This window comes from Lactuca sativa, chromosome 3 (assembly GCF_002870075.4).
Source record: "Lactuca sativa cultivar Salinas chromosome 3, Lsat_Salinas_v11, whole genome shotgun sequence".
Lineage (NCBI taxonomy): Eukaryota > Viridiplantae > Streptophyta > Magnoliopsida > Asterales > Asteraceae > Lactuca > Lactuca sativa.
Window position 1 is genome coordinate 204,128,773 of NC_056625.2, and position 144,179 is coordinate 204,272,951.

At 38.5% G+C, this 144,179-nt stretch overlaps 2 protein-coding genes across 2 annotated transcripts; both read right to left on the bottom strand.

Annotated features, from left to right (window-relative positions):
- Positions 1–3,595: 3,595 nt before the first annotated feature.
- On the bottom strand, positions 3,596–4,375 carry LOC111898146 (uncharacterized protein PB18E9.04c-like). Its single transcript, XM_023894064.1, has one exon. It carries the CDS (start codon positions 4,373–4,375, stop codon positions 3,596–3,598), a length of 780 nt encoding a protein of 259 aa, XP_023749832.1.
- Positions 4,376–22,040: 17,665 nt separating this feature from the next.
- LOC128132888 (uncharacterized) lies at positions 22,041–102,385 on the bottom strand. The gene is made up of 6 exons (XM_052769888.1): positions 102,200–102,385; positions 23,958–24,095; positions 23,548–23,721; positions 23,235–23,446; positions 22,389–22,593; positions 22,041–22,271 (listed from the first exon to the last, which is right to left on the bottom strand). Exons 1-6 carry the CDS (start codon positions 102,383–102,385, stop codon positions 22,041–22,043), a joined length of 1,146 nt encoding a protein of 381 aa, XP_052625848.1.
- Positions 102,386–144,179: the final 41,794 nt, after the last annotated feature.

Here is a 144,179-nt window from a genome sequence, read left to right on the forward strand (position 1 = left end):
TCTCTAGCTCAATCTCCCTCTTCCGGGCATTTGCCTGAAGCTCGGCAAATGTCCGGTACGAGGAGTTCGCCGCGAACTCCCGAATGTCTCGCCTCAAGATACTCAAATATCAGCTCATACGTGCCTGCTCCGTGGACACGTGCTCAGGGCAAAACATCGCCCTCTCATGGAACATCCTGGTAATCACCGTAACAGACTCAGTACCCTGCTTGAGGGTCAGAAACTCCTGGGCCAAACGCTCCCTCTCCACCTGGGGAACGTACTCATCTCGGAACATGGCAGTGAACCTCTCCCAGGTCACTGCCGTAAGCTCAACAGGCGTAAAGTGCGCCATCACAAACTTCCACCAGTCCTTGGCTCCCAAGCAAAGCTGGTTCAGCGTGAACCGAACATTCAAATGCTCAGGAGTTGAGAAAGTGAAGAAACACCCCTCTATGTCAGAAATCCATCTCATAGCCGCCACCGGGTCCTAGGTCCCATCAAACTCTGGTCGTTTTGTGTTGCTGAACTCTCGGAACAGCAACGCATCACCACCCTGCGGCCTCACGGCAGCAATAGCTGCGGTAGCCGCTGCAACAGCAGCCTCAGAAAGAGCGGCATAACGCTCGTCGAAGGTCTCAATCAACGTGGTCTTAATAGACCCGAACATCTCTGGTATCTCCGCCCTGATGGCCGCAACCACCTCCTAATGGATGATCCGACGGATCTCCTCATCACTGGGCTCACTGCTCTCAGGCATCAGACGTGTCCTCACCATGATCTACCTCTGAAACACAACATACGATAAATTAGAATCCATTCGAGCATACTCACACTCGACAAGTCATCCCTCCTTAATCCTTGGTATTCTAAAGATTCCTACATAGGCTGTACACCGCTCCGGTGCTTTCAGTAGTACGGGCCCAATACTACTGTCCGCACCGTATCAGAATACACCCCAAGTCCTCTTCTTCGGATCCCAAATTCCAAGTACTCTATCATGCACAATCCACTCTCTAACAAATCTCTCATAAGCCCCTCGCTGTTACCTACTCACTCTCAAGCATCTCATAGCAGCTCACCTCTCCCTAGGCTAAGGCATCACAAATCAGGCCACTTTATTCCTAATAGGAGTACCTAGCCTACTCTAGCATGAGAATACATCATATCAATATCAATATCACATAACATGAGGGTATTTTGGGAAATCACCGTTCGGGCGTGGACTGATCGTACACACAACTCTGCTCTGCGTTCTTCCAAAAATCTTTTATTCTTTTTGAAAATACTTCTGAAATCCTCAGTTTGAGTTCAAATACGCCCGAAGGTGTACTCGAATCCCTCAAACCAAGGCTCTGATACCAACTTGTAACACCGTGAATTTCAAAATAATTTTTCGCATAATATAAAAACATATTCATTTAATTTTCATAAAACATCAATGTTTGAAACTCCAATCCATGTCATACAAAGAATCCCAAGATCACATAACATAAATATCCCATGTGTGTGTACTGATCAAGTCGGCGCCTTCCCACGGTCATCACTAGTACCTGAAACAAATAACACCAACACTGTAAGCACAAATCTTACTGAGTTCCCCAAAATACCACACACAACACATATTAGCCACTCGAAGCTATAACTCTGTGGGCCCGTAGATCCTACTCTGTGAACCCTCTAGTTCTAACTCTGGGAACCTTCCGGTTACAACTCTATAAACATGCACAACATAAATCACATAGAAATAATGCAGTACAACACATAACATACATATAGCATACAAATACTTTATCACATAACTCTGATTACCTACTCAAGGTAAAGTATAGTGAGAAGACTAACCTCGCGTATCTCGATAACTCGCAAATCCCGGAAATCACTCGCGCTCGATCCTCCGAGCTATAATCCTCCTATAACACCATATATCTCTAACTAATACTTCCACAACTAAGGTTGACTACCCCTATCAAGTCAACACTAGTCAACTCTGGTCAACGGTCAACGTTCAACTGTCAACTTTGACCGGACTCGACGAGTGCACTAGAGCGACTCGGCGAGTCTATACGTGTTCACTGACTCCCTAGGATCCTCTCTTGACACGTCGAGTACTTCCCTGACTCGACGAGTTCCACCTGGCATGATTCGTGGGGCTACCACAACTCAACTCGCCGAGTCTCAAGAACAACTCGGCGAGTTCCAGCTTGACTCAGTCCACCTGTCAACCCTCTCTGACTCTCCCTAACTCACCGAGTCAACCCTTAACTCGGTAAGACCACTCGCTGAGTGGTTATGGACAATCTTCATGCTACTCGCCGAGTTTGTTCTTCGGACTCGGCGAGTCTAAGCCATGCATGAACTCAAACTCACTCCTCAGGTCAGATCCGTTCCAGTAACTCATAGATCCAGTCCTTCCAAGCACATTTATCACGTAAAGTTACAATCTTGGCTATCATGCTACGCCTACAAGGCTTCTTTTGGTGAAATGACATCTAAAATGGTAACCTAAGTCCATAACTCAAAAGGAAAGGCATAAAGCAGAGCATTTGGGACTCTCTGGACCTACTAAGGTCCAGATCTAGGTACCAATTCCCCATAGGACCTCTCACACTCCATTTACAAGGTAAACAATGTATGAAGAAACCCTAGATTTAACCATATCAATAAAAACACGAGAATAAGCTCTGAATATTACCTCAAATAGCTTCCTCTGCCGAAATGGAAGTAGATCCAAGCTCCCCAACTCTCCTAGCTTGGCCTTCCTCTTTCCTTCTTGCTAACACACACAAGGATGGTGAATAATGGTCTCTTTTCTCACTCACAAGGACTCTCAGATGCTCTGTTGCTCTCAAGGTCGAAGGTAGCCGCAATGAAGGGTTATAAGGTCCTTTAAATAGGGATCAGGGCCAGGAAATTAGGGTTTCATTAAACAGCATGGACTCGCCGAGTCCGGACGTGAACCTGCGTCTAAATCCACGATCATACTCGGCGAGTCTAGGCTCCAACTCGCCGAGTCTCCTCACAAATTACCAAAAATAAATAAATGAATAATACCTGGGAATCCAGGCTGTTACACCTTGACATCACTTGCACAGCTTCGGAAGACAGCTCTCTCGGTTTTTAACAAGGTAATCTCCTTCTCTGCTTGAGCAAGGTGAACTTTTTGAACTTCAATGGTAGAGGCTTGGCGAGCAATTTCTTCTCTCAAAGCACTCTCTTTGGCAATATCGGCATGAAGTGAGTCAGGCCAAGAGGAAACTGAACTTATAAGAGAAGTATTTTCGGCTTGGATGGAGGAACAAACATCAACAAACTTCTTTTGTTCTTCATGTAGAGACTGTGAAAGAGATTCGACTGATTCACGTACTTTGGCAGCATTCGTATCAGCATACCCTTTTAAAGAATCCAAAAAGATCTGCGTAGTTTGAATAACTGCAGCAACATCGGCAGAGGCTTTTCTACAAGTAGAAGCCGATTCTTTGATGGCATCAGTTGATTCATCCATAGCCTTTGTATATTGCTCTATGACAGTCTCCACAAAAGCTTTAAGAACCACCCCACCATAAGCTTTGTTATCTTCAAGTAACCGATCCAACTTTTCATGAATACTCTACAACTATTGGCGGTTGATAGGAGCATCATTGTCTTCATCAAATTGAAGTCGATATGGACTAAAGTATGTAGAGTCATACTCATCATTGTCTCCACCTAAAGTAGCACCGGAACCGGTTGATTTGGTTGGTGAAAGTGGTTTAGTGATGACAGGAGATTGGGTAACAGTAGTTGCCCCCGTATCAGATACGTTGACGTCTACTGTCTGTTCAGGAAGTGTAGTGGTGGTGGTTTGGGTAATGATAGGAAGTAAAGGTATTGTAGAAATAGGTGTAGAAGAAACTGGTGTAGAAGACACATGTGCTGTTTGTGATATAGTAGTGGTGAAAGTGGTTGTAGAAATGGAAACAAAAGTAACTGGTGGTGTTGAAATAGAGGTTGATGTAAGATCAACCGAAACTGTAACTTTCAGTTTCGGTGATGGAGGTGGGGTTGGAAGTTTATGAGAAGGAGATTCGGTTGGAGTGGGAGATTTGGGTAGAGTATTACCTCTTGGAGATTCCTGACGAGATTCCTCTACTTCATCATCGTTGTGACCTGAGTCTGCGGGAGTCGGACTCTTGGATTTTCTTGCCATTCTTTTAACCTTCTTCGGCTTAGAAGAGCTCTCTTTCTCCGACTTTCGCTTATTTGATTTGGAAGGCTTAGATTCATCCTTCTCAGTTGTTTCTTTCTTTACCCTTTTTCCTCGGTTGCTTGGCTTGTGAACTGCATCCAGAGCTGCCTGCTGTTCCGGAGTAAGGACTCGTGGTTCTTTTGGAGGAAGCTTTCTGTATTCTGCCATAACCCTACTTTCTGCTAAGACACAACGAAACATGGAGTCAGGAATGGATCCCTTGTGATGAAACTTTGTAGGATCATAGATGATGATCTTCTTTGTATGAAACGTAGCAATGGAAGCGATAAGTGATGGGTTTTATCCATATGAACATTCCTATGTGCACATACAAACCCTAATGCTCGGATCTAGGTTTCTCTAATTGAACATGCATTGAATCCAAGACTTCTAATGATAATTCTAGTATAATAACATAAGAAATCAGATTTAGATGATTACCTTGAATCACTTGCTTGAATCTTCTTGTCCTTGGAGCTTTAGAGTCACAAGTGTCACTCCTCTAATGGCTTACAAACACCACCTAGCAAGAGGATGATTATAGAGAGAGGAGAGAGGAGGAAGAAATCGGCCAGGGTTTCTTTAGAGACAAGAGTGCCAATTTTCCTTAGCCCTTAGGGTCTATTTATACTAGTGAGGCTCCTAAGGTTTCACCCTTAAACCCTAATTGGATAACTTAAGCCCTAAGCAATCCAATCCCTTTATGATAAGCCCTTGGACGAATTCTAGGCTCTTCTAAACCCTAAATTCGTCCAACCCTTATCCTTAAGAGATTATAGCCCAAAGTACAACTATCATACAATTGACACTTTATGCCCTTCTATTTAATTAATCTCTTTAAGTCACCAAATTAATTCCTAATTAATTTATGACTTATATTAATCAAATAATAATATTATTATTACTTACATTATTCTCATAATATATTAATAATATTTCTTCTCTCATTACAAATCATCCTGTCAAGTTGCTATGGTGAAGGCAACCCAAAAGGACCATGCTCAATCGGGTCAAATACTTTCCTAATAAAGTTGCAGCCTTAGACACTATTCCAACAGTCTCCACTTGGATAAGTCTAGTAACTATATACAAGTATAATCCGATTAGCAATCGTAGCTCTCAAAGACGCTGTCAAACTCTGATTTTATCAATCTTGTCCTTTAGATAAGGGATCGTATAGTCCTCTGTTGAGATATCATGCTCACAATTCTATGGAACCAATTTGTCCAGCAATTGGTTTCTCGATCTCAGATTTATTCGACATAGAACTTAATCGAACACATCAATTCAGTTCTGACCGGGCCCGGCACATAATTCAAATCAAATCATCGAGCGGCCAAGATATCGCTTTTACCCTCTTAGGATAAAAGTAACAGATAAACTTCGACTTATATGCATTTACTTATTCATTTATCAAGTATACACAACAATGCGTTTTATAACATCAAGTTACTGATGCGGTTTCGCATTATCAATGTACAACCAATTAAGAAATAACAAACCATATATCTAGGTTTTAAGACCATATGATATTATCGTCTTGCGATCACCCTTTTTATGACATTCCATAAGGTGATTCCAGCAAGCGCGGGTTTATTCCAATGCTCAAAACTAGTTCATAAGCACTCATAAACGTTGCAGCAAACTTTTGCTATGTCTAATACCATTTAGACAATCTACACACCAAGTCATGACAATCTTCATTCATACCTACTTCCAACATATGAACGATTGTGGACAATTTGAATAATTCGATTATTCTTAATAAACTCAATTATTCTGGAAGTCAAAACATGCAAAGTGAAACAATAGTTTAACAATTAACATAAGACAGTAACATTACTCATAAATAATACTCCTTTATTTAATCATCAAATGTTAATTCCATTTATCTATTACACGTTTCCAATACTATCTAATCTATGCTAATATCATCCTTCAGCCCAATACTCCTAGCATGTTGCAAGTTCTTAACCCTGCTCAGTCCCTTCGTAAGTGGATCTGCTGGGTTATCTTCTGATGATATCCTCTTAACCACGAGTTGTCCTTCTTCTACTCGATGTCTAAAAAGTGATATTTTCTGTCGATATGTCTAGATCTAACATGATCCCTCGGTTCCTTGGTCAAGGCAACCGCTCCTTCATAATCATAGAATATCTCCATGGGCTTCTTTATGGCAGGTACAACTCCAAGATCACCGATGAAGTTCTTCAACCATATTGCCTCCTTTGACGCTTTGCTTGCTACAATGGACTCTGATTTGCATGTTGAATCAGCTACGGTTTCTTGCTTGGAACTTTTCCAAGTCACTGCTTCTCCATTTAGGGTAAAGACCCAGCCCGACTGCGAATGTTACTATACCCTTGCACCTTCAAGTCATCACTCCCTCCGAGGACTAAGAACCATTCCTTTGTCCTCCGAAGGTACTTAAGGATATTCTTCAACGCAATCCAATGTGCTCTGCCAGGATTCCCTTGATATCTGCTAACCATGCTCAAAGCAAAGGCTACATTGGGGTGAGTACAAGTCATAGTGTACATGATTGAACCAACTACGGAAGCGTATGGAACTCGGCTCATTTCTGCTATTTCAGCTTTGGTACTCGGACTCTGAGTCTTACTCAAATTGGCATTACTTTGTATCGGTAATTCTCCCTTCTTCGAGTTTTCCATACTAAAACGTTTTAGTACTTTATCTAAGTAAGTGTTCCGACTAAGTCCTATTAGTCTTTTACTTCATTCTCTTACTATCCTTATTCCGAGAATATAGGAAGCCTCTCCGATGTCCTTCATAGCGAAGCACTTCCCGAGCCAGGACTTAACCTCCTGCAGAGTCGGGACGTCGTTTCCTATGAGTAGTATGTCGTCGACATACAAAACGAGGAAGCTTACTATACTCCCACTGGCTTTGACATATACACATGATTCACCTTCGCTTCGTACAAATCCAAACTCTTTGACTTTCTCATCGAAGCAAAGATTCCATCTGCGAGATGCTTGCTTAAGTCCATAAATGGACTTCTCAAGCTTACACACTCTATTCAAATGCTTCGGATCAACAAAACCCTCTGGCTGAGCCATGTAAACATCCTCAGCCAACTTCCCATTAAGGAAAGCGGTCTTGACATCCATTTGCCAAATATCATAATCATGAAATGCGGCAATCGCTAGCATCACTCTAATAGATTTTATCTTTGCAACTGGTGAGAAGGTCTCATCATAGTCAACTCCGGGAGTTTGAGTAAAGCCCTTTGCAACCAATCGCGCCTTAAATGTGTGTATGTTTTCATCCATGTCGGTCTTCTTCTTGAAGATCTATTTGCACCCAACGGTCTTACGTCCGGGCACATTATCAACCAAATTCCAAACTTGGTTGTCATACATGGATTGGATCTCGCTGTCCATTGCCTCTTTCCATTTTGCAGACTCCGGGCCTGCCATGGCTTCCTTATAGCTATTAGGTTCATCTATATTTATTAGTGTACCATCACTAATATACGTGACCCCTTCGGTAGTAATATGAAAACCATAAAACTAGGGTTGAACTCTAACTCTTTCGGAACGTCTAAGAGGTAATGACTCGTCAATCGGTTCAACCGGAGTTTCCTCCTCGGGTTGAGCGCCAGCGGTAGAGGTTCCTTCATCAATCGACTCTTGAATCTCTTCAAGCTTGATTTGCCTTCCACTGTCTCCTTGGCTTATGAGTTCTCGCTCTCGGAAAACTCCTCTCATCGCAACAAAGACTACATTGTCCTTCGATCTATAGAAGAGATATCCAAAGGATTTCTGTGGGTAGCCGATGAAAATACATCGCTCACTTCGAGGTTCGAGCTTGTCGTGAGTATCTCGTCTTACGAAAGCCTCGCAACCCCAAACCTTGATATGTGCCAACGAGGGAGCTTTCCCTGTCCACATCTCGTGACGTGTTTTGGAAACCTTTTTAGTAGGGACTCGGTTAAGGATATGGGCGGCAGTCTCTAAGGCATACCCCCAAAAAGAGATAGGTAGTGAAGCACGACTCATCATAGAGCGAATCATATCCAATAAGGTTCGATTACGCCTTTCTGCCACACCATTCAATTGTGGTGTCGTAGGTGGCGTCAATTGTGAAACTATTCGACACTCCTTGAGATAATCGTGGAATTCAAGACTTAGGTACTCTCCTCCTCGATCGGTCGAAGCATCTTGATTTTCCTGCCCAATTGATTCTCCATTTCATTCTTGAACTCTTTGAACTTTTCAAAAGTTTCTGACTTTTGCTTGATCAAATAGATATACCCATATCTACTATAGTCATCGGTAAAAGTCACATAGAAGCGGTTCCCATCCTTTGTGGTTGATCTAAACGGTCCACATAAATCGGTATGTATTAGGTCCAATAGACCCTCACCCGTTTCACATGTACTTGTGAAGGTTGACTTAGTCATCTTTCCAAGTAAACAAGACTCGCACGTGTCATCTTCCCTTAGGTCGAATGAATCCAACACTCCATCCTTTTGGAGTTGGGCTATGCGTTTCTTGTTGACATGTCCAAGATGACAATGCCACAAGGATGCTCTATCCATACTATTGGAAGAATCCATGCATAAAACATCATTTCCTAGGTTATCTACAATCATAACAGTTTCATAAATTCCATTACATGGTATTGCTTCAAAATATAAGACACCATTTAGAAAAGAATAAATAGAACCATTCTCATTATTAAAAGAAAATCTAAATCCTTGTCTAAACAAACCATGAAATGAAATGATGTTTCTTGCCATTTCTGGCGAATAGCAACAATTGTTCAAATCTAAACATAAACCATTCCTAAGCACTAGAGAATACACTCCAATCTTGGTCACAGGCGACGATCTTCTGTTCCCCATGATTAGATTTATTCTTCCATGCTCCACATCCCTATTTCTTCTTAGTCCCTTCAATTCAGAACAAATGTGGTAACCACACCCGGTATCTAGTACCCAAGAAATAGCATGAGATTAATCGTTAGATTTAATTGTGTATATACCTGCGAAAGACGGCTTGATCTTTCCTTCCCTGATGGCTTGCAGGTATTCTGGGTAGCTTCTCTTCCAATGCCCTATTTTGTGGCAATGGTGGCACTCTGCCTCCTTTGGGTTAGGGTTAGGCTTAGCAGGATCAACGTTGGTCCTACTAAAAGAGGAACCATCTCGGGACTTTCCCTTGCGGTAGCTCTTAGACGAAGCCTTCCTCTTCTTACCCCTACCTTGCCCAATTGCCAAAACAGGAGCAACTGGTGGATTGGGAGACCTTGGAGCTTACTTAGGGTGACCTCTTCTTTGTTCATGTGGTAGGTCATTCTATATTGATTGTAACACGGAGGCAAGGAGTGAAGCACCATGTCGATAGCCAAGTCTTCCCCAAAGTCAACATTCAACTTACGAAGACGATCGACATACCTTTGCATCTTTTGCAGGTGCACGGTTAGAGATTCTCCATGAACCATTTTAGCGGAGATCATGTTAGTGAAGATCTCGTAACGTTCCTGCCTCAAGTTTTGGTGGTATCTCTCCAAAAAGTCTTGGTGCATTTCGTACGGATACATGTCCTCGTAGGACTTTTGGAATTCGGCGTTCATTGTGGCTATCATGATGCAATGAACCTTTGTCGCATCACGTTCATGAGTCTCAAAAGCAGTCATTTCAGCCGGAGTAGCGATTTCTGGGTTGATCTTCTCGAGCTTCTCATCGAGGACATACTCCTTGTGCTCGTAGCGAGCGATCGTTCGAAGGTATCTTATCCATTCGCTACAGTTCGTCCCATCGAAAGTCACCTTTTGGCAAAGGCTCATCAATGTGAACGAGCTAGCAGCAGCGTTGTTCGCGTTCGACATCTACAAATAGAAAGGACAAAGATAGATTAGAATTTGAATCCCTAATTATCACCCAATAAGAAAAAATAGGGCTAGGATCCAACAACAATATTTACATATTAGAAAAGGGATGCCGTAATCTAACATGCAAACAATTTTGAAGGTAAGTGAATGACGATTCACTAATTCTCCACCATGAAAACATAACTTCAAGTTCTAAATGTATTGAGAATTCCTAGGTTTCGATGAGATTCATTGAGCTTTTCAATGGCATGTTTAAATCTCGATATGCCCCTCTCGTTTGTGACTGGGATACCGAGGATCACAAAGTGGGTCTGAATTACCATGCAAATTCACACGGTGCCTTCATTATAACAATCACCTATTCCATGTGCCGGTAAACCACACACGCTCCATCGAACTATGATAAACAATGAATCACCCTTTGCCACCTATGCTTAGAACCAATTAGTGTGCCGGTAAACCACACACGCTCCACTAACTTCTTAACAAGGTTTCAAAGTGTAATTTCATGGGATTGCATCAATTCACTTTTCCTAAAGTAACTAGGTTTGGGAATTTTTGAAAAACATGTAGTTACTTTGTATTTCATATTATACTTTTAATGAGGAGATGAAGTTGCCCTATTCTACCCGTTCGGCTAACGACCCTCCACCGATCAAGCAAGCGGTGGGTGTGAGTGTACACCTATTAAGCGCCATTTTATAGGCCGCAACCTTATACCCACCTTATAGACCGGCTTCGTGAATGAGGCCTACTAACGGTAAGACTAGCATTTTAATTATACATATATATATATATATATATATATATATATATATATATATACATACATATATATATATATATACATATATATATATATATTAATCTTGTAATATTATATTTGTATAGGGTTGAATTTTAAACTTGTAAAATTCTAGGGTTTGAAATTTAAATTGTCTAAATTAAACTTTTAATCACAAAACATAAATTTCAAAACTTGAGGAAAAGTTTTAAACTTTTCAAAACATGGGGAATCAAATAACAAATAATCTAACTTAACATTTAATCACATAATTATCCATATTTGATTTATTTAATTATTTCTTGCAAAACAATTTACCAATTTAATTAAATAATTAATCAATTATCACATAAGGAAATTAATATTCAATTAATTGATAAATATCTTCAAATAGATCAAGAATATACTCAAATATATATTAAAATCAGATTTATATTGACCTATTAAGATTAAGGTAAGTTCCCAAAAGATAAACAACAAGAAATCCCGAAATTAGCTCTTTCTGACGCTCGAACTCGCCGGGTACCACAATGGACTCGCCGAGCTGAGGCCTGCTCGCCGAGTCCACTATGGAACTCGTCGAGTTCATCAGGCAGAATGAGAAAATTCGAATTTTGCAAGCAACAAACAAGCAACCAATGCATCAATTCAATAGAAACCAATCATGGCTCTGATACCACTAATGGGTTTTAGCCATATGAACATTCCTATGTACACATACAAACCCTAATGCTCAGATCTAGTTTTCTCTAATTGAACATGCATTGAATCCAAGACTTCTAATGATAATTCTAGTATAATAACATAAGAAATCAGATTTAGATGATTACCTTGAATCACTTGCTTGAATCTTCTTGTCCTTGGAGCTTTAGCGTCACAAGTGTCACTCCTCTAATGGCTTACAAAAACCAACTAGCAAGAGGATGATTATAGAGAGAGGAGAGAGGAGGAAGAAATCGGCCAGAGTTTCTTTAGAGACAAGAGTGCCGATTTTCCTTAGCCCTTAGGGTCTATTTATACTAGTGAGGCTCCTAGGGTTTCACCCTTAAACCCTAATTGGATAACTTAAGCCCTAAGCAATCCAATCCCTTTATGATAAGCCCTTGGACGAATTCTAGGCTCTTCTAAACCCTAAATTCGTCCAACCCTTATGCTTAATTTATGACTTATATTAATGAAATAATAATATTATTATTCCTTACATTATTCTCATAATATATTAATAATATTTTTTCTCTCAATACAAATCATCCTGTCAAGTTGCTATGGTGAAGGCAACCCAAAAGGACCATGCTCAATCGGGTCAAATACTTTCCTAATATAGTTTCAGCCTTAGACACTATTCCAACAATAAGGACATCCTTCATCACCGGAATTTCCAAAGTATCAATTGCTCTCCTCGTGATAATGGTCAAGAACCATCCACATGAAATCTCGGAATGACGAGTGGAAGTATTGAGGCTCTGCACAACCTGAGACCAAATTATAGACCCATAATCAAGATTTAAACTGTTGTAAAGACCATAGAGTATTGTCAGAAATCGTTTACTGGTGCCATCAGATCCAGCACTACGTTCCGCCAAGCTTTTAATCAAAAGAGTAAGAAGCCCGTTCCATTGAGACAAAAGACACGACTTCATGACCTTTTTAATGGTGGTCAGTACATCTGTATAACCCATTTCATAAAGCATTGAGAATAGTCGTGCAGTTGTGATGAAATCAGGTGAGATAACAGAGGAATCCACCGCAAGATGTAGTAAAGAACAAAACGTCCCTTTGGAAATAGAGGCCTTTTTGGAGTGGATTTGAAAGAAGATGTGCTCTTTGTTCTTGTTGAAGGTTACAGTGGAGTAAACTTGGGACAAGAGAGACATGGGAACAACTTCATATTGAGTTAGTGTCGCACCCCCAAACGAAGGATGGCGGAAACGTCCAGGGGTGGAGGACTTCATGTATAGTATCATAACAACAATGGAAATAGTGATGAAAGTAAACACAACCAACATATATATAATTGAAAGAGTTACATCATTGTATGAATTACATGTTTCAAAATCAATTACAATATGTTGACAAAATATGAAATGTTTGACGCCTTAACGTCCCATCCTCAAAATGCACTTGATTTCCTGAGAATACAAGTTGTTTGAAAAAGTGTCAACACAAAGGTTGGTGAGTTCATAAGAGTTTTGTTTGAGAAATAAACCGTGTCCTTGTAAAAGCGATAGAGTAAGTCTCCAGAAAATGCAGTGTTTTCTTTAATATGTATATGTAGTCTTAAAACCCAAAGACCGAAGTGTACAAGTGATTCGTCATACTTATAGTGATTCATGCAAGTTTAAATCGACATAAACTCGTTAATTTAGAAGTAAAACCCCCTTTTTAAAGTAGAAATTTTCCATGTAAACTTGAGAGATTATTAACTATTTATGTGAGCCGCTATAACCATACTATGACTAGAGGTAACCTGCACAACGTCTTTCAGACGCCCTGATCGTATGACTCTTGTCACCCGTAGACCTGCCGGTCCGGCTGTAGCTAGCAGCGAGGTGTGGGATGTCAACCCCAATGTAGATCTATACACAATTATCATGCTCTCCCTACAAGAGATTCTGGTTATAACTTACAGGAATTTGAATCCCGTACTCGAACGTATGGGTAGAGATTGTCTCACAACCTAAGTTAACTAGTTTACAAATGATTTGTTATTAAACCCTTTTCTCGTAGAGGGAGTAAAATAACCTTTTATGAATGAATTAGTGATGTGAAATCCTTGAACTATTACTTTTATAGCTTATTAGGTTGTGTATGAAAACCCATTTGTTTCTAGAGTAAAGCATTTGTCATGCGGTAAAAATCCCATAAACTATGCTTATTGTAGTTTATTATATGTATTCGAAATAAATGATGAAATCTTATCATGAATGACAAATTTTCAGTTTACAATGATAAAGTAACAAGGAAATGCATTCAATATTTAGAACTTATCGTTATACACTTTGCTCCGCATAATACAAAGTGTTATAAAAGTTATAGGCTGTTATTTAGTTTTAGCCTTTCAGCACTGATTTAGAAAATTCATAAAAAAATCATATAAAGTCAAAAACTAAATCCGTAAATTTTATTATGATTTTTGGATGCCTCTAACTTGTGTAAAAATGCTCATATTCACAGACTGGTCCGGATTCGTAGCTACAATGATAGGCAGTTTTGTAAAAATCACCATAAATTGTAGACAAATCGTATGGAGATGTACAAGTAGTCATTTTAAAGCTAAGAACGCGTGCTATTCGCACCTAAAACAGTTTTGAAAAATAAAATGTTTAAGTTGTCCCAAAATGTCCGTGAATGGAGTTCGACTTTTCTGATGAAAGCTGTTGGAAGAGTTTATTTGTGTTCTTGTTGTTTTAACTTGTATTCCCCCCCCCCCCCTAAAATCTTAAGAAAACATGAAAATAAAGGGGGTATGAACTCACCTTGAGTGGTTTCAGTAGATGAGTGTTGGAGGTGAGAAGTGTTCAACTCAAGAACACTTGAAGATGCCTAGAGATTTTCGAGAATCTAACACCAAAGTGATGGAATTTGTGTAAGCAATCTATGATATGAGTAAAGGGAAGTGTGATTATCACAAGGAGGATGAATTATACTTACCAAGGGTGTAATAGAACTTGATGATCAGCCTTGAATCTCGAATTTGAGGAAGAAAGTTTGAGAGAAAAGGTGTTTGTTCTTTGTGTGGAAATGAGAGAAATGAGAGAAAGGTGAGGAGAGGTAAGAGTCTTCAGCCTTTGACCATGAGTGGGGCTGGTCAAATGGTGGGGAAAGTACTCTTGAATGACTAGGTATGGTGGGGAGTACAATGGCTGGTCATGGGAATGGGTATGGGGTGGTTGTTTGTGTCAAATATTATGGTAAGATTCACACTCCACCTCATGATCTCACTTAATAGATTTTATTCCTAAATAAATATTTCGTTAAAAATATATTGAATTTATGAATAATTGGGGCCTCATATGTCATAATATGAGTTTGGGTGAAAGTCCCCCGTTAAAATAATTAAAAACGGGCTTAAAACGGAGTAATGATTGAAAACTGGGTGAAAAATGAAGAAATTCGAAGTCAGGCGAGGGCTTGGTCATCAGCAGTCCAAAATCCGGAGTGACATCGGCTGCTGATGCGGATCCGAAGAGGAAGGGGCTACGGTTGGGTTCATCAGGAGGATCCGGAGCGAAGTCTGCTGCGGTCAGTGGCTGCGGCTCGCTGGCTGCGGTTCGCTGACCGCGACTCGCTTGCTGCGGTTCGCTGACTGCAGTTAGCCAAGTGGACTCCGGTTTGGCTTCTTAGGACCTCGATCCAAGGAGGACTTGGCCCCTATGGAAAGGCTTCGGTCCTAAAGGGTCATTTTCCAAGATTTTTCCCTTCTTTGAGTGGTTCCTCATCAAGCCAAGTATCAGGATGCCCCAATTGATTATAAAAATTTCAAGAGAGGTTTCGGAAGAGATTTTGGAGAGATTTCACAATCTTGGAGAGATTCCTCATATTAGAGAGATTTAGGAGAGATTTTACAATCTTGGAGAGATTCCTCATATGGAGAGAGATTTGGGAGAGATTTTACAATCTTGGAGAGATTCCTCATATGGAGAGAGATTTGGGAGAGATTTTACAATCTTGGAGAGATTCCTCATATGGAGAGAGATTTGGGAGAGACTACACAGTTTTGAAGAAATTCCTCATATGGAGAGAGATTTGGGAGAGATTTCTAATATGGAGAGAAAAAGTGAAAGAGATTTAAGAGTGGTTCCATTTATGACCTTTTTAAGTATCCGGCTTCACAACGCAAGGTCTGTAAACCCGTGAAGCCATGTTTTAGTGTACTACACACTCCCAATGAGTGTGAAATAGTGTTTTATCGCTTTGGTTCACAGTTTAGCAGTATCAACGCTAAGGAAAATTAAACACACGAGTTTCCAAATGATGTTTTCTCATTAAAATAGTGAGTTGAATAGTAATTACATAACATAAACCCTAATATACAAGGTTTAATTGAGTCGGACGGTTTTACTCGTTGACTTAGTTTGACTTTGACCTGACCCGAAATTGACTATTGTCACAGTTAGGGCATGAACCAACGGAGAATACTTCAAACACTCCACAACTTGTAGCATATAGGAATCATAGAGGAACAGATTGAGTTCAATGATCATGTTTTGATTTGGCTTAATGGAAAGAAATGCCGAAAAAGCAGTCTGATCTTGTACAGAGGAAGAAGTCGCCATTGTTGATCAAAGAAGGAAGATGAACAGTTCAAATCGCCGCTATAGTAGAGAAACTTTGTGACTGGTAAAAGACAAAGAATCGTCGAAACCCTTTATATACCGTTGCTAGGAGAGAGAAAAAAATTGTGATGATAATGATGTGATCACTAAAACGTCTCCTGAAAAAGTGCTATGTGACAGGTTGGGTACTCCTAGAAATACGTCAGCATGCATGCGGATAGGGACCGTTCAAATTCATGCGCCAAATTCTTATCCTTAATCGTCTTTTGAACTTCATTGTGACTTCAAGAAACATGAATTCCCCTGTTTAAACCCAAACTCGAACCAACAACAACTAGAGTTGTGGAAAATAAAATTTCCGTGCAATAGAGTGACAAACGATAAAGAAATAAAGCAATTGTGTATGAGATGTGCGTGATGTCTTAAGAAAAGACAGAAAGCAGGCGATTCCGGGCAAGAATCGCTTCCTTCAAGGGCAAAATAGACTTGAAGTGCTTGTGTGGATTCCCGAAAAATACGATCAAGTGTTTGTAGAGAAACATTGAAAGGCTTCTTTTAATTGTTAGGCTATGGGTAGCTTATCTTCAACCAGACATTGAGTCTTAACATAAGACGAAACGTTGGAGGAAGTACTTGTGAGGCCAATGTAGTCTATTGAACAAGTAGGTGGGATGTAAGTTGGAGTGACAAATGAAGTAGTAGAAATCCAAAAAAAATAAACAGGATCTTTTTGGGAAGAAATGCCTTGGTTTTAGACAATTTCATAATGACCACGCAAAAATAAAAAGGATTTCATTGGGTAACCAGTAAGTTCTTGAATTTAATAATTCACCATCAATTCATTATTGGAGTTGAATTTTGAGTTTCACTCAACATGTGGTATACATAAATAAGATCATAAACACAGATTTTTGGTAACCATAAACCTCAGTGATAAGAACTGAGAGTCTCAAGGGTTACATTCATGAGCCGAAAGTAGATGGAGAATATAAAGGAGGTGGTGAAAGAACCGAAAGTACCTTCTGCTAAAGAAAAACAGGACCAAGCAGAAAAACTCTTAACTCATATGAGAAGAGTAAGGTAGCTCTACACCGAGTTAATTTTAACAGCCTTATGGGAAAGAAACGATAGGTATAGATCGAATCAACAAGGCCTGCTCAAAGTTGTAGAGGCTTTGGTCAACATGCAACACCATGCTTCTAGGGACCCTTAACTAGTTCGTACAGAAATGATTGTACCTGTCATAACTCCAAATTCTGTGGTTCTTGTACCCTTGGGACCTAAATAGAAGTAAGAACAAACAAACACACCACACAAACAGAACAAGCAAAACGTAAAATATTTTAAAGGATTGAATTTTCTTAAAAAATAAAAAAAAATAAAAAAATAAAAATGGAAATAGAAAATATTTTTGGATTTTTAAAGTTTTCTGAAAAAAAAATAAAAACAAAAAGCAGATAAGCATTGACCATATTTAAGAGAAGAGAAGAAATTTACACAGCATACAACCGAAACCTTATCTCAATTGAATGAAGCGAAATAGACCGAGCCTTCGGTTCATTTCGGTTCTTAAAAATTTCAAAGCCGAAATAGACCGAGCATTCGGTTCATTTCGGTTCCCAAAAAATTTATAGCCGAAATAGACCGAGCGTTCGGTTCATATCGGTTCCCAAAAGTCAAGGAGTCGAAATAGACCGAACGATCGCTCCATTTCGCTTGTCTAATTTTACTGAGAGATTTGAGTGTCCGGTACCGAATCTGCTTCCATCATACCCAAGCCTTGTAAGATTTTGTTACATAGTGCTTCAGGTAATGCCTTAGTGAATATGTCGGCCAGTTGATCAGTAGATCGAACAAAATGTACTCCCACGTTCCCTTCTTCGACATGATCCTTGATAAAATGATATCTAAGTGCAATATGCTTAGTTTTGGAATGTTGCACTGGATTGTGACAAATTCTTATTGCACTTTCTGAATCACAATATATAGGAATCTTCTTCATGTTCAGTCCGTAATCTCTTAGTTGACTTTGAATCCATATAACTTGAGAAGTAGAAGAAGCTGCAACTATGTATTCGGCTTCTGCTGTAGAAAGTGACACATAGGTTTGCTTTCTAGACTGCCAGCTAACAAGTTTTTCGTCAAGAAATTGGCATCCACCTGTAGTGCTCTTTTGGTCTAGTCCACACCCTCCAAGATCAGCATCAGAAAAAGCTTGAATGAAGAATCCTGATTTGGCAGGATACCATAGATCGAGAGATGAAGTTCGCTTTAGATAACGGATGATGTTCTTTATAGCCACCATGTGAGGCTCTCTTGGATTAGCTTGAAACCTAGCACAATAGCAAACAGAAAACATAATGCCTGGTCTACTAGCTGTTAGATACACTAGGGACCCTATCATTTATCGATAAAGCGTAATGTCAACAGCAGGTTTCTCCAGAGACAGTGTTAACTTAGTACCAAATGCTATAGGAACCTTTACTTTAGAGTCACCTGTCATGCCAAATTTAGTTAACAGACTCTTTGTGTATGCCTCCTGGTTGATAAAGATGCCTTCTGGACCCTTTCTAATATTTAAACCAAGGAAAAAATTAACTGGACCCAGTGCGCTCATTTCAAATTTAGTCTCCATTAACTTTCTGAATTCAGCTATTAAGCTAGGATTCGTAGAGCCAAAGATGATATCATCAACATAAATTTGAACTATCATTAGATGTTCGCCTTCTTTCTTTCGAAAGAAGGTAGGGTAAACCGAACCTTGCTTAAATTTTGACATTTTAAGAAAACGAGTTAGGGTTTCATACCAAGTTCACGGTGCTTGCTTTAAACCATAAACTGCTTTATCCAACACATAGCAATGATCAGGATATTTCTCGTTCATGAATCTGGGAGGTTGTTCAACATACACTGTTTCTTCTAGTTCTCCATTTAAGAAAGCACATTTGACGTCCATTTGGAAGACTTGAAAGTTTTTATGGGCAGCGTATGCTAGGAAGATTCTAACTGATTTCAACCTTGCCACGGGAGTGAAAGTTTCCTCATAATCGATCCCTTCCTCTTGGCAATATCCTTTTACCACCAACCGAGCCTTGTTTCGAATAACGTTCCCTTCTTTGTCCAATTTGTTTCTAAAGATCCATTTCAAGCCAACTACAGAAGCATCCTTTGGTATGGGAATTAATCTCCAAACTCGGTTACGTTCGAACTCATGGAGTTCATCTTGCATTTCTTGAACCTAATCAGAATGATCAAGTGCAACATTTATTGTTTTCGGTTCGATTTTGGAGATGAACGAGTTAAACATACATAACTCAACTTTCGAGAATAATGCAGTGTGTTTCGCTTTTATCTGAGAACGAGTAAGAACGTTCTCAGAATATTCACCAATAATTTGCTCTTTAGGATGATCCTTGGTCCATTTCGCTAATGGAGGATAATTTGGGTCATATGTCGGATCCAATTCAACATTCACTTCTTCTTTAAATTCTGATTGATCACTCTCGCCTTCGTCGGTTGCCTGATCTTTCTCCCCCTCGACTGGCGAAGTGAAACTAGTGGTAGCATCGAAGTTTGCTTCCTCTGAGAGAGTTGGATTCTCCCCCTCAAATGTCCCTTTATTAGATGGGGACGGTATAGAATTCTCCCCCTCGGAAGATACCTTGTTTGCACTTGGTGCAGATGAATTCTCCCCCATGAATGTTGAGTCGTTGATTTGAGAGTCAGTAGAGGATTGATCACCTGTAGATTTGGGAATGTCACTTGTCATTTCCTTTACCGCATCATCAATAATCTTTTGGAGATTATCAATTTTGTTATCTGCTACTTTTGCCTTTGAGTGTGCCGCTTTCTCCGGTTCATTTTATAACCGAATGTATTCCTTGAACAAGTTGGATATAGGAACCGAGACTTGTCCTGATGTAGGAAAAATTTCCCCTAAGTGACTTTCGTTCCTTCGAACTTTCTTTATGTAATTGTCATCATAGGTGACATAATATGTTTCTTCAATCCTTTTAGATTGTTTATTCAAAACTCTGTAAGCTTTTGAGGAGAGTGAATAACCAAGAAATAAGCCCTCATCTGCTTTAACATCAAATTTGTTTCGGTTCTCCTTGGAGTTGAGGATGAAACACCTTGAACCGAACACATGGAAGAATTTGACATCGGGATTTTGATTATTTAAAATCACATAAGGAGTGATTGAGAATTGTTTATTAAGAAAGGATCGGTTTTGAGTATAACATGCAGTTGCAACAGCATCAGCCCAGAAGTATAAAGGAAGTGAAGCAAAACAAAGCATGGTTCTTGCGGCCTCACATAAGGAGCGGTTTCGCCTTTCAATGATACCATTCTGTTGTGGTGTATACGGGGATGAAAAGTTGTGAGTGATCCCCTTATCAGCTAGAAACTCCTCAAAGTCGTTATTCTTGAACTCCAACCCATTGTCACTCCGGACATTTCTCACAGTCTTTTTCAGTTGCACTTCCACCTGCTTAATAAATGTCTTCAACTTGGGAGTTGTTTCAGATTTTTGTTTAAGAAAGAAAACCCAGGTGAAATGAGAAAAATCATCTACTATGACAAGTATGTACTTACTACCACCGATGCTTTCTAAGGACGAAGGTCCACACAAGTCAATGTGCAATAGTTCAAGAGCTTCAACAATCTTTGTATTGATCCTTGTAGGATGGCTCTTTCTGCTTTGTTTACCCATCTCACAGGTTGCACACAGATGTTCCTTGTCGAACTTGAGAGGAGGGAGTCCTTGAACATGATCACTAAGCACCAATTTATTAATGTCTTTGAAATTAAGGTGTGATAATCTTCGATTCCATAACTAGCTTTCATCTGTATTTGCCTTTGATAGCAAACATATTGGTCGTTTACCCCGTATCGGTTTGAGATTTAATGGATACATCTCTCCCTTTCGCTCTGATTTCAAGAGAACCTTCTTGGATTGTTTTTCAATTATTTCAGATCCTTCATCATCAAATGACACTTTTAGACCTGTTCCTACGACTAGTTGAGATAAACTGATGAGGTTATGTTGTAATCCTTCTACAAAAGCCACTTTTCGAATCGAGAATTCTCCATTTCTTATCATGCCATATCCCTTGATTTTACCATAGGAATTATTTCCATACTTGACAGGCCCACCATCTTTCAGGGACCGAAACTCCCTCAGCTATTCCTTCCTCCCCGTCATGTGACGTGAGCAACCACTGTCGATATACCATTCATCATCGAACTGTTCGTCACTGATTACCTGCAAATTTAAGTAGATTTAGGAACCCAAAGTCTCTTGGGTCCTGGTGAGTTTTTCAGAGGAAAAGGAATTGTAGTAGAAATATCAACCAAATATGTTCTTTTTATCAAAGTGGTTTGATCTTTCCTTTTAATGGTATACACCTTGAATTTAGTATGATCTTGTTTAAATTTTAGTGTATTGCTTTACTTGTTAGATTGCATTTGTATCCTAGGGTTAGTTGATGATTTCTCATTTTGAAGTTTAGGAACTGATGTTATCTTTCCTTTTACTTTGATGTCTTCCCTAGAAAATGCTTTGCATTGGGACTTGGTGGAACCAAAACTTGACCGGGTACAGAAGTTGGGTTTAGAACTAGTTGGGGGACCAAAAGTGGACTTAGGACCGAAACTGGTCTGCGGGCCGAAAGTGGACTTTTGGTTCTGAGCGATGTTTGGACCAAAACCTGACTTTTGGTTCTTAAACTTGGAATAGTAAGAACTTGGGCTGAAAATTTCCTTTACTTTTTCCTTTCCTTTGTCCGTTGAGACCTTCTTAAGAGGAACATAGTTGCGATTTTGGGAATGCCAGTAACTCTTTCTCTTATTCAGATTCTTTGCATATCTTTGATTTCTTAAGCGTTTATGTTTAGCTAGTTCCTTCTATGATTTATGTATATTGAAGCTGGCCTTTCGCTTCTCTCTTTGAGTTTCGGTTGTTTTTGTTTATAGCTTTCGGTTCTTTCTTTGGTTCTTCAAGAATCTCTTTAGTTCCACTTGTGCTTGGTTTGTCGAAGCTTGAGGGTTTGTTGATGGGTTCAACGACGTATCTTCCTTTAACCCTCCATGAAGTTTGCTCAGACAAGCCTTCAGTTTCATCTGCGTTGTCAATAGGGGCAGACTAGAAGAAATCTTCGCACCCTTCTGCATTGTCTTTTTCCACCAAGACTCTTAGTTCTGCTGTTTGTCTAGAAGTGACTCCTTTAGCTGCATATACCTGATTCGGCACAGTTTAAACCTTTTGATAAACCATAGCCTTTTCCTTGAGTTTTTGTGGCTTGTCTTTTGACATGTGAACAAATTCAACCGAATTTTCTGAAATGAGGGGTTTCTCATTCTCAGTCTCGCTTTTTACAAACTCAGAGTAATCAAGAACATCTTCTACCGAGATTTCACTCATCTCGCTTTCTTCATCAAATTCAGATGTCGTATCTAGGTTCATTCTATTTTCAGAGGTCAATTTGGCATTGGACATGTCAAATGATTTTAAAGTGTCTGACTTTATTCTCAATTTATCATTTTCATCTAAAATATCTTTTAGCATACACTTATGTTCCTTAGAATCAATGAAGGTTTCTATTTTGTCCAGTCCAATTTTGTAAGACACGGATGTTTCATCTAATGACACTTCTGATTCACATTCTGCTATGATCTTGTCTTCCTTAAATTCAAGAAAGGGCAAAATCATTTTGTGAATATTCTTTCCTATCTCACAACATAAATGTAACTGAGCAATATTTGTATATAAACGCTTAGCAATTAAACAAAAAACATCTCTTTGTTTTAAAAACTTCAAATTGTCTTTTTGCAAATAAAAACATTCATCCCTAGCTCTAATTTACTCCGCCTCCTTCAACTCAATCCACATCCTTCTCTCCTTTCTCTTTGAAGACACCCTGCTGAGTTGGTCGGTTAGGTTAGAATTCGCTAAGCGAGTTTGCATGAGACTACCACTTAAGTTAGAAAATTTAAATTTTAATTCATTTAATTCTTCTTCATAATTTTTCAATGGAACTTTAAGTGATTCAAGGATGGATTGTACCTTTTTGATCAACCGATCGCAGTCGTTAATCTGCTCACTTACTGGCTTTGCTGGAAAACATTTGTTTCAGTCATATTCGGTTCCTCACTTGCACTTTCGGTTGATGGACTTGCCAAGAAGATCAAGCATTTGCCAGCTGAACCTTCTTCCTTTGCCACATAATCCTTTCCATGAGTGGGATTTCTTACCTCTTCATCTTCAGAGTCGGTTGACCAAACTTCTACGCCACCGAACACGTCATCATCTGCATTTTCCTGCACAATCGAAGCATCCATAGTACCTTTTGAATTGTTAGTTGTCTTCTTTTTCTTGATTTCTTCCAGCTTGCGCATGTAGTACGCCTCATCATCTTCACCATCTCTTTTCTCAGCATGCAATCCTTGGCAAAGCGGTTCTTTCCGTGACAGTAATTGCAGTCATATCGAGAGTCTCCTGTAAGTTTGCTCTCCTTCCCGTCTTCATCCTTTTGAGAAGAGATCTTCGCTTCATCCTTCACCTTTTCACTCTTTGAAAGAAAGAAGGCGAACATCTAATGATAGTTCAAAAGAAAGAAGGCGAACATCTAATGATAGTTCAAATTTATGTTCAAGTTTGCTCTGATACCAATTGTTAGAACGTAGTTCTTTCAGGATCGATTGATTCTATGCATGCAAACGAATAAGAACGTAAAAATAAACACGAATTTGGCTTGAATATGTTGAATGATTAATGCTTCAACACCTTTTCAGAGCTGTAACTTCCCTGCCAGTTTCGGTTCTTACTGACCGGAAATTTTCTTCTTGCAAACTTCTTTGGATTGGTGACCATAATAGCATACTCCTCACTTGTAAGTTCACACTCAGACAAATCAGACTCTTCTTCTTCTTCTGAAATGCCTTTTTGTTGAGACAAGAGCCAACGATCCTACACCAGAAACCACTTTTGCTTCTTTGGTTACGACACTTTCATGGGACTTAAGTATTCCTACAAGTTTCACTATCGAGTAAGACTTAAACTGTTCATGTGCTTTTACACTAGAAACCACGGCCATCCATTCTGGTCTGAGTCCGTTCATGAAAGTTACTTTATGCTCAATCAACTTCCTCTCTATTCCATGTTTTATCATCTTACTTAAGAGATGATTGAACCAATCAAAAGTCTGTACTAGCTTCTCCTCCGGTTTATGTTCGAAAACTCCAAATTCTGACAGTAGCAATGTTTGAATAGAGTGTTCAAGATCTTCATCGGTCGAATAGAGTTCTTTCAACCTATCCCATATTTCTTTTTCCGTCTTGCACGAACTTACTAACCGAAACATGTCAGATTGCAAGGCGAATCTTATCATTGTCATGGGCTTAACGTTACATAGAAGCTTGTCTTTTTCATCCTGTGGCATCTTCTGTTCATCAGCAATCAACTTGTTATATTCAGTTTGAGTCTTAACTGTTGTGTTCGTTCCAGAATGAACAAACGGTCCGAGTGTGATGGCTTCCCAGATGAGATTGCCATTATCCTCAGATCCAACCACGTAGTCTTCAAAGTGATGTGCCCACATTTCATAGTCCTGAGTGTAGAGTATGGGTATTATTGTAGTGGATCCAATGTTGTTTGAGATGTTGATTGGGTTTGTTTGCGAATCATTGTGAGACATGGTGAGCTTCTATAATCAAACTTGTATACTTGAGATTAGGGTTTGATGTAAAACTTAGTTTCCGTCGAAACAAAGAAGACGACTTCTTATTTATACGATAAAAGCAGAAACCCTAACGAATTCTGAATACAGAAGGAATGTGTATTGATCACACAGTCTCCCGCTCTGATACCAATTGTTAGAAAGTAGTTCTTTTAGGATCGATTGATTGGATGCATGCAAACGAATAAGAACGTAAAAATAAACACGAATATGGATTGAATATGTTGAATGATTAATGCTTCAACACCTCAGAAGAGCTCGACTAAGAACTTCGACTATAGAGGTGTTTTAGGGTTACAATTATCAAACGTAATAAAAGTTGTTAAAATATAATGCACACATGCATGCATATATATAGTCTAACCCTATGAGAAAACACGGATGGACAGGCCCAATCCGGATATAATACAAAAAGCCCAAGACACAACATAATAAGCCCCAATATTAACCCAACTCCACAACTTGTTGCAGACATTTGAATCGGGGATGAAGAAAAATTAGGTCCCTTATGCGACAAGTGCTCCTATCCTAGCCATTGGGAAAAATATAGGAAAGAAGAGGAAAGTAAATCCTCAATCAAATTAGAAGAGAAAGGCCCGTGCGGGAGTATCTGGTAGTGGGTCGAAGTCAAAGTTTGCAAGGGGAAACCATATGTGGCAGGTACGTACACAATTCAATTAAATACCTCACAACTTACTCATTCTTGGGTACTTGACACATGATGTGGTTTCCACATTTGTATTGATTTGCAGGGGTTAAGAGAAAGTGAGGAGGTGGACCATGGAATAATAAACCGGGTCATGGGGAATAGGCAATATTCACATCTTACCAAGATTGGAACTTATAGTCTAGTGCTCGATGATGATGTTAGGATAGATTTGATTAATTGATGTTATTTGTCAGAAATGACATGAAACATTATTTATTTGCATGCATTGTTCAAACAAGGTTTATGATATTCTTTTGATGATATGAATGGTTTGATTTTAGCTTATAAAAATGTGTTTTATGTTTAAAGCTTTACCTTGTAATGGCGTGTATGAAATTATGATTTGTGTTGATAGCTTAGGCAATAATGTATTTCATATTGATTTGTTTAATGGTGTAGACAAAGCATGCTTGTGGTATTTTCGTCTTTGGCACACTAACAAGATACACATCGCCCAACTCCAAAGGGATTGAGTGTTGGGAACATTTGACTTAAGGTCAGATAATGAAAGCAAGTCTTCTTTTTTAGCAAGATGACAAAATCATCATTCACTAGAAAATGTCAAAGAGGTGAAGGATTGTTGGACCTTATCCATACAAATGTGTGTGGGCCCTTCAAATATGCTACAAGGGATGCAAATCGATACTTCGTGAAATTTATAGATAATTATAGCAGATATGGGTATATCTACTTAATCAAACATAAATCAGGAAATTTCGAAAAGTTCAAAGATTTTAGGCATGAGTTCGAGAATCAATTTGGTAGGAATATAAAGATGCTTCAATCTGACAGAGGTGGAGAGTACCTTAGTATCGTGTTCCATGACTATCTCAAGGAATGTGGAATTTTTTCACAATTGACTCCTCCCAAAACACCACAACTTAATGGTATGGTTGAGTAGTGTAATCAAACCTGACTTGATATGGTTCGCTCTATGATAAGTTGAGCTTATCTTCTAATTAGTTTATGGGGTTATACTTTGGAACCAGTTGCCCGTATCCTAAATCTTTTTCCCACTAAGAAGGTTGCCAAAACACCTCATGAGATGTGGATAAGGAAGGCACCCTTACTCGTACAAATCAAGGTCTGGGGCTGTGAAGCTCTCTTGAGATGTGAAAGTGTGACAACCCAAAATTTCTAGCTTACATTCTTCATTTCTTATCAAATTTAAACTCGTTTTCTTACTATTTTCTAGCACTGTTTGGAGACAAATAGAGTGTTTAAAGCCTAGTATAAGCAGGGTAGGAGTCATGGGATAAGTATTGTGGGTGTATCACCTTGCATTTGAGCTAATCACACCAACACAAGGTGTCTGCGGCCACATACCCATCCCAACCGCACACTCTCCCTATATATAGAACACTTAGCCATTTGGAACACTTTCTACACTTCTACAAAGCTAGGACCCGAAATCCTCTCAAGTATCATCCAAATCTGCTTGAGGATCTTCATAAAAGGTAGCATCTTTAGCCAAGAACACCAAGAACACTAGGTGTACGGACACACACACCATGTATGGCCGCACACCCAACCGCACACACCAAGTGTGGCCGCACACACTGGCCGCACACACACAAAAAGTGTGTGTTTTGACCATACACTCCCTTGTATGGCCATATACCCCTTATATATAATCGTATATGGTTGTAACACTTCAATATAAGTGTTTACTAGTCCCTAAGGTGGTCCCTGTTCAATAAATTGTTTTTTAAACACTAATTATATTCATATATGTATCATATATGTTAAATAGGATCCGCGTGTGTGTTCAAGTCTTCCCTTGACACCTAGCTATCCTACATCATTCAGTTCATCCAAACCACCATCTACAGGTGAGTTCATACCCCTTAATCAATAGTTTAAATGTTTTTAAATGCTTTTATGGGCGGAATACAAGTTAAATACTTATATTTACTATATCAATCATATGTGATTAATAACTACCAAACCAATAATTTGCTTACTGTTCAAACTGTTTTGCTTCAAACTGTTTTACAAACTCTTTTACTTATTAAATACTTTTACTTAAACTCTTTTATATTTATTATCAAATGCATGCCTATGTATGTATAGTTATATAAGTAATGTGTGAAGGGCTTAGGAAGACTATATCGCTTTATCTCCTTTTCCTCGTTGGTATGTGGCTGTAGGGCATCGGCTATTCGTCCGAAGTTCGTCTATCCATTAGTTATATATTATGTATACATATATAGACATAAAAGTTCTTTCAACCAGTTCCATACCTTTGGGTAGCAAGGGTTTCACAAACATGATCATACATTACTAGTAAGCTACCATAGGGTTAGCACAGGAAGATACTAATACAATTACTAGAACAATGAAACATACAATGAGTCAGTTCATTCACGACTCAATACGAGTAGTACACACAGTACATTACTATACATGCTAGATCGAGAGAGAACGCACATTACAACTAGCACACACTGAACATTACAGTACATTACTATACATGCTAGATAGAGAGAGAACACACATTATAGCTAGCACACGCAGAACATTACAGTACATACAAGCCAGACAGAGAAAGAGTATAGTTTACAGTTAGCACATTCATTACATGTACATTCATGTAGTTATGTGAACCATTAAACGGGTCATGGTACTTCCTGCCATGACCATTTTTGTATCCTGAATCTCCTTTATTGGGGAGCATATGAGTTTGCGTATAGATCTATAATGGATTGACTATCTTACACCTTGCTGCTCGCAAAGTGGTACTTGCAAGTCTACGGGTGCCAAATGTCATTTCTTACGGCGTCTTACATCGTCGTTTTACTAGAGTCAGTAGCAGGATACAGGTCGATCACATGTTACTTTAAATGCCTTTTGTTTTTAAAGTAGTTAGTACAGCAGTAGTCACTTATTACAAATAGTACAATACTATGATATTTTCCCATTACATTCACTTCGTGAATATTCACACGATGCACGGTAATGTAAAAACTCTATTTTTGGTTAATAATAGTCGGAATTGGGAAAATACACACTCTTACAAGAGACACACACACAGACACTAGGAGCCTTGGTAGAAGGCTACCATTAGTAGGAAATGTAGGGTTTTCTAGGAGAGTTCAAACATTTTACAAAACATATTACAAGACATTTTACTAAACATTGTACAATGCATCTTACAAATGCTTTCATACAAACATAGACATTAATATACTTATGATCTCACCAGCTTTAAGCTGATACTCGCATTCAAAATAACTTGTATTCTCAGGTAACCAATAGGCAGGCATAGGTGCCAGGTTTTGAGAAGATGGAGTTCGTTCAAGACTCATCTTTTATTTTGATATGTATATTTTGGTGTCTATATAACATGACAGAACACACATGTATGAAATTATATTATTAATGCAATGGATGATGTTGTTGCTTGTTTACTATTATTCATTGTTGTGATATTGTACATGATGTCCTCCGCCACAGAAGGTTTCCGCCGTTCATGGTTTTGGGGTGCGACAGATTGGTATCAGAGCCTTGTTTATAGTGAATTGAGTATATCAACCCATAAAAGATATACTAACTATAAATACAATGGGATTAAAATACTCTGACCAAGAGTTTATACGTTAAATATTAAAATATTTAATTAAGTATACGTGCCTGCTTTCATACTAAAATCAGTGTCACTAAGATAATACAAAAGTATTACGATTGTTGGGCAACACAAGTAGACTTAGAGACATATAGTCAAAACTGGCAAGATATAGCCTGATCAACTATATTATCCGAGGGTTGACTAGCATGTGCCTAAGTGTGGTTGTGAGGTTGCAACAAGTCTAAAAACTTACCCACAATACTACAATGAGAACAATAGAACCTAAACTTAAAATACTATAGGAGTATTTTGCATCACTATAAGTTACTTATGTACTAGATTCTTATACCTCTCTTCTCGCATAGATTTAATGGCTGGATTCCACCTTCCCAGAGACTCGTACTATCCCAACCACAGCAATGCAGGATGGCTGGAAGATGAACCAGAATATGATCACCCAATTCCTTTGGATGATCATGAAGCTGAAGGTTTTTCTGATGGTTCTGACTCAGAGCCAGAGGTCAACAACCTATTTCCAGCTGAGAAACACCCAAACCCCTGTCCAGCATTTCAAGGACCCACACCCTTGTGGGCAACCAACCTGAATCACTGGAGTGACGAGCAGGGTCAATCCTTACCTTACTTTGGGGACCGAAGCTTTTACAACCTCAGCGAAGGTGGCTCTGCTGATCGAGCTCTACCCGTCATGGTCCATAGAGTAGCTCGTAATGTTGAACAGGGTCGAGCAGCCATCGATCGAGTCATGGAAATTGATGCCAACTCGGGTGTCAACACTGTCCGCATTCGTCAGCTAGAGTCTGCTCACGAAAGGGCTCTGGTTCACAATGCAGCTCTTCGGAGGGAACTCACTGAAACCCAACTGAAGTCAGAGAACTTCGAGCTCAACAAGCAAGAGCTGATAGGCACATGAGGGATATAGAACGTCTCATGTCGGGATCAAGAACTCACTCTGGTAGTTCTCGGCGCCGATAGGGCTCTGGTTCACAATGCAGCTCTTCGGAGGGTAGTTCTCGGCACCAAGTTATGTAAAACTCTGGCCTAATTCCCTATCTTTCTAAATCATAGGCATGTTAGGTCTTGGTTAGGTTGTAATTCTGTGAAAATTTTCCCATTTTGGTTGATGTAAGGCCTCTTTCTGTTAGCCGTTTTTCCCGAACTTGTTAACATCTGTAATTCCAGTAATATTGACAGGTACCTAATCTTATGGGAGTTATTATCCAAATGTGTTCATCTATTAAGTTCTAGATGTACATTCAATCGTATTTTTGGGCTATGAAGAGTTAGTCCATGAGTCATTTTCATCAATTCTTCCATTAAATGCTTATCAATGTTTTGATCTTCATAAACTTTTAGATCAAAGATGCTGCCTTGCATAAATCCAAGGAAAAACCCTAATAACGAAACACCGACACCACCTCCTCCACCTCCTCAACCACATACTCCTCAGTTCGACACGGCAACCCTAAATGCTGTTGTAGCTGCAGCTATGGCTACAGCCATGGCTCAATATCATTTGTCTGGTTCCACTGGAGGAGGAACCCCTGTCCTGTCTACTCATGGTGAAATCCTGGTGCGCTTGAAAGAGTGATCCTACAAGGAATTCACCAACTGCAAGCCATTGTCCTTCAAAGGGACTGGCGGAGTCATTACCCTCTCACAATGGTTCGAGAAAACCGGATCGGTTTTCGAAATCTGCTCTTGTCCCGAGGAGAGCAAGGTGAAATTCGCGACTTGCACCTTCGAAACGAAAGCCCTATCATGGTGGAACAACCATTTTAAGTCACTATCTCTTATAGGGGCTAATTCTATGGGTTGGGAAACTTTGAAAGACCTCATGATTGAGGAGTACTGCCCGAGGGGCGAGATCCAGAAGCTAGAGGAAGAGCTATGGAGCCTAACCATGAAGGGCTCCAATGTCGTCGCCTACACCGCCAGATTCTGTGAGCTGGTAGCCGTCTATCCCAACCTGATTCCTTTAGAGGGAAAGAAAATTGAGAGATACATATGGGGTTTGGTGCCACCATACCAGGGAAATGTTTTGGCATCACACCCCACCACATTTGATAGTGCCAAACGATTGACACAGCGGATCATAGACCATGGGGTTCGTACCCCAACCTCAACAACTACCCTGCCCATCTCAGAACCCGCAAGAACTGCTGATTCCAAGCGGAAGTTTTGGGATGACAAGAAGAAGGCTAAGGATGCCAAAAAGCAGCAGGTTGTGGCAGTACATGCTGCGATAGCACCTGCCGCTGCTGCTCCGGTAAAGCAGTATGCTGGAAATTTGCCTAAGTGCAACAAGTGCAAATTCCATCACGTCGGCGCCTGCCAGGAGATGCAGTGTCTGAACTGCAACGGGAAGGGGCACACTGCCCATTTCTGTAAAGCTCCGGCGAAGCCAATCAATCAAGCCGCCCGTGCTGGAGTGGGCCAAACTTGCTACGATTGTGGCGAGGTAGGCCACTTCAAAAGAAACTGCCCGAAGGCAGGGTTTTCTGGTGGAGCGGCAAGAGTTCTAGCCATAGGCCATGAGGAAGCTGTTGTCGACCCCACAGTGGTCATTGGTACGTTTCTCCTCGATAACTCTTATGCATGCATTCTATTTGATAGTGGAGTGGAGAGGAGTTTCGTGAACCAAAAATTTGCTAATTTACTTAAGCAAAAATCACGAGCACTTAATGAACCGTTCACTGTAGAAATGGCTAATTGAAAGACAGAGAGCACTAGTAGTATATTCATAGGGTGTACCCTAACTTTAGATAGCCATTCATTTTCTATCGATCTTATGCCTGTCTCAATTAAAAGTTTCGACGTCATTATCGGCATGGATTGGTTGAGTCTTCATCGTGCCGATATCATGTGTTACGAAAAGGTTGTTCGCCTTAATCTGCTTCCTGGCGAAACCTTAGTAGTTTATGGCGACAAACCCGGCACGAACCTCCGTATCATTTCGAGCATTCAAGCTCAGAAATTCTTGCGAAAGCAATGTCGTGCATTCCTTGCTCATGTGGTCGATGCGAGCCAAGAAACGAAGGACATTCAGAACATTCCAGTAGTATGCGACTTTCTCGAAATCTTTCCAGAAGAACTCCCAGGATTACCTCCGCAACGTCAAGTCGAGTTCTGAATCTACTTAGTTCCAGGGGCTACTCCAGTAGCCAAATCGCCCTATCGTCTAGCACCTGCAGAGATGCAAGAACTGTCCGGTCAACTCAACGAACTGCTCAGCAAGGGCTTTATAAGACCAAGCTTCTCACCATGGGGAGCTCCAGTCTTATTCGTCAAGAAGAAAGATGGATCGTTTTGTATGTGCGTCGACTACAGGGAGCTCAACAAGCTGACAGTCAAAAATCGTTATCTGTTGCCTCGTATTGACGATTTATTTGACCAACTTCAAGGGGAGAACTTCTTTTCAAAAATCGACTTGAGATCCGGATATCACCAACTACGAGTGCTAGGGGAGGATGTTCCAAAGACAGCCTTCCGAACTCGTTATGGGCACTACGAATTCGTAGTGATACCGTTCGGAGTTCGGATTAACAAACGCGCCCGCTGTATTCATGGAATTAATGAATAGGGTGTGTCATCCTTACTTGGATCAGTTCGTCATCGTCTTCATCGATGACATACTTATCTACTCTCGAAGTAAGGAGGAGCATAGTCAACATCTGCATCAAGTACTCGAAATATTACATTCGGAGAAGCTCTATGAGAAGTTCTCGAAATGCGAATTTTGGATTCGACGATTTGAATTCTTAGGGCACGTGGTTAGCGAAGAGGGTATACACGTGGACCCTTCCAAAATCAAGGCCATTGAGAACTGGTCAGCACCGAAGACGCCTACATAAATTCGTCAATTTCTAGGCCTCGCTGGCTACAATCGTAGGTTCATACAGAACTTCTCCCGCGTTGTGAAACCTCTTACAACACTGACCTAGAAGGGCGTGGCCTTTGACTGGGAAGAGAAGCAGGAAAGAGCGTGTCAAATGCTCAAACGAGCCTTGTGCACCACACCAATACTATCCCTTCCCGAAGGAATAGAAGACTTCATTGTCTATTGCGATGCGTCGAATCAAGGACTCGGATGTGTTCTGATGCAACGAGGTAAGGTCATCGCCTATGCCTCGAGACAGCTGAAGACACATGAGGTAAATTACACGACCCACGATCTTGAACTAGGAGTAGTTGTGTTTGCTCTGAAGATCTGGAGACATTACTTGTACGGAACGAAAATCACTATCTTTACAGACCACAAAAGCTCACAACACATATTCGACCAGAAGGAGCTCAACATGAGACAACGACGGTGGGTCGAGCTACTCAGTGATTACGAATGCGAAATTTGTTATCATCCGGGTAAAGCCAACGTAGTAGCTGACGCCCTAAGTTGGAAGGAATATTCTGGTCGTAGAGTTAAATCATTGACTATGACTATCCATTCACACTTGTCCACACAAATTAAGGTGGCTCAGCTCGACACTTTCAAGCCTGAAAATGTGGCGGGTGAATCCCTGAGAGGGATGGATAAGAACTTGGAGGTTAAGGGTGGCGGAGCTTATTATTTCATGGACCGGATCTGGACCCCGAAACTCGGTGGGTTCAGAGACTTGGTCATGAATGAGGCGCACAACACTCGTTATTTCATGCACCCGGGATGAGATAAGATGTATCTGGATCTTCAAAAATTATACTGGTGGCCTAACATGAAAGTAGATATTGCTACCTTCGTGAGTAAATGCCTTACTTGCGCAAAGGTCAAGGTCGAATACCAGAAACCCTCCGGTCTATTGTAATAGCCTGAGATACCGGAATGGAAGTGGGAGCGGATAACTATGGATTTCATAACCAAGTTGCCCAAGAAAACGGGTGGACTTGATACCATATGGGTCATCGTCGATAGATTGACCAAGTCTGCACACTTCCTGCCGATCAAAGAAACAGACAAGATAGAGAAGCTTACAAGAACCTACATTAGGGAGATGGTACGATTGCACGGTGTTCCCTTATCCATTATCTCGGACATAGATAGTAGATTCAATTTAAGGTTCTGGTAGTCGTTACAAAGTTCCTTAGGGACTAGGCTGGACATGAGCACAGCCTACTATCCAAACCTTGGAAGATATGTTGCGAGCCTGCTCCATTCGAGGCCCTCTATGGCCGAAAGTGCAGATCCCCTCTATGCTGGGTTGCGGTGGGTGATACCCAGTTAGCCAAAGGACGAGTTCCTGAAAGCACTCTCACAGGTCCGAAGATCATATGGGAAACAACGGAGAAGATCGTTTAGACCCATGAACGATTGAAAGCCTCCAGAGACCGACAGAAAAGCTACACTGATAAACGTAGGAAACCTTTGGAATTCCAGGTGGGTGACCATTTTCTATTGAAGGTCTCACCCTGGAAGGGCTTGATACGCTTCGGAAAGTGTGGAAAGCTAAATCCAAGGTACATAGGGCCTTTCGAGATTCTCGCAAGAATTGGCCCTGTAGCTTACAAACTTAACTTACCGCGCGAACTCAGTAACGTACATTCTACCTTCCACGTATCGAACTTGAAAAAGTGTCTGTCCGACGAGACTCTTGTTATTCCACTCGACGAGATCGAGATCAATGAGAGCCGCAACTTCGTAGAAGAACCAGTAGAGATCATGGACCGAGAGGTCAAGCAAACGAAATAGAGCCGTATCCCGATAGTGAAGGTCCGCTGGAACGCCAAGCGAGGACCGGAATTCACTTGGGAGCATGAGGGTCAGATGAAACTGAAATATCCTCGTCTTTTTACTTAGTTAATTATAACTACTTAATTGCTTAAAACTCTAACTTCGGGACGAAATTCCTTCTAAGGAGGGGATGATGTGACAACCCGAAATTTCTAGCTTACATTCTTCATTTCTTATCAAAGTTAAACTCGTTTTCTTACTATTTTCTAGCACTGTTTGGAGACAAATAGAGTGTTTAAAGCCTAGTATAAGCAGGTTAGGAGTCGTGGGATAAGTATTGTGGGTGTACCGCCTTGCATTTGAGCCAATCACACCAACACAAGGTGTGTGCGGCCACACACCCATCCCAACTGCACACTCTCCCTATATATAGAACACTTAGCCATTTGGAACACTTTCTACACTTCTACAAAGCTAGGACCCGGAATCCTCTCAAGTATCATCCAAATTTCCTTGAGGATCTTCATAAAAGGTAGCATCTTTAGCCAGGAACACGAAGAACACTAGGTGTACGGCCGCACACACCATGTATGGCTGCACACCCAACCGCACACACCAAGTGTGGCCACACACACTGGCCGCACACACACAAAAAGTGTGGGTTTTGACCATACACTCCCTTGTATGGCCATATACCCCTTATATATAATCGTATATGGTTGTAACACTTCAATATAAGTGTTTACTAGTCCCTAACGTGGTCCCAATTCAATAAATAGTTGTTTTTAAACACTAATTATATTCATATATGTATCATATATGTTAAATAGGATCCGCGTGTATGTTCAAGTCTTCCCTTGACACCTAGCTATCGTACATCATTCAGTTCATCCAAACCACCTTCTACAGGTGAGTTCATACCCCTTAATCAATGGTTTAAATGTTTTTAAATGCTTTTATGGGGGGGGGGGATACAAGTTGAATACTTATAGTTATTATCTCAATCACCTGTGATTAATAACTACCAAACCAGTAATTTGCTTACTATTCAAACTATTTATCAAACTATTTTGCTTCAAACTGTTTTACAAACTCTTTTATTTATCAAATACTTTTACTTAAACTCTTTTATACTTATTATCAAATGCATGCCTAGTTATGTATAGTTATATAAGTAATGTGTAAAGGGCTTAGGAAGACTAGATCGCTTTATCTCATTTTCCTCATTGGGATGTGGCTGTAGAGCATCGGCTATCCGTCCGAAGGTCGTCTATCCATTAGTTATATATTATGTATACATATATAGACATAAAAGTTCTTTCAACCAGTTCCATACCTTTGGGTAGCAAGGGTTTCACAAACATGATCATACATTACTAGTAAGCTACCATAGGGGTAGCACAGGAAGATACTAATACAATTACTAGAACAATGAAACATACAATGAGTCAGTTCATTCATGACTCAATACGAGTAGTACACACAGTACATTACTATACAATCTAGATAGAGAGAGAACACACATTACAGCTAGCACATGCAGAACATTATAGTACATTACTATACATGCTAGATAGAGAGAGAACACACATTACAGCTAACATATGCAGAACATTACAGTACGTACAGGACAGATAGAGAAAGAGTACACTTTACAGTTAGCACATTCATCACATGTATATTCATGTAGTTATGTGAACCATTAAGCGGGTCATGGCACTTCCTGTCATGACCGTTTTTGTATCCCAAATCTCCTTTATTGTGGAGCGTATGAGTTTGCGTATAGAAACATTGTACAAAACATCTTACAAGACATTGTACAAAACATCTTAGAAGACATTTTATAAAACATTGTACAAAACATCTTACAAGACATCTTACAAATGCTTTCATAAAAACACAGACATTAATATACTTATGATCTCACTAACTTTAAGCTGATACTCGTGTTTAAAATAACTTGTATTCTTAGGTAACTAATAGGCAGGTACAGGTGCCAGGTTTTGAGAAGATGGACTTCGTTCAAGACTCATCTTTTATTTTGATATGTATATTTTGGTGTCTATATAACTTGACAAAATACACATGTATGAAATTATATTATTAATGCAATGGAGGATGTTGTTGCTTGTTTACTATTATTCATTGTTGTGATACTGTACATGACGTCCTCCGCAACAGAACATTTCCGCCGTTCATGGTTTTTGGGTGTGACAGAAAGTCATGAAAATCTTGAACCTAGAGTTGAGAAGTGTGTTTTCATTAGCTACCCATAAAAGTCCTTTGGATACTTGTTCTACAGACCTATTGAGAACATGGTCTTTATAGCTCAAAGATAGTCTTTAGAGGGAGAGAGAGAGAGAGAGAGAGAGAGAGAGAGAGTTCATATTTAAAGAGGATAGTGAGAGTGCTGTTGATTTGGAAGAAATTACATAGTCATCTAATGAAGGAACCTTATATGACACTAGCTCCACCAGTGGATGAGATTCTTATTGAGCCCATTGACAATTCATTACATCTTCTTCGGTTCAGTAGAGTTAACGTACCACCCGAATTCTATCGTTTCCATATTATTGTTGATGGAGATATGTTTATCAGTGATGGAACACTGGTAAGTTTGGAAGAACCCGCTAACTACAATGAAGCGATGACAGGCCCTAAGGCTTCCAAATGGAATGAAGAAATGGACAACGAGATTTAGTCCATGTATGATAACTAAGTCTGAAACTTGGTTGATCATGAACCTGGTTTAAAGATGGTAGGTTGTGAATGGATCTTCAAGAAGAAGACCTACATGGATGGGAAAGCACACACATTCAAAGCTCCACTTGTTGCGAAGGGCTTTACTCAAACCCAAGGGGTTGACTATGATGAGATCTTCTCACAAGTGGCTAAGATCAAGTCAATCAAGGTTATGCTTTCCATAGATGCCTTTTATGATTACGAGGTGTGGCATATGGATGTTAAAATTGCTTTCCTAAATAGGAAGTTGATTGAAGATGTTTACAGGAGTCAGCCAACGGGTTTTCTACATATCAAGTATCCTTATAGAGTGTGTAAGCTTGAGAAGTCCATTTATGGATTGAAACAAGCATTTCGTAGTTGGAATCTTTACTTCCATGAGAAATTAAAAGAGTTTGATTCTCTAGGAGTGATGATGAGTCATGTGTGTTTGTCAAAGCAAGTGGGAGAATAGTGACCTTCCTAGTGTTGTATGTTGATGACATACATCTTATAGGAAATGACATTCCAACCTTGCAAGAAGTGAAATCTTGGCTTGGGAAGTGTTTCTCTATCAAGGATCTAGGGGAAGCAGCTTATGTTCTTAGGAAAAGGGTTTTGAGGGACAGAGAGCAACGACTTATTAATCTTAGTCAGAGTACATACTTGGACAAAATATTGAAGCATTTCAATTTAGAGAACTCCAATAAAGGGGATTTACCTATTCACTGTAGTATCAAGTTGAGTAAGACTCAAAGTCCTAGTATTAAGGAAGTAATAGATGACATGAGTCGAGTCCCATATTTTTCTGCTATAGGATCAGTCATGTATGTCATGACATGTACTTGACCTGATGTGGCTTATTTTTTAAGCATGGTTAGTCGATTTTAGGGAAACCATGGTAGAGCTCATTGGAAATTAGTTAAGAATATTCTCAACTATTTGCGAAGAACAAGAGACATGTTCTTAGTTCGTGGTGGCAATGATATGTTAAGAGTGAGTGGTTACAGTGACACCAACTTTCAAATAGATCGTAACAACTTTGATTCTCAAGCTGGCTAGGTTTTCTTACTGAATGGAGCAGCGGTGACTTAGAAGAGTTCCAAGCAGTCAATGGTGGCTAACTCTACTTGGGAGTCAGATTATATTGCAGCGATCAAGGCATCAAAGCAAGCGACTTGATTGAAGAATTTCATCGGAGATCTTAGAGTAGTCCTGACAATTCAAGAGCCAGTGGAATAGTTCTGTGATAATGAAGCCACAATTGCTTTAACTAAAGAACCAAAGGATCATGGGGGATCCAAGATTATTGATAGAAACTACCACTACACCAGGCATTGGGTTGAAGAAGGTCATCTCCTAGTGAAGAGAATATCATCAAAAGATAATCCCGGTGATCCTTTGAAGAAGGCTCTCAGCAGGTTTAAGCATAACCATCATGCTAGGAGTATTGACTTGAGAGATGATATTAGTTTTAGTATTTAGTGTTGGATTATGTTTCTAAGCCCATAACTATAATTGGTATAAACTTGAATTAATAGTAGCATAGTCCTTTTGGGTTGCCCTTAAACTTAACAACTAAACATGATGATTTTTGGAGGGAGAGGTTGGTTTGTTATTTCATTAATAAATTGATATAAATAATTATTAATATATTATGAGAATAATATATTAATTATAAATATTAATATTTAACTAATAATTAATAAGAAATTAATTGGAATTAATTTTGGGATTAATGGAATTAATTAAAAGTACAGGGTCTAAAGTGTAATTATTCAGTAGTTAAACAAAAGGCTCCAGAACCTTCCACCATGAGCATGGACGGTTTCTAGAGGTTTTAGGGTTCGTAAAATTATGCTTGGAGGATAACTAGGAAGCTAAATAATTACTAACTCAAGATAATATTATTATATTGGTTTTGGGCTTATCTAGGTTTTCCTAGTTACACTATATAAGGACTCCCAGTCCTTTTATTTTCGTTCACTCATACTCTTAAACAGATAGTCGAATATTTCCTCTCCTCACTCCATAATCTTCTTCTTGCTAGCTTGGGTGTGAACCATCAGAGGCACGACACTTGTGGTGCTTGCTACCAAAAGCTTTGAAGAAAGGGTTCTTGATTGTTTACTAAAACAATCAATGAGATATGTATTTATCCTTATGAATTCAGATTTCTAAAAGGAAAATTTTGTAGTTTGATAGATCATTGTATGTTGTCTTTATATGAAAGACATAGATCCTTTTTTTGTTGCATGTCCCCTAATCATTTAATTGTTAAATGTTTTTCCGCATAAAGCATTGGTTTGTGACCTACGTTTTCCATCAGTGGTATTAGAGCCTATGGCTATCTTTTATGTAATAGTACATTGGTGAATTGATCAAACAACGTTTTTCAAATTTGTTGCATCTTAGACATGATCATTGATGCTGACAACGTGAGATCCGAATAGATTGAATTTTTCGAGTTTATTTGCCAAATCTGTTTTGGATGCCTTTAATCGGTAATTATTTGTTTTAAATATCTTCCAAATCCAAATTTGTTGAATATTTGATGATAAAATAAAAGCCTATAAGTTAGGAGATAAATCTTTGACTTGTTTAATTATTTTATTAATTATTTATGATTAATTTTTGAAGTGTCTAAATAATTAATTTAGATATTAATTGATCCTAATAATTAAAGTCAAATATTAATTGGTTTATTTAAATTAAATTAATTCTTTAATTTAGAAATTTTAATAAACCTAGTATTTTGAAGAGTTTTAAAATACACCTTATACTGTATGTAAAATTACAAGTTTAATTATTACTATATGTATAAGACTAAGTTAGTCAAATCGCTAGTACGTCTCATTCATGAAGCTAGTCTATAAGGGGGTATAAGGAAAATGCCTATAAAAATGGTTGTTGAATGGGTGTCCACTCTTACTCACCGCTTCCTTGATTAGTAGAGGGTTGTTAACTGAATGAATTTAATAGGACAATTAATTCTGATTAACAAGTATAATGAATTAAAAGCAACTAAACCTTTTTATTTAAAATCTCAATCTTAGTTACTTTATAAAAATGTGAATTTGTATGCTAACCCATGAAATTGCACATTTAACTTTATAAGTCGTTAGTGGAGTGTGTGTGTTTAACCGACACACTAATGGGGTCTATGAAAGAGTGATAATGGGTATCTCATAAATTATCATTGTTGATGGAGCGTGTGTGGTTTACCAACACATCAATTGAGATGGTAAATGACAATGAGGTTACCAAGCACATTTTCATGGTTATTCGCATCTTGTTTGTGATCATCGGTATCCCAGTCACAAATAGAAGAACATAATTTGAGATTAAACATGCCATTAAATAGTTTCAATGAATCTCAAAAGATCTAGGAATTTCATCAAAACTTAATTTCCCTTAAAATTTTTGTTTTCTATTGGTGGAATTTGTAAATCGTCATTTACCTACCTTTATACACTTTACAATTAGATTACGACATCCCTTTTCTAAGTTGTGAATTATATAGTTGGATCCTAGCCTTAATATTTCACTTTTGGGTTGCTATATTAAGGATTATTCTTATCATTTCGAGGACAAGGAATATGTCCTTGAGAAAGAACTAACTAGGATTGACGAATAAAAGGCCACCCCTGAAGAATTAGATGCCTACAAGAGGCACTGCAATGATGCCAAAAAAGTTGATTGCATCATGATTGCCAAAATGACCCCTGAGTTGTAGAGGTTCTATGAGGATTAGTGGTCATATGAGATGAACAAGGACCTTATGGAGAAGTACCATAAGCGAGCTCATCAAGAAAAATATGAGGCGGTAAAGTCCCTCATGGCGTGAAAAATGAAAGAGGGAGAATCTGTTTGTGGACACGTGTAGAGAATGCAACGTTACGTGGAGCGCTTTGTTAGGCTTAATGTGCACTTTGATGAGGAGTTGGCTATTGACATAGTCTTGAACTCCTTACCAAGTGGTTATGATTAGTTCATCTTGACCAATCATTTGAACAACAGTGAGAACACCTTGGCTTAATTGCACAACCTCTTGCAAACAATAGAAGTATGTATGAAGGGAAAGAGTATTGCCTCCACTCCTGCTAGTGCTCCTGTTCTAGCCATTGGACAGGGAAAAAGGTAAAAAGAGGAAAGGTCCTCCTAAACAAAACTGGAAGGGAAAGTCTCATGCAGGGTCATCCAGTAGTGGACCTAAAGGGAAATCCAGTTATGATCACCTACCCTCTTCTGATCCCAAAGAGGTTGTTTGTTTTTACTGCAACGAAAAAGGGCATTGGAAAAGAAGTTGCCCAAAGTATCTACAGGATATTAGGGATTTCAAGGTGAAACCAACTTCTATAGGTATATACATTATTTCATCTAATAACTCATCATCTTCTTGTTCTTGGGTCCTTGATACATGATGTAGATTTCACATTTGTTCTGATTTGTAGGGGCTAAGAAGAAGTGAGGAGGTGGAGCGTGGTAGAATGAACTTGATCGTGAGTAAAAGGCGATCTTTACCTGTCACGAAGATTGGAGTTTATAGTCTAGTGCTTAGTAATGATGTTTATTTTGATTTGATAAATTGTTGTTACTCATCAGAGATGACAAGAAACGTTATATCTTTTCATGCTTTATTCAGAAAAGGTTATAGATATTCTTTTAATGATTAGAATGGTTCTATTTATGCTTATAAAAAGGTGTTTTTTATTGTGAAGCTTTACCTTGTGATGGTGTGTATGATATTGTGATATGTGTTGATAATTTAGTCAATAATGTATTTCAAATTTATTAGTCTAATGGTATAGACATAGCATGCTTTTGGCATTGTCGTCTTGGACACTTCAACAAGAAACGCATCGCCCAACTCCAAAGCATGGAGTGTTGGAATCATTTGACCTAAGGTCAGATGATGCATGTGAATCTTATATTTTGGGAAAGATGACAAAATCACCTTTCACTGGGTCTTGTGAAAGAGGTGAAGGTTTGTTGGATCTCATACACAAAGATGTGTGTGGGCCCTTCAGATCATCCACAAGGGATTCTAATCAATTCTATGCGACTTTTACTTATGATTATAGCGGATATGGTTATATCTACTTAATCAAGTATAAGTTAGAAACCTTTGAAAAGTTCAAAGAGTATAAGCAAGAATTTGAGGAAGATAATGATGCTCCAGTCAGATAGAGGCAGAGACTACCATGGTATCAAGTTCCACGACTACCTCAAGGAATCTGGAATAGTTTCAGAATTGAAAACTCCTAGGACACCAAAACTCAATGGTGTGGCTGAGAGGCGCAATCGAACCTTGTTGGACATGGTTCGTTCCATGATGACTCGAGCTTCTCTTCCAATTTCGTTCTGGGGGTATGCCTTAGAGATTGCCGACCATATTCTTAATCTTGTCCCAAGTAAGAAGGTTTCCAAAACACCTCATGAGATGTAGATGGGAAAAGTTCCCTCGTTATCACATACCAAGGTTTGGGGTTGTGAAGCTTTCGTTAGATGAGAGACTCGCGACAATCTTGAACCACGAAGTGAGAGATGTATTTTCATCGGCTACCCATAGAAGTCATTTGGATATTTGTTCTACAGACTTAGTGAGAACGTGGTCTTTGTAGCACGAAGAGGAGTCTTTCGTAAGAGAGAGCTCATATGCAAAGAGGACAGTGGGAGTACCATTCACCTTGAAGAGATTCAAGAGTCAACCGATGAAGGAACCTCTTAAGACACTAGGGTTCAACCAGAGGAAGAGATACCAGTTGAAGCAGTTGACAAGTCATTACCTCTTAGGCGTTCCGATAGAGTTAGCATGCCACATGAGTTCTATGGTTTCCATATAACTACAGATGGTGATACGTTTATCAGTGATAGTATAGTAGTAAATTTGGATGAACCTGCTAACTACAAGGAAGCAATGGCAAGTCCTAAGGTAACCAAATGGAATGAGGCAATGGACAACGAGATGAAGTCCATGTATGACAACCAACTTTGGCATTTGGTTGATAATGTACCAGGTCAGAAGACAGTTGGATGCAAATGGATCTTCAAGAAAAAGACCGACATGGATGGAAAGGTACACACTTTTAAGGTTCGAATGGTTGCGAAGGGTTTTACTCAAACCCTAGGGGTTTACTATGATGACACCTACTTACCAGTGGCCAAGATAAAATCTATTCGGGTAATGCTCGGCATAGCTACGTTTCATGACTATGAAATTTGGCAGATGGATGTCATAACCGCTTTCCTTAGTGGGAAGTTAGATGAGGATCTTTACATGAGTCAGCTAGAGGGTTTTGTGGATGCAAAGTATCCAAATAGAGTGTGTAAGATTGATGAATAAATCTATGGATTAAAACAAGCATCTCGCAGATGGAATCTTTGCTTTGACAAGAAAGTCAAGGAGTTTGGCTTCTCTAGAAGTGAAGATGAGTCTTATGTATATGTCAAAACTAGTTGGAGTATAGTAACCTTCCTAGTATTATATGTTGATGACATACTTCTTATAGGAAATGACATTCCAACTTTACAAGAGGTTAAGTCTTGGCTTGGAAAGTGTTTCGCTATAAAGGATCTAGGAGAGGTTGCCTATATTCCGGGGATAAGGATTCTAAGAGACAGGAGTAAAACACTAATTGGACTTAGTCAAAGTACATACTTAGAAAAGGTACTAAAACGTTTCAGTATGGAAAATTCCAATAACAGAGAACTGCCCATCCAGAGTAATACCAAAGTGAGTAAGACTTATAGTCTGAGTATCGATGCGGAGATAGCAGAAATGAGTAGAGTTCCATATGCTTCCACCGTTGGATCTATCATCTTTGATATGACATGTACTTACCCTGATGTGTCCTTTTCTTTGTGAATGGTCAGTCGTTATCAGGGTAATCCAGGTAAATCTCATTGGATAGCAACTAAGAATATTCTCAAGTATATGCGAAGGACTAAGGACTGGGTCCTAGTACTTGGTGACAATGATACATTGAGAGTAACTGGGTATAGTGACACCATCTTTCAAATAGACAAATACAACTTTTATTCTCAATCTGGCTGGGTGTTTACCTTAAATGGTGGATCAGATACTTGGAAAAGTTCCAAGAAAGAGATAGTGGCTGATTCTACCTGCGAATTAGAGTACATAGCGGCAAGTGAAGCATCGAAGGAAGCAATTTGGTTAAAAAAAACTTCATCGGCGATCTTGGAGTTGTGCCAACCATCAAGGAGCCAATGGAAATCTTCATGATAAGGAAGGAGCGGTTTCCTTTTCAAAGGAACCAAGAGATCATGGTAGATCAAGACATAACGATAGAAAATACAATTTCATTAGATATAGAGTAGAGAAAGGTCACCTTGTTGTGAAGAGGGTATCATCTGAAGAGAATCCTGCAGATCCACTCACAAATGTTCTGAGTAGGTTTAAACACATTTTGCATGCTAGGAGCATAAAGCTGAGAGATGATATTAGTTTTAGTAGTTAAATAGTTAGTTTGAAACTTCTAACAAAGTAAATGTACTTGACTTATGGTGACTAAATAATAGAGATCTATTTATGAGTTTGTTTACTACCTTTTGTCAATCGTTTATTCTTGTGTTTCATTTTTTTGCATGTTTTACTTCCCGAATAATTCACTTATTCAAACTCCACATTCGATCGTACTTTTGGAAGTAAGTAGTGAATTAAGACTGTCATTAATAGGATTGTAGATTTTCTACAGAGTTTTAGACATAACAATAGTTTTGCTACAATGTTCATGAATTCTTAGAAATGGAGATTTAAGTATTGGATTAACCTATGCTCAGAGAATTACTTCGCAGAATTTATCACGAGTAATTCTAAAATTATAATTTCTTATAATCTTAAAACAGAGATATATAAGTTGTGTTTTACAAGTTAGTTGTGCATTGATAATACGTAAACGTGTCAGTAACTTGATGTTATAAAACGTATTGTTGTGCATGATTTGATGAGTAAATGGTGCAAGCATATAAGTCAAAGTTTATTCATTCCTTTTGCCTAAAAGGAAAATCGATATCTTTGGGCCCCTTGGTGATTTGGTATTGACTTATAGTGTCGGGCTCGACCATGACTAAATTGATGTGTTCGATTAAAAATATTATGTCAGTACAAATCAGAAATCGGGAAACCAAGTATTGGAAAATGAGATTGATTTTCTTCCATGTCTCATGTCCGAATGATATCTTCCAGAACAGAGGATTATATGATCACTTATCTTAGGACACATAACTGACTGGCTCAGAGTTTGGCAGCGGCTTTTGGGAGCTACAATTTGTTAATCAATTCAGAAGTTGTATTGGCAGTTATAGTTACAGACTTATCCAAGTGGGAGACTATTGGATTAGGTTTCTAATATCATAACTATAATTGGTATAAAGTTAAATTGATAGTAGCATAGTCCTTTTGGGTTGCCTCAAACATAGCAACTGGACAAGATTATTTTTGAAGAGAGAGGTTGATTTATTATTTGATTAATAAATTGAAAAAAATAATTTATTAATATATTATGAGAATAATATATTAACTAGAAATAGTACTATCTACTTAATAATTAATCAAAAATTAATTGGAATTAATTTTGGAATTAATGAAATTAATTAAAAGTGCAAGGTCTAAGGTGCAATTGTTCAATATTTGAACAAAAGGCTCCAGAACCTTCCACCAGGAGGGTGGACAGTTTCTAGGGGCTTTAGGGTTTCTATAATTATCCTTCAAGGGTATTTAAGAAGCTAGATAATTACCAACTCAAGATAATATTATTATATTGGTTTTGGGGCTATCTAGGGTTTCCTAGTTGCATTATATAAGGACTCCTAGTCCTTGTATTTTCGGTGACTCATACTCTTAGAGAGATAGCCAAAATTTTCCTTTCCTCTCTCCATAATCTTCTTCTTGCTAGCTTGGGTCTGAACCATTAGAGGCACGACAGTTGTGGTGCTTACTACCAAAAGCTTTGAAGAAAGGGTTCTTGATTGTTTACTGCAACAATCAACAAGGTATGTATTTATCCTTATGAATTCAAATTTCTAATAGGAACTTTTTGTAGGTTGATAGCTCATAGTATGTTGCCTTTGATTGAAATACATAGTTCCTTCTTAGGATGCATGTGCCCTAATCATTTAACTTTTAAATGTTTTTCCGCTTAGACCATTATTTTGTGACCTACATTTTCCACAGTTAGTTAATAGGTTGAAACTTTGTAACAAAATAAATGTAATTTATTTTGGTGAATGAATAAAAGAGAATTATTTATGAGTATCAAACTGCCTTCTTCAATTGTTTATTCCTGTGTTTCATTTTGCATGTTTAACTTCCTAAGTAATTTGATTATTCTTTGGTTTTAGTTCAAAAATAGTTTCATAAACTTAAAAAAAATATGGCAATGAAAGACTTTAATTTTTGAAATAACATAAACATTTTACACCCACCAAGGATCTTCTTGCAAGTTATAGAAAGATTAAAACACCAACCAAAGAAGAGGTGAAGAAATAACAACCTTTGTAGTTCTTTGGGTCCTCTCGGGAGGCTTGGAAGTTGATGAAAAATGTGGAATCTTTGAGACACCAAAAACGACTCAACTTGATGTAGATGCTAGTCCAAAACTCTTAAACCCTTAAGCTTTAAGTTCATCACCAATATCAACTTAAAGAGGGCTTGAAGATGCAAGTGTTCTTCAAGTTTTCTAACCAAAAATAGAGAGACAGGGAGAGGGAACAGAGAATTTGGATTTTGCATCAAAGAATGAATGAACAAATAATCCAAGTTCAAGCTCTCTTATTTATATGCATAAAGTGAATTTATTAACCATTAGTCCTTAGCACTTTAAAAAAACTTGTCCCCTTTGTCATAAGCATGTCTCCCATGCCTTTAAAGCATTATTCGACAACTCATACACTTCTTTTTTTTTATGCATATCTCAAAAATTGCATAAAGAAGAAGAAAGAAAGTCAAACTTTTATAAACTCTTTTATAAAATATAAACCTTATCTTTTAGGAAAAAGACAAAAGGATTCAACTAGTCCAAAAGTTTATACATGACTTATAAATCATACCATATGACATATATTTCCATGAAATAAATAATTTCCAATTTAATTATAAGAGTTTTATTGAATATTTATTAAAATCAATTTCTAATAAATAATCAATTGTATCAAGTTGTTGTTAGTGTGACCCATTAGTATCATATGTTATTTAGTAATATCACTTTAATATGACTCTTGAGCATACTAGGCCTTTCAATCTCCCACTTGCGTAAGACTCATATTAGACTGATATAGACAGTGGTGAACGACTAGCAACATTTCACTGCCCCTAAGACCATACGACTATTTGTGCCATTCTATCAACGCCCAATTCCCAAAATTTTCAAAGCTACAATTAGTGTATAACGTGAGTTTATTAGTTAACCCTTTGCTACAGACGTCATGTTGAACATGACATCCGGATCGCGATCAATCTCATTGGTTGTTCAACTTTTTGGTAAGGCGCCTTAGATTTCTAACTCTCAACACATAAGTGGAACAAATCCCATCTTGAATACATAAGCCTCTTTCATAGTTCACACCATACCTGAAAATGCCTTTTATAACTGCCCGGTTAAGGAATAGCATTTGGCCATAGCATAGTACTCCTTACACTTAAGTCCCACTATGTATCTTAGGTATTAAGGATACAAAGATAGTACCTTTTAAACAAGTATCATTCACGATAGCGATCCATGAGATGATCTTGATATGGGTCAATTTAATACTAGTTCTCTGACAAGTACCTATGAAACTTGGTTACAACCACTTGCCCACTTTCATCTAATGAGAGTCAACCAATCCAATTCATATTAGTCTTAATTCTTAATTTCTCCCACAATTATAACTGACTATGAACTTTTAGAATAATAACATTATTCATGGATTAAACATGTTAATATAGAACACAACAAGTATTATTGTGATGTCACACCCCAAAACCGGTAACGGCGAAATACGTTATGGGGTGGAGGACGTCATGTACAGTATCATAACAATTTCATAATAGTAAAAACAAGTGACAACAACCACTACATATATATAGTAAATTTAATTAAAAACGTGTTATGTCAAAGTTCATAGACACCAAAAGTATAACAAAATAAAAGATGGGTGTTGTATGTGCTCCATCTTCTCCAAAAGCTGCACCTGTACCTGTCTACCTTTGACCTGAGGATACAAGTTATTTTGAAAACAAGTATCAACATAAAGCTGGTGAGTTCATAAGAATTTAGTGTCTTTGTTGTATAAAAGCGTTTTCAAACTTATAGTATAAAAACTGAAATTTATGTTTATAAGTAGTTGAAATCCCTAGAAAATCCTATATTTTCCAGAAAAGTACTTTGTAAGTTAAATCCTTTGAGTTGTGTGTAAGCATTATCATTGACAACCTTTGGTTGTAAAAGTATAGTAATAAATCTCATGTGAGTAACATTGGTGAAGAAAAGTTATGCCTGTTAACAGTAGTAGTGGTGCAAACTTCCATTAGTAATAGATATTTACTAACTTCGGGATGTTAACTTAGACTTAAGTCTTAGTGTATTATGTTGGTTAAAGGTGTAACCCCTCAGGTGACCAGACTGAAGAGATAATAGAGAACCCGATGACCTTCCCGGTCATGCGTAGTGTAGTGATGTAGTGCCACCCCTGAGCCTAGTCGGCTTGGACTGTAGCTAGCAGTCAGGATGTAATAGTGTCTGTCCCGTATAGATCTATACGTGTAGTGTTTCCTTCCTTCCGGAAAGCCCTGGTCACATGGTGTAAGCACAGTAGAGTGTCTTATAGAGGGATAGTGTGTTATACTATGGATTCGTGTATTCTTCGGTATTATAGTATAATAGTCTTGTGTATAGTTCTTAGAGTGTTTTCTTATATGAGTATTAACTTGTAGTAATAGCCATTACAGTGAGTATAGCAGTAGTAGAGGTAACGAGTAGTAGTCTTAGCTATACCTATTATAGCTAACTAGAGTGTATGATTTCCGGCCTTTGAATAACAAAGGTATTGAGTGAGATGAAGACTTTCATATCTAACACAAATATATATTATATATAACTAAGAAATCAACGACAGTCGGACGGATAACCGATACCCTAAGACCACATCAAACAAGAACAGGAAATAAGGCGAGCTATCGGTCCTAAGTCCTTCAAGCCTTACTTATATAAATATATTAGTGTAGATATATTTTAAAAAGAAAAGTAAATTTAAACACAGTTTTAAAAGCAATTTCTTAAAAATGCATTTGATAATCAACTCAAACAATTTTATTGGAAAACAGCTAAAAGTGTAGGAAAAACCCCTTTTTAATGATAATTTGTGAATCACATATGATTTAATAATAAAAACTTGTAGAATTTATACTTGTATCCCCCCTAAAACATGTAAAAACATTTAAAAGGTTCATTAAGGGGTATGAACTCACCTGAAATGAGTAGCTCGGGTGGATGTGTCGGATGAGCGTTTGGTGTCAAGTAAAGACTTGTACACCCTTTATGACCCTAGTAACATATGAAGAAATATGTTCACAAGTAATTAGTGATTTAAACTCTAATTAAACACATATAGGCATCCTAATGTGATTAAAGGTCGTATGGTTGCGTGCTAGAAGGCTAACGGGTTTCAAGGAAAGAGTATAAGACCTCACCATGGAGTTTACTCTCCTAAAACTCACCTTAAGTAAGTTTACGGTTGGGAGACCACATCCCACATGAGTTTACGGCCGTAAACTCGTGGGAGGAGTGTTTTCGAGTATTTTCAAGCCCCATGTGGTTCTAGAAGTGGTTCTAAGGTAAGATACAAGGCTATAGGGGTGTTTAAGGTTCCAAAAGTGTACTCCCTTGGAGTTTACAGTCCAAGGACCACTCCTTGGGAGTTTACGGCCGTAAACCACATGGTTTACGGTAGTAAACTCTTGTGCACCTCCAATCTTTGATTACAAGGCACTTGGCTAAATCCTAACATGTTCTAGTGAGGGTATACGACTCTTTAGGGGACTTAAACTCTCATTTGGCATGTTTTAAGGGAGTTTACGGTCTAAGCACTTGGGCCATAAACTCTAGTTTACCCCTCAAATGTTGATGTTTAGGTGTTCCAAGTCCGAAATAGAAAGTCCCTAAGCCATACCTTAAGCCTAAATGTAGTTTGGAAGTGTTTTGGGCTTGGTTTGCAAGTTTAGAGTGTGTTTACGGTCTAAGCATGTGCTTGGCCCGTAAAATCTCTTTCCAGCCTTAAAACTTGATGATTCAAGGTTCAAACACTTCTAGGTTAGGTCCAAAACTAGTTTCTAACCTTAAATGGAAGAAATTTCGGACTTTTGGCATCTTTTTAGGGGTTTACGTCCTAAGGAGGTTCTTAGGCCGTAAACTCCTCTTTTTCAGCCTTCATGGAAGATTTTTGAGTTAAAACAACAATAATTGATTTCTAGAACAAGTTAGGGTAAGAGATCTTACGTTTTGGAGGTGGAAACTTGCGGTTTTTGGATGAAATCGGACTTGAGGAGAGAGAGTAGCGAGAGAAAGTGGGTGTAGTGTGGTAAAAGGTTTCTATGGGATGTCCACCCTCCTTTATATAAGGCTTGGGTGTTGTACCCGATATTCCACTACCCGATACTTATGTTTAACAAGGTTTAAAGTTTTTGCCCGGTTAAATGGTCGTAATAAAAATAAACCTTTTTCCAACTAAATGGAAATGAAATTTACGAGTTTTATTTATTTTCTTACGGAAATATTGACAAAAATACGAATAAAATAAAACATTTATTTTATTTGTCGACCCTAAATTAACGGAACTTTTATAAAATAGAATATTCTATTTAACGGAAATGGGTTAAGATGACGGTAATAATTTTGGGTTGTCACATCTTCCCCCCGTTAAGGGAATTTCGTCCCGAAATTTAGAATTCAACCAGTTAAATTATTACAGTACTACTAAGCGAAAAGATGGGGATATTTGAGTTTCATTTGATTCTCGCGCTCCCAGGTGAACTCCGATCCTCGTTTGGCGTTCCACCGAACCTTCACAATTGGGATGCGGCTTTGTTTCGTTTGTTTTACTTCTCGGTGCATAACCTCCACGGGCTCTTCCACGAAATTGAGGTTCTCGTTGACTTCGATCTCGTCGAGTGGGATAACGAGAGTCTCGTCGGACAGGCATTTCGTGGGGTAGATTGAGTTTGTAAGCTACGGGGCCGATTCTAGCGAGTATCTCAAAAGGCCCTATGTACCTTGGGTTTAGCTTTCCACGCTTTCCAAAGCATATAGTGCCCTTCCAGGGTGAGACTTTCAAAAGGGCACAGTCTCCCACCTGGAATTCCAAAGGTTTTCTTCGTTTGTCTGCGTAGCTTTTTTGTCGATTCCTAGCGGCTTTTAATTATTCGCGAATTTTTACAATCTTCTCGGTCGTTTCTCTGATAATCTCCGGACCTGTGAGAGCGTTTTCAGGAACTTGTCCTTTAGCTAACTGAGTGTCATCCACTTCAGCCCAGCACAGAGGGGATCTGCACTTCCGGTCGTAGAGGGCTTCAAATGGAGCTACCTTGATGCTCGTATGATAACTATTGTTGTAGGAAAACTCCACAAGGGGTAAGTGTGTATCCCACGCCTTACCAAAGTCAATTACACAGGCTTGCAGCATATCCTCTAAGGTTTGGATCGTCCTCTCACTTTGTCCGTCAGTCTACGGATGGTAGGCTGTACTCATGTCCAGCCTCGTCCCTAATGCTTTTTGTAGTGATTGCTAAAATCTCGAAGTAAACCTACTATATCTATCAGAGATAATAGATACAGGGACACCATGTAGTCGTACTATCTCCTTAATGTATGTTCTTGTGAGTTTCTCCATCTTGCTTGTTTCTTTGATGGGTAGGAAGTGCGCAGACTTGGTCAATTTGTAGACGATGACCCAAATGGTATCCAACCCACCCGTTGTCTTGGGTAGCTTGGTTATGAAATCCATGGTGATCCGCTCCCACTTCCACTCCGGTATCTCTGGTTGTTGGAGAAGACCTGATGGCTTCTGGTATTCGACCTTGACCTTTGCGCAAGTAAGGCACTTACTCACGAAGGTAGCAATCTCTGCTTTCATGTTAGGCCACCAGTATAGCTTTTTGAGATCCACATACATCTTATCTGAACTTGGGTGAACGGAGTATCGAGTGTTGTGTGCTTCCTTCATGACCAAGTCTCTGAAACCTCCTTGGCGCGGAGTCCAGATTCGGTCCATGAGATAATAGGCTCCATCACCCTTGACTTACAAGTTCTTGTCCATTCCACGCAGGGATTCTCCCGCCACATTCTCATGCTTTAAGGCTTCGAGCTGAGCCTCCTTAATCTGTGCAGATAGGTGCGAATGGATAGTCATTTTTAATGATTTGACTCTTCGACCGAAATACTTTTTTCTACTTAGGGCATCTGCTACTACATTGGCTTTCCCCGGGTGATAACAAATTTCGCAGTCGTAATCGTTGAGTACTTCGACCCATCGTCGTTGTCTCATGTTGAGCTCTTTCTGGTTCAGTATGTGTTGGAGGCTTTCATGATCAGTGTATATTATGCTCTTCGTTCCATACAAGTAATGTCTCCAGATCTTTAGAGAGAATACAACCGCCCCTAACTCGAGGTCGTGGGTGGTGTAGTTAACCTCATGTGTCTTCAGCTGTCTTGAGGCATAGGCGATGACCTTACCTCGTTGCATCAAGACACAACCGAGCCCTTGGTTCGATGCATCGCAGTATACCACAAAATCTTTTGTCCTTTCGGGAAGGGATAATATCAGTGCGGTGCATAGAGCTCGCTTCAGGGTCTGGAATGCCTTCTCCTGCTTCTCTCCCCAGTCGAATGTTACGCTTTTCTGTGTCAATGTGGTAAGAAGTTTCGCAATCCGGGAGAAGTTATGAATGAATCTGCGATAGTAACCAGCAAGGCCTAGAAATTGACGAATTTCTGTAGGCGTCTTCGGTGCTGACCGGTTCTCAATGACTTTAATTTTGGATGGATCCACGTGGATTCCTTCCTCACTAACACGTGTCCTAAGAATTGAACTCTTCGGATCCAAAATTCGCACATAGAGAACTTCGCGTATAACTTCTCTGATCGCAGGGTTTCCAAGTCTCGTTGTAGATGATTCCTATGTTCTTCCTCGCTCCGAGAGTAGACGAGTATATCATCAATAAAGACGATGACGAACTGATCTAAGTATGGACGACACACCCTATTCATCAAGTCCATGAACACTGCGGGTGCGTTAGTCAGTCCAAAGGGCATCACTATGAACTCGTAGTGCCCGTAACGAGTTCGGAAGGCTGTCTTCGGAATATCCTCCTCAAGCACTCGTAATTGGTGAAACCCGGACCTAAGATCAATCTTGGAGAAGTAACTCACCCGTTGTAGTTGGTCGAATAGGTCGTCGATATGGGGAAGAGGGTAGCGATTTTTTACCGTGAGTTTGTTGAGTTCCCTATAATCGATGCACATACGAAATGATCCGTCCTTCTTCTTCACAAACAAGACCGGAGCTCCCCAAGGTGAGAATCTCAGTCTTATAAAGCCCTTGCTGAGCAGCTCGTTAAGTTGACCGGATAGTTCTTGCATCTCGGCAGGCGCTAAACGATAAGGCGACTTAGCTACGGGGGTAGGTCCTTGTTGGGTTTTGAGCAATCTAACACTTCCTAAGTGTGCATGCAACCCTAATAAACCTTGGATCTATGTTTGTCTAAATACATGCAAAATAATAATTTTCCAAGGTTTATAATCTATCTAACATGGCATGGGGAATATTTCAACATAAAAGAGTTAGAAGAGATTACATACCTTTTAGATGAGTTTGGTTCTTGAGGAGTTTGAGGGCGAAGCACCAATAGTGTGAATGCCTCAAATGGAATCACAAAACACCACAAACTCTTGGAAAACTTTGAAATGGAATCACAAAACACCACAAACTCTTGGAAAACTTTGAGAGAAAATACACACTTGTATTTTCGGCCACACACAAGCACACACACACTACTTTACTAGTTGCCATTTCATGCTCCATAAGCATGCTTATATAGTGTACATGATTAGGGTGAAACCCTAATAACCCATGACTTTTCCTTTCCAAGGATCCATGGGTTAAAAGCTCCATGGATCATCCATGGACTTCCATCAAAGCCTAGCCCATTAACAAATGAGTGTTAGCCCACACCATATAAAACCAATAGCCCATAATCTAATTAGTCTTCCTTTTAATCTCTAAATTAATTCATAATTAATTTAAGACTAATACTAATTAAATAACATAACTTCATATTAATATATTATAACTTATAATATATTAATAAACATATGTGTATAACTCTCATAAAATTATCCATAAATAGTTTGGATGAGATGCAACCCAAATGGACCATGCCGGTCGGGTCAAGTATATACCAAATAAGTTATGGACTTAGACACCTTATCCAACAGAGTCCCACTTGGATAAGTCTAATAACTGTATTTGCCTATATAACTTTAGGAACCAACCAGCAATCGTAGCTCTCGAAAACACCGTTGAACTATGAAGCGCCATTTTAGATAAGTGATCATAAAATCCTCTGTTCTCATGATATCAGCCGGACAAATACATGGAACAACGTCGTACTTATTATCCAGCAGTTTGTTTCCCGATTTTCGATTTGTTTGACAAAGAACTTAATCGAACACATCAATTTTAGTTCTGACTGGCCGGTACATAGGTCACAACAAAATCATCGAGGGGCCCAGATATCGCTTCTATTTCTAGAAGGAACAGATAAACTTCGACTCATATGCTTGTTCTACTACTTGTTGAATTGTACACAAAGGCACATTTTATAACATCAAGTTACTGATACGTTTTCGTGCAATCAATGCACAACCAACTCATAGGTAACAACTCATATCTCTAGGTTTAAAGATTTACATGATATTACCGTCTCACGATCACTCGAGATAAATTCCATGAATTGATACAAGTGAGCGTGGGTTTATTCCAATACTCATAACTTATGAGCACTCATGAATGTTGTAGCAACCATTGCTATGACTAAACCCATTTAGCCATCTACAAACTCGATTCATGACAGTGTTGATTCATACCTACTTCCAACATATGAACGACTGTGGAGTGTTTAAATAACTTAGTCATTCGGAAAGAATAACCTAGCTATTTTGGAAGTCAAAACATGCAAGGTGAAACACAATAATAATCGAATCCAATATGGTCTCAGAACCCTTTTGATTATAAATAGAACCACCTTTTATTTATCACCATATTGATTACACATTATTCATTATATAATGTTTCAAACAATCAACTTAAGACTTGAATAAAAACAACAGTCGTCCCATGCTCCTAGCATGTACACTTTGTTTTTCTAAACAATAGTTATGCCATACTCCAAGTATGCACACTATGTTTGTCTATGATCCTTACATTGTGATGTAGATCAATTGAACATGATTCCAATGAAACTCATTTCACAATCCCAAATCCTTATTGTAAATGTGAGAATCCCCGATTCCTATCATTTACCAAAAAAAATTGTTAGATTTTAAACTTTTATGCAATGTTCCTCTTGTAATGATTATGCACAAAGTCACCAAAACCTTGTCACCAGTCATTACAGAGTATTCCAAAGAAGTTCAACCTCTATGGAACGGAAGTCTCATATTCAAAGTACATTGCTTTGAACATCCTTCTTGCATTAAGGTTTTCTAATCTTACATAGATTGAATAACTTCCACCTATGGAGACATTTCCATAGTCCCATTTTGACTATCACTTCCGAACAAGAGTTACTTCTTTTCAGAATATGTCAATACGGTCCTTTCCGACAACTTACATCATACTTCCAACTTTCCCTAAGCAACCAATCTTTGGGGAACCTCAGATTTGTCCTCGACAATTGCTTAATCACTTTAGTCATATCCAATTCTAAACTTTTCCCTTCTCAATGCCTTAAGCATTTGGAAAATTTAGAAAAGATGAATATTATAGCACATGCAATCGATCCTATATCTGAAGCATATGGGACACGATTCATGATGTTTGACATAAAGACATGATACTAGACAAGTCTTTTGCTACAATATTTTTTTTTATTTGCCATGTTTTCAAAATTTAACTATGAAGAGGGATGCCGTAATCATAATCAAATTTTGAAAACGCAATATATATATATATATATATATATATATATATATATATATATATATATATATATATATATATATATATATATATATATATATATATATATATATATATACATAGAATTTCTTCAAGTTGAACCATTCCAACATAAAATTCATATATATATTCTTGACTAAAGAGGATTAAAATCTCAATCTAAGCTTTAGAATTGAAATGAAGTATAATTTCCTCTCCCTTAATTATAGCAAAACAACTTTTCAACCCCTGCAACTTCACGAATTGAAACTTTGTTTTCTATAATTAACATTGCTAACTTGCAACACTAAACGTAATAATCATGCTCCCACTAACATGATGATTATCAGCATAACACTTATGCTCCCACTAGCTCTGACATATTTCCAGAAATCTGCTGGACTTCTGAAATTTAGATTCATACACCCTTTCTTAGATAGCTCACATGTGTGTCTAAGAAATTTCAAGAACTATGAAAAGGGATGCCGTAATCATAGTCTCAATTTCTTTGACCTTTGCCATTTCTCACAAGTCCATGTTAGTGTGCCGGTTAACCACACACGCTCCACTAACGACTTTTGAAAATGCAAATAACATAATTGATATCTATGTAAAATCTACTTAGTGAAAGCGTTTCCTCACCATCATTTTCATGAATCGGAGAGAAACCTTATGACACTTAGATTTTTATAGTGTATGAGTTGCTATCCATGTGAATTTGTCAAAACCATAATCACAAGATAAGGTTAGTGACAAATTCAGCCTTACATGGATTAAACTTGTTCAATCTTAGTTTCTTATCACCTTGGTAGCACAAGGCCCACCAATGCTTCCAAGTTGAACTCTGATAACTCACATGCAAATTCAACTTATTTGAAGTAGGTACAGAAATAAGAATTATGTCAACACGATAGGTTGCAAACCTTAAGTCGTGTGCTAGTGATAAATTACAGGTTTTACTCTTGATCAAATCTTGAAACTCTTTCAGGATCTTTAAGGCTCCCACTATCCCCTTGACATATAAGTTTCCCCAGTCAAGAACCATTCCTTGACAAAACAAATATTCAAGGGACAATGCGGATTCTTATCAAGACTAACACTTCACACAATTGGTCTTAGTTGGTCTTTGTCTCATCCAAGACATCACAACTTACCAATCTCAAATGTACAAGAGTAGAAAACATTTTACTCTTACATTTGACTAGTGTTATAAACCTTACTTTATGTCACTCAATGTTACAATCTTGGAGTATGACTCTAAGAATTGTTTTGGAACGAAGTATGACTCATCTTCTCGATCTTAACCAATCCAAGAATTCATGACCTCTCTTCTTAGCCATAACAATGCACTAAGACGTCCTTAGAGTATGAATTTGTGATATGGTTTCATAATCATTAAGATGATCATGAAATACGATACTAAAAGTACTCTCCCATCCTTTCAGATTTGAGAAACTTTTATCTTTCTGCCTAATTTGATTCTTTTCATTTGTTTTGTCATACATTGTAACCTTTCCAATGTTACAGAATTATACTTAACCTTATAAGTATAATCATATTTACTAATCTTTAGTAAATCATGACAAATCAATCTTTGTGGTGGACGTTGACCAGCGCACACCCAGTGTACCTAATTCCTTAGTCCTTCAATTGACTCACATATACATGTGATCAAAGAATTAGTCTTAATTTTCAAAGATGAAAATTCTCATTCATCATACAATACAACTTGTATGATTCCAAGTTTCTGTCCAATTGAAACTTGGGTGATGAAAACCTTTCTTCATTTGGTAAATTCAGACACTACCACAAATGAAAAAATCAAATCCACTTTCCAATATTGCTATTACTGGAAACATATAAGCAACAATTTTCCACAGATGCCATTGTAAGGATATTTTTAAAATAAATAAAATTAAAACCCTTTTTTCCTTTTATTTTAAAACTTTGCGGAAAAACTTATCCTTATAATCCACATGAAAACCTTGTTGTTATCTATTCATAAGCAATATATTATAACTCTTAAGCAACAACTCAAAATTCTGATTACCGAACCATGCGATCGAAACCCACCTTTGCAATCAGAATCAACATATACTTACTTTAAGCTTCCTATCTTTTCTTTGATTCTTAAAAACATCAGTATGTGACCCATTCACATTATGTAATAAGAATCTCCAAATAGGAACTTAATAGAGTTAGACAGTGGACTTTACCCGAAGTAGAGTCAAACCTCTTGACTTGATCAACCTTATGATCTTTCAGGTGAATATGGCAGCTTCGCAACCAATGCCCCTTCCTTTGGCAACAAAACACATGGACCCTTTGGTAATGGCACATGAGACTATCTCAGAATTTGCCTTTCTCTTTACTATTTGGTCAACCGATTTGACTATAGCCGATCCCTTTCCATTGGGAAGAGAAATCCTTTTCTAGATATCCAATGCTACCATTGTCAATGTCCATGCAGACTTGCGAAGTTGTTCTTTTAATCAAATTTGCTTTACTGGTGTTCCAAATCATTGTTGATTCCACAACACCAAGCAAATAGATAACATCATTAATGGTCATGTCATAGTCCGTCTCATAGTAGTCCCAAAGAGACTCACTATGTTACTAAGAAAGTGATTGAACATCCAACTTTCACGGGACTTTGACACCCAACTCTCCCGGCTTGTCAATATGTGACTTTATCTCCAAGATGTGAGCACACATAGACTATGCTTGCCAACAGGGATTGAGTGACTTTAAACTTTTCAAGAACTTGTGGGTGAGGGAGAATAATTGGAGGAGGTGGAGGAAGTGAAGCATGATGTTGAGGGACACCATCTTCAAGAGATTTGGGAAGATCATAGTTGTCTGAACCAGACATCTATAATGGGAGAAAATCAAGTTAGTTGATTCAAAGTCCTTAATATAACACCCAATATGAAATATTAAGGCTAGGACCCAACACAATATTTTATAATTTGGAAGAGGGATGCCGTAATCCAAGCTATAAAATATTTGAAGGTAGGCGAATGACGATTCACCAATTTCCACCATGAAAAACGAAATAATTTATTAGGTTTTAATTGGATTTGAAATTCCTAGATCTTTTGAGATTCATTGAACTTTTCAATGGCATGTTTCAATCTCGAGTGTGCCCTCTCAAATTTTGTGACTGGGATGCCGAGGATCACAAAACAAGGTGTGAATAACCATACCAATTCACTTGGTACCCTTAATATTATCACCCAATCAATGTGCCGGTTAACCACACACGCTCCATTGATCTATGACAAACATTAAGTCACCCTTCGTGATCCTTACTAGTCCAAGTTAGTGTGCCGGTTAACCACACACGCTCCACCAACGACTTGGTAAGGTACAAAGTGTGAATTCCATGGGCTAGCACCAAATTCACATTTTTCCTAAAGTAACTAAGATTGGGAATTAAATAAAAAAAATATTTAGTTACTTTATAATAATCATTATACTTTTAATGAGAATTTAATGTCATTGTCCTACCCGTTAGGCTAACGACCCTCCACCGATCAAGCAAGCGGTGGGTGAGAGTGGACACCCATTAAGTTGCCATTTTATAGGCAACAACCTTATACCCACCTGATAGACCGGCTTCGGGAATGAGGCCTACTAACGGTACAACGACTTGTTCTTATACATATATATAATAATTAACCATTAATTTTATAATAGTATAAGGGTAGAATTTTAACTTTTCAAACTTCTAGGGTATGGAATTAAAGTTTGTGTGAGACTTTACAAATTCCAAAACTTGAGGGCAAGTTTTGAACAATTCAAAAACTTTTCGATATTCATAACTTATGAGTTTTAATTAAGTGTTTTAAAGCTTTTAATGAAGAGTCTCTTGGAAATCCATAACTTGAGGACAAGTTATGGAGTCCATAAAACATTTATGGGAAAAACTCTTCAAGAAAATGTAACCTACAACTTCTTAAAAAAACATTTAAAAGAAAAAAAAAACTTTTGGAATTCCATAACTTGAGGACAAATTATGAATTCCATTAAAACACATTAAGATCAAGAATTAACTAACAAACAATTTGCAAATAATTCCTATGATCTAACAAAACTCATATGAACATGAACATCCACATCAACAATTTCAAGAACCATATGAACACATATAAACTTGAAATTTTGATTATAACTTTAAAATTGCTCCACCATCATCATTACCACATCAAAAACAGGTTTTATGAGTCCAAAACAGTTTAAGGTAATGATTCTAGACCAATTCCAGCACCAAAACTCGAAGATATGCTGTCTGGGGTTCCAACTCGTCGAGTGCATGAACTAACTCGCTGAGTTGGATGAATTTTGTCTTGGACTCGCCGAGTCCCTTCATGGACTCAGCGAGTCTGCTGTGCAGACAGCACATAAACTTCGATTTTCAGCAATCTGCATCAAGTATTCAAGAAAACAAGCCTAGGCTCTGATACCACTGTTGGGTTTTGAGCAATCTAACACTTCCTAAGTGTGCATGCAATCCTAATAAACCTTGGATCTATGGTTGTCTAAATAGATGCAAAATAATAATTTTCCAAGGTTTATAATCTATCTAACATGGCATGGGGAACATTTCAACATAAAAGAGTTAGAAGAGATTACATACCTTTTAGATGAGTTTGGTTCTTGACGAGTTTGAGGGCCAGGCACCAATAGTGTGAATGCCTCAAATGGAATCACAAAACACCACAAACTCTTGGAAAACTTTGAGAGAGAATACACACTTGTATTTTCGGCCACACACAAGCACACACACACACACACTAGTTTACTAGTTGCTATTTCATGCTCCATAAGCATGCTTATATAGTGTACATGATTAGGGTGAAACCCTAATAACCCATGACTTTTCCTTTCCAAGGATCCATGGGTTAAAAGCTCCATGGATCATCCATGGACTTCCATCAAAGCCTAGCCCATTAACAAATGAGTGTTAGCCCACACCATATAAAACCAATAGCCCATAATCTAATTAGTCTTCCTTTTAATCTCTAAATTAATTCATAATTAATTTAAGACTAATACTAATTAAATAACATAACTTCATATTAATATATTATAACTTATAATATATTAATAAACATATGTGTATAACTCTCATAAAATTATCCATAAATAGTTTGGATGAGATGCAACCCAAATGGACCATGCCGGTCGGGTCAAGTATATACCAAATAAGTTATGGACTTAGACACCTTATCCAACAGACTCCCACTTGGATAAGTCTAATAACTGTATTTGCCTATATAACTTCAGGAACCAACCAGCAATCGTAGCTCTCGAAAACTCCGTTGAACTATGAAGCACCATTTTAGATAAGTGATCATAAAATCCTCTGTTCTCATGATATCAGTCGGACAAATACATGGAACAACGTCGTACTTATTATCCAGCAGTTTGTTTCCCGATTTTCGATTTGTTTGACAAAGAACTTAATCGAACACATCAATTTTAGTTTTGACCGGCCGGTACATAGGTCACAACAAAATCATCGAGGGGCCTAGATATCGCTTCTATTTCTAGAAGGAACAGATAAACTTCAACAAAAGTGACCTAACATTAGGTCTTACATCAAACCAAAAGGAAAATGTTGGCAGTCTAGAGGCCTAGTTAGAGTACTTTCATAGTTAAGAATGTTTACAGACAAGTGTTCTACTAAGCTTAGAAAGAAAAGGCTAGTCGTTAAACAAAAGAGTGAGATGATTTGACATCTTCTACGGGCGACGGGCACCCGTTGGGCGAACCCTCAGATCAGCTAGTTAACGCATAACTTCCTGAAGATGTCGTTCATGAGCCCTTTGACGTGCTTGGAGTTCCCTAACTTAGGCTCGGGATGCAGCTAGCTGTTGCTGTAGAGCCTCGTTGGTCCTCCTTGTCCTATCCATAGCTTCTTCAAGTTGGCGGATGCGAACAGTGTTGAGATTTGAGTTGGAATCTCCCTCTACAACTCGGCTAACGGCTGCTTGACCTTGCTCGACGTTCCTGGCAATCCTTCGGACCATGATGGGCAGAACTTGGTCCGCTGATCCTCCCTCACTTATGTTGTAGAAACTTCGGTCTCCATTGTAAGGTAAAGGCTGACCCTGCTCCTCGCTCCATCGGTTCAAGGTTACTGCCCACATGGGAGTGGGACCCTGAAATGCCGGACGGGGGTTGGGGTATGGAGCTTCAGGGGGTAGGTTGTTAACTTCTGGCTCGGAGCTGGAGCTGTCCGAGAAGCCTTCAGCATGATGATCATCCAAAGGGATCAGATGATCATCGTCTGACTCCTCATCGAGCCATCCTCCATTGCCCTGGTTTGGATAATACGGATCGCCGGGATGGTGGAAGCCAGCCATGCTATCTATGCGAGAAAGGGGGAAAGAAAGGTTAATAGACGTACTAATCTAGGATACTTATAAGATGAATCGTTATTAGTCGACCCAATACTTGCGTAGTGCATACCAATTACATGCAACCGAAGCAAGATAGTCCTTCGAATAAGCAACCCTAGTCACAGATTCCCAATCAAACAAGAACATGAAATGTAGCAAAGGCCACAGATTCTGAGTCTATAGCGCCCTAGTCACATGTAACCGTGGTGTATCCACTTAGCAACTATTGTCCTACCATTAACGATCCTTTTAGTTATCACATATGTAGTTAGTGGTATATAGAATACTCCTATAGTATTCTTGTTCTAACGTTCTTGTGGTAGTGTTGGTAAATTCTTAGAGTTGTTGCAACCCCACAATCACTCTTAGGCACATGATAGTCACTCCTGGATAAATGTAGTTGATCAAGCTACGTCCCCCTAGATGTGACTATATGTCTCTAAGCTTAATTGTGTTGTTCAACAATCTTAATACTTTTGTTTTGTTCTAGCATGATACTGACCCTTTTGTAGTGGTGAGTGTATATATATACTTAATTAAATATTTTAGTATTTAGAAGTATATATTCTTGGTCAGAGTGTTTCAGTCCCGAAGTGTTTATACTTCGTATATCTTTTTATAAGTTGATATACTTGATTCACTATAAACAATGCTCTGATACCAATCTGTCACACCCCAAAACCAGTAACGGCGGAATACGTTCTGGGGTGGAGAACGTCATGTAAAGTATCATAACAATTGCATAATAGTAAAAACAAGTGACAACAACCATTGCATATATATATTAAATTTAATTACAAACGTGTTCGGTAAAGTTTCATAGACACCAAAAGTATAACAAAATAAAAGATGGGTCTTGTATGTGCTCCATCTTCTCCAAAAGCTACACCTGTACCTGTCTACCTTTGACCTGAGGATACAAGTTATTTTGAAAACGAGTATCAGCATAAAGTTGTTGACTTCATAAGAATTTAGTGTCTTTGTTGTATAAAAGTGTTTTCAAACTTATAGTATAAAAACTAAAATTTATGTTTATAAGTAGTAGAAATCCCTAGAAAATCCTATATTTTCCAGAAAAGTACTTTGTAAGTTAAATCGTTTTAGTTGTGTGTAAGCATTATCATTGAAAACATTTAGTTGTAAAAGTACAGTAATAAATCTCATGTGAGTAACATTGGTGAAGAAAAGTTATTCTTGTTAACAGTAGTAGTGGTGCAAACTTCCATTAGTAATAGATATTTACTTACATCGGGATGTTAGCCTAGACTTATGTCTTAGTGTATTATGTTGGTTATAGATGTAACCCCTCAGGTGACCAGACTGAAGTGATAATAGAGAACCCGATGACCTTCCCGGTCATGCGTAGTGTAGTGATGTAGTGCCACCCCTGAGCCTAGTCGGCTCGGACAGTAGCTAGCAGTCGGGATGTAATAGTGTCTGTTCCGTATAGATCTATACGTGTAGTGTTGCCTCCCTTCCGGAAAGCCCTGGTCACATGGTGTAAGCGCAGTAGAGTGTCTTATAGAGGGATAGTGTGTTATACTCTGGATTCGTGTATTCTTCGGTATTATAGTATAATATTCTTTTGTATAGTTCTTAGAGTGTTTTCTTATACGAGTATTAACTTGTAGTAATAACCGTTACAATGAGTATAGCAGTAGTAGAGGTAACGAGTAGTAGTCTTAGCTATACCTATTATAGCTAACTAGAGTGTATGATTTCCTGCCTTTGAATAACAAAGGTATTGAGTGAGATGAAAACTTTCATATCTAACACAAATATATATGATATATAACTAAGAAATCAACGACAGTCGGACGGATAACCGATACCTTAAGACCACATCAAACAAGAACAGGAAATAAGGCGAGCTATCGGTCCTAAGTCCTTCAAGCCTTACTTATATAAATATATTAGTGTAGATATATTTTAAAAAGAAAAGTAAATTTAAACACAGTTTTAAAAGCAATTTCTTAAAAATGCATTTGATAACCAACTAAAACAATTTTATTAGAAAACAGCTAAAAATGTAGGAAAAACCCCTTTTTAATGATAATTTGTGAATCACATATGATTTAATAATAAAAACTTGTAGAATTTATACTTGTATCCCCCTAAAACATGTAAAGACATTTAAAAGGTTCATTAAGGGGTATGAACTCACCTGAAATGAGTAGCTCGGGTGGATGTGTCGGATGAGCGTTTGGTGTCAAGTAAAGACTTATATACCCTTTATGACCCTAGTAACATATGAAGACATATTTTCACAAGTAATTAGTGATTTAAACTCTAATTAAACACATATAGGCATCCTAATGTGATTAAAGGTCTTATGGTTGCATGCTAGAAGGCTAACGGGTTGCAAGGAAAGAGTATAAGACCTCACCATGGAGTTTACTCTCCTAAAACTCACCTTAAGTGAGTTTACGGTTGGGAGACCACATCCCCCATGATTTTACGGCCGTAAACTCATGGGAGGAGTGTTTTCGAGTGTTTTCAAGCCTCATGTGGTTCTAGAAGTGGTTCTAAGGTAATATACAAGGCTATAGGGGTGTTTAAGGTTCCAAAAGTGTACTCCCTTGGAGTTTACGGTCCAAGGACCACTCCTTGAGAGTTTACAGCCGTAAACCCCATGGTTTACGGTAGTAAACTCTTGTGCACCTCCAATCTTTGATTACAAGGCTCGTGGCTTAATCCTAACATGTTCTAGTGAGGGTATACGACTCTTTAGGGGACTTAAACTCTCATTTGGCATGTTTTAGGGGAGTTTACAGTCTAAGCATATTCTTGGGCCATAAACTCTAGTTTACCCCTCAAATGTTGATGGTTAGGTGTTTCAAGTCCGAAATAGCAAGTCCCTAAGCCATACCTTAAGCCTAAATGCGGTTTGGAAGTTTTTTGGGCTTGGTTTGAAAGTTTAGAGTGTGTTTACGGTCTAAGCATGTGCTTGGACCATAAACTCTCTTTCCGGCCCTAAAACTTGATGATTCAAGGTTCAAACACTTCTAGGTTAGGTACAAAACTAGTTTCTAAGCTTAAATGGAAGAAATTTAGGACTTTTGGCATCTTTTTAGGGGTTTACGGCCTAAGGAGGTTCTTAGGCTGTAAACTCCTCTTTTACAGCCTTCATGGACAATTTTTGAGTTAAAACAACAATAATTGATGTCTAGAACAAGTTAGGGTAAGAGATCTTACGTTTTGGAGGTGGAAACTTGCGGTTTTTGGATGAAATCGGACTTGAGGAGAGAGAGTAGCGAGAGAAAGTGGGTCTACTATGGTAAAAGGTTTCTATGGGATGTCCACCATCCTTTATATAAGGCTTGGGTGTTTTACCCGGTATTCGACTACCCGATACTTATGTTTAACGAGGTTTAAACTTTTTACCCGGTTAAATGGTCGTAATAAAAATAAACCTTTTTCCAACTAAATGGAAATGAAATTTACGAGTTTTATTTATTTTGCTACGACAATATTAACATAAAATACAAATAAAATACAACTTTTATTTTATTTGTCGACCCTAAATTAACGGAACTTTTATAAAATAGAATATTCTATTTAACGGAAACGGGTTAAGATGACGGAAATAATTTTGGGTTGTCACATGTGATGACTATATCCCAATATACCATAACATTATCTAATAGTTTGTTGTTATAATATTCCAATATCCAAATACTAAATCCAAAACAAAAATCCATTTCTATAATAATAATAAAGTCTTATAGCTGAAGTGTGACCATTCATACTTAGCTCAAAAAAATGACTTTATTAATGGACCTGTCAAATTTAATTTGTGTGAATTCTGTGAATACTATCATCTCCATACTTAACTTTACTCTAAGTATATTTAAATATCTTGGAGAATGTGATTGGTGTTCTTTCATGACATAGAATCTTTTAACTTGATTAAGTATACTCTCGAAGTCAAAAAGATTTATAGGTGATCTTTGAAAGGCAGAAATCAACATAGTTTTTCAATGATCCCTTTCATCCAATCATATTTGAATTCTACTTCTAAAGTAGTGTATTCTTATTTTGTAGTAGATTGTGTTATTATGTTTTGCTTGTACCTCATTCCAACAAGACTTACTCTTGATTCCATAATGAAGTCAAAATCCAATTATAATTCATAATTATTTATATATGTTTAGAAATTAACATCTTTTGTAACTCTTTCCATAAAGATCATTTCTAAACTGATTTTCCCATAAGCATTCTCTTAGTTCTTCTAATGTACTCTTAGAATGCCCTCTTAGTCATCTAGTGACTTAACGATGTATTCAGTGAGTATCCTATGACATGCTTACAGCATGATCAAATACCATGTCCTATTCATAATATGGCATAAATGATGAATTCATTTGCCAAGCAAATAAAATATAAATCATTTCATCTACTTCAAACCTATGAGCTATGTACTTTTGAGGCTAGCTCAAAAATGGTGCCATATTATAATGCCAAGAATTCTCCAAAAGAATCTTGTGTCTTGATCCCTTTCAAGATATTGTTAATACATGTATAAGGACATGAAGCCTTTATCATTCATTTTATCTATCCATTATAGATTTTACATTACAAGAATGTATTCTCTTTCCCAAGTCTTTCATTTTAGAAATACCTTCCGAGTAAAGGTGAAAACGACCTTGCTTAGTCAGAATGTGATTTCAAATGATTAAGTATGTCTCATTCATACAAGATTAAGAATTTCACTATGCTCCCACTACTTCTTAGTAAACACACATGTTGTCACACCCCCAAACCTTGGATGGCGTAAACGACCGGGGTGGAGGACTTCATGCGTAGTATCATGACAAACGGATATAATAGTGATCACAGTACATACAACCAATCATATATATAATCGAAAATGTTTTATAGTTTTCAAGTGTTACATGTTTCAAAATCAATTACAATATGACATCAAAAATAATTTTTTGAACACCGAAGCGTTCCATCCTCAAAAGCCTACGGTTACCTTAATTTGGTGAGTGCATAAACTTTTGGATGTAGAGTTTGAAAACCTTTGTTAGTAAATGCAGTGTATTCTCAAGAAAATCCAATATTTTCCTTATAAAACGATGCGCAGTCTTAAATTTCAAGACCGAGTGTAGGTATGTCATTTCGTGCATGTAAAAATGTAAGCAGGTTTAAAAAGAACAAAAACCCCTTATAGTATAAATTCCCGTAAACTATATGTGAGTCGCTATAACCATGTTATGACTTAGTAGACCTGCTAAGATGTTCTTCGGACGTCGGAATGTTATGACATTTTTCATCCCTGGCCTGCCGGCCGAGCTGTTGCAAGCAGCTTGAATACGGGTCGTCATTCCCAATATGGATCTATATACAGCTATGACGCTCCCCCTACAAGAGACTCTGGTTATAACTTACAGGAATTTTAACCCGCACTCTTAAGACTGAAATGAAGAAATGTCTCACAATTTACGTTAACGATTTTACGTGTAGTGTAAATGCAAAAAGCCATTTTCTATAGTGTAATTGTACCCATTTTTTCATTGTATCCGTCGTGTAAAAGTCCACAAACTATACCTATTATAGTTTATCATGTATGTTTGTGACGGTTGGAAAAACCCTTTCATGAATATCAAATAATGTATTGTGATGTTAACTAATTAGGAAATGCATTTAACGCATAGTAAACGTTATTGCGATACACCTCGCTCAACATGCTACAAGGTGTACATAAGTTGGAAGTAGTTTAATAAATCTTGATGTATATTTTAGTATTGTAACTTGTATTCTCCCCCAATAAAACTTGATAAAAATGTGAAAACGTAGGGGTATGAACTCACCTTATGTGATTCCTTGAGATGGTTGTGAAAAAAGAGAGGTTTGCAAGTCAAGAACGCTTGGAGAAGGAAAAGATTGAAGATTTAAGGTTCCTAACAACAGTAATGATGGTAATTGGATCAGATTTCTTTGATTTCTTTGATTTTGAGTGATGGAGGGTGGAATATTCACGAGTCGAAAAGAAAGACTTACCAAGAGTGAAGTGAAAGTCGACAACTCCCTGAAGATTTTCGAGTCTTTGAGAGAAAATGGGAAGGAGAAAGAGTGTGTTTTTGAAGGATATGAGTGGAGTTTTATAGGTAAGAATTAAAGTCCTAATGAGTGGATTTAGGGCAGGTAAATCTTATGGAGTGTTGGGGAAAAGGTTTTGATTAAATTAGGTACCATGGGAATAGTGCCCTAAAGTAATCGTAGAGTGGTTATGGTGAATAGGTTGTGTCATAACTTTTTAGGAAAGTCAACCGTCCCTTGAAAAATATCTTGTACAAAAGATATGGTTTCTAGATATGATTTCCCCTAGGACATGATTAAAATAATGGGTTTTAGACATCAAAATCGGGTTCTATCTCTTTAGGGTTGGCGAAAAATGGGAGTGTTCGGAATTCGGAAAAGTCTATTCGGAGTCGGGGATGTTCGTACGAAGTGGTGGACGTTTATCCGGAGTCGTTCATGAATCCGGAGTCACCTATGGATCCGAAGTGGTCTTGGCCTCCGGGGACCACGAAGCCCGTTGAATGCGGATCCCTTCAAGATGAGTTGGTTCCGGATGAGGGTTTCCAAATGAGAAGAGCGTTCCGGAACACGTGGAGATTGTCAGCAACATTTTAGAGATTCATGTTTCGGACTTAGGGGTCCCTTTCAGGTTGTTCTACTTGGGTTTTTGAGTTGTGAGGTTGAGGAGAAATTACGGCAAGGGTCTCAGTTCATGAGACTACGTGTAACATCCGGATTCCCAAGTATCTTATGTTAAGTATTTATATGGAATCTATGAGAGGGACTCGGCGAGTAGGCGCTCAGACTCGCCGAGTGGGATCGCGCATCTTTTGGCCTGATTTAATGAAGGACTCGGCGAGTCCATAAGTGGACTCAGCGAGTCCACGCTATTTAATGAAACCCTAATTTCTCGGGTTTGGTACCTATTTAAGGACCCTTATAGACACCATTTGGGGCTACCAGACCCTTGAGTGAAACCCTAATTGTGCTTGAGTGTTTATGAGGAAGAAGAAGCCATTATTGGACCTTTGTGGGTTTGTTTTGCAAGAAGAAGTTGATTCCAGATTAGAGGAGGCCAAGGAGGTTGCTTATTTGTGGATTGCAAGCAAAGGACATCATCCTTGAGGTAGCATATCGATCCTTTTTCTATTTTGTTAGAGAATCCATGGATCTAGGGTTTTCTATACCCTTTATTGGGTTGATTTGTTGGGACAGATCTGGATCCATAGTGGTCCAGAGAACTTATTCCATCTTGCTTTATGAGGAGTTATGGAAGAAATGGACTTAGGATGGTTTATTTGGGGCTAAATCATCAAGTAGTGTCATTTGGACGTCGCATGAGTATCAAGTTCAAATCTTTACGTGTTTATTGAGCTTGTGGAGGTTAGATCTATGGATTAGAGGAACAGATCTGACCTTAGAAGGTTATTTGAGTATGAGCATGGAATGAACTTGCCGAGTCCATGAGCGGACTCAACGAGTCGAGTCGGGGTTGCCCCGCGATTCGTGACAGGTGTAACTCGTCGGGTGGAAGGAGACTCGACGAGCCATGAGAGCCTAAAAGGATTCAGAGGACCCGCTTGGACTCGCTGAGTCACCTTTGTGCACAAGACGAGTCGGGTCAAAGTTGACCGTTGACTTTCGTTGACTTTAGGGTTCTGTTCAAGACTGATTCTGGAGAGTTCAGGGAAGGGTAGAATGGCCTTCTACCCCGTCTGTAGAGATGAGATCATGGGAGATTATTGATTGAGAATGTTATTTGTGATGGGTTTTGAGCATTTTAACACTTCCTAAGTGTACATGCAACCCTAATAACCTTGGATCTATGTTTGTCTAATTATCATGCAAAGTTGAATTCCAAGTTTATATTCCTATCTAGCATACATGGGGAACAATTTTAACTTGAATCATAGATAGAATAACTTACCTTGTTGTTGCTTGTGTTCCTTGAAACCTTGTGAGCCTAGCACCCCAAGTGTGATGCCTCAAATGCTTCACACAACACCAAATGCTCTTGGAAAGACTCTTGAGATAACACACACTTCTCAAAATCGGCCAAGCCCTCTAGTTTCTTAGTGTTCAACTTGTGTAGCCAATTTTGTGGAGAATGGGACTCTTATATAGTGTTGGCACATCTAGGGTTACACCATGTAAACCCTAATGTGTCATGACTCTTCATTTCCATGACCCATGGGTTTGTAACTCCCATGGAGCATCCATGGAGCATCCTATGGGTAGAACCCAACTTGATAATCCATGGAGCCTCTTAGCCCACTATACAAGATATGGATGATTTACATAATCAACCCATATATTTAATTAGTTATCCTTTGATCACTTAATTAATTCCAAATTAATTCTTTGATCAACTAATTAAATAATATTATTAATATATTAGAACTTATAATATATTAATAATCTCCAAGTGTTATTTCTCTCATTTAGTCTATCCAATTGCATGGTGCCATGCAACCCAAATGGACCATGCCGGGTCGGGTCAAGTACAAGCCCGAAATAGTTATGGACTTAGACACCTTATCCAACAGTCTCCCACTTGGATAAGTCTAATAACTATATCTCTAGTACTTCAGGAACCGACCGGCAATCGTAGCTCTTTCAAGGTCTCTCGGAATTGAGAAGATGATGATACGCCATTTAAGATAAGTGATCATATAATCCTCTGTTCTAGATATCAGCCGGACAAATACATGGAACATGTCTTGCTTATTGTCCAGCATTTGTTTCCCGATTTCCGATTTGTTTGACATAGAACTTAATTGAACACATCAACTTAGTTCTGACCGGGCCCGGTACATGGGTCAAAACAAAATCATCGAGGGGCCCAGATACCAGCTTCTAATCCAAGAAGGAACAGATAAACTTCGACTCATATGTTTGTTCTACCACTTATTGAATTACACACAAAAGTACGTTTTATAACATCGAGTTACCAATGCGGTTTCGTACAGTCAATGCATAACCAACTTGTAAGTAACAAATCATATCTCTAGGTTTGAAGACTTATATGATATTACCGTCTCACGATCACTCGAGATAAAATTCCATGAAGTGATTCCAGTGAGTGTGGGTTGTGTCCAATGCTCAGAACTTATGAGCACTCATGATTGTTGTAGCCTTGTCCAAGACCTCTATAACCAAACATGACAGTCTTGATTCATATCTACTTCCAACATATGATCGACTGTGGAGGTTTGAATAATATGTTATACCAAACAAAATTATTCTGGAAGTCAAAACATGCAAAAGAAATATAGTAAACGATTGACAAGAGATAGCAACACTTTACTCATAAATAAAACACCTTTTATTCATCATCAAATGTCAATTACACTTTACAAATTTCCGGGTTATCTAACTACTAAAACTTATATCATCCTTCAGCCCTATGCTCCGAGCATGCTGAAGATGCTTAACCCTACTCAGTCCCTTCGTGAGGGGATCTGCTGGGTTCTCATCCGATGATACCCTCTTTGCCACGAGGAGTCCTTCTTCGATCCGATGTCTGATGAAATGGTATTTTCTGTCGATGTGTCTGGATCTCCCGTGATCCCTTGGTTCCTTGGCTAAGGCAACAACACTTTCACTATCACAGAAAATTTCCATTGGCTCTTTAATAGCTGGTACAACTCCAAGGTCTCCAATGAAGTTCTTCAGCCATATCGCCTCCTTTGCTGCTTCACTAGCTTCAATATACTCTGATTCACAAGTAGAATCTGCCACTGTCTCTTGCTTGGAACTCTTCCAAGAAATTGCTCCTCCGTTTAGGGTAAAGACCCAGCCCAACTGAGAGCGGAAATTATCCCTATCAGTCTGGAAGCTAGCATCACTATACCCAACAACTCTCAAGTCATCACTCCCACCGAGGGTAAGGACCCAGTCCTTAGTCCTTCGTAGGTACTTGAGGATATTCTTTACCGCAGTCCAGTGTGCCTTGCCAGGGTTCGCCTGATAAGTCCAATTAGTCTTTTATTCCGATCTCTCAAGATTCTTATCCCTAGAATATAGGCAGCTTCACCAAGGTCCTTCATAGCGAAACACTTCCCAAGCCAGGACTTTACTTCCTGCAGGGTTGGAATGTCGTTTCCTATGAGTAGTATGTCATCCACATACAATACCAAAAAGCTAACTATACTCCCACTAGCCTTGACATACACACAAGATTCATCTTCACTCCTAGAAAAGCCAAATTCCTTGATCTTTTCATCAAAGCAAAGATTCCATCTGCGAGGTGCTTGCTTCAATCCATAAATGGATTTCTCAAGCTTACACACTCTATTAGGGTACTCGTTGCTGACAAAACCCTCTGGCTGACTCATGTAAACATCTTCAGCCAACTTTCCATTAAGAAAAGCGGTTTTGACATCCATCTGCCATATTTCATAGTCATGAAATGCAGCTATGGCTAACAGAACCCGAATAGACTTAATCTTGGCTACCGGAGAAAAGGTCTCATCATAGTCCACTCCAGGAATTTGAGAGAAACCCTTTGCAACTAGTCTAGCCTTATATGTGTGTACATTACCATCCATGTCGGTCTTCTTCTTGAAGACCCATTTGCACCCTACTGTCTTACGACCTGGTACATTTTCAACCAAGTTCCAAACTTGATTGTCATACATGGATTGTATCTCGCTATCCATAGCCTCTTTCCATTTAGCAGACTCGGGGCCTGCCATGGCTTCCTCGTAGCTGTTAGGGTCATCTTGACTTACTAGTGTCTCATTACTAATAAGTGTCTCACCTTCTGCAGTAATATGGAATCCATAGTAATGCTCAGGTGCACTCCTAACTCTCGTGGAACGTCTCAGAGGTACAGATTTGTCAATTGGCTCAACAGGAGTTTCCTCCTCAAGTTGAGGGCTAGAGTTTGAAGTTCCTTCACCGCTTGATTCTTGAATTTCTTCAAGATCAATTTGCCTCCCACTGTCTCCTTGGCTTATAAACTCTCTTTCTCGAAAGACGCCTCTTCTTGCTACAAAGACCACATTGTCACTAGGTCTGTAGAAGAGGTAACCAAAGGATCTCTGTGGGTAACCGATGAAAATACACCTCTCGCTTCGAGGTTCGAGCTTATCATGAGTCTCGCGTCTCACGAAAGCTTCGCAACCCCAAATCTTGATGTGGTCTAGTTTAGGTACTTTACCAGTCCACATCTCGTGAGGAGTTTTGGCAACTTTCTTTGTAGGGACTAGATTAAGAATATGGGCGGCAGTCTCTAAGGCATACCCCCAGAATGAGATTGGTAGCGTAGCTCGACTCATCATGGAACGAACCATATCTAGCAAGGTTCGATTACGCCTCTCAGCCACACCATTCAACTGTGGTGTCCTGGGAGGTGTCAATTGTGAGACTATCCCACATTCCCTTAGATAATCGAGGAACTCTGAACTAAGATACTCACCACCACGATCGGATCGAAGCATCTTAATGTTCCTGCCCAATTGATTCTCGACTTCCTGTTTAAATTCCTTAGACCTCTCGAAAGTCTCTGACTTATGCTTGATCAAGTAGACATATCCATATCTACTATAATCATCAAGAAAAGTCAAATAATAACGATTAGCTTCCCTTGTGGCATGTTTGAATGGTCCACACACATCCGTGTGTATAAGGTCCAACAAACCTTCACCCCTCTCACACGAACCTGTGAAGGGTGACTTTGTCATTTTTCCAAGTAAGCATGATTCGCAACTATCATCTGACTTTAGGTCAAACGACTCCAAGACTCCATCCTTTTGGAGTTGGCCTATGCGCTTCTTGCTTATATGTCCAAGACGACAATGCCATAATGATGCTTTATCCAAGTTATTATTAGTAGAATCAATACACAAAACATTATTTCCTAAGTTATCAACAACAGATACAGCTTCATACACACCATCACAAGGTAATGCTTTAAAATAAAGAATATTATTAAAGAAAGCATCAATAGAACCAACTTCATTATTAAATGAAAAGGTAAACCCTTGTTTGTACAAAGCATGGAAGGAAATAATATTTCTTGCCATTCCTGGCGAATAACAACACTTATTCAGATCTAAACTAAACCCACTACTTAGCGATAAAGTATAAACTCCAATCTTGGTAACAGGTATAGCTTTCCTATTCCCCATGATCAAGTTTATCCTTCCTTGCTCCACATCCTCACTTCTTCTTAGTCCCTGCAAGTCACAACAAATGTGAATACCACACCCGGTATCAAGGACCCAAGACTTAGAATGGGGTGAGTTATTAGAAATGATAGTGTAAATACCTGCATGGTTGGGTTTAACTTTCCCATCCTTCACATCTTGCTGGTATTTTGGGCAGTTCCGCTTCCAATGAGCTTTTTCATGGAAATAGAAGCATTCAGCCTCTTTTGGGTCAGAAGAAGGAGTAATGAAACCTTTCTTGGTTCCACTTGAAGAAGAGCCATCAAGGGTCCGAGCCTTGGTACCCTTCGAAGATCTCTTTCTCTTCCTCCATCGATTCTTCCCAATTGCCAAAACCGGAGTAGAGTTTTGAGTAGGAGTGATAGCAACCGACTTCCCCTTAAGACCTGATTCTGCGGTCTTGAGAAGTCCCTAAAGTTTGCTGAGGGTAACTTCTTCCTTGTTCATGTGATATGTCATGCGGAATGAATTGATCATAGCACGATGGTAAGGAATGCAAAATAATATCTATTGCAAGATCCTCCGGGAAGTTCACATTAAGCTTCAGCAAACGATCCACATACATTTGCATTTTTCTGCATGTGGCTCGTGACGGATTCCCCGTCCTTCATCATGGTTGTTATCATGGAGCAGATGATTTCATACCTCTCTTGTCTTGCACTTTGATGGTATCTTTCCATCAAATCTTGGTGCATGTCATAAGGGTAGAAATCCTCATAAGACTTTTGGAGTTCCGCTGTCATCGTGGCCGTCATGATGCAAGCCACTTTCGTAGCATCCCTTTCATGTGCCCGAAATTCAGCGATCTCCTGAGGAGTTGCAGTGGACTCATCAATCTCCTTAAGCTCCTTGTCAAGGACATATTCTTTGTCCTCGTAGCGGGTAATCATCCTGATGTTTCTGATCCACTCATTGAAGTTGGATCCATCAAAGGTGACTTTCCCACACAAGTTCATGAGGGTAAAGGAGCCATTAGGATTAGAGCCAGAAGCATTGTTGAAAGATATCTGAAGGAAAGAGGACAAGATTAGTTTAGATATAAGAGGGTCCTTAATAAAACACCCAAATGTAATATTAAGGCTAGGATCCAATCACAATATAATATAACTTAGAAGAGGTATGCCGTAATCTAAGCTATATCATATTTGAAAGGTAGGTGAATGACGATTCACCAATTTCCACCACGAAAACCGCAATATTTTAGTATTAGGTTTTTTAATGGTTCTTAGAAATTCCTAGATTCTTTGAGATTCAATGAACTTTTCAAAGGCATGTTTCAATCTCGAGTGTGCCCTCCAAGTTTTGTGACTGGGATACCGAGGATCACAAAACGAGGTGTGAAGTAACCATGCAAATCACTTGGTACCCTTAAAGTTTATCACTCAATCGATGTGCCGGTTAACCACACACGCTCCATCGATACTATAATAAACCCTAAGTCACCCTTTACCTACCTTGTTAAGTCCAAGTTAGTGTGCCGGTTAACCACACACGCTCCACTAACGACTTAATCAAAGTGTAAAGTGTAATTTCATGGAGTAGCACCTTATTCACATTTTTCCTAAAGTAACTAAGATTGGGAATTTAATAAAACATTTAGTTACTTTATAATATTCATCATACTTTGAATGAGAATTAATAAGTCCTTGTCTTACCCGTTCGGCTAACGACCCTCCACCGATCAAGCAAGCGGTGGGTGAGAGTGGACACCCATTAAGTCACCATTTTATAGGCAACAACCTTATACCCACCTTATAGACCGGCTTCGTGAATGAGGCGTACTAGCGGTAAGACGACTTTGTTCTTATACATATATATATATATATACAATTATTAAATCATAATAATATAAGTATAAGGGTTGAATTTTAACTTTTAAAATTCTAGGGGTTGGAACTAAAGTTTTAACTTAACTTTACTTGTTCCAAAACTTGAGGGCAAGTTTTGTAAACTTTCAAAACTTTTCATTTCTTGTAACTTATGAGTTTAATAGAGTAATAAAATGAGGACTTTTCATTTTTCCTAACTCTTGTGTTCTTTTAATGGTTTTTAATCCAAGAGACTTTTGGTTTTCCATAACTTGAGGACAAGTTATGGACTCCATTAAAACACATTATGATCATGAATTAATCTACCACATAGGTTACAAATAATTCCTATGATCATCTAAACATCATAAGAAAAAGAATATGAATATGAACACTTTCAAGAATCAAAATCACATTTAATCTTTGTAATTTTGATAACTAGTTGTTGTAAATGAGTTAGAAAAGACATTACACCTTCTAAAACAAGTTTTCAAGTACCAAAACATTTTAGGGTAATGATTCTAATCCATTTCCAGCAACTAATGATTCTGCACTCTGTCGACCCTACTCGCCGAGTGCATAAACCTACTCGCCGAGTAGGTTGAAGATACACATGAACTCGACGAGTCCTCCCCATGGACTCGCCGAGTCCATCAGTCAGACAGCAAGATTTTCGACTTTCTTCAACTTTTAAGCACAAATAACAAACAAACAAGCCTAGGCTCTGATACCACTGATGGGTTTTGAGCATTCTAACACTTCCTAAGTGTACATGCAACCCTAATAACCTTGGATCCATGTTTGTCTAATTATCATGCAAAGTTGAATTCCAAGGTTATATTCCTATCTAGCATACATGGGGAACAATTTTAACTTGAATCATAGATAGAATAACTTACCTTGTTGTTGCTTGTGTTCCTTGAAACCTTGTGAGCCTAGCACCCCAAGTGTGATGCCTCAAATGCTTCACACATCACCAAATGCTCTTGGAAAGACTCTTGAGATAACACACACTTCTCAAAATCGGCCAAGCCCTCTAGTTTCTTAGTGTTCAACTTGTGTAGCCAATTTTGTGGAGAATGGGACTCTTATATAGTGTTGGCACATCTAGGGTTACACCATGTAAACCCTAATGTGTCATGACTCTTCATTTCCATGACCCATGGGTTTGTAACTCCCATGGAGCATCCATGGAGCATCCTATGGGTAGAACCCAACTTGATAATCCATGGAGCCTCTTAGCCCACTATACAAAATATGGATGATTTACATAATCAACCCATATATTTAATTAGTTATCCTTTGATCACTTAATTAATTCCAAATTAATTCTTTGATCAACTAATTAAATAATATTATTAATATATTAGAACTTATAATATATTAATAATCTCCAAGTGTTATTTCTCTCATTTAGTCTATCCAATTGCATGGTGCCATGCAACCCAAATGGACCATGCCGGGTCGGGTCAAGTACAAGCCCGAAATAGTTATGGACTTAGACACCTTATCCAACAATTTGAATAATAGGAGGAGGCTAGGTCGGGATGTTGAGCACGAGAGTTTTTCCGACTTCATTGAGGTGAGTCTTCTCACTATATTTTACCTAGAAGGGTACCTATGTGTAACCGAAAGGTCTTGTATGATATGATGTAGGTGCTATGTATGTTATGTATGATAAGGACTGGAAGGTTAAGATGATATTTATGTATGTGCTATGTATGTTACATATGGTAAGGACCGGAAGGTCGAGATGATATGGACCGGAAGGTCGATAAGGGTAGGACTGCAAGGTCTACCAGGATTTGGGACGGAAGTCCCCTGAGACACATGGATCGGAAGGTCCTACAGAGTTATGGCCTGGAAAGGCGTATCTGGGGTATGTGGTATTTTGGGGAACTCACTAAGCTTTTATGCTTACAGTTGTTATGTTATGTGTTTCAGGTACGAGTGGGGATCGCGGGAAGGCGCCAACATGATCCGTACACACTTATAGAGTTTATGATATTGAGATCTTGGGACATGTTGTGTTATGATACAGTTGACACATTCTGTTTTTATGATTATCGTGTGAATGAAATTATGTTTTAAAAATGAAAATTGTTTGAAAAATTACATCGCTATACTACGGACCGAAAGCGATTTGAATTATGATTAGTAATGACCCGCAGGTAGTATGGAATTCAGAGTAGTCCGGTTCGTGCCATAGTGAGATGGATTGAATATGGCCTCAGACCGAAAGTAAGCTCAGGACCGAAAGCGATCTCGAGCCACAATAGTCTGTACCGAAGGGGATTCGGTCTGAAAGTGACTCTTTTACTGCTTTTCATGAGATCTTCCTGTCGCGAGTAATTTTTGACTACACTGTGGGGGTTAGGTGCCTCCAGTGTTTGATAAAAGTTAGGAGATTTAAAGAGACTTCATTTTTGATTGTTAGTATTGTTAAACCTTGTATTGCGGGGTTTGCACTCCCCATTATGATTCGTTATGTATGCTAAACACCCCGGAAGGGTATGTAACAGTGTTTTATCAAGTAGTTCCAATCTCTTACCCTACTAGGGTTTAGAATTTCTGAATATGTGAAATTTTCGAGTGATACACTGTATTGATATAAGATGTTTGTACATCAGTGATCATGGAGAATTTTTTTATGAACAAGTACATATCAGATTTTCTGTTTTTCGACTCATTAACTTTATTTGACTTGAAATTGACTAGAAGTTGACGGTTGTCACGTTATCCCCCCGTTAGAGGGAATTTCGTCCCGAAATTGGCATTTCAAGGAGGACTTTAAGAATTGGGGAAGAGATGCGGGTATTTTTTCCTCATTTGATCCTCGCACTCCCAGGTGAACTCAGGACCTTGTTTAGCATTCCACCGGACCTTCACAATGGGAATGCGACATTGTTTTCTTCTTTTGATTTCCCTATCCATGATTTCTACTGGTTCTTATATGAATTGAAGACTCTCGTTGATTTTGATTTCGTCAAGCGGAATGACGAGAGTCTCATCAGACAAGCACTTCTTCAAGTTGGACACGTGAAAGATAGGGTGTATATTTTTGAGTTCCTGGGGTAACCGAGGTTTGTATGCCACCGGGCCGATCCGTGCAAGAATCTCAAATGGTCTGATGTACCTTGGATTAAGCTTCCCACGTTTGCCAAAAATGTACCATTCCTTTCCAAGGTGAAACCTTCAGGAGAAAAAGGTCACCAATCTGGAATTCCAAGGGTTTACGTCGTTTATCTGCGTAACTCTTTTGTCGATATCGATATGCTCTCAATCTTTCTCATATTTGGACGATTTTCTCCGTTGTCTCTCTTATGATCTCTGGGTCAGTGAGGGAGCTATTAGGGACTTGCCCTCTAGCTAGTTACGTGTCGCCCACTTCGGCCCAGCATAGTGGTGACCTGCACTTGCGGCCATAAAGAGCTTCGAATAGGGCAACCTTGATGCAAGCATGGTAGCTATTGTTGTATGAGAATTCGATAAGTGGTAAGTGGGTATGCCACGCCTTACCGAAGTTGATCAAGGAAGCTCTTAGCATATCTTCCAAGGTTTGAATGGTTCTTTCACTTTGCCCGTCGGTTTGTGGATGGTATGTGACTTCCTCAATTTCACGGCCAGAAAAGACCAATTTGTTTATGCTTTGTTTTATAAACCAGAGTAATCTTTTAAAGAAAATAGTTGTGAAATTTGTTCCCAAACAAGATATGATAAACTTTATCAAAACATTTCTCAAAGAGAATGTACTTTTCATTAAATAATAAAATCTCGGGATGTCATGTTCTGATACAGACCAAAAGCATAAACAGTATAAAATAGACCTTACAACAATTATTTATAACTACTGATCTATCATCCAAAATCTCTCGTCATGGCAACCAACTTATGCTCTTGTGCCACTACCTGGGATACGAAGAAAACTAAGTGGGTCAGGCTTGGGATCCTAGTGAGCATATAGGGTTTTCAACCCACAATAATATAATTATTATATTTAATCATCAAACAATCAACCCAATTACCCATCCCCATTATCTTCTTTATTTCTTAAGTTTTTACCCTAAGAATCAACTAGGATTGAACTAAGGAATTGGCACGAAGTCCATTGCTGCCAAAGTTTATCTATCAGGTACTAAGTCCATAGTTACCAACATTTATCTCTCAAGTACTAAATCCATAGCTATCAGGCGCTAACTCCATAGTCACCAAGGTTCACTTAACAGGCGCTAACTCCATAGTCACCAAGGTTTATACAATAGGCGCTAACTCCATAGTCACCAAGGTTTATACAATAGGCGCTAACTCCATAGTCACCAAGGTTTATACAATAGGCGCTAACTCCATAGTCACCAAGGTTTATACAATAGGCGTTAACTCCATAGTCACCAAGGTTTATCTATATGGTACTAAATCCGTAGCTACCAAGGTTCATATATACGGTACTAAATCCATAACTACCAAGGTTCTTTGTTAGGCACTAAGACAATAGCTACCAGGGTTCTTTGTTAGGCACTAAGACAATAGCTGCCAAGGTTCTTTATTAGGCACTAAGACAATAGCTGCCAAGGTTCACTCATACCATCTTTCATCACACACCAACTATATCATCTACCCATGTTATACCCAACATATTTGTAGATATAAATACATATATAGTTTAACTCATTTAAAAACTATATAAAACATCCATACCACACTCATCTCAAATAAACAACAATATATAAACACATAGCACGTATTTCATAGAAAATACTTCATATTTATGTCTTAGAAGAAAGTAACTATACTCTCACCCAAAACATATACTTAATACATTCAAACAATATTGTATTAAAATCGTGTTTATGAAAGGAACTATACACTCACTTGATAATACGATTATCGGAAAACACTACGACTCTCCATGTAGTAGCTCTTCTGTGAAACCGGGATATCTTCACACAGCGGGTTTCTTGCGGACAGAGCTTCGGCTCTGAAACGTTTTTCTTCTCGGGATCTTCGGGCTTCGGGACTCACTTCGGGTCTCGAGATGATACTAGGGCTTTGGGGGTACTTCTCTGCATGTAAATCGATGTAATACGTGTGAGAGAGAAGAGATTTGGCAACCACAAACGACTGCCCCTTCAAATATATTTATAGGGCAAATTTCTCATTTTCCACGTTGTGGGCTTGATCATCACTGCATGCGTCATCGCAAGTTGGGTCTGGCAGACTCCAAGAGGCGTCGGAAGACATGCCACGCCGTGACCACTGATTTCACGTCGTGGTCTCTAACAGTCTTGGGGTTTCGCGCCCCAAACTTCAGAAATTCATAACTTTCGCATACGAACTCCGTTTTCGACGTTCTTTATATCGACACATAGTTAAAACCAAGATCTACAACTTTCATTTAGACTCCGTCGGCTAATTTTGACTTTATTTTTATTATATTATTTTTAGTAGGCCGAGACAGGAAAACTCCGCTAGAAATTCATAACTCCTTCATCTGAACTCCGTTTTCGTCTGTATTTTTACCATTGGACTACTATTGACGAGATCTTCAATTCTCGTTTCGATTGTTTTGGCTATAAAACACTCGATCTCATATTCGAACTTTGGGCTGCATACCATTGAGTCGAAACTTCGAAATATCATAACTTCCTCATACGAAGTCAGATATGGACGTTATTTTTATGCACGCTCTCGGTTTAACATATTCTATGACTTTCATTCAGATCTCTAAGGCCAAATATCGCTCTAACATAAATTCACTATTTATATCGCCCTGTGTCGTGTTGGTTTTGTTGCGAAACTTCGACAGGTCATAACTTCTTCGTTATAACTCGGATTTCGGTGTTCTTTATATGTATGGAATCCTTGTAACATATACTAAAACTTAGTTTATATTACTCCTTCTAAATAATCTTCCGTAAAAAAGTCATTTTTGACGCTTATCGTCTCTAAATTTACTAGCCCGGATCTACGGGCGTTACATGGTATGCAGTTCTCATGTCGAGCCTAGTTCCCATAGATTTCTGCAAGAACTGCCAGAATCATGAAGTGAATCTACTATCCCGGTCAGAGATGATGGACATTGGCATGCCCTGTAATCGTACAACCTCTTTGATGTACGTTCTAGTTAATTTCTCCATTTTGTCGGACTCCTTTACGGGAAGGAAGTGTGCGGATTTGGTTAATTTGTCAACAATTATCCAAATGGTGCGAAGACCATCCGTTGTTTTTGGTAACTTGGTGATGAAATCCATTGTGATCTGTTCCCACTTCCACACGGGTACCTCGGGTTCCTGTAGTAAACCTGAAGGCTTTTGATATTCAATCTTAACTTTGGCGCAAGTTAAACACCTACTCACAAATGTAGCGATCTTGACGTTCATGTTCGGCCACCAATACAACTTCTTAAGGTCCAGATACATCTTATCTGAACCGGGGTGTATGGAATAGCGAGTTTTGTGCGCCTCGGTCATGACGACGTCTCTAAACCAACTGAACTTTGGTACCCAAATTTGGTTCATGAGGTAATATGCTCCGTTACCCATAACCTCTAGGTTCTTATCCATTCCTCTTAAGTTTTCACCTATCGCATTCTCTGGTTTCAAGGCTTCTAGTTGTGCTTCCTTAATTTGCATGGTTAGATGCGAATGGATTGCCATGGTTAAAGATATTACTCGGTGGTCCGAGTATTCTTTTCTGCTGAGTGCGTCTGCTACTACATTGGCTTTGCCCAGATGATAACGAATTTCACATTCGTAATCATTTAGTAGTTTCACGCATCGCCTTTGTCTCATGTTGAGCTCCTTCTAATTGAGGATATGCTCAAGGCTCTTATGATCGGTGAAGATTGTGCATTTCTTGCGGTAGAGGTAGTGTCTCCAGATCTACAGAGTGAACACCACTGCTCCTAGTTCGAGGTCATGAGTAGTGTAGTTAACTTCATGCGTCTGGAGTTTCCTTGAAGCGTAGGCGATGACCTTTCCTCTGTTCATGAGCACACATCAAAGACCTTGATTCGAGGCATCGCAATAAACCATAAAGTCTTCAGTTCCCCACGGAAGAGATAAGATTGGAGCATTGCACAAAGCTTGCTTCAGCTTTTGGAATGCGGTTTCTAGGCTCTCTCCCCAGTTGAACGCCACACTCTTTTGGGTCAGAGTGATAAGCGGTTTGGCGATCCTGGAGAAGTTCTGTATGAACCTGTGGTAGTACCCCGCAAGTCCCAAGAATTGTTGGATCTCGGTTGGTGTTCGAGGTGTGGACCAGGTCTCGATTACCTTGATCTTTGAGGGGTCCACATGTATTCCTTCCTTGCTAACCAGATGGCCGAGGAAGCCCACTTCTCGAATCCAAAATTCGCACTTTGAGAATTTTGCATACAACTTCTCTGCCCTTAGTGTCTCTAATACTTGTCGTAGATGCAGGCGATGCTCCCCCTCGCTTCATGTCACACCCCAAAACCAAGAACGGCGGAAACGTTCTGGGGTGGAGGACGTCATGTAAAGTATCACAACACAGTATAACAGTAAATAAGCAAACAACATCATCCATTGCATTAAATATATAATTTTTATACAATTGTGTTCTGTACAGTTATAGACACCAAAATGTAAATCAAAATAATAAGATGAGTATTGGATGTGATCCATCTTCTTAAAAGCATGGCCTCGGTACCTGTCCACTGTCGACTTGAGAATACAAGTTATTTTGAAAGAGTTTTTCAGCATTAAGCTGGTGAGTTCATAAGTATTTTAGTGTCGGTGTTTGTTATCAAAACGTTTGAACATGGTTTTAGGTATGAGCTTTTAAAAGGTATGTAAATGTTTGTAAGTGTTTGTAAAAGTTTGAATCTCCTAGAAAAACCTATATTTTCTATTAAAGTAGCCTTCTACCAAGGCTTAACTGTTCCGTATGTTCGTTTGTTGTAAAAGGGTGTAATTTCCTAAGTGTAACTATCATTAACAAAATATAGTTTGTACATTAATGTTTAAGTGAAATAATCACTAAATATATGTAAAGGGTAAATTATTGTAGTACTATAGTGTTGTTTTATAGGAACTACTGTTGTACTAACTACCTTAAAGTGGATTTATATTAAGGTATTATGTGATTAATTGCACCATACTATTGACTGGTAACAACGAAATAAGTATGGTCATAAAAGAAATGACGTTTGGCACCTGCATACCTGCAGGTTTGGCTGTAGCTAGCAGCAAGGTGTAGGATAGTCAATCTAGTATAAATCTATACGCAAACTCATGCTCTCCCTCCAAGAGACTCTGGCTACAACTCGGGCCATGACATTTAAGGCATGCTCCGATACATTGGATCATAATTATGTTAACTTATTCATGTATATGTTCTCTTTCTAGTATAGTTGTATATGTTCTCTTACTAGTATAGTTGTATATGTTCTTCTCCTATTATATTTGTATATGTACTCATAGTAATGTAACGTATATGTTCTCATAGTAATAAGTATTGACTCATGAATGAACTGACTCATTGATCTAGCAATAGTATAAGTATGATCCTATGCTACCCCGAATGTAGCTTACTAATGATGTAACTAGTACGCATGAATATAGAGGCACTTTTATGTCTATATATGTACACATGATATATAATCAATATTGAAACGACCTTCGGACGACTACCCGATATCACACCAGACCACATCCAAATCGAGGAAAAGGAAACAGGGCGGACGGCCTTCCTAAGCCTTTTAAACATTGTTTATATAACTATACATATGCAGGCATGCAATTTATTATAAGTATAACAAGGTTTAAGTAAAAGTATTTAATAAGTAAAAGAGTTTGTAAAGCAGTTTGAAGTAAAATAGTTTGATAAACAATTTGAATGGAAATAAAATCAGTGGTTTTATAGTTATTAATCACATGTGATTGATGTAATAACTATAATTATTCAACTTGTATTCCCCACCCCCCCCCATAAAAGCATTTAAAACATTTAAAAGTATTTCAAAGGTTAATTAAAGGGGTATGAATTCACTTGTGGTGAGTGGATTTGACTGAAGTGTCGAATACTATTCTAGGTGGCAAACGGAGACTTGTACACACGCACGAGCGTAGTTATCATATAATGAACATATATATAACTAATTAGCCAAATAATAACTAATAAATTAAGTTGGGACGCTCTAGAACATGAAAACACTTTGTATAAGTGTTATAAGTCCTAAGGGTTGCATCTAAGTTGTTGTGGGACAAGGCTAAAGGGGTTTGGGGTTCCAAAACAACTTATATATGTGTTTACTCTTCAATAAACTCCACACAAGGAGTTTACGATCGTAAACCCTTGAGTTTACGGCCATAAGCTCTCAAACATATTGACATTATTTGTTTTGAAGTGTTACTTGATTCCTAGAAGCAATTCTACTTGGTGGTTAAATCCTTTGACTAGTTTAGGGCATTAAGACACTCCTTTTAGGAGGTTACGGCCCTAAGTCCATTTCCTTTTGAGTTTACTGCCGTAAACTCATATGGAAGTGGATCTGTTTGTGCTTTTAAGTCCCAAACTCATTTAGGAAATGTTCTAGAAAATTATCTAAGGCTAATGAAGGTATTAGGCACAGTTTGGTACCCCCTTTTGATGTTCACGACAAAAGAACCTTTTCCCTTAGAGATTATGGCCGTAATCTATCTTTGGGAGGGGCTTATGAGGTTTTAAGGTCAACAAATTAGCTAGGAATAATTCTAGGCTAATGTCCAAGGCTTTAGGAGTGGTTTAGGCACTCTTTGGCCTTTGTTTTTGGAGTTCACGGTCCAAGAACTTCTTGGGCTGTGAACACCTAAATCTTGGTGTTCTTGAATGTTTTCTAGTCTTAAATACACTTATATACAAGCCTAAGTTCGTTACTTAACATGGGGAAAAGACTAGGTAGCATTTAAGCCTCATATAGGAGTTTACTCTCCAAGAACGTTCTTGGGCGGTAAACTACCGAATCTCACAGTTTTGCTATATAATCTATGTTATTAAGCACATCATAAGCATTATATTGTTGGATTAGTGTCTAAGTCCATAACTATTTTGGTATGTACTTGACCCGATGGTGCATGGTCCTTTTGGGTTGCCTTTACCAAAGCAACTTGATAGGATGAATTATGGAGAGAAAGGATTAAATATGATTTATTAATATATTATGAGAATAATATATTAAAGGAGAAATCATATTGTTTAATTAATATTAGTCAAGAATTAATTGGTAATTAGTTTTGTGACTAAAAGAGATTAATTAAACTGAAGGGACTGGAATTGTAATTATAAGATAATTGCAATTTGGGCCATGGATTGCCTATATTAAGGAGTGGACGAATTCTATGGGGAAGCCCATAAGGAAATCGTCCAAGGCCTTAAGGAAAGCGATCCATGGATTGCTTAGGGCTTAAGCATCCAAATTAGGGTTTCCTTATTAGATAACCCTAATAGCCTCCTATATATATATATATATATATATATATATATATATATATATATATATATATATATATATATATATATATATATATATATATATAGATCCCTTATTACCTAAAAATGTGGACATGACTCCTTCTAGGGTTTGTAGACGTTTTAGGGCAGCCTTCTTCCTCTCTCCTCTTCATCCTCTTGCTTATGGTGTTTGTGAACCATTAGAGGAGTGACATTTGTGACTCTAAGCTTTCTAAAGTCAATACAAGGAGATTTGGGATTGTTATTGCTACATAACAATCAAGGTAATATCTTAAACATATTCTTATGTTAATATGATTACTTGTATGCTAGAATTAGGGTTTATAGTCTTGGATAACTTGCATGTACAATAGAGAAACCTAGATCCAAGCTTTAGGGTTTTTATGAGCACATAGGATGTTCTTATAGCCAAAACCCATCATATATAACAACTAGGGAAGAGTACTCACGATTTCGGATGAAAACCCGAAGATCCGTGAGAGAGAAAATGGCTTTTCTCTAGTTGGAAATGTAACTAATGAAATAATTTGGTTAAGAATTCTATTTATAGTCCTGGGATTTTTGGCCGAAAATATTATTATTCTGGAAATGAACTCTAATATCATAAGGTTTTGAAATACTCGAGTTTCACAAACCCATGTGCCTCCACTCTCCTGATATCTCCTTCAATGTAAACCCTGAAATACTCAAACTTATTCGGAAAAGTCTGAAATTCACTTTAACTGGTCTAGCTTATATTGACTTGATAATGTTCGTACAGAATGGAAGTTTCGGGTTGTCACATCATCCCCTCCTTAGAAGGAATTGTTGGATAAGGTGTCTAAGTCCATAACTATTTCGGGCTTGTACTTGACCCGACCCGGCATGGTCCATTTGGGTTGCATGGCACCATGCAATTGGATAGACTAAATGAGAGAAGTAACACTTGGAGATTATTAATATATTATAAGTTCTAATATATTAATAATATTATTTAATTAGTTGATCAAAGAATTAATTTGGAATTAATTAAGTGATCAAAGGATAACTAATTAAATATATGGGTTGATTATGTAAATCATCCATATCTTGTATAGTGGGCTAAGAGGCTCCATGGATTATCAAGTTGGGTTCTACCCATAGGATGCTCCATGGATGCTCCATGGGAGTTACAAACCCATGGGTCATGGAAATGAAGAGTCATGACACATTAGGGTTTACATGGTGTAACCCTAGATGTGCCAACACTATATAAGAGTCCCATTCTCCACAAAATTGGCTACACAAGTTGAACACTAAGAAACTAGAGGGCTTGGCCGATTTTGAGAAGTGTGTGTTATCTCAAGAGTCTTCCCAAGAGCATTTGGTGTTGTGTGAAGCATTTGAGGCATCACACTTGGGGTGCTAGGCTCACAAGGTTTCAAGGAACACAAGCAACAACAAGGTAAGTTATTTTATCTATGATTCAAGTTAAAATTGTTCCCCATGTATGCTAGATAGGAATATAACCTTGGAATTCAACTTTGCATGATAATTAGACAAACATAGATCCAAGGTTATTAGGGTTGCATGTACACTTAGGAAGTGTTAGAATGCTCAAAACCCATCAGTGGTATCAGAGCCTAGGCTTGTTTGTTTGTTATTTGTGCTTAAAAGTTGAAGAAAGTCAAAAATCTTGCTGTCTGACTGATGGACTCGGCGAGTCCATGGGGAGGACTCGTCGAGTTCATGTGTATCTTCAACCTACTCGGCGAGTAGGTTTATGCACTCGGCGAGTAGGGTCGACAGAGTGCAGAATTTCGACTTGAGTTGCTGGAAATGGATTAGAATCATTACCCTAAAATGTTTTGGTACTTGAAAACTTGTTTTAGAAGGTGTAATGTCTTTTCTAACTCATTTACAACAACTAGTTATCAAAATTACAAAGATTAAATGTGATTTTGATTCTTGAAAGTGTTCATATTCATATTCTTGTTCTTATGATGTTTAGATGATCATAGGAATTATTTGTAACCTATGTGGTAGATTAATTCATGATCATAATGTGTTTTAATGGAGTCCATAACTTGTCCTCAAGTTATGGAAAACCAAAAGTCTCTTGGATTAAAAACCATTAAAAGAACACAAGAGTTAGGAAAAATGAAAAGTCCTCATTTTATTACTCTATTAAACTCATAAGTTACAAGAAATGAAAAGTTTTGAAAGTTTACAAAACTTGCCCTCAAGTTTTGGAACAAGTAAAGTTAAGTTAAAACTTTAGTTCCAACCCCTAGAATTTTAAAAGTTAAAATTCAACCCTTATACTTATATTATTATGATTTAATAATTGTATATATATGTATAAGAACAAAGTCGTCTTACCGCTAGTACGCCTCATTCACGAAGCCGGTCTATAAGGTGGGTATAAGGTTGTTGCCTATAAAATGGTGACTTAATGGGTGTCCACTCTCACCCACCGCTTGCTTGATCGGTGGAGGGTCGTTAGCCGAACGGGTAAGACAAGGACTTATTAATTCTCATTCAAAGTATGATGAATATTATAAAGTAACTAAATGTTTTATTAAATTCCCAATCTTAGTTACTTTAGTAAAAATGTGAATAAGGTGCTATTCCATGAAATTACACTTTACACTTTGATTAAGTCGTTGGTGGAGCGTGTGTGGTTAACCGGCACACTAACTTGGACTTAACAAGGTAGGTAAAGGGTGACATAGGGTTTATTATAGTATCGATGGAGCGTGTGTGGTTAACCGGCACATCGATTGAGTGATAAACTTTAAGGGTACCAAGTGATTTGCATGGTTACTTCACACCTCGTTTTGTGATCCTCGGTATCCCAGTCACAAAACTTGGAGGGCACACTCGAGATTGAAACATGCCTTTGAAAAGTTCATTGAATCTCAAAGAATCTAGGAATTTCTAAGAACCATTAAAAAACCTAATACTAAAATATTGCGGTTTTCGTGGTGGAAATTGGTGAATCGTCATTCACCTACCTTTCAAATATGATATAGCTTAGATTACGGCATACCTCTTCTAAGTTATATTATATTGTGATTGGATCCTAGCCTTAATATTACATTTGGGTGTTTTATTAAGGACTCTCTTATATCTAAACTAATCTTGTCCTCTTTCCTTCAGATGTCTTTCAACAATGCTTCTGGCTCTAATCCTAATGGCTCCTTTACCCTTATGAACTTGTGTGGGAAAGTCACCTTTGATGGATCCAACTTCAATGAGTGGATCAGAAACATCAGGATGATTACCCGCTACGAGGACAAAGAATATGTCCTTGACAAGGAGCTTAAGGAGATTGATGAGTCCACTGCAACTCCTCAGGAGATCGCTGAATTTCGGGCACATGAAAGGGATGCTATGAAAGTGGCTTGTATCATGACGGCCACGATGACAGCGGAACTCCAAAAGTCTTATGAGGATTTCTACCCTTATGACATGCACCAAGATTTGATGGAAAGATACCATCAAAGTGCAAGACAAGAGAGGTATGAAATCATCTGCTCCATGATAACAACCATGATGAAGGACGGGGAATCCATCACGAGCCACATGCAGAAAATGCAAAGGTATGTGGATCGTTTGCTAAAGCTTAATGTGAACTTCCCTGAGGATCTTGCAATAGATATCATTTTGCACTCCTTACCATCGTGCTATGATCAATTCCGCATGACATATCACATGAATAAGGAAGAGGTCACACTCAGCAAACTTCAGGGACTTCTCAAGACCGCAGAATCAGGTCATAAGGGGAAGTCGGTTGCTATCACTCCTACTCAAAACTCTACTCCGGTTTTGGCAATTGGGAAGAATCGATGGAGGAAGAGAAAGAGATCTTCGAAGGGTACCAAGGCTTGGACCCTTGATGGCTCTTCTTCAAGTGGAACCAAGAAAGGTTTCATTACTCCTTCTTCTGACCCAAAAGAGGCTGAATGCTTCTATTGCCATGAAAAAGCTCATTGGAAGCGGAACTGCCCAAAATACCAGCAAGATGTGAAGGATGGGAAAGTTAAACCCAACCATGCAGGTATTTACACTATCATTTCTAATAACTCACCCCATTCTAATTCTTGGGTCCTTGATACCGGGTGTGGTATTCACATTTGTTGTGACTTGCAGGGACTAAGAAGAAGTGAGGATATGGAGCAAGGAAGGATAAACTTGATCATGGGGAATAGGAAAGCTATACCTGTTACCAAGATTGGAGTTTATACTTTATCGCTAAGTAGTGGGTTTAGTTTAGATCTGAATAAGTGTTGTTATTCGCCAGGAATGGCAAGAAATATTATTTCCTTCCATGCTTTGTACAAACAAGGGTTTACCTTTTCATTTAATAATGAAGTTGGTTCTAGTGATGCTTTCTTTAATAATATTCTTTATTTTAAAGCATTACCTTGTGATGGTGTGTATGAAGCTGTATCTGTTGTTGATAACTTAGGAAATAATGTTTTGTGTATTGATTCTACTAATAATAACTTGGATAAAGCATCATTATGGCATTGTCGTCTTGGACATATAAGCAAGAAGCACATAGGCCAACTCCAAAAGGATGGAGTCTTGGAGTCGTTTGACCTAAAGTCAGATGATAGTTGTGAATCATGCTTACTTGGAAAAATGACAAAGTCACCCTTCACAGGTTCGTGTGAGAGGGGTGAAGGTTTGTTGGACCTTATACACACGGATGTGTGTGGACCATTCAAACATGCCACAAGGGATGCTAATCGTTATTATTTGACTTGTATTGATGATTATAGTAGATATGGATATGTCTACTTGATCAAGCATAAGTCAGAGACTTTCGAGAGGTTTAAGGAATTTAAACAGGAAGTCGAGAATCAATTGGGCAGGAACATTAAGATGCTTCGATCCGATCGTGGTGGTGAGTATCTTAGTTCAGAGTTCCTCGACTATCTAAGGGAATGTGGGATAGTCTCACAATTGACACCTCCCAGGACACCACAGTTGAATGGTGTGGCTGAGAGGCGTAATCGAACCTTGCTAGATATGGTTCGTTCCATGATGAGTCGAGCTACGCTACCAATCTCATTCTGGGGGTATGCCTTAGAGACTGCCGCCCATATTCTTAATCTAGTCCCTACAAAGAAAGTTGCCAAAACTCCTCACGAGATGTGGACTGGTAAAGTACCTAAACTAGACCACATCAAGATTTGGGGTTGCGAAGCTTTCGTGAGACGCGAGACTCATGATAAGCTCGAACCTCGAAGCGAGAGGTGTATTTTCATCGGTTACCCACAGAGATCCTTTGGTTACCTCTTCTACAGACCTAGTGACAATGTGGTCTTTGTAGCAAGAAGAGGCGTCTTTCGAGAAAGAGAGTTTATAAGCCAAGGAGACAGTGGGGGGCAAATTGATCTTGAAGAAATTCAAGAATCAAGCGGTGAAGGAACTTCAAACTCTAGTCCTCAACTTGAGGAGGAAACTCCTGTTGAGCCAATTGACAAATCTGTACCTCTGAGACGTTCCACGAGAGTTAGGAGTGCACCTGAGCATTACTATGGATTCCATATTACTTCAGAAGGTGAGACACTTATTAGTGATGAGACACTAGTAAGTCAAGATGACCCTAACAGCTACGAGGAAGCCATGGCAGGCCCCGAGTCTGCTAAATGGAAAGAGGCTATGGATAGCGAGATACAATCCATGTATGACAATCAAGTTTGGAACTTGGTTGAAAATGTACCAGGTCGTAAGACAGTAGGGTGCAAATGGGTCTTCAAGAAGAAGACCGACATGGATGGTAATGTACACACATATAAGGCTAGACTGGTTGCAAAGGGTTTCTCTCAAATTCCTGGAGTGGACTATGATGAGACCTTTTCTCCGGTAGCCAAGATTAAGTCTATTCGGGTTCTGTTAGCCATAGCTGCATTTCATGACTATGAAATATGGCAGATGGATGTCAAAACCGCTTTTCTTAATGGAAAGTTGGCTGAAGATGTTTACATGAGTCAGCCAGAGGGTTTTGTCAGCAACGAGTACCCTAATAGAGTGTGTAAGCTTGAGAAATCCATTTATGGATTGAAGCAAGCACCTCGCAGATGGAATCTTTGCTTTGATGAAAAGATCAAGGAATTTGGCTTTTCTAGGAGTGAAGATGAATCTTGTGTGTATGTCAAGGCTAGTGGGAGTATAGTTAGCTTTTTGGTATTGTATGTGGATGACATACTACTCATAGGAAACGACATTCCAACCCTGCAGGAAGTAAAGTCCTGGCTTGGGAAGTGTTTCGCTATGAAGGACCTTGGTGAAGCTGCCTATATTCTAGGGATAAGAATCTTGAGAGATCGGAATAAAAGACTAATTGGACTTAGTCAGAGTACCTACTTGGATAAGGTGCTGAAGAGATTCAGCATGCAGGATTCCAAGAAAGGAGAGTTACCCATCCAGAGTAACACTAGATTGAGTAATACACAAAGCCCTAGCACTGAGGCTGAGATAGCAGAAATGAGTCGAACACCTTACGCTTCGGCTGTAGGATCGATCATGTATGCTATGACGTGTACTCGACCCGATGTAGCTTTTGCCTTGAGCATGGTTAGCAGGTATCAGGCGAACCCTAGCAAGGCACACTGGACTGCGGTAAAGAATATCCTCAAGTACCTACGAAGGACTAAGGACTGGGTCCTTACCCTCGGTGGGAGTGATGACTTGAGAGTTGTTGGGTATAGTGATGCTAGCTTCCAGACTGATAGGGATAATTTCCGCTCTCAGTCGGGCTGGGTCTTTGCCCTAAACGGAGGAGCAATTTCTTGGAAGAGTTCCAAGCAAGAGACAGTGGCAGATTCTACTTGTGAATCAGAGTATATTGCAGCTAGTGAAGCAGCAAAGGAGGCGATATGGCTGAAGAACTTCATTGGAGACCTTGGAGTTGTACCAGCTATTAAAAATCCAATGGAAATTTTCTGTGATAGTGAAAGTGTTGTTGCCTTAGCCAAGGAACCAAGGGATCACGGGAGATCCAGACACATCGACAGAAAATACCATTTCATCAGACATCGGATCGAAGAAGGACTCCTCGTGGCAAAGAGGGTATCATCGGATGAGAACCCAGCAGATCCCCTCACGAAGGGACTGAGTAGGGTTAAGCATCTTCAGCATGCTCGGAGCATAGGGCTGAAGGATGATATAAGTTTTAGTAGTTAGATAACCCGGAAATTTGTAAAGTGTAATTGACATTTGATGATGAATAAAAGGTGTTTTATTTATGAGTAAAGTGTTGCTATCTCTTGTCAATCGTTTACTATATTTCTTTTGCATGTTTTGACTTCCAGAATAATTTTGTTTGGTATAGCATATTATTCAAACCTCCACAGTCGATCATATGTTGGAAGTAGATATGAATCAAGACTGTCATGTTTGGTTGTAGAGGTCTTGGACAAGGATACAACAATCATGAGTGCTCATAAGTTCTGAGCATTGGACACAACCCACGCTCACTGGAATCACTTCATGGAATTTTATCTCGAGTGATCGTGAGACGGTAATATCATATAAGTCTTCAAACCTAGAGATATGATTTGTTACTTACAAGTTGGTTATGCATTGACTGTACGAAACCGCATTGGTAACTCGATGTTATAAAACGTACTTTTGTGTGTAATTCAATAAGTGGTAGAACAAACATATGAGTCGAAGTTTATCTGTTCCTTCTTGGATTAGAAGCTGGTATCTGGGCCCCTCGATGATTTTGTTTTGACCCATGTACCGGGCCCGGTCAGAACTAAGTTGATGTGTTCAATTAAGTTCTATGTCAAACAAATCAGAAATCGGGAAACAAATGTTGGACAATAAGCAAGACATGTTCCATGTATTTGTCCGGCTGATATCTAGAACAGAGGATTATATGATCACTTATCTTAAATGGCGTATCATCATCTTCTCAGTTCCGAGAGACCTTGAAAGAGCTACGATTGCCGGTCGGTTCCTGAAGTACTAGAGATATAGTTATTAGACTTATCCAAGTGGGAGACTGTTGGATAAGGTGTCTAAGTCCATAACTATTTCGGGCTTGTACTTGACCCGACCCGGCATGGTCCATTTGGGTTGCATGGCACCATGCAATTGGATAGACTAAATGAGAGAAATAACACTTGGAGATTATTAATATATTATAAGTTCTAATATATTAATAATATTATTTAATTAGTTGATCAAAGAATTAATTTGGAATTAATTAAGTGATCAAAGGATAACTAATTAAATATATGGGTTGATTATGTAAATCATCCATATCTTGTATAGTGGGCTAAGAGGCTCCATGGATTATCAAGTTGGGTTCTACCCATAGGATGCTCCATGGGAGTTACAAACCCATGGGTCATGGAAATGAAGAGTCATGACACATTAGGGTTTACATGGTGTAACCCTAGATGTGCCAACACTATATAAGAGTCCCATTCTCCACAAAATTGGCTACACAAGTTGAACACTAAGAAACTAGAGGGCTTGGCCGATTTTGAGAAGTGTGTGTTATCTCAAGAGTCTTTCCAAGAGCATTTGGTGTTGTGTGAAGCATTTGAGGCATCACACTTGGGGTGCTAGGCTCACAAGGTTTCAAGGAACACAAGCAACAACAAGGTAAGTTATTCTATCTATGATTCAAGTTAAAATTGTTCCCCATGTATGCTAGATAGGAATATAACCTTGGAATTCAACTTTGCATGATAATTAGACAAACATAGATCCAAGGTTATTAGGGTTGCATGTACACTTAGGAAGTGTTAGAATGCTCAAAACCCATCAGGAATTTCATCCCGAAATTAGAGTTTAAGCAAATAAGTAGTTACAAATAACTAAGTAAAAAGACGAGGATATTTCAGTTTCATCTGATCCTCACGCTCCCAAGTGAATTCCGGTCCTCGCTTGGCGTTCCAGCGAACCTTCACGATCGAGATCTCTATCTCGTCGAGTGGGATTACGAGAGTCTCGTTGGACAGACACTTTTTCAAGTTAGATACGTGGAATGTAGCATGTACGTTACGAAGTTCGTCGGGCAGATTGAGTTTGTAAGCTACAGGGCCGATTCTCGCGAGAATCTCGAAAGGCCCTATGTACCTCTATAACGACCAAACAGATCACATAACATATCATCATCCTAACCAGGATACCGATCTAACCGGTCACTAGCATAGCATCACCCTACATCTCAGGATACCGACCTCAACCAGGTCTCTAACATATACCATCCTAGCTACTAGGATGCAACATATCAAGGCAATATCATAACAACAAATACCCGGATCTCAATCCGATAAAGGGCCGACCTTGGTGCCTTAGACCCTATTGATATAGTGAGGATAACTCACCTTGAAAATTGCCGACTGAACAGATAAACCCAAGCTACTCCTACCACTGATACGATCTCCAACACTGGCCAACACCAAGACACTGAACTCAAAACAATATCCAACAATTACCAAAATACCCTTGGAAAATAACTGGTCAACCCTTGGCCAAAGCCAACCCATGACTGACTCTACTCGTCGAGTCAACCCAATGACTCGCCGAGTCCACATACACAGAACTTCCCCCCAACCGCGACTTAACTCGCCGAGTCACCCCAAGACTCGCTGAGTCCAGCAACTCTGTGTCCTTTCTCACTAGACTCACCGAGTGATCCCTTGACTCACCGAGTCACAGCTCAACCAGAAGAAACTTGGACCTCACGACCAGACTCGTCGAGTCCAAGAACAGACTCGCCGAGTCTAAGGCTATATTCAACCTACTCGCCGAGTTGTTCTTCCAACTCGCCGAGTTCCAGACCATCTTCAAGCAACTCGCCGAGTACACCTTTGTGACTCGCCGAGTGCCTCTAGATCTCATCCCAAACAGAACCTTCCAGGCCATGCAATTGATCCAAAACGTAGATCTAGCCTCCTACAACCCATCCATCACGTAAAGTGGCAAACTTTACGTGAATCCAGAGAGATCTAGGCATTTTACACTTTAGGGCTAGGGTTTGGGACATGATGGCTTCACTAATCAGTCAAGAATAGGGACTTTAATGCACTTAAGACCTCCTTCACTCCAGATCTGAGGTAGCAACCTCAGATCCACTCTTCAAACTCAAGATACCACAAGCTAAACCTCCCATACATTCCAAGAATCATGAATCTAGAAGAATGACAGTCCAAGAACGAGATTATACCTCAAAAAGAAGCCCCAACAGCAATGAAATCCGAATATAAGAAAAGCCCCTTGCTCCAAGCCTCCTAACTCTCTAAGATCTTCCTCCAAATCTCTTTTCCAAGGTTCAATTTCATTCCAATCCTTCACAATCGCGTTTCTAGGGTTTTCTGGACTTAAGGGAAGGTAAGGAGGCTGGGGAGAGGGTATAATGTCCTATATATAGGGCTCATCCTCCGAAATTAGGTTTTTCTACACTCAGCGCCTACTCGCCGAGTCCATCCGCCGACTCGCCGAGTCGGCCACTTAACACGCGACCAAAATCGCGACCCTACTTGTCGAGTCCACTCGTGGACTCGCCGAGTTGCCCTTTCCAATTTACTCTTTTAGCCCTTCAACTTTACTCTTGACATTCTGGGATGTTACAACCTCGGATTAAGCTTCCCACGCTTACCTAAGCGTATGAAGCCCTTCCAGGGTGAGACTTTGAGAAGGACTCGGTCCCCCACCTGGAATTCCAAAGGTTTCCTTCGCTTATCAGCGTAGCTCTTCTGTCGGTCTCTAGAGGCTTTCAATCGTTCACGGATCTGAACGATCTTCTCTATCATTTCCCGAATGAATTCCGGACCTGTGAGAGTACTGTCAGAAACTTGCCCCTAGCTCATTGGGTATCACCCACTTCAGCCCAGCACAGAGGGGATCTACACTTTCGGCCATAGAGGGCTTCAAATGGAGCAGCCTTGATGCTCGTGTGATAACTGTTATTATAGGAAAACTCGACAAGGGGTAAGTGGGTATCCCATGCCTTTCCAAAGTCGATCACACAGGCTCTCAACATATCTTCCAATGTTTGGATGGTCCTCTCACTTTTTCCGTCGGTCTGTGGATGGTAAGCTGTGCTCATGTCCAGCCTTGTTCCCAGGGAGTGTTGTAGCGATTGCCAGAATCTTGAGGTGAACCTACTATCTCTATCGGAGATAATGGATATAGGTACACCATGTAGTCGTACGATCTCCCTAATGTATGTTCTCGTATGCTTCTCCATCTTGTCAGTTTCTTTGATAGGCAGGAAGTGTGCAGACTTGGTCAATCTATCGACGATGACCCATATGGTATCAAGTCCACCCGTTGTCTTGGGCAACTTGGTTATGAAATCCATATTGATCCGCTCCCACTTCCATTCTGGAATCTCTGGTTGTTGTAGTAAACCGGAGGGCTTCTGGTATTCGACCTTAACCTTTGCGCAAGTAAGGCATTTGCTTACGAAGGTAGCAATCTCTGCTTTCATATTAGGCCACCAGTATAGCTTTTTAAGATCCAGATACATCTTATCCGAACCTGGGTGGACGGAATACCGAGTGTTGTGCGCCTCGGTCATGACCAAGTCTCGGAAACCACCGTGCTTCGGTGTCCAGATTCGGTTCATGAAATATAAGGCTCCGCCACTGTTGGCTTCTAAATTCTTATCCATTCCTCTGAGGGATTCACTCGCCACATGTTTAGGTTTCATGGCTTCAAGTTGGGCCGCCTGAATTTCCTTAGACAAGTGTGAATGGATGGTCATTGTTAATGACTTGATCCTGCGACCAGAATATTCCTTCCGACTTAGGGTGTCTGCTACTACGTTGGCTTCACACGGATGATAACGAATATCGCATTCGTAGTCACTGAGTAGCTCGACCCACCGTCGTTGTCTCATGTTGAGCTCCTTCTGATCGAATATGTGTTGTAAACTCTTGTGGTCGGTAAAGATAGTGCTTTTCATTTCGTACAAGTAATGTCTCGAGATCTTCAGAGCAAACACCACTGCTCCTAGCTCAAGATCGTGGGTCGTGTAGTTAACTTTGTGTGTCTTCAATTGTCTCGAGGCGTAGGCGATGACCTTACCTAGCTGCATCAGAACACACCCGAGCCCTTGATTCGATGCATCGCAATAGACTACGAAGTCTTCTATTCCTTCGGGGAGGGATAATATTGGTGCGGTGCACAAGGCTCGCTTGAGAGTTTGGAACGTTCTCTCCTGTTTCTCTTCCCAGTCAAAGGCCACGCTTTTCTGGGTCAGTGTTGTAAGAGGTTTCGCTATTCGGGAGAAGTTCTGTATGAATCTGCGGTAGTAGCCAGCGAAACCTAGAAATTGACGAATTTCTGTAGGTGTCTTCGGTGCTGACCAGTTCTCAATGGCCATAAATTTGGATGGGTCCACGTGGATTCCCTCTTCGCTTACCACGTGTCCTAAGAATTCGACTCTTCGGATCTAAAATTCACATTTAGAGAACTTCGCATAGAGCTTCTCCGCTCGTAAGGTACCTAGAACTTGTCGCAGATGATCACCATGCTCTTCCTTACTTCGGGAGTAGATCAGGATGTCATCAATGAATACAATGATGAACTGATCCAAGTAAGGTCGGCATACTCTATTCATCAGATCCATGAAGACTGCAGGCGCATTGGTCAATCCGAATGACATCACCACGAACTCGTAGTGTCTGTAACGAGTTCGGAAGGCTGTCTTCGGAACATCCTCCTCTAGCACTCGTATCTGGTGATATCCGGATCTTAGATCAATTTTGGAAAAGTAGTTCGCCCCTTGCAGTTGGTCAAACAAATCGTCTATGCAAGGCAGAGGGTGACGATTCTTGACTGTTAGCTTGTTGAGTTCTCTATAGTCGATACACATACGGAATGATCCGTCTTTCTTCTTAACGAACAAGACCAGTGCTCCCCATGGTGAGAAACTTGGTCTTATAAAGCCCTTGCTGAGCAGTTCGTTAAGTAGACCAGATAGTTCCTGCATCTTTGCTGGTGCTAATCGGTAGGGCGACTTGGCTACTGGGGTAGCTCCTGGGACTAAGTCGATTCTGAACTCGACCTGTCGTTGCGGAGGTAATCCTGGTAGCTCTTCTGGGAAGATGTCGGGAAAGTCGCTCACTACTGGAATGTTCTTTAGTTCCTTCGTTTCGAGGTTCGTATCGACGACGTGAGCAAGGAATGCATGGTATTCTTTACGTAGATACTTCTGTGCTTGAATACTCGATATAATACGAAGACTCGCGCCGGGTTTGTCACCGTAGACGATAAGAGTGTCGTTAGACGGGAGGTTTAGACGGACTGCTTTCTCGTAGCACATGATGTCAACGTGATGAAGACTTAACCAATCCATGCCGATGATAACGTCAAAGCTTTTAATTGAGATCGGCATAAGGTCGATTGGGAATGAATGGTTATCTAGAGTTAGGGTACAACCTATGTATATGCTATTCGTGCTTTCTGTTTTTCCATTAGCCATTTCTACTGTGAATTTTTCTTTAAGTGTGTGAGGTTGTTGTTTAAGTATGCGAGCAATTTTGTGGTTCACGAAGCTTTGCTCCGCTCTACTATCAAACAAAATGCATGCATAGGACTTATCGAGGAGGAACGTACCAGTCACCACCGTCGGGTCAGCAACTACTTCCCCATGGCCTATTGCTAGTGCCCTCCCTGCTCCGCCAGCTTTCTTCGCTTTGGGGCAGTCCCTCTTATAGTGGCCCGCCTCGCCACATCCATATTAGGTCTGGCTCACGCCAGAGCCGGGGACTTGGGTGATCGGCCTCGCCGGGGATTTACAAAAATGGACGGTGTGTCCTTTCCTGTTGCAGTTAGTGCACTGCATTTCACGGCAGGGGCCGTTGTGGTGGTAATTGCATTTGCCGCACTTAGGAAAATTTCCAGCATACTGCCCCACCGGAGCAGCAGCAGCAGGGGTTGTTGCGGCATGCACTGCCACAATTCGCTGCTTTTTGGCAACTCGCTGCTTCTTCTTCTTGTCGTCCCAGAGCTTCCGCTTAGTGTCAGCGGGTTTGTAGGGTTCCGGGATGGCTAGGGTGGTTGTTGTTGCAAGGGTTTTGACTACATGGTCAATGAGTCGTTGTTCCAGTCGTTTGGCACTGTCGAAGGTAGCGGGGTTTGATGATAGGACATTCCCCTGATACGGAGGCACTAGCCCCCATATGTACCTTTCGATCTTTTTCCCTTCAGTGGGAACCATATTGGGGTAGAGGGCCACCAGTTCGCTGAATCTGGCGGTATATGCGACCACGTTGGTGCCCTTCATGGTTAGGCTCCAAAGCTCTTGCTCTAATTTCTGGATTTCGCCCCTCGGGCAGTATTCCTCAATCATGAGGTCCTTCAGGGTTTCCCAACCCATGTCATTCGCCACTACTAGAGTTAGCGCTTTAACGTGGCCGTTCCACCACGTCAGGGCCTTTCCTTCAAAGGTGCATGCGGCATATTTGACTTTGCTCGCAGCAGGGCGTGAACAGATTTCGAAGACTGATTCAGTCTTCTCGAACCATTGCGAGAGGGCAATGACTCTGCCGGTTCCATGAAAGGACTTCGGCTTGCAGTTGGTGAAATCCTTGTAGGAGCACTCTCTCGAGCGCACAGGGGTTTCAACAGGAACTGATTCCACCAGGGTTCCACCTCTGCTGGCATCAGAAGAGTGGTACTGAGCCATGGTGGTTGCCACTGCTGCAGCTACGGCAGCATTCAGGGCTACAGTATCAATAACCGGGGGATGAGGTGGTGGTGGAGGTGCAGGGTTTCGCCTTGTTAACTTGCGCGGAGGCATCTTTCAGCTATTAGTTTATACAGACAAAAACCATGGTCAATTGTAAACGAGGTGAGAATGACACATGGACTAAATAGCCATAGTCCAACAGTTGAATGAGCGTACGAATTGAGATCACAATAGGAAATAATAGTAGGAAAATACAAGTGTATAGATTTTCCCGCAGATTAGATAGTTGTCAATATTACTGGTATTACTGATGTAATAAGTTCAGGGAAAATCGACCTAACAGGAGGTCTTACATCATACCATACGGAAAGTTTGACAGTTCCTAGATTCTTAATTAGAGTACTAAAAGTTAGGAATATTATACAGACAAGTGCTACTTAGAGCGCAGATATTAGAGGCTATTCCATAACCAAAATACAAAGATGTACTAGGCATCTTCTAACGGCGATGGGAATTCCTCGGGCGAACCCTGAGGTCTGCCACTTGACAAACCACCTCTTGAAGGTTTCGCTCATGAGCCCTCCGACGGGCTCGAAGTTTCATGACTTCAGCTCGGGAGGCAGCCAGCTGTTGCTGTAGGGTTTCATTGGTTCTCCTGGTCCGTTCCATGTCTTCTTCAAGACGGCGGATGTGGCATGTGTTGACACCAGAGTTGGAATCAATATCCATGACCTTGTCGATGGCTGCTCGACCTTGCTCAACATTACGAGCTATTCTGCGGATAATGACGAGCAGATCTCGGTCTGCAGAGCCACCTTCACTAAGGTTGTAAAAACTTCGGTCCCCAAAGTATGGTAAGGGTTGACCCTATTCATCACTCCAGCGATTCAAGTTGGTTGCCCACAAGGGAGTGGGACCTGGGAAAGTTGGTCGAGGGTTGTTGTTCGGGGCTTGACCTACTGGCGGTAGGTTGTTGACTTCAGGCTCAAAGTCAGATCCATCAGAAAAGCCTTCTGTGAGGTGATCATCCAAAGGGATTGGATGCTGATCTTCGGGCTCTTCTTCGATCCACCCGACATTGCCTTCATTTGGGAAGTACGGGTAGCCATGATGGAATCCATCCATTTAAATCTACGCGAGAAGGGAGGTATAAGAATATAGTATATAAGTAGCTAGTAGTAGCACAAAATACACCTATAGTATTTTAAGTTTAGGTTCTACAAATCTCTTTGTGGTATTGTTGGTAAGTTTTTAGACTTGTTAACATATCACAACCATTCTAGGGCATATGCTAATCACTCCTCAGACCAGCATAGTTGATCATGCTATGCCATTCCCAGGTCTGACCATACATCCCCGAGCTCACTTGTGATATTTAACAATCGTAATACTTTTGTTCGTGTCATTGTGACACTGATTTTAGTATGAATGTAGACTAGTATTCTTAATTAAATATTTTAATATCTAAAGTATAGACTCTTAGTCAGAGTGTTTTAATCCCAAATGGGTTTATAGTTAGTAGATCTTTTATGGGTTGACATACTCAATTCACTATAAACAATGCTCTGATACCAATCTGTCACACCCCAAAACCAAGAACGACGGAAACGTTCTGGGGCGGAGGACGTCATGTCAAGTATCACAACACAGTATAATAGTAAATAAGCAAACAACATCATCCATTGCATTAAATATATAATTTTAATACAATTGTGTTCTGTATAGTTATAGACACCAAAATATAAATCAAAATAATAAGATGAGTCTTGGATGTGCTCCATCTTCTCAAAAGCATGGCCGCGGTACCTGCCTACTATCGGCCTGAGAATACAAGTTATTTTGAAAGAGTTTATCAGCATTAAGCTGGTGAGTTCATAAGTATTTTAGTGTCGGTGTTTGTTATCAAAACGTTTGAGCATGGTTTTAGGTATGAGTTTGTAAAAGGTATGTAAATGTTTGTAAGTGTTTCTAAAAGTTTGAATCTCCTAGAAAAACCTATATTTTCTATTAAAGTAGCCATCTACCAAGGCTTAACTGTTTCGTATGTTCGTTTGTTGTAAAAGTGTGTAATTTCCCAAGTGTAACTATCATTAACAAAATATAGTTTGTACATTAATGTTTAAGTGAAATAATCACTAAATATAAGTAAAGGGTAAATTACTGTAGTACTGTAGCGTTATTTTATAGGAACTACTGCTGTATTAACTACCTTAAACTGGATTTATATTAAGGTATTATGTGATTAATTGCACCATACTATTGACTGGTAACAACGACATAAGTATGGTCGTAAAAGAAATGACGTTTGGCACCCGCAGACCTGCAGGTCCGGCTATAGCTAGCAGCAAGGTGTAGGATAGTCAATCCTATATAGATCTATACGAAAACTCACGCTCTCCCTCCAAGAGACTCTGGCTACAACTTGGGCCATGACATTTAAGGCATGCTCCGATACAGTGGATCACAATTATGTTAACTAATTCATGTATATGTTCTCTTTCTATTATAGTTGTATATGTTCTCTTTCTAGTATAGTTGTATATGTTCTTCTCCGAGTATAGTTGTATATGTACTCATAGTAATGTAACAGATATGTTCTCATAGTAATAAGTATTGACTCATGAATGAACCGACTCATTGATCTAGCAATAGTATAAGTATGATCCTATGCTACCCCGATGCTAGCTTACTAATGATGTAACTAGTACGCATGAATATAGAGGCACTTTTATGTCTATATATGTACACATGATATATAATCAATATTGAAACGACCTTCGAACGACTACCCGATATCCCACCAGACCACATCCAAATCGAGGAAAAGGAAACAGGGCGGACGGCCTTCCAAAGCCTTTTAAACATTGTTTATATAACTATACATATACGGGCATGCAATTTATTATAAGTATAACAAGGTTATAGTAAAAGTATTTGATAAGTAAAAGAGTTTGTAAAGTAGTTTGAAGTAAAACAGTTTGATAAACAATTTGAATGGAAATAAAATCATTGGTTTTGTAGTTATTAATCACATGTGATAGATGTAATAACTATAATTACTCAACTTGTATTCCCCCCCCCATAAAAGCATTTAAAACATTTAAAATTATTTCAAAGGTTAATTAAAGGGGTATGAACTCACTTGTGGTGAGTGGATTTGATTGAAGTGTCGGATACTGTGCTAGGTGGCAAACGGAGACTTGTACACACGCACGAGCGTAGTTATCATATAATGAACATATATATAACTAGTTAGCCAAATAATAACTAATAAATTAAGTTGGAACACTCTAGAACATGAAAACACTTTGTATAAGTGTTATAAGTCCTAAGGGTTGCATCTAAGTTGTTGTGGGACAAGGCTAAAGGGGTTTGGGGTTCCAAAACACCTTATATATGTGTTTACTCTTCAATAAACTCCACACAAGGAGTTTACGGTCGTAAACCCTTGAGTTTACGGTCGTAAGCTCTCAAACATATTGACATTATTTGTTTTGAAGTGTTACTTGATTCCTAGAAGCAATTCTACTTGGTGGTTAAATCCTTGGACTAGTTTAGGGCATTAAGACACTCCTTTTAGGAGTTTACGGCCCTAAGGCCATTTCCTTTTGAGTTTACTGCCATAAACTCATATGGAAGTGGATCTTTTTGTGCTTTCAAGTCCCAAACTCATTTAGGAAAAGTTCTAGAAAATTATCTAAGGCTAATGAAGGTATTAGGCACACTTTGGTACCCCCTTTTGATGTTCACGGTGAAAGAACCTTTTCCCTTAGAGATTACGGCCATAATCTCTCTTTGGGAGGGGTTTATGATGTTTTAAGGTCCACAAATTAGCTAGGAATAATTCTAGGCTAATGTCCAAGGCTTTAGGAGTGGTTTAGGCACTCTTTGGCCTTTGTTGTTGGAGTTCACGGTCCAAGAACTTCTTGGGCCGTGAACACCTAAATCTTGGTGTTCTTGAATGTTTTCTAGTCTTAAATACACTTATATACAATCCTATGTTCTTTACTTAACATGAAGAAAAGACTAGGTAGCATTTAAGCCTCATATAGGAGTTTACTCTCCAAGAACGTTCTTGGGCGGTAAACTCCCGAATCTCATAGTTTTGCTATGTAATCTATGTTATTAAGCACATCATAAGCATTATATAACAACTAGGGAAGAGTACTCACGATTTGGGATGAAAACCCGAAGATCCGTGAGAGAGAAAATGGCTTTTCTCTAGTTGGAAATGTAACTAATGAAATAATTTGGTTAAGAATTCTATTTATAGTCCTGGGATTTTTGGCCGAATATATTATTATTCTGGAAATGAACTCTAATATCATATGGTTTTGAAATACTCGAGCTTCACAAACCCATGTGCCTCCACTCTCCTGATGTCTCCTTAAATGTAAACCCTGAAATACTCAAACTTATTCGGAAAAGTCTGAAATTCTCTGTAACTGGTCTAGCTTCTATTGACTTGATAATGTTCGCACATAATGGAAATTTCGGGTTGTCACACTTCATGAGTAGACCAGGATGTCGTCTATGAATACAATCACGATATTGTCTACGTATGGTCGACAAACCCGATTCATCAGGTCTATGAATACTGTAGTTGCATTCGTCAACCCAAAGGGCATCACTATAAACTCGTAGTGACCGTAGCGAGTCCCGAATGGAATCTTCGGAACATCCTCCTCTTGGACCTGCAGTTGGTGATAGCCTGACCTTACATCAATCTTGGAAAAATAACTCGACCCTTGGAGTTGGTAGAATAGGTCATCGATTCGGGGTAAGGGGTATCTGTTTTTTATAGTGAGTTTATTTAGTTCGCGATAATCGATGCACATGCGGAATGATCCATCCTTTTTCTTTACGAATAAGACCGGAGCTCCCTAGGGTGAGAAGCTTGGTCTGATGAATCCCTTGCTCAAAAATTCGTTCAGTTGGCTGGAAAGTTCCTGCATTTCGGCTAGTGCGAGGCGGTTGGTGCTTTGGCTACGGGGGTAGCACCAAGGATTAGATCGATTCGGAATTCGAATTGTCACGCATGCGGCACTCCGGGAAGGTCTTCGGGAAATACGTCGGGGAAATTGCAGACCTTCGGAATGTCCTTCATATCTTTTACCTCTTGTTTCTTATCTACTATATGGGCTAGGAAGGCACGGTATTCCTTGCGGAGATACTTTTGGGCCTTGACGCATGAGATGATTTGTAGGTTCGAATTAGGTTTGTCGCCATAGATGATGAGAGTTTTTCCATTTGGCAGATTAAGGCGAATGGCCCTATCATAACACAGGATGTCGGCACGATTTGAACTCAGCCAATCCATGCCAATAATGACGTCGAAGCTTTTTATTGAAATAGGCATTAGATCAATTTCGAATGAATGGTTATCTAGAGTGAGCGTACACCCTGCATAAATGTTGCTAGTGTTTTCTATCTTTCCATTTTCCATTTCCATGGTATATATATCTTTTAGTGATTGCAGATTTTGCTTAAGTGAGTGTTTGAATTGGTGACTAATGAAACTCCTCTCTGCTCCACTATCGAATAGTATGCTAGCATAAGAGTTATTGAGAAGAAGCGTACTGGCAACCACCGTGGGGTCTTCTATTGCTTCCCTGTGTCTTATGGATAGGACCCTTCCCACGCCACCCGCATTGGCGTTCCTCAACTTCGGGCAGTCTCTTTTGAAGTGCCTCGTCTCACCGCAGCCGTAGCAGGCTTGGCCTATCCCAGTGTTGGCGCCTGGATTGATTGGTTGTGCAGGTGCCTTGCATAAGTGAGTTGTATGCCCCTTCCTATTGCAGTTGTTGCAGTGCATATCCCGACAAGGGCTGGTGTGTTGAAAATTGCACTTGTTGCATCTTGGGAAGTTTCCGACGTATTGCCTCAGGAGAACCGGAGTAGCATGGGCGGTTGCGGCATGGACTGCTACGATCTGTTGCTTCTTAGAGGAATCTTGGGTTGGTTGGTTCTTATGGATGCTCCAGAATTTTCGTTTGTTTTTTCCCCCTCTTGCTTGCTCGGAAGAGGCCGCCATAGCACTCTGGCTGGCTCTATGATCGATAATACTTTGCGGCAGTTCTTTGGCACTTTCGAAAGTAGAAGGTCTTGCGGCCACGACATTCCCTTAAATATGGGGAGATAGCCCACATATGTACCTTTCCACCTTCTTGTCCTCTAGGGTGACTATCTCGGGACAAAAGTACAAGGTCGCTGAATCGAGCAGTATAGGCTGCGAGGTCGGAGCCAATCATCCGAAGATTCCAGAGCTCCTGCTCTAGTATTTGTATCTCGCCCCTTGGGTAGTACTCCTTCATCATCATGGTCCTCAAGTCTTCCCAACTTATCGAGTTAGCCACTAGGAGCGTCAATGTCTTGACATGGTCGTTCCACCAAGTGAAGGCTCGTTCGGAGAAGGTGCAAGCTGCGAATTTGACCTTGCTTGCTTCTGGACATGTGTAGATCTCGAAGACTGATTCGGTTTTCTCGAACCAATACATCAAGGTGATGACGCCCCCACTTCCATTAAAGGATTTGGGTTTGCCATTGGAAAAATATTTGAAGGAACATTATCGTGAATGTCCCTGGCCATTTCCTGGATTGGGATTAGTGGTACCACTCCTCGCCCCACTTGTTCCCTGGGAGTTAATTTGCGCCATTGCGGCTGCCATGGCAGCGGATACCACAGCCCGAAGTATAGCAAGATCAATTTGCGGAGGCGGTGGTGGAGGTGGTGTTGCTTTGTTAGTCGGCCTGGGATTCTTCCGTGGTGGCATAATTCTGCCATAATTTTTAAAGACAAGATGAATATAAGTCTCTAAGTAACGGTTATATGTTAGATGTTGTTGAGCCAAATTATTTTAATTCCTAATGTATTATGTTTCCGACCTTAACATATATGTAAGTAATTCATAATGAAAGCTCATGAGTTCGAACTTATGAATCCAACCGTGGTGCCTTAGTGAAATACTTGTAACTTGATCCATACTAGGTCCTATCCGCAATTGTTTGGTGTATATTTGGTCATATATAATTAAGATTTAATAGACCTTTGAATCTAGTGGGTCTGCCCTTGGCCCACAACCAAACAAGGAACAGGATCCAAGGCGGGCCCACCATTTCTGAATCAAATTAAAATTTACTAGTCCTTCGAATCTAATGGGTCTCCCCCAAGTCCACAACCAAATAAGGAACATGGATTAGAGCGAACACATCATTTCAAAATCACTAGACACTTAACTATATATGCCTTTACTGTATACACCAAACAATTGTAGATTCCACCGAGTAACGACATACACTATTAAGAATGTAGTGGTAGTACTCCTAACGAAATAATATTCATGCCCATTTCATTGATATGATTTAGTACATAGTGTTTGAAAATTTTTGACCTTGAAGTAGGTCTACATCACATCAATGCAAATAAGTTTCGATAGCAAATAAATCCCTCGACTAGTGTCTCCACTTCGTCGCATGGTTGAAACTACATATAGGGGTGAGTAGCACCAACGCGCCTAATCTATAACAAGACGGGAGTAGTGTAAACACTACTTGCGGCGGTTGCTGCTCTGGTCCTTGAATTCTGCCACTTGGCGCTCTGCTTCGGTCAGGCGCCTCTCTAAAGTGGCATGATTTTCCCGAAGTGTCCAAACTTCGGCCAGAGCTGCAGCTAGCTCCCTCTGAAGGGCTTCGGTGTGGTGCCTGGTCTGGTCATGATCTCGGTCCAGTCGCCGAAGTCTAGCAGTGTTGACCCGAGTGATTGCGTTAGTTGCTAGAAGTTGGTTGTAAGAGACTCGGACTTGGTCAGCCTGCCACGAGATGCAGCCCACTATGATAGGGAGGCCTCGATTAGCTAGACTTTCCTCATCGAGGTTGTGGAAGTCCCTACGTAATCCGAAAGGAGGGCGCTGTCCCTACTCTTGGCCCTAGAGGTTCAAAGTTTTGGCCCATCGGGGTGCCGGATCCTGGAATTGTTGTCGAGGTAGGGGATCCGGGTTCGTGTTGTAGACTTCGGGCTCCTCCTAGGATTCCTCGTCCATTCCGTCCTCGTCTTCATCTCCTCCAAGGTCTTCTTCTGGATCCTCTCCGAGCTCTTCTTCGAACAATTCCTCGGGATCTTCTTCTATCCATCCTCCGTTTCCTTGATTCGGATAGTAGGGGTCTCCTGGTAGGTGAAATCCTGCCATGACGTCTATGCGAGAAAAGCGGTGTAAGAGTCATGCAATCAATATTGCGCTAGATCAACATAAAAAGAAAATATTCCTATAGTATTTTAATTGTTAGGTCCGGTTCTAAAAGTATTTCTTGTAGGGATGTTGTTGGGTTATGATGCTTGTTGCCCACTACGATCATCCCCCGAAATATGTTAGTCACTTCTCGGATGAATATAGTTGATCAAGCTATATTCTTCCCAGAGTTGATTACATACCTCGGGGCATCCCCGCGGTATGCAACTCACCTTTTTTTTATGTTCTCCTTAGTCACGAAACTACACAAAAGAGTATGCATGTACTTATACTTTTAGTGTGGAGTACTTTTATTTCCAAAAGTATACTTGTATGAATTTGTTTACATCAGAGGGTTTGTCCCAAATGTGTTTATAGTTTGTATATCTTATGTGGTTCGATATACTTAGTTCACAATAAACGATGCTTTGATACCAATTTGTCACACCCCCAAACCTCGGATGGCAGAAATGTTCGGGGGTGGAGGACTTCATGTGTAGTATCATGACAAACGGATATAATATTGATCACAGTACATACAACCAATAATATATATAATCGAAAATGTTACATATTTTTCAAGTGTTACATGTTTCAAAATCAATTACAATATGACATCAAAAATAATTTGTTGAACACCGAAGTGTTCCATCCTCAAAATTTTGTGGTTACCTTATCTCATTGATTACCTGAGAATACAAGTAGTTTTGAAAGAGTGTCAACAATTAACTTGGTGAGTGCATAAGCTTTTGGATGTAGAGTTTCAAAACCTTTGTTAGTAAATGTTGTGTATACTTAAGAAAATCCAATATTTTCCTTATAAAATGATGCGTAGTCTTAAATTTCAAGACCGAGTGTAGGTATGTCATTTCATGCATGTAAAAATGTAAGCACGTTAAAAAGAACAAAAACCCCTTATAGTAGCAATTCCCGTAAACTATATGTGTCGTTAACTCCCTATGTGAGTCGCTATAACCACGCTATGACTTAGTAGACCTGCTACGACGTTCTTTGGACGTCGGAATGTTATGACATTTGTCATCCCTAGCCTGTCGGCCGAGCTGTTGCAAGCAGCTTGGATGCGGGCCGTCACTCCCGATATAGATCTATATACAACTTTCATGCTCCCCCTACATGAGAATCTGGTTATAACTTACAGGAATTTTAACCCGCACTCTTAAGAGTGAAATGAAGAAATGTCTCACAATTTACGTTACCAAGTCTACGTGTAGTGTGAATGCAAAAAGCCATTTTTCGTAGTGTATTTGTACCTATTTCTGCATTGTATCCGTAGTGTAAAAGTCCACAAACTATACCTATTATGGTTTATCATGTATGTTTGTGACGGTTGGAAAAACCCTTTCATGAATATCAAATAATCTATCGTGATGTCAACTAATCAGGAAATGAATTTAATGCATAGTAAACTTTATTGCTATACACCTTGCTCAACACGTTACAAGGTGTACGTAAGTTGGAATCCGTTTAATAAATCTTGATGTATATTTTAGGATTGTAACTTGTATTCTGCCCCCAATAAAACTTGATAAAAATGTGAAAACGTAGGGGTATGAACTCACCTTATGTGATTCCTTGAGATGGTCGTGAAATAAGAGAGGTTTGCAAGTCAAGAACGCTTGGATACTGAAAAGCTTGAAGATTCAAGGTTCCTGACAACAATAATGACGATAATTGAATCAGATTTCTGTGATTTTGAGTGATGGAGGGTGGAATATTCACGAGTGGAAAAGAAGGACTTACCAAGAGTGAAGTGAAAGTCGAGAACTCCTTGAAGATTTTCGAGTCTTTGAGAGAAAATAGGAGGGAGAAAGAGTGTGTTTTTGAAGGATATGAGTGGGGTTTTATAGGTACAGATTAAAGTCCTAATGAGTGTATTTATGGCAGGTAAATCTTATGGAGTGTTGGGGAAAAGATTTTGATTAAATTAGGTACCATGGGAATAGTGCCCTAAATTAATCATAAAGTGGTTATGGGGAATAGATTGTGTCATAACTTTTTGGGAAAGTCAACTGTCCCTTGAAAAAAATCTTGTATAAAAGATATGGTTTCTAGCTTCGATTTCCCCTAGGACATGATTAAAATAATGGGTTTTAGACATCAAAATCAGGTTCTATCTCTTCAGGGTTGGGAACAAATGGGAGTGTTCGAAATTCGGAAAAGTCTGTTCGGAGTCGGGGATGTTCATCCGGTGTCATGGACGTTTTTCCGGATTCGTTCATGAATCCGGAGTCACCTATGGATCCGGAGTGGTCTTGGCCTTCAGGGGCCACGAAGCTCGTCGAATACGGATCCCTTCAAAGTGACTTGGTTCCAGATGAGGGTTTCCAAATGAGAAGAGCATTCCGGAACACATGGAGATTGTCCGCAACATTTTATAGATTCATGTTCTGGACATAGGGGTCCCTTTCGGGTTTTTCTACTTGGGTTTTTAAGTTGTGAGGTTGAGGAGAAATTGCGGCAAGGGTCTTAGTTCATGAGAATATGGAACGAAAGCCATTTTAATTATGATTAGTAATGACCCAAAGGTAGTATGGAATTCAGAGTAGTCCGGGTCATGCCGCAGTGAGATGGATCGAATATGGCCTCAGACCGAAAGTCTGTTCAGGACCAAAAGCGATCTCGAGCCGCAGTAAACTGGATCGAAAGGGGCTCGGTCCGGAAGTGACTCCTTTACTGCTTCTCATGAGATCTTCTTGCCTCGAGTAATTTTTGAATACACTACGGGGGTTGGGAGCCTCCAGTGTTTTATAAAAGTTAGGAGATTTAAAGAGACTTCATTTTTTATTGTTAGTAGTGTTCAGCCTTGTATTGCGGGGTTTGTGTAACGCCCGCAGATCCGGGCTAGTCAAATTAGAGGCAATAAGTGTCGAAAGCGACTTTTCGACAGAAGCTTATAAATAATTTGAACCTAGTTGTAGTATATGTCACTAGGTTTCCGTACATATAAAGAACGTCGAAATCCGAGTTATAACGAAGAAGTTATGACCCGTCAAAGTTTCGCGCCGGAACCGGCTCGATACCGGGAGGCGTAAATAGTGAATTTATGATAGAGCGATATTTAGCCTTGGCGCTCTACACGAAAGTCGTAGAATATGCTAAAATAAGAACTTTGATAAAAAGAACGCCCAAATCTGATTTCGTATGAAGAAGTTATGATTTTTCGAAGTTTCGGATTAGCAGTGTACAGCCCGAAATTCGAATATTAGATCGAGCGATTTTTAACCGACACGACCTGAAAAAGAATTGAAGATCTCGTTAAGAGTAGCATAACGAGAAAAAGATGGGCGAAAACGGACGTCGGATGAAGAAGTTATGAGGATTTAACGGACCAATCCTGTCCTGGCCTGTTAAAAATATAACTTTAAAAATAAAGTCACAATTAGCCGACAGAGTCTAAACAAAAGTTGTAGAGTACGTCTCCACCTACGTGTGGATATAAAGAACGTCAAAAACGGAGTTCGTATGAACGAGTTACAAATTATAATAGCATATTTACGTATTAAAATAAAGTATAAATCATATATACATACACATATATATACATATGTATATATCATTAGAAAGGTATCGACGACGCAGTCATTATAAGACTAATGTTGAGTTCTTTCGACATTAGTTTAGTGCAAATATTGTTAAATCTATTTAAAATAGTATTATAAAGGGGTGTTTAGTTGTTTATATAACTATAAGGTCGTTAATTAATTATGGAGGGTAGTTTTTGTAAATTCAATTACTATAAATAAGAGACTTGGGCTCTCATAGTTCTTGCACCATTCTCTTGATTCAAGAGTCTTTCTCTCCTTATCCCCCGACCATTTCGGTCCCTCGTGATTCGACTTCTCTTTCTGTAGTTTTAGTATAGTAAGGTGAGCGCTGAAGCACTGCACAAATCTTTCTTAGAAAGATTCCGCGACGAAGTTCTGCCCCTACAGAGCCCGACTCCTAGCTAAAATCCCCTTGTAAGTAAGTTATGCTTACCCTATTTTAAATATAGTTTATATTTAAAATTAGTATTGTTATTATAAATTTATAATAAATATTTGAGCTATTATTATGACTTATATAATTGTCGTTATAATATCTTTTTAACTACTTGCGGTACGGGTAATCTGGTTTAAAGGGCCGCATAGGGTTGTTGGATTTCAGAAGTGCTATATGCCAAAATGGTCCTGCCCTCCGGTGTCTTATGTCTGGCCCCCGTCTGTACATAGTGGTTCGAAAGTATTGTTTAAACGCTTATATAATAATAATAATAATAAGACTAATAATTAGTCACGGTAAATATTAGACTAAAATCTAGTGGTAATAATATTAGGTTTCGTCGAAGGAAATTATTTTAAAGTAAACGAAACACCGTCCGAGTACCGAGTCACCACCTTCTCAGGTGAGTGCATAGTCCCTTTCATCTTACACATAGATATGAAGTATTTAAATATAAATTACGTGTTGTGTATGCATATTGTCTGAATACTTGCTGTCTATGCTGGGTGAAAGATTTTTAGACATGTTTTAAAGGATTTAAACTATATATGTATTTTATATCTACAAAATGTGTTGGGTAAAACATGGGTAGATGAAATAGTTGTTTTGTGATAACACGATGGGAGACATCAATGTTGTCAGTAATCCAGTCATCTAGTGGAGTATAGATGATGACCATAGGAGATACTAGACGGTCCGGTGGACGCTAGTAAGCTCGTAACCTGTAGGTGTTTATGAACTAGGTGCTCATTAGCTATTTTGAACTGACTGTGTTCACTACGTATCTTTGAACTGAGTGTGTTCACTAGGTATTTTGAACTAAGTGTGTTCACTAGTTACTTTTGAACTAAGTGTTTACCAGATGTTTTCGACTACGTGTTCACCAGTTGTAATCTATAAGCTTTGGTAACGATGGACTTCGTGCCGATTCCTTAGGATAATCCTTAGGAATGAATGAACAAGAAATAGCTGATTCTTAGGGTAGATCCTTAAGAGTAAAAAAGATAATGAGGATGGGTAATTGGGTTTAATTTCTTGATTGTTTAAACATAATAATTATATTATTGTGGGTTGAAAACCCTATGTACTCACCAGGTTTCCCAACCTGACCCACTTAGTTTATTTATATCACAGGTGTTGATATGATGTCACGTTACACTGAGAGATTAAAGAGATCTAGATCACTAGTGTAAATAAATGTAAGTTCTGTTTATGCTTATGTTTCTGTATTGACAATGACATCCCAAATGTTTTAAAATGAATAAAATACGTTTCTTCGAAAATGTTTTAATAACGTATTTATCGTGTCTTTCTGGGAACAAATTCCGCAACATTTTTATGAAAAAAAGTACTCTAACTTTTATAAAGCATAAACAAAATCGGTCTTTTCTGGCCATGAAAATGGGGATGTCACAGTTGGTATCAGAGCATTAGTTTAAGCGAACCAGGAATATAGATTTATTTCTAGACTTAAACTTAGAATGTTAAGCGATGATTGTGAGGTGTGAGCACTAGCTTATTTTAGGAATGATGCCTAAATTGCTTTTATGTGCTAAATGATTTGTTATGCTATAGTTTGATCGGATCTATGGTCTGTTGCCGACCGGATCTGGAAACCTTATGTGTTTAGGATTCTAAACGTATGAATACGATATTAGAACTAGCATATAAACATTTCGGAGTGACAAGGATGATTTAAACGTCAATCCTAAATAAAGATCTAGATTCACCTTATTCGGTGTATAGATCAAGATGGCAAAGACCCGTAGCGGAAACGTGGATGCAAATGAGAATAGGAACCAACCCCCAGTGGTTCAGCAAATACCTGTTGTGGAAGAAGTTGCACCTGAGCCGGTCACCATGGCTGGAGTTCAAGCCATGATTCGGGCTATGTTAGCTGAAAAAAGGGAAGAAATGAGGCAGGTGTTGAATAGGGACGAACCTACTATGCCTATTGAGCAACACGAACTGATTCCCGAGCAACCGGAGGAAGGGAAGTACAGCCGCCAAGTGAGTCAAGTGGAGACTCAAGGTGAACGAAGGGATGGCCCGGAGAGGAGAAATGACAAGGATGGGCGAATGTACAAGAATTTCTTAGGTGTGAAACCACCAAGTCTCTCAGGAAGCCCAAAGCCTGTTGAGATTATGGATTGGATCTCCGAGATGGAGATGGTGTTTAAGAACTGCGACTGTGGCGAGAAGCAGAAGATCGTCTTCGCTGTAAGACAATTGAAAACAGGAGTCTTGAGCTGGTGGAAGCTACTGGCAGATACGATGCCACGAGGTGAAGCCCTAAGGATGTCATGGGAAGAGTTTTTAGAACAGTTGAAAATGCAGTACTGCTCAGAGATAGATCTGACAGACCTGAACAACGAGTTTCAGAACCTGAAGAAAGGGAAGATGAGTGTTGATGAGTACGCCACCGCATTCACCGAGAGGATGAAGCTATTTCCCTACTTGGTTCCTACTGAACTCTCCAAGATTGATAGGTTTGCTAACGGATTACCCATTGACTTTGGCCCAAAGGTCAAAATGGAAACTACCTTGAAAACAGCTGTTAGGGCAGCTACGAGCGTAGAGGCCCAGATAAGAGAAAAGGGTCTAGAAAAAGATAAGGCAGGAGAGAAGCGGAAGTTTGAAGGATCTTCAAGGTCCAACAAGTAGAGAAAATTCTCAAAGCCTGGAGGAGGAGGTGAAGCAAGATGGTGTGATAAATGCAAGAAGAAACACCTTGGAAAATGCGGTGAAGAGGTGACATGTTTCAAGTGTGGAAAGTCTGGGCATTACGCCAATGAGTGTACATCCAACAAGAGGTTGTGTTATGAATGTAAAGAAGGGGGGCATCTTTCAAAGAATTGCCCACAGAAGAATGAAGCAGCAAGGCCAAACATGCCACCAAGGCCAAGGGCATTTCACATGATCCTCGACGAAGCAGAAAACCATGCGAAGAATCAAGGATGAGGACTTCATATCCGAAGATCAAGTTATGCAGTAGCCATAGTATCGTATGATGTAGCCTATTAGAGGCATAGTCTAGGGTGAACTTGAACACCTATGTAATAGTTTCAAGAAATAATAAAACCTTTGTTTTGTTATCTGATGTGTTAAACTGTTATGTGATTTTCTTGTATGGTGACTTGGAAAACTGCGAGACAATACTTGGGACGTGTATGAGTAGGTGTGAAAGGTAGTAGATGCATATACTACCGGAAGCACAGGACTCACGCTTGGATCAGGGAAAGTCACAAAGTTACCAAGAAGCTAGTAACTGATTTCGTTTTATTCAAGTATGTCATTACCATCGTTTCGGTAATGACTAAAAAGACTGTTGATATTCCGACCCTAGTGGTCATATCAAATCGAGTCCGACTACGATGAGTATGTTACATGGTTCAGAGAACCAAGTTCGATGTAGCACCGACTCAAGCTGGAAGAATTAATCAAAACAACCAGTAGAGGTATCACGAAAAGTTGCTTGTAGTTAGAAATGCTACATTTAAAAAAATGTGATTATATCACATTAGAACATGAAGGAAGGTATAGCCTGTTTTAGAATTTAACTCTAAGAGACCTAAGTCTAAACGAGCATCACATGACGATAGGTCATGATTTGGAGTCTAACCTGAGATAGAAAGCAGGTGCACAATCAAGTACTACTTACAGTCAAATAAGTCTAAGATATAGACTTGAAGGAATATAGAAGTTATAATTATTACCTAGGATGAAGAGATGACGCATGGAGTCATTATACGATCCCTGTTTCGTTGATGATTCCGGGACGTAATCATCCTAAGGGGGAGATAATTGTAACGCCCGCAGATCCGGGCTAGTCAAATTAGAGGCAATAAGCGTCGAAAACAACTTTTCGACAGAAGCTTATAAATAATTTGAACCAAGTTTTAGTATATGTCACTAGGTTTCCGTACATATAAAGAACGTCGAAATCCGAGTTATAACGAAGAAGTTATGACCCGTCGAAGTTTCGCGACGGAACCGGCACGATACCGGGAGGCGTAAATAGTGAATTTACGATAGAACGAGATTTAGCCTTGGCGCTCTAAACGAAATTCGTAGAATATGTTAAAATAAGAACTTCGATAAAAAGAACGCCCAAATCTGACTTCATATGAAGAAGTTATGATTTTTCAAAGTTTCGGATTAGCAGTGTACAGCCCGAAATTCAAATATTAGATCGAGCAATTTTTAGCCGACACGACCTGAACAAGCATCGAAGATCTCGTTAAGAGTAGCATAACGAGAAAAAGATGGGAAAAAACGAACGTCGGATGAAGAAGTTATGAGGATTTAATGGACCAATCCTATCCCGGCCTGTTAAAAATATAACTTTAAAAATAAAGTTACAATTAGCCGACAGAGTCTAAACGAAAGTTGTAGAGTACGTCTCCACCTACGCGTGGATATAAAGAACGTCAAAAATGGAGTTCGTATGAACGAGTTACAAATTATAATAGCATATTTACGTATTAAAATAAAGTATAAATCATATATACGTACACATATATATACATATGTATATATCATTAGAAAGGTATCGACGACGCGGTCATTATAAGACTAATGTTGAGTTCTTTCGACATTAGTTTAGTGCAGATATTGTTAAATCTATATAAAATAGTATTATAAAAGGGTGTTTAGTTGTTTATATAACTATAAGGTCATTAATTAATTATGGAGGGTAGTTTTTGTAAATTCAATTACTATAAATAAGAAGCGTGGGATCTCATATTTCTTGCACCATTCTCTTGATTCAAGAGTCTTTCTCTCCTTATCCCCCGAGCATTTCGGTCCCTCGTGATTCGACTTCTCTTTCTGTAGTTTTAGTATAGTAAGGTGAGCGCTGAAGCGCTGCACGAATCTTTCTTAGAATGATTCAGCGACAAAGTTCTGCCCCTACAGAGCCCGACTCCTAGCTAAAATCCCCTTGTAAGTAAGTTATGCTTACCCTATTTTAAATATAGTTTATATTTAAAATTAGTATTGTTATTATAAATTTATAATAAATATTTGAGCTATTATTATGACTTATATAATTGTCGTTATAATATCTTTTTAACTACTCGCGATACGGAGAATCTGGTTTAAAGGGCCGCATAGGGTTGTTGGAATTCAGAAGTGCTATATGCCAAAATGGTCCTGCCCTCCGGTGTCTTATGTCTGGCCCTGTCTGTACATAGTGGTTCGAAAGTATTGTTTAAACGCTTATATAATAATAAGACTAATAATTAGTCACGGTAAATATTATACTAAAATCTAGTGGTAATAATATTAGGTTTCGTCGAAGGAAATTATTTTAAAGTAAACGAAGCGTCGTCCGAGTACCGAGTCACCACCTTCTCAGGTGAGTGCATAGTGCATAGTCCCTTTCATCTTACACATAGATATGAAGTATTTTAATATAAATTACGTGTTGTGTATGCATATTGTCTGAATACTTGTTGTCTATGCTGGGTGAAAGATTTTTATACATGTTTTAAATGATTTAAACTATATATGTATTTTATATCTACAAAATGTGTTGGGTAAAACATGGGTAGATGAAATAGTTGTTTTGTGATAACACGATGGGAGACATCAATGTTGTCAGTAATCCAGTCATCTAGTGGAGTATAGATGATGACCATGGGCGACACTAGATGGTCTGGTGGAACGCTAGTAAGCTCGTAACCTGTAGGTGTTTTTGAATTAGGTGCTCATTAGGTATTTTGAACTGAGTGTGTTCACTACGTATCTTTGAACTGAGTGTGTTCACTAGGTATTTTGAACTAAGTGTCTTCACTAGTTACTTTTGAACGAAGTGTTTACCAGATGTTTTGGACTACGTGCTCACCAGTTGTAATCTATAAGCTTTTGTAACGATGGAGTTCGTGCCGATTCCTTAGGATAATCCTTAGGAATGAATGAACGAGAAATAGCTTATTCTTAGGGTAGATCCTTAAGAGTAAAGAAGATAATGGGGATGGGTAATTGGGTGTGAGAACCCGATATTTCAACTCTTTGTAATGGCCTAATAAGTCAAGTATTGTAACCACTTTTAAGTTAAAGAAATTAACTGTGATAATAAAATGTCCAAAAAGTTTCTATTTTAACTATCTACTATGTTTAATATCATTAAACCGGGATCGTACGTAAAAAGAACGCCCAAATCCGACTTCGTATATTGAAGTTATGATTTTTCCAAGTTCGGCTTAGCAACAGACAGCTAAAAACTCGAATCGGAGATCGAGCGACTTTTGGCCGGAATGACCTAAACGAGAATCGAAGGTCTCGACAATGGTATTTCAGCGGTGAAAAGTCTGGCAAAAACCGACGTCAAATAAAGAAGTTATGAATTTTTAAAGAAATTCCTTAATCACGTCATTTTATAATTAAATAATAAAAATAATTTCGGAATTTGCCAACGGAGTCTAAACGAAAGTTGTAGAGCGTAGTCTCACCTACGCGTGGATATAAAGACCATCGAAAACGGAGTTCGTATGAAGGAGATATGATTTTTGAAGTTTATTAAATAATTTATATATATATTTAAATCAAAAATCCGGTAATATCCGAAGCAAGAGACAGCATTCTCATCTGAGTTACGCGCTGCGTAACCTCGTACGCCCCGCGTACCCGAGGGCCTTGGTCTTGGTCCGTCCACGTTGCCCCTATGCGAAGCTACCGACCCGCCCCATCCGACCCGTCCCATCCGATCCGTCTCATCCGAAGCCGAGGCAGTTGAGGACTCGCTCATGCATGACGTACGCGTACGCGCTGCGTACAAGCATACGCCCCGCGTACCGAGGCTTCTCAGACCCCCTATAAATAGAAATGCGAGGGTTCCCGGAAAATCACCCCATTTCTCTCCTTTCTCTCACGATCTTGCCTCGTTTTCCGTGCCCGTTCAAACCCGAAGCCCTGGTCTTTTTGCTCAAGTCCCGAGGGTCGATTTTACTCCCGAGATTCCCGAGAATCCCGAGAAAAATTCGTTTCCCAAGACGAAACTCTGCCCGGTTTTCCATCTCGCTATCTTCAAACTTTCAAGTGAGTTCATACCCCTTAATTAATCTTTTTAAGATATTCTAAATGCTTTTATATGCTTTCAAGGGGGGGGGGAATACAAGTAAAACACACGAGTATTATCGTGTGTTACATAAAGAATTATTTTATATGCTTTTATATATCCAAATCACATGTGATTTATAAACTTTATAGGAAACCTTCGTATATAAAATATGTTACAATAGAATTCTATCTTTTGAAATATAAATTGTTGTAATGCATGTATAAACTAAACATTTTCTTAGATTTTATGTATACTTGTCTATCTTAGGCTCTACAAAAATCTATACTTTCATAACAAGTGATTCCTTTTCTAGGTATTTCTAAACAAACGAGACACACTTTTAGAAAACTATAATAGGTATAGTTTTACGAGGATATTACTAAGTTTTACATACTATAAACATGATTTTCAAGAAGTCGCTTTCATATACAAGAACAAACGAACATTTTAACACGTAAATCTGTTTTTATACCACGGTTTTGTGAGACATAAACTTCACGTACGTTCGAGTACACATTTCAAGTCCTGTATTATATACCAGAATCCCTTGGAGGGGGAGCATGGTGTTTGTGTATAGATCTATACGGGCTTGACAACCCGCGCCCTGACTGCTAGCTACAGTCCACCGTTTGGGGTAACAAACGTCATAACATTCCAACGCCTGAAGAACGTTGTGTATAGGCATTCCGAGTCAATAGTATGGTTATAAAACTCACATGGGGTATTAAAAATGCATTGATTTACAAGGTTTTCAAACACATTTGTTATTTTACACTTACATACATTTTAGAAAATATAGGATTTTCTAAACACAAACAAACAAGGAAAAAACATTTCATTTCATACAAACATTGTCATTTAAATACTTATGAAACTCACCAGCTTAAATGCTGATCTACTCTTTCAAAATTACTTGTATGTCCTAGGGATTCAGTAATTTCAGGTACTAATATGCTTTTGAAGAAGAGATGTTGCGGCGCCAGTTTAATCTCATATTTTGACATCATATTGTAATTGGTTTTGAACATGTAACTTTTGACAAATGTAAACTTTCAATTATATATATGATGGTTGTATTGCTTTCTTTACTATGTATTCATTTGTTACGTTACCACATGAAGTCATCTGCCCCCGAACGTTTCCGCCGTTCAGGTTTGGGGGTGTGTCAGATTGGTATCAGAGCAATGTTTATAGTGAACTAAGTATATCGAACCACATAAGATATACAAACTATAAATGCTTAAGGGACTAACACTCTCTGACAAAACATTTTTCTTTTTTACGCTTAAGCAGCATTACGTTTAACTTAAATTGATAGTTCATTTAAGTACAATTACATGCATACAACAAATTATTTTCGTGATATCTAACTATACAACAAGTATTTAGACAAGTTGACACTACGATTAAGACTCGATATATGTAATCAGATTTTGGACAAATATAGCGTGATCAACTATATTTACCCGAGATTGGACCAACATATATCGAGGAATGATCGTAGTAAGCAACAAGTCAAAACTTACCAAACCGTTACTAGAATCAAACACAAGAATTTATATACTATAGGAGTATTTGCTACCTAAACTAGTTTAACTTACATGTTTTTCAAGTTTCAACTTTATTCAACTCCTATAACCCTATTTCTCGTACAGTCAAATGGCTAGATTTCACCACCCCGGCGACCCCTACTTTCCAAACCAAGGCAACGGAGGATGGATCGAAGATGATCCCGAAGAGGACGAGGAACCCATAGAAGTGGATGATGACTCCGGTACCGACTCAGAACCGGAAGGGATCGATCCACCACCCGTTCAACCTCCCGTCTTCGTAAGGAACTTTCAAGGACCGACTCCCGTCTGGGGAAGTCACCTCCATCATTGGAGCCAACAACAGAACTTACGCCCTCCCTACGGCATGTGTCGGGACTTCTATGATGTCCGCGGTGGACGTTCGGCTGATCGGGCACTCCCGGTAATGGTGGGTAAGCTAGCCAATCAGTCCTATCAGTCCGGAGTTCAAGCTAGCCGACTCCGGGATGTCAACGTGGAAGTGCAGGTTCACACTTCTGACATCCGTAGGCTGGACAAGATACAAGACAATGCTCAACTCTAAACCGAGGCATTCCAAGCGCAAATGATTGCAGCCCTCGCTGAACTAAGGGAACAACAAGCCGCTTTTGATAGGCGTCTAATGGAGTCGAAGCAATCAGATGCAGAGTCAAGCTCCAAGCGCAACCTACGTCGCAAGTAGTGCTTGTCAAAGACTCGAATTTTGTTATAGCTTAGGACCTCGGCTAAAAGTCTTTAAATTTCTCGAACTTTGTAATCGGAGACCCTTAAAGGGGTCAAATTTTCATGATCGTTATATCAACTTTTATATTAATATAAGTGACACTATTATTACTACATTGAGTATTTCGTTCAAACCTTGAAAAGTCTTTAAGAAACCAAATACTTGTTTCATACTTTCAGTCTTACAAATAACTTTCATTCTTCTATTTTAAGACTCATACTAGCATCTGTTGTTGAACTATAGCAAGTTAGTTTATGAGACACATTAATTTTCTTTTCTATGGAGTTCTTATCTTTACCTTTTCAACCTATAGTTGAAGGATGCCTCCGCGTAGGAATCCAAGGCGAAACAACGGTGGGGAAGCACCTGTACCACCACCACCTCCACTACCCCAATTTGATGCTGTTATGTTCCAAGCAGCAGTCACCGCAGCGGTAGCAGCTGCCATGTCACAGATCAATAACTCGAGTACTAATGGCTCGGGATCTGGCACACACCCATCCAACCATGGCGAGAGTCATGGACCACCCCGAGAATGCACCTATAAGGACATTACTAATGCCAAGCCCCGGATGTTTTATGGATCTGGTGGTGTGTTAGCCCTGAGACAGTGGATTGAAAGGACAGAGTCAGTCTTTGAAATTTGCTCCTGTCCCGAGCACAGCAAAGTCAAATTTTCAACTTTCACCCTTATTTATAGAGCTTTAACTTGGTGGAATGGCCACGTTAAAGTACTTACCCTGGTAGTGGCAAACTCCATAAGCTGGGAGAGCCTAAAAGCCATGATGATGAGAGAATACTGCCCACGGGGAGAGATTCAAAAGCTCGAACACGAACTATGGACTCCCGGAATGGTTGGTACCGACATCGCAACTTATACCAACCGATTCTGCAATCTGGCAATCCTTTGCCCAGATATGATTGCTCCCGAGAGCAAGAAAATAGAAAGATACATCTGGGGACTGACCCCCCCAATTACGATCAAGCGTGTTAGCTTCCAAACCTGACACCTTTGAAAGTGCTAAGGAACTGGCACAATCTCTGATTGACTACGGAGGTCATCAGAACTCAACCGTTTCTGCACCAGAACCACAGAAAGGAAACAACAACAACAACAACAACAACAACAACAACAACAGGAAGAGAGTATGGAGTAAAGGGAAGGGTGGGTCTTCCCAAGGATCCGCAAAGAAACAACTGGTTTCAGTGAATGCTGCCACTGTACCTACTACAGCTCCTACAAATCCCTACCCCACAAAGCCTTATGTGGGTAACCTTCCAAAGTGCACCAAATGCACTTACCACCACCATGGACCTTGTCGGGAAATGCAGTGCGCCAACTGCAACAGAAAGGGACACACAGCCCATTTCTGCAAGGACCCCGCAAAGCCGATCACCCAAGTTCCCAGTGCAGGTGTAGGCCAGACTCGCTACGGTTGTAGCGAGGTGGGCCACTTCAGGAGGAACTGCCCTAAGGCAGCAGGCACCGACGGTGTGGGACGAGTTTTGGCGATAGGCCACGACGAAGCTGTAGCTGACCCAACTGTAGTTGCTGGTACGTTCCTTCTCGATAATTCATATGCATGCATATTATTCGATAGTGGAGTGGAGAGAAGCTTCGTGAGTCAAAACTTTATTCATTTACTTAAACCTAAACCTAGCAAGTTAGAAAAATCATTCACTGTAGAGATGGCCAATGGAAAAACCGAAAACACTAACTGCATATACATGGGCTATACGTTAACTTTAGACGGCCATTCTTTTCCCATCAATCTCATGCCGGTCCAAATCAAAAGTTTCGACGTCATAGTCGGCATGGATTGGTTGAGTCTTCTTCGCACCGACATCATGTGCTTTGAGAAAGCAGTCCGTCTTAATCTCCCTAACAACGAAACATTAGTTATCTACGGCGACAAAACAAGTTCAAACCTTCGCATCATTTCGTGCATCCAAGCTCGAAAGTGCTTGCGGAAGGATTGTCGAGCATTCCTAGCGCACATCGTTGATACAAGTCAAGAGCTGAAGGACATCAAGAACATTTCAGTAGTACGCAACTTTCCCGATATCTTTCCAGAAGAACTACCAGGATTACCACCACAACGCCAAGTCAAATTCAGAATCGACTTAGTTCCAGAGGCTACCCCAGTAGCGAAGTCACCTTATCGTCTCGCACCAGCAGAGATGCAGGAACTTTCCAGTCAACTTAATGAACTCCTTCAAAAAGGATTCATAAGACCAAGTTTCTCACCTTGGGGAGCACCGGTCTTGTTTGTAAAGAAGAAGGACGGATCGTTCCGTATGTGCATCGACTACAGAGAGCTGAACAAGCTTACCGTCAAGAACCGTTATCCTCTACCCCGTATTGACGACCTATTCGATCAACTTCAAGGAGCAAACTACTTCTCAAAGATAGATCTACGATCCGGATATCACCAATTACGAGTTCTAGAGGGGGATATTCCAAAGACAGCTTTTCGAACTCGTTATGGACACTACGAATTTGTAGTGATGCCGTTCGGATTAACCAATGCACCAGCAGTATTTATGGACCTAATGAATAGGGTATGCCGTCCTTACTTAGATCAGTTCGTCATCGTCTTTATCGATGATATACTTGTCTACTCCCGAAGTGAGGAAGAGCATAGTCAGCACCTACGAAAAGTCCTAGAAACACTGCGAACGGAGAAACTCTATGCGAAGTTCTCTAAATGCGAATTTTGGATTCGAAGAGTAGAATTTTTTGGCCACGTTGTTAGCGAGAAAGGTATACACGTGGACCCCTCCAAAATTAAGGCCATCGAGAACTGGTCGACACCAAAGACACCTATAGAAATTCGTCAATTTCTAGGTCTCGCTGGCTACTATCGCAGATTCATAAAGAACTTCTCTAGCATTGCGAAACCTCTCACTACATTAACCCAGAAAGGCGTGGCCTTTGGCTGGGAAGCGAAACAAGAGAAGGCATTCCAGACGCTAAAACAGGCCTTGTGCACCGCACCGATACTATCCCTCCTCGAAGGGATAGAAGACTTCATAGTGTATTGCGATGCGTCAAATCAAGGACTAGGTTGTGTTCTTATGCAGAGAGGGAAGGTTATTGCTTATGCCTCCCGACAGCTTAAGACACAATAAGTGAACTATACGACACACGATCTTGAGTTAGGAGCAGTGGTATTTTCTCTGAAGATCTGGAGACACTACTTATACGGAACAAAGAGTACTATTTTCACTGATCACAAGAGCCTTCAACACATTTTCGATCAGAAGGAACTCAACATGCGACAACGACGATGGGTTGAGTTACTAAATGACTATGAATTCGAAATTCGTTATCATCCTGGCAAGGCCAACGTGGTAGCTAACGCCCTCAGTCAAAAGGAATACACTGGTCGGAGGGTCAAATCTCTGACTATGACTATCCATTCCCACTTATCCACACAAATTAAGGCGGCACAAATGGAAGCTTTGCAACCTGAAAATGTGGCGGGTGAATCCCTGCGAGGAATGGAAAAGAATCTAGAAGTCAAGGGTGGCGGAGCCTACTATCTCATAGACCGAATCTGGACCCCGAATCATGGTGGTTTCAGAAATGTAGTCATGACCGAAGCACACAACTCAAGATATTCCGTTCACCCAGGTTCGGATAAAATGTATCTGGATCTTAAGGAACTGTACTGGTGGACTAACATCAAAGCAGAAATTGCTACCTTTGTAAGTAAATGCCTTACTTGCGCTAAGGTTAAGGTCGAGTATCAGAAACCGTCAGGATTACTACAACAACCGGAGATACCAGAATGGAAATGGGAGCGGATTACTGTGGACTTCATAACCAAGTTACCCAAGATGATGAGTGGACTCGATACCATATGGGTCATTGTTGACAGGTTGACCAAATCCGCGCATTTCCTACCCATCAAGGAGACTGACAAAATGGAAAAGCTTACAAGAACTTACTTAAGGGAAGTAGTGCGACTGCATGGTGTTCCGATATCCATTATCTCCGATAGAGATAGTAGATTCACTTTAAGATTATGGCAGTCACTACAAAGTTCCCTGGGGACTAGGCTAGACATGAGTACAACCTACCACCCACAAATAGACGGGCAAAGTGAGAGAACGATACAAACTTTAGAAGATATGCTAAGAGCCTGTGTGATTGACTTTGGAAAGGCATGGGATATCCATTTACCCCTTGTCGAATTTTCATACAACAATAGTTATCATACAAGCATAAAGGCTGCTCCGTTTGAAGCCCTCTATGGTCGAAAGTGCAGATCCCCTCTGTGCTGGACTGAAGTTGGCGATACCCAGTTAGCTAAAGGAAGAGTTCCTGAAAGCACTCTCACCGGTCCGGAAATCATACGAGAAACGACAGAGAAGATCGTTCAAATTCGTGAACGATTGAAAGCCTCTAGAGACCGACAGAAAAGCTACGCTGACCAAAGGAGGAAACCTTTGGAATTCCAGGTAGGGGACCACGTTTTATTAAAGGTCTCACCGTGGAAGGGTTTAATACGCTTTGGAAAGCGTGGGAAACTAAATCCAAGATACATAGGGCCTTTCGAGATTATTGCCAGAATCGGCCATGTGGCTTACAAGCTTAACCTACCGCGTGAACTTAGTAACATACATCCAACCTTCCACGTCTCGAACTTGAAAAAGTATCTGTCCGATGAGACTCTTGTTATTCCACTCGGCGAGATCGAGATCAACGAGAGCCTCAACTTTGTGGAAGAACCAGTAGAAATCATGGACCGAGAGGTCAAACAAACAAAACAAAGTCGCATACCCATCGTGAAGGTTCGCTGGAACACCAAGCGGGGACCTGAATTCACATGGGAACGTGAAGATCAGATGAAGCAAAAGTACCCTCATCTCTTTCATGTTCACTAGTATCTTTACTACTTTAAATTTCGGGACAAAATTCCCTCTAACGGGGGGATGATGTGACAACCCGATATTTCAACTCTTTGTAATGGCCTAATAAGTCAAGTATTGTAACCACTTTTAAGTTAAAGAAATTAACTTTGATAATAAAATGTCCAAAAAGTTTCTATTTTAACTATCTATTATGTTTAACATCATTAAACCGGGATCGTACGTAAAAAGAACGCCCAAATCCGACTTCGTATATTGAAGTTATGATTTTTCCAAGTTCGGCTTAGCAACAGACAACTAAAAACTCAAATCGGAGATCGAGCGACTTTTGGCCGGAATGACCTAAACGAGAATCGAAGGTCTCGACAATGGTATTTCAGCGGTGAAAAGTCTGGCAAAAACCGACGTCAGATAAAGAAGTTATGAATTTTTAAAGAAATTCCTTAATCACGTCATTTTATAATTAAATAATAAAAATAATTTCGGAATTTGCCAACAGAGTCTAAACGAAAGTTGTAGAGCCTAGTCTCACCTTCGCGTGGATATAAAGACCATCGAAAACGGAGTTCGTATGAAGGAGATATGATTTTTGAAGTATATTAAATAATTTATATATATATATATATATATATATATATATATATATATATATATATATATTTAAATCAAAAATCCGGTAATATCCGAAGGAAGAGTCAGCGTCCTCATCCGAGTTACGCGCTGCGTAACCTCGTACGCCCCGCGTACCCGAGGGCCTTGGTCTCGATCCGTCCACGTCGCCCCTATGCGAAGCTACCGACCCGCCCCATCCGACCCGCCCCATCCGACCCGTCCCATCTAATCCGTCCCATCCGAAGCCGAGGCAGTCGAGGACTCGCTCATGTATGACGTACGCGTACGCGCTGCGTACGAGCATACGCCCCGCGTATCGAGGCTTCTCAGACCCCCTATAAATAGAAATGCGAGGGTTCCCGGAAAATCACCCCATTTCTCTCCTTTCTCTCACGATCTTGCCTTGTTTTCCGTGCCCGTTCAAACCCGAAGCCCTGGTCTTTTTGCTCAAGTCCGGAGGGTCGATTTTACTCCCGAGATTCCCGAGACTCCCGAGAAAAATCCGTTTTCCAAGATGAAACTCTGCCCGGTTTTCCATCTCGCTATCTTCAAACTTTCAAGTGAGTTCATACCCCTTAATTAACCTTTTTAAGATATTCTAAATGCTTTTATATGCTTTCAAGGGGGGGGGGGGGAATACAAGTAAAACACACGAGTATTATCGTGTGTTACATAAAGAATTATTTTATATGCTTTTATATATCCAAATCACATGTGATTTATAAACTTTATAGGAAACTTTCGTATATAAAATATGTTACAATAGAATTCTATCTTTTGAAATATAAATTGTTGTAATGCATGTACAAACTAAACATTTTCTTAGATTTTATGTATACTTGTCTATCTTAGGCTCTACAAAAATCTATACTTTCATAACAAGTGATTCCTTTTCTAGGTATTTCTAAACAAACGAGACACACTTTTAGAAAACTATAATAGGTATAGTTTTACGAGGATATTACTAACTTTTACATACTAGAAACATGATTTTCAAGAAGTCGCTTTCATATACAAGAACAAACGAACATTTTAACACGTAAATCTGTTTTATACCACGGTTTTGTGAGACATAAACTTCACGTACGTTCGAGTACACATTTCAAGTCCTGTATTATATACCAGAATCCCTTGGAGGGGGAACATGGTTTTTGTGTATAGATCTATACGGGCTTGACAACCCGCGCCCTGACTGCTAGCTACAGACAACCGTTTGGGGAACAAACGTCATAACATTCCAACGCCTGAAGAACGTTGTGTATAGGCATTCCGAGTCAATAGTATGGTTATAAAACTCACATGGGGTATTAAAAATGCATTGATTTACAAGGTTTTCAAACACATTTGTTATTTTACACTTACATACATTTTAGAAACAAACATTGGTCTTGAGAGAAGGCTACTTTTATAAGTAGTAGAAAATATAGGATTTTCTAAACACAAACAAACAAGGACAAAACATTTCATTTCATACAAACATTTTCATTTAAATACTTATGAAACTCACCAGCTTAAATGTTGATCTACTCTTTCAAAATTACTTGTATGTCCCAGGGATTCAGTAATTTCAGGTACTAATATGCTTTTGAAGAAGAGATGATGCGGCGCCAGTTTAATCTCATATTTTGACATCATATTGTAATTGGTTTTGAACATGTAACTTTTGACAAATGTAAACTTTCAATTATATATATGATGGTTGTATTGCTTTCTTTACTATGTATTCATTTGTTACGTTACCACATGAAGTCATCCGCCCCCGAACGTTTCCGCCGTTCAGGTTTGGGGGTGTGTCATTGGGTGTAATTGCTTGATTGTTTAAACATAATAATTATATTATTGTGGGTTGAAAACCCTATGTACTCACCAGGTTTCCGAACCTGACCCACTCAGTTTATTTATATCACAGGTGTTGATATGAAGTCACATTACACTGAGAGATTAAAGAGATCTAGATCACTAGTGTAAATAAAATGTAAGTTCTGTTTATGCTTATGTTTATGTATTGACAATGACATCCCAAATGTTTTAAAATGAATAAAATATGTTTCTTCAAAAATGTTTTAATAACGTATTTGTCGTGTTTTTCTGGGATTAAATTCCGCAAAATTTTTATGAAAAGAAGTACTCTGACTTTTATAAAGCATAAACAAAAGCGGTCTTTTCTGGCCGTGAAAATGGGGATGTCACAGTTTGCACTCCCCATTATGATTCGTTATGTATGCTACACACCCCCGAAGGGTATGTAATAGTGTTTTATCGAGTCGTTCCAATCACTTACCCCACCAGGGTTTAGAATTTCTGAATATGTGAAATTTTCAAGTGATACATTGTATTGATATAAGATGTTTGTACATTGGTGATCATGGAGAAATTTTTTACGAACAAGTACATATCGGATTTTCTGTTTTCCGACTCGTGGACTTTATTTAACATAACTTTGACTTGAAGTTGATGGTTGTCACACATGTTCTATTCATTTTGATATAAAAATATACCTTGTGGTTTTACATTAAAATGATGATTGCAACATCGAGATGTTTGCTTTATATCCACAAGTGGATCTCAAGCTCTATACATTTTGTTAGGATAACTTGGATTAAGAAAACCTCCAGGCTAATCTATATAGATATCCTCTCGTAGATGTCTATTAAGAAAAGCGGTCTTTCTTGAAATCTATTTACTATATCTCATATTAATAATATGAATTTATAGTAAATAATATCCTTGTTGATCTAATCATAGCTACTTTTGAAAAAGGTTTGAATATAGTCAATATCATGAGTGTGATGAGGATCATAGTCAATGACGTGAGTATGAAAAAATTCTTTTACTATAAGTCTTGCTTTAAATGTGTATGGTTATCCATGTAATTTATTCTTTCTAGAAGAATCATTTTCTCCTTGTAGCCTTGCTATAAGGAGAAATTTTAATCAATCTCGTACTTGATTCTCATACATGGATTACATCTCATGTCCATGACTCTAAATCATTTATCAAATTCGAGATCTGACATAGCATCTTGGTATTTGATGGATTTCCAGAAACCATCAATAAAAGCTCATCAATGAGAGATTCCACATTTCTCAAGTCATAGATGATTTTTACCTTTAATGCGAACAATTTGTGTTTGTGGATAGCTATTATTCAAGTTTAACAGTCCTTGTTAAAAATAGTGCCAACTATTACTACATAAGGTTATGGTTCTTGAGCTGCTTCCAGTTCCATGTACCTCCCACTCGCTTTTTCATTAGAAGCTTGCTTTCAACTAACTTAGCTTTCCCAAGAATAAGAGAACTTATTCTTGGTGGGTTTGTGCATATAATAATCTAAGCCACTTTTAGAGTGTTATACAAATATGTATGTAGCAGATTTTGGGTTTAGAAGCTTTTAGTCCAACATCGGCTTCAAATCCACAAAACATATAGTAACATGAAGATGGAGCCTTTCCATACTAAATTTTATAAAGTGTTTAATCTACTTATTATTTGGTGTTTGTACTCAAGGTACAATTAATACTGACTGAAGTATTATCCCAAAAACATTAAAGGATGATATTTCTACCGATTAAAAGTAAATCATACCAAGTAAGATTTAATTCATCCTTTATTATCATTAAGGCCTTAGATGATTCTTACCGGTTTTAATCTCAACTTTTGAAACCTTCAACCAAGATTTCACAACTATGTTTTACCACGTAAAATATAATTAAAAATATTATAGTTGTTAAATAAGTTGATTTGGTATCTTGCGCTTAATCTCAGACATTCATTAGAAAGGAAGTCATACATCAAAGTGTATAGTTCCTTAATCATTTTCTCTACACCTTAGTGAAAATGTCATTAGGAATCCTTTACATATAAATAAGTTTCACATATGTCAAATAAACTACATTATTTGCCTTCAAAGATCCCTTTCTTGAAGTTGGAATATGTGAATGCTATTTATATAATAAATATAGCAATGTCAAATATGAGTTTGATTTAAAACAAGTTTAAATCAAAAGTGCTTGCATATAGAACATAATTTTATTTACGAAATGTTGATATTTACTTCACAATTCTATTAAGAGATCTAGTCTCATAAATAGAAGTTAATCATTTCAGAATATGAATATTATCGTTATGAAAAAACGATTGAGTAAATTAACAAACATTTGAATAAAATAACTGAGACATAAATTTAGACATGCTAAATTTAAAACATACATTGTTCCAAAACCAATATTGTTTTACGTTACAAATAATTTATGTTCTAAGCATAGATAATAAACTAAACTCCGAGAGTGTAGTTCCAACTTGGTTGTGCTCAGCTCGGTTACTTTTCAATAAATATTTGCAAGCTATTTATAAATATTAGATTAACATTTAAGTAACAATTACCTAAGTGTTATTTGAAAAGTATGAGTTCTATCTAGTAGATACAAGAAATACTAGTCTCTTCCAGACTTTCTTTCCAAATAAGAAGAGTAAATCCTCTTCCAGTGTCCAGTTTCTTCATAAAAGAAACAAGATCCATCTATGTGGGCTTTAGTAGATTTCTTGGGCTTAAAGGTGTTCAGTCCATAAAACATGGGCCTCCTGGATCACACAAGGTGATTCTTTTAGCCTTGCATTATTCCAATGTTTAAACCAGCTTTAAATAAAATCTCACTGTATTTATTGGAATATTGTTTGACCTATTATATCATCAATTATACATATTTAAATTATCCAATACTTCCTAGAAGTCATGAATAACTATTCCTAGGTTGATGTTCGAAACATCTTAAGCATCACGGTGATGCCTTTACTAGGTATCATGTTCAGGTTTAATTGCTCAAAGCAAATAGTTTAGGACTAGGACCTTGAAGTGTATATAATTTCATATCTCTTATGAGATTGTCTCTTAAGACATGAACTCATTCATTGAAGTTGTATCTATTGAATGTTATTGTTTCATTAAGTCATTAAAGGAAATGATAATACATAATAATGAGAATGGATTGCATAACTACAAAATTTTTAACAAAATTCATTTAGTATTTTCAATATTTAATCTTCAATAATTAATACCCTATTAGGTTCCAAAAAACATTAATTATTAAAGTCTAGGATCCGAGTTGCAAAACAAATAAATAGTTAGGTATCCTTTATCCAATCCATTTGAATTCGACCTGTAGATATCGATTATCAATTATATCTTGTTATATAATTCCTAGATTTATGGGATCTCTAATAACAAATTTAATTAGACATGTTTGATCCCATCTATTTCTTGGAACTCTCTTGCTTAGGTATCCTTTATCACAAAAGATTTTCGATCAAATTGTCCAATTTGAAAAAAACTTGTGTAATTGGCCTATAACTTGGTTATAAAAATCGCGAATACACCCCGACCATCAAAAGATAACACTAAGCGGTTAGGCATCCTTCATCCCGCTAGTGCATACAAGAGATGTGCGAGTATTTTTCAAAAGGATTGCATAAATTTGAGGTTTGTAAAAAGGGTCTTTATATGTTTTATAATTCTAGTTTAAGAAAACATATGAAATCATGGTTATTACATGTATATAATAAACCATAGTATCAATTTTCAAAAGAAAATTACCTTTTAAAGGTTCTATATAAAAAGCTCGTTTTTATATAATTTGACGCGATTCAATTTTAATAACCGGTATTAAGTTTGAATGCATCTGAACCTTTTACATCTTTAATAAAACCTCATTTTATTACTTATATATTTGGAGTTTGTATAAGTTACAAAAATCACAATTTTAAAACTTATAATGGAGTATTTCAAAATTGTCGTTATTAACGCTTTTATAAAACCCGGTTTTATTTTAAAGAAAAAACATCATAAATGGTCCATGTGGTTTCCCAAAATCTGAAGTTTAGTACCCGTGGTTAAGAAACGTCATAGTTGGTCCATGTGCTTTCAAAACTTTTGACAGTTGGTCCTTATCCCTAAATCCGTTAAGTTTTGTCCATTAATTGAAGGGCATTTTCGTAATTTCACTACCACATGGACCATTTATGATAAAAAAAAAATACTCTCTCTCTCTCCCTCTCATTGCAAACTTCCACTCCACTGTAGCCCCGTTTTCCTTATTTTATGTGGTCTAAATCCACGAAAAGATATCATTTTTTTAATCTGTAGCTCCAAAAGTCATGTTTCGCACCATAGTCAGCAATTCCAATTATATTTACTTTCCATATGTCAAGGATTTCAATAACTTATTGATTAACAATTAACAGAGACCAAGTCTACATCAATGGTGGGAGGGTTTTTTAGGTGAGAGGATGGAAGGTGATAAGCCAAATTTTAACGTGAAGAGATCTTCGATCATCGGAAAGTCAAACATGACGGTAGTAGGTTTTTCCTTTGTGTTTTGTGTTTAAATATCTATTTGTCTCTCTATCTCTCTCAAATTTTCCATTCAGGTAAGTGCAAAGACAAGAACTGATGGAGCTTCAGAAAACCCTTGAAGGAATCCCAATTTCCGGCGCCGGTGAAGATGTCTAAGCTTAATCAATCATCAACAATAGAAAGTGACGCCACTCGGTTGAGATCTTAAATGTTGGAGACTGAAAAGGAACAAAAAGCAAACACATAATTAGCGTCGCTACCACAATCGTTGGAGCTGCAGATGACGTTGTGGCTGTTGTCCGTCTCACAAACCAGAGCAACAGAAGTTTGCACGTCTGTTTGTGCTTGTCTCCTCCATCTGGTGATTTTTAGAAATCGATTGCTCTTAAAAGTCTATAAGTTTTTTTCATTTTCAAAATTTGATTTTGATTTCCAGAAACAATCCTAGAAAAACGATTTTTCTTGAAAACACTTCAGGAACATACCCAGAAAATCGATTTTTTTTTCAGACTCCATGAAATCGGTTTTAAGATTCAGAATCGTGTGTTTGTGTGTGAAGTGAAAACCCACAAAATCAAATATGTGATTCAAATTTTGTGTTCTTGAGTGTGTGTATGCTGAAGAACAAACCCAGAAATCTGGATTATTGGATTTATCGGTTTTTTATTTTGTGTTATTGGGGTGTTACAAAGAGATATGTTTGTATGATGAATCCGAACCCATATCTTCATAGGCTTCATCCCAAGATCTTCATCTCAGTTGTGTGAGAGAGAGAGAGAGAGAGAGTGAGAGTGAGTGAGTGAGTGAGTGAGTGAGTGGGACCCCTTTGCATTTTATTTCAATTTAAAAAAAATAAGAGAAAACATCATAAATGGTCCTTATGGTAGTGAAATGATGAAAATATCATTCAGTTAACGGACAAAACTTAACGGTGTTAGCAATAAGGACTAGTCATCAAAAGTTTTGAAAGCACAGGGACCATCTATGACGTTTTTAAACCACGGGGACTAAACTTCATTCCCCGTGGTTTAAAAATGTCATAGATGGTCCTTGTGCTTTCAAAACTTGTTACATCTTATGTCCAATTTTTGAAAACCCAAACTCCATGTGATGTTTATTTTATCCAAACTTATTTTAGCATGTGAAAAACTAATTTATCAACCACACATAACAACTGCATAAAATAAACAACACAAACATGCATAAAAAGATATGTGTATAAACATAGCCAACGAATGACATTTTTGTAACCCAACACAAAAAATGCCAAGTCCATTCCTAAAGGGACATTTAAGGGGACCAATATATTATTCTTGAAATATTGTTGTAGAAGCTCCCACTTGAGTAAACACCCATGGCTTGCAAAAGATTGGAAAATCTTCTTTAAAGGAAAATTTCAACAGCATGCAACACTTTTCAGAAAAAGGTTGCAGAAAGTGTTGCATTATGCCAATCAGCCCTTTAAAGAAAAAGCAACTGTTGATAGGGTTCATGACACTTCACGGAAAGTGTCATCTTTTTGTTCAGCTCAGGTACAACACATGTGTAGCATTCATGACAATTTGCAAAGTGTCATCTTTCTGTTCAACACATGTAGAACTCGAAAATTTTCCTTTTGTCTTAAAAATGGCTTCCACCTTCATTTCTTGTGACATCTTTGTAAAAATAAATTACTTTTAAAAACTAATCTATTATTTTACAAAAATAAACAAGAAAAACTAATATATTTAATTATTAGATACCATATGAATAAATAAATTATTACAACCATTTTTACATTAAAAACAACACAACAACATAATAACACATTGGTCCTTGGCTAGTTTATGCACATCATACATCAACATATACATAAAACAACCTTTGTTTTTCTAAAACAACTTTAAATGACAAAAGATGCATGAAATTTTTGTCACATAAAATAACAATTAAAAATTTGTCAAAGAAAATATGTATTAACCTATTTTTATACAAAAACAAGTTATCCATGTTCTCCAAAAACTAAGATTTCCAAAAATCCAAAAATCTAACCAAACTTGCAAGATGGCTCTGATACCAATTGTTGGGTTTTAGTTCAAAAATAGTTTCATAAACTTAAAAAAAATATATGGCAACGGAAGACTTTAATTTTTGAAATAACATAAACATTTTAAATCCACCAAGGATCTTCTTGCAAGTTATAGAAAGATTAAAACACGAACCAAAGAAGAGGTGAAGAAATAACAACCTTTGTAGTTCTTTGGGTCCTCTCGGGAGGCTTGGAAGTTGATGAAGAATGTGGAACCTTTGAGACACCAACAATGACTCAACTTGATGTATATGCTAGTCCAAAACTCTTAAACCCTTAAGCTTTAAGTTCATAACCAATATGAACTTAAAGAGGGCTTGAAGATGCAAGTGTTCTTCAAGTTTTCTAACCAAAACTAGAGAGACAGGGAGAGGGAACAGAGAATTCGAATTTTGCATCAAAGAATGAATGAACAAATAATCCAAGTGCAAGCTCTCTTATTTATATGCATAAAGTGAAGTTATTAACCATTAGTCATTAGCACTTTAAAAAAACTTGTCCCCTTTGTCATAAGCATGTCTCCCATGCCTTTAAAGCACGATTAGACAAGTCATACACTTCTTCTTTTTATGCATATCTCGAAAATTGCATAAAGATGAAGAAAGAAAGTCAAACTTTTATAAACTCTTTTATAAAGTATAAACCTTGTCTTTTAGGAAAAATGACAAAAGGATTCAACTAGTCCAAAGTTTGTACATGACTTATAAATCATACCATATGACATATATTAAGTTACTTGCTAATGGAATTTATTATTTCCATGAATTAAATAATTTCCAGTTTAATTATAAGAGTTTTATTGAATATTTATTAAAATCAATTTCTAATAAATAATCAATTGTATCAAGTTGTTGTTTGTGTGACCCATTAGTATCATATGTTATTTAGTAATATCACTTTAATATGACTCTTGAGCATACTAGACCTTTCAAACTCCACGATCGCTCATACGTTTGGAAGTTAGTAATGATTTAAGATTGTCATGAATGGATTGTGGTATGACTATACGGATTAGAAATTGTAATAGGATTGCTACAATATTCATGAGCACTTGGAAAATGGAGGTTTTAAGTATTGGATAAACCTACGCTTAGAGATTACTTCGTGGATTCAGTCACGACTAATTCTAAGACGATAATATCTTATATTCTTCAAACGGAGATACATAAAGTTATGATTTACAGGTCAGTTATGCATTGGTGTTGTGAAAACGTATCGGTAACATGATGTTATAAAACACAATATCATGTATGATTTGGTGAGTAAACATCATAGTTATGTACTATATGTTTACTTGTTCCTTTTTTCCTAATGGGAAAAGCAATATCTTTGGGCCTCTCGATGATCTGGTGTTGACATTATAGTGTTGGGCACAACCAAGACTGAATTGATGTGTTCAATTAGTAGTCTAATGACGTCATCATAGATCGTAAAATCAAGAAACATAATTTTGGACAATGAGATTGATTAGTTTCCATGTCTCGTATCCATACGATATGTTGAAGAATGAAGGGACATTTTGTTGTTTAGTTCAAGGTTATACCGGTCATTGTAGTCATAGAATTATCCAAGTGGGAGACTGTTGGATTAAGGTGTCTAAGATCATAAATTAATAACGAAATTGGTATTACTTGTAATTAGAAGCAAAATTCTTTTTGGGTTGCCTTCAGAACTAATAACTGAAAAGGATGACATTCGGAAAGAGATGTTGACTTATTGATTTATTATATGATTAATAAATAGCAAAAAATGACTTTTTAATATATTATACGATTAATATATTAATTTGAAATAGTTTTGTTTAATTAAAAATTAATCAGATGTTAATTGAAAATAATTTTGGTATTAATTAGATAAATTAAAAGTGTAAGGACTGAAGTGTAATTGTTCAATAGTTGAACAAGAAGGAATTCTAGAACCTTCTATGAAGGGTGGACGGTTTGGAAGATACCAAAGGCATCTGAAATATTCCTTCTAAAGATAAGGAAACTTGATAACCATCCGAAATTGAAATAGTATTATTTTATTTAGGATTAGGTTTTCTAGGTTTATCCTATCAGGCATAAATAGGACCTCTTGGGTGCCTTATTTTCGTCCATGCTCTCTACTAGAAGGATAGCCAAAAATTAATTTCTACTTCTCTCTCTCCTGTTGTGTCCTTGTTTCTAGGGTTTGGGTACAAACCATTAGAGGCACCAAACCTTTGGTGCCAGCTTCTCAAGTCAACAAAGGAAAGAATCAAGTAAACTTGTTTGTTATAACAAGTTAGATGTATGTAACCCTAGTTTCTAGTTTTCGAGATTGATAGGGTTTATGCTAGTTTTGTTAATTCAAAGTATGTTGCCTTAATGTGAAAGACATATATCCTACTAGGTTGCATGTGCCCAATCTTAATTGTTAAGTGATTTTCCGCATTGAGAATGTTATTGTAATCTAAGAAAACCATCAGTCGACACTTGTGAAAAAGAAGTAGAACAAAGGGAAGAGCCTGGAGAAGGCGTAATGGCCAAGAAACATACGAGAAATGATTTTCGCCAGATATATGCATTTGTTGGTGTTGTGGTAGGGTCTCGTCTCAATGCTAAATTCCTCTTTGGAAATGCATCCTCTTAATAGAGATGAATATAGATGAAAGATGGTGTGTTCTCTTTTGGTGATGTTTCGCCTATATCTTCCCCTAATTTTTATGATTGATTCAAATCATATTGTAGTTTTTAGGGTTTTCTTGATGTTTATGAATTTGATTTCATGGAAATATTGATTTTTGGGTGCTTTAATCTTGGTTCAACTTGCAATTATGGGTTGTGTTTTGGGTGCATTCGAATCTCAACCAACAAGAGGTTTGTCGGCTCAATGTCCCAACTTTTGAGGTCAGAATTTTTTTCGATATGGATTATTCTATGAGAGAGGGGAAATTTAGGTTCATCATTGAAATCTCTCAAAGTTAATAAACTCAAAGTATATGTAGATCATATGGTTTTCAAATCTATCATACACTGATTTCTTTTTCTGAATCTAGTGGTCGTGGGTATGTTTATGTATGTAATCGATTCTCTTGGTGGCATTAGGTATGTTTATACAAATGATCAATTCCTTTAATGACTTTAGTTTGGTGTAAGTTTATAATAATAATTTGATTAATAAAGATAGGAGACACTTAACAATCATACAATGGTGGTGGTGGTGTAGGACCATGGTAGTGGTGATGGTGATGGTGAACAATGGTGGTAGTGAAGAGAAATGTAAATAAGGGTGGGTGAGGTATGACGAGTCCCTTTAAATATAATAATAATAATAAAACTAAACAACAATAAACAACAAAAAAGCTAAAAGATAATGAAAATGAAAAATAAGTTATTTCATGTGGCCCATGGACCATCTATGTAAGTTTTAGAAAACATAAGGACCATTTTCGTCAAAAAAATTAACTAGGACTAAAGTTGTGATTTTTGGTAAACCACAAACGACCATTTGTATTTTTTTTTTCTTAATTAGAAATTATAAAATATGATCATATTAATAACTATGATGCATTTCTGAATTATTAATATAATATATTTAATTTATTAATTTAATCATGATGTTAAATCCAAAACTTAAATCAAGATATCAAAATAAATTTAAAAGGTATTCAATGACTATCTAGAATAATTAAAAATCTATAAATATTTTACATTTAAAATATAATTCCACATGTCAAATTAATCAAAAAAATATTTAAAAACTATTTTTTATAATAATTGGTTTATAAAAGTAAATAAATAATTTTTAAATTAATTAACAATACTAGTAGTTAGAAGTACTAAATTTATATTTTACATTGCCAACTACAAATAATCGTTGATATTTTAAATAATTATAAAAAATGATATTAGAAAAATGTTCAAGTAAGTAATTTTATATTAATTAATCATAACAAAACAATAATAAATCAATAATTATATTATTTTTATTAAAATACAAATAGGAATAAATGTTATTGAATAATATAATTTTAATTTTACAATCAATATTAATAACATAAATATTTTTAACAAATATTCACACACTTATACACAATACTTTTAGCTATGCATAACAATTTATGTAGGGAAAATTTCGTGTATGCCCTTATTAAGCTGTAAAATATCATATTTACCCGACATTAAATTTAAATATCATATATACCCTTCTTAACATTTAAAATATCATATTTTCCCAAATTTATTTTTTAACCATTTTTAAAATGTTTTTAATCAGCTTTTATATTTTATAATCATTTTAATCTAAAAACATAATGTCAATTGACTAATTTGCCATTCAATACTTAAAACCCTTTCGCCTTAACTTGGATTGACCATAATGTCCCCAACTATCCTAAGCCTTTTGTTGATCACGTACCTGGAAGGATATGAAATTCATTGTGCTAACTAATTGCATACACACGGCACACACGTTCACAAGGGGTTATCGATCTTCATTGTGTTGTTGCATCTTTCTTCCGTAATCGCATCTTCCTTCCGACCTCAACACACGAATTCTCCCCATGTTGTCACACAACTTCATTGAAGTTGATTTTACCTGATGTGATGATGTGAGTGTGCGACAACAGGTGGGGAGGAAGAAGGATGTTGTGTGTTGCGGTCGGAAGGAAGATGCGACAACACAATGAAGTTGTGATCGATAATCCATTGTGAACGTGTGCGCCGTGTGTATGAAGTTAGTTAGTGCAATGAATTTCATATCCTTCCGGGTACGTGATCGGCAAAAGGGTTAGGATAGTAGGGAACATTATGGTCAATCCAAGTTAAGGCAAAAGGGTTTTAAGTATTGAAGGGCAAATTAGTCAATTGACATTATGTTTTTAAATTAAAATGGTTATAAAATATAAAAACTGATTAAAAACATTTTAAAATTGGTTAAAAAAATAAATTTGGACAAATATGATATTTTAAATGTTAAGAATGATATATATATATATATATATAATATTTAGATTTAATGTCCTGTAAATATGATCTTTTACAGCTTAATAAGGGCATACTCGAAATTTTCATATATATATATATATATATATATATATATATATATATATATATATATATATATATATATATATATATATATATATATATATATATATATATATATATATATATATATATATATATTTGTACTATTAAATTATATAAAACATAAATTGTTATTTATTACTAAAAAGTGTTTTACCCATCATCATCCTTATTCTACCAACATATAACATATTCTCTTAGTTCCTTTATATTTCAATCATTTGTTCCAAAAATATTATCTAGAATGAGAAGCCTCCTACTAGAAAATGAATACCGGGTTATTACTCGTTACTATAGAGGATTAGTAAAACCGAGTAACCGACCATGAAAACAAAAGGCTTGAGAGATAGAGGGGGTGAACAAATAGTTTAAGTGGGCAGGCATGAGTTTGGGATAAAAACAAATAGTTGCGTTATTTCGTATTAAAATAAATGATATATGTATCGATGATCTTCGTAACTCGTAAGTCAACCTTGACGGCTTCAACTTGATTAATTTATGTATATAGTCAAGAGAACTATATTGACTTGGTTTTTAAGTGGGCAGGTTTGAATTAAATTTCAATAAAATTGGTAATCTGTGTAATTAAATAAGCAAACGTATCATTCTCATCAACATAATTTAAATCGGATTATACAGTTCTAAAGGAATAAATTAAAGAAATATAAAAGCTTAAATTAAATGATTTAAAAATAGTATGAAGTGTTTTCTATTTTATTTTGATAACTTTTTGAAATTATTTCATTTAAAAGTTGAACTATTATTTTGTCGGTATAATTAAAAAGAGTTTTGATTTAAATGAATACTAAAGTCTAAATTTAACTTAATTTAGCAAGATCCTGTCACGTTATATTACATATTTTACTATTCAAGTTACAAAAATGTTACCATTTAGTTATTTAAATAGTATTTTATGATTTTTTTTACTCTCTCTTTCTCTCTCTCTCCGTGTGTGTATGTGCATGCGTGCATGCATGCGCACATTGTAAAAGTAAAAACTTTTACGGACAACTCATTTGGGTGGTGGCATCAGAGATGTTGGTGTCCTAGTGCTTCATTGAGATACTCTCATACAAGAGAATATTCTAACATATTGTTGGATTAATATGTTTAAGTCAGTAATCAAATTGGTATATTCTTATAATTAGAAGCAAAAACCTTTTTAAGTTGTCCTCATGACCACAAAATAGCTAAAAGCTATATTAGAAGAGAGAAGTATAATTTATTAGATTATTATATTATTAATAAACTAAGTCGAAATTATAGAAAAATGATTTGTTAATATATTATGTGATTAATATATTAATTGAAAATAGACATTTGATTTGTTGATTTATTATGTTATTAATACATTAATATGAGA

Bases quoted from the DNA above. Each gene is read 5' to 3' on its own strand.
- LOC128132888 (XM_052769888.1), bottom strand. From the start codon at position 102,385: ATGCCTCCGCGCAAGTTAACAAGGCGAAACCCTGCACCTCCACCACCA. The intron at 23,447-23,547 runs GTGAAGATGATG...TCGATTGTGCAG, and splicing joins GCATGCTGAGAAAAGAGATG to GAAAATGCAGATGATGACGT. The intron at 22,594-23,234 runs GTAAGTGAGCAG...CTCTGAAAATAG, and splicing joins AATGTTTTCCAGCAAAGCCA to AATGAACCTAGATACGACAT.
- LOC111898146 (XM_023894064.1), bottom strand. From the start codon at position 4,375: ATGGCAGAATACAGAAAGCTTCCTCCAAAAGAACCACGAGTCCTTACT.